The following is a 144,179-nucleotide window of genomic DNA, read 5'->3' on the forward strand; positions in this document are numbered from 1 at the left end:
GAGATTTTTCAGACTCTCTTATGAGATGAAATTTGTGAGAAAACTTAATGCAATAGTGTTTCCTTAGAGCACAGAGAGCGAGAATGACAGGGAACTCCAGATTAGATTTCCTTAGGAACTTAAGATCCAAAGCAATAACCTATTTCTTCTCCAAGCCATAAAGCTACTGTGACACACTGCCTTGATTTCTAGATAAAGCATGCCCTACTTTTTCCCAATAAAAACTGCTTGTGACAAGATATACAGGCAAGACACTGTAGTGGCATGGTTTGGATTTTTTTTAATGTACTAAAAGAGTTCTTCCACTGGCATTAGAGTTTATTTTTGTCATGCAAACATTTAACAGATGTCTAGCCAAAGAAAATATGCTTAGTTAGGTGCTAACTGGCTGGACTGACTAGACAAAAATTTCATATTATGAATTAAATTACATTTCCCTACTGTATCCTCAACACCATTTGGGGTATCAAGCAATTTTACCCTTTCAATTATCTTATGCAAAATAACACACCTCAACTTTTGCAACCATATGCTGCATATATAAAAGAATGTCTTACAACACCTTACTTTTGCTGTAGTTGACATAGCTCCTGCCATCTTCATCTGAGAGTTCATGACCTTTGTTTGAGTCGACATAGACGTGACTTTAGAGCTAACAGCATACGTTCGATTTTTCTGCTTCCGCAGCTGTACAAGCTGTTTTGCTAGCACTTTACAGGCTTCTTTGTTACCAGTCTTAGCCATTTTCTTTATTTCCAGTTCCTGTTAAAAAAGGTATAAGATTAATTCTACATAATTTTCATTCAAACAAAGACTATAATTAAGCCTCGACACTAGTAATTAAATTCCAAAAGTTAACTATCCTCTTGATTTTAAGACATTTAAAGTTATATAAATAGTCTTCCTTGCTCTTCTACCAAGGCTACTTAGTAGAATAAATGCAATGCTGTTATGATTTGACCAGAAGGAAAAACAACAACAAAACTGAATTATAGTATGGTAGCACACAGCTTCCCAAAAGGCTTCAAATTCTGCATAACATCACATTCACTTATATGGGCACATTCAATTCCATATCTGGATAAGGAGTAACACTAAAAAACAAAAACAAAAGACAACCCCAAAAAGTGAATAAATTATTATGGCCAGCCAACTATTAGTGTCATGACTCTAAGAATCTTTGATTTCTTGCATTCCTGGGCAATCAAGCCACATTGCCCGTGGAAGAAACAGGGAGTTCACAGGTTCTCTTTAACACTTATTCAGCCTCAAGAGAATCTCATAACCTTTCTGGGGAAGAAGTAGATAAAATTAGATGAGCAATAATTACAGGCTGTTTGCCCACATAATGTAGCTGGACTTAGCACATAATAAAAGTAGTATAATTTGTCTACAACAACATGTGCTTAAACCTTAAGAAAGACACTTCTAGCTTACAAAAAAAAGAACCACCAAATCCCAGTCTATCAATTCAAGGAGAAATAGCAAGCTATTTAGCCCAGAGGTACCAGGAAAAAGTTTGGCACAAATAATCTTGTCAGCTGGGATTTTTCAAAGTATGTCTTCTGATTTGTGACTTGGTAATGTAAACTTTTCAACTGATTTTTCCTTTTCAGCCTTTTTAAGGAGGGTATACCATAGTATCTTGTTCTTTGTATATGTCGAATTGTACATTTTGATTTTTACCATTAAGTAAAAGCAGCCTTTAAAGACCAGCTTTCTCCTATGATTCTTCAGGAGAATATACCTGCTACAGGAATACAGTTGCTTCACTTTATGTGCACTGGTAGTCCAGAAAACTGCACTTATAAGAAGATACGTTGCTCTGAGAAGGTAAATACTGGTCACCAGGCTATGCAAGCGAAACAGTCATGTTTAAAGGCAAGTCTAAACTGACCTACTGCGTTAGCTTTACTACCAGGAAAGATGATGGTTAAGTTTACTATAGAGGTGGCACTGGCACAAGATCTTCTCTGTAAATCCATAATTTCTGAAAAGTTGTGTCATACGTGCTATTTTTAATCCAAGAATGAACAGATCAGCAAATAAGCAGCATGAGACTGTTCAAACATTAGAGGCCAGAAATATATGTAAAGCTGTCCTCTTTGTAAGTAGCTCACAGAGACCACAAAAACAAATTTCTATAGTATGCCCAGAATACTATCTCCTTTTTTCATACCCCAAGTATTGTAAAGCATAGGAGGGACTAGTTTGCACCGTAGTCTTAACAGCAAACATTTGAAAATAGGGATTTTTTTCACTGAGATGAAATTCCTAAGTAGCATTTATAACCTGATTTTCAAAGCAAAATACAAACCTACACCAGCCATTGCTAAATCACTGCAGATAATCCAGCTGCAGAAATCAAACCCTATATATAGATGATTTTATTCTTAATTAAGAAGAATTTGGGTAAAGAGCTGCAATACATTATTTGCTTTTGAGAGGTCTGGGGCAAGCTTGTTAAAGTCAGTTATGTTCTGGAAAAAAATAATCAAAATTCATAGTCATATGAGGTTACTGAACTGAAACAGAACTGTCTACACACTTTAAGGTATTTTTACACATAGAATTAACATAACTAGGTTTTCTCAGAGTAGTACCTCATAGTTCAGGGGGGAAAAAAAAAAAAGTCTTTCTTCAGAAAGTACATAACAAAATGTTCTGAGATCGACGGACGAGCCCTTGATCCTTTTTCACCTGATCTGAAACTTAATATTTATTATCCATTGATTCTCTCATCCTAACAACAAATTTTACTTTTTCAAAGACATATTACACTTCTCCTTTCTTCCTCTCCTCAGAAATCAAACATTTCTGAAACAATTTACTGTAGTAAGTAACCAAAACTTCTACTTGAGTATTCATGAAAATTAAGGTTATTACCAGAGTCAGAATATTTCATACTGAAAAAAATGCCTTATCTATGAGCAGCCTATTATATGTAACACGTTGAAGGCTTCCAGAAACAATTTCTCTGACCTCTTTTAGTTTATTATTCCCAGGTCTTGGTATTCATGCAACCTGCTGCCATGAAACACCACCAGCTACCGAAACAGTGGCTGGATTTACATAGCTTTTCCCACAGTCTGAGCATGTCTTCATGCATCAAACCCCACCATCTGTCACATCCATTTATCCAATTATACTGCCACACAGGTGCAGCATCCATTCACTGAATACTTGATAGCTCACACACACCAAGTTTTAAACAGATCTTAATTTAGGCAGATAGTTTTACTATTATTAGCTAGCTGTAGGGAAGTTCTGTATGAATGAAAATAACAATCCTATGGGGTATTCATGATACCCTATGGTTTTTCAAGTACTCTCTCCCACTGGAGTGTCATGGTAACATATGGTAGCACTGACACTTTTAGTTTTTCCACCACCAGACCACTGATTTACAAGCCTGTTAGAAAAAACCTTCTGAAGGATAGAGAATGCTAAGGATGGAAGGGAAAAGTGAATGTGGCTATTTAATCTAGACACATTGTTTCAGGCTCTTCCTATGTTAAAGGCTGAGAATCACTTTTAGATAGTAAATTTCTTCTGACACAATAACTGAAAAGTCAAAAAGGGGAAGATAACTTTTTTAGTGTTCAGTTATTACACAGAGTTGTATCTTTAGCACTTCACAATTTTTCTGTTATATTGAGTGTGTGTTTGTTTTTAAAGAGTAAAATAAAGTTCCCTGCTCTACTTACCAGTTGTTTTTCCTGTTTTTCAAGTGCCGCTCTATCTCTGGTTATAGCCCTCTGTGTACCTCTTAACTCTCGATTTTGCTCCTTTATTATATCTGGAAAGAAAATATTTATAGCTGGGAAAAGTTTTCAATACTACATCAACATCTTATCTGCTAAATGCTCTGCAGACATGTAGACAGCCTCCCTTTGTTCAGATTGAACTGTCAGCTATCAAAGAATTGTCAGCATTTCAAATATATTAACTATTAGCAAAATACAATTTTATGTATACAACATGATTGTGTTTCAGCATCCTAGGCTATTTTACCTAGTATGTTTCTTTGCACCAGAACCACAGCAAGAGCCTTATTAACCACACAGTGAGAGTTAGGTACACACATTTTTCTGCAAGTTCAACTCAGCAATAACATGCCCACTGTAAGCCCACTGCTTTTCAACCAGTCAGGCCTAACTGTGACAGCTAGACCAGCTGAAGAAACCTTATATATGAGATCTCAGAGAAGTTAAGGTGTTCTCAAGTCCATTAGAACAGTAGAAGATACTCCCAGATGCGAGTCCTGGATCCTGCTCTTCTCTGTCCTATTCTGTCTGGTTCAGTGGAGATTTCTCTCTTCCACAAATGTACCACATCTGTGCAGCCCAACTTCAAGGCAGACTATAAAGCAATAGTGCTCAAACTTTTTCAATTAGCAGGTGGTTAAGAATATTAAGATATGAAAATGGAGGCCTTCATAGCAAATTTAAGTTTCCTGACAACTGACGTAGCCAGCAGAAGCTTAAACACTGTCTGTCAGCTGAAACATATCCTTCACAGGAGTTTTGTCCACTGTACTACTAAAAGATTATTCACTGGTAACATTCACTTATTAAAGCAAGTATTATTCACAATATAGGAATCAATCATCCTAGTTGCAATTAACTTTTGGTAGAATTTACAGCATGTGCTTAGGTGTGATTCACCTGGGCAAAGGTAGAGACGTCTGCATCTGACTCAGAATCCTCTGACCTTTATAGAGGAAAGAAGTTAGTACTTTTAGGCGGAGATTCATCTACTCCTAATGTATGTGTCTACATGACATTAGATAAACCTTGGGTGGGAGTTTAAAAGGAGCTGACTGTCACATAGACTCTGTTTAGAGCTTGCTCTTCTAATCCACAGAAGTAACACCATGGCAGGGCACTGCTCTTGTACTTACAAAGTTTGAAGCATGTGAAAATCAATACAAACACGCAGAGTTAATAACAGAAATAAAGGCATGAAGGATAAGTTCTAGAAACTGCAGCCACCCTTTTCATTTTAAGGCTTGTGATAATTTTTCTACAAACAGAAAGCAGCATTCGTGTTCTTCATTACCACAACCAGAAATACTGTAAAATATCCATTGCTGAAATTATTTCAGCATAATAGGTTTGAATCAGAAAAACCCCAAGCCTTCAGTGGCATTTTAAAGAGGGCATATACACTACCCCCTCCCACCAATTGTTTTTGGCCAAATAAATACATATCCCAAACAAACTGTGAAACACAGACCTGTTTTTACAGTGCTACTACTGCCCCGAGAACTACACAAAAAGCGTCTTCAGGAGATGTAGACTTTTCAGTGGACAACAATGAAGAGCTGAAAGATGACACGGAATATAACACTGCGTTCTTCACACTGTCAAAGCAGCAGTGAAAATTATTCTGAAAACAATGCTACAGGCAAGTAATTTTGAAATAAGACAAATGTATATTACTTGCACAGCTGCGCTTGCAAAAATGAAAGAAAAAGCTTAATAGCTACATACAAGACTGTCTTTTCTAACTACAGTAACTATTAAAAAAAAAAGCCTTAGCATAGAAAGCTTGAGAAGAAGGAACTTCAAGATGATAAAAAACAACTGCACTTCGGTCAGGAGACTATAAGGGTGAACATGATGCTCATTTCTGTTGTTTCTGATCTCACGTAGTGGCTCAAACCAAGGATAGCAATAAACCGAAAACAACAACTATCTGCAGTTACAGGCACTTTGATTTGTTTTTGCAAGTGAAGGCCAAGATGAGAACTTGGTTCTTGTTTCTCTGTGATAACTGACGCAAATTCCTAGCTTTACTCCAGCAGACAGAAGAAGATGGGGTATTCCTGAAACAGCATTTTGCCGATAGCCATTCCCGTGTGTCATGCCGCCGCCTCGCACACCAGGGTGAGGAGGAAGCACCTCCATTCCTTAAAACAGGTTGGACAAGAGACACCCAGCAGGGCTTTACCTGGCTCCTACAATCCGCCTTGGTCATGGAAGCTTAGTGCCATCTCCCCCTTCCTCCCCTCTCACGTGTTGCACCAAAAATGGGAAGAGACAAGTGGGAAACATACGTATTCTCCCTCGGTGACATACAATTGGTTGATGCACAGCGTCATTTTTGGTGTGCCGGTTTTGAACGGGGACCCACCTGATTTGACACAGGGCGCCCAACATGCCAGCCAGCCGGCTCTGGGGCTCGCCAACCCCCGGCAGCCTCGGCGCCACTGTCGCGCGTGGGGCACACCGATTTGGAGGGCTGACTGTCGCCCATAGGACTGCTGTCAGGTAAGCGATCTTTTTTGGCTTTACTTTGGAGAACGCTATTTCTGCGTTAAAAGAGTTTTGTCAGCTGACTGACGACAAAAACATCCAAGACCAACTTGGCTTAACACCTGCGTGCCAAGCCACAGGCGCGGCGGTGGCGGCTCGGCAGCTGCTCCAGCCGCTCCCAGCGCAGCCGGGCAGCGGCTCCCGCAGCCTGCGGCCGTGCTCGGCCGCCTTCTCCCCGCCGCAGAGGGCTGGCTCCCGCAGACCCGCACCGCTCGCGTCCCTGCTCGTTCTCGGCTCCAGCAACTCTTCGCGGGCCTGTTTTGTTCCCTCGCTGCCCACGAGAGACGTTGTTCCTCCTCCCTCACCCGCAGACCGGCGTCTCCAGGGGCCGGCTCCCACCACACCCGAGGCCCCGGGAACCCGCCGCCTCGCTGTCCCAGGGGGCCGGCCCGGCCCGGTGCCTCTCCCCGCCGCCCCGCCTGGCCCGAGCGCCGCCGGTGAGTCACCCCGCCCGGGCCGCGGCCTCCTCCTCTCCCTACGAGCTCCCGCTCCGCCGGGACACAAGGCCCGAGGCCGCCCCGCAGGCAGCCGCCACCACCCCCGGGCTCCCGCTCTCCCCCGGGCCCAGCTCCCCGCCTGGGACTGTACAAGAGCTGGGGGCAGCCGCCCCCGAGCTGCGAGAGGGGCGGCGGGGCCCCACCCCGGGCGGCGGCGACTGCGCGCCGCACTCACCGTCCACAGTCTTCTTCTTGAAGAGCGAGGCCATGGCGGCAGCCAGACCCGGAGCCGCCGGAGCCCCCCGCCGCCGCCTCAGCGGGCTCCTGCCTCCTCCTCAGGTGACCAGGAAGCGGCCGGGCCGCGCAGAACCGCCCGGCTCCGCCTCCCCGCCGGCGAGGGGCGGGGCGGGCCGGGCCGGGCCGCCGCGCTGCCCCCGCCTACCCTGCGGCGGCGGCCGGTGGCCGTGCGGGGCGGGGGCCGCGCTCCCCGCCGGGGCCCCGGGCGGGACGGCGGCAGCAGCACCTCCCTGCCGGGTGTCTCTCTGCCCGCGGGTCCGGTCACACCGAGCCGCGGGAGGGGCGCGCTGGGGACCGTCCCGGGCGCCGGTGCGGCGGGGGGGACGAGCCGGGAGCCGGCTGAGGGGAGCGTGGGGGAGCCCGTCCGGCGGCGGCGGCGGTGTGCGGCGGCGGCGGGCCGTGGTGGCTTCCCGCTCCGTGCGCCGCTAAGCGGTTTCGTTTTTCTTGGTGTCTATCTAACTATTAAAAATTCGTGACATTCAGCAATGTGGTGCTCGTCGGGCTCGGTGCCCGCGCCGCTCGGGCTCAGAGCGTAAAGCGAAACACGCGTGGGGCGGGCTTCTGCCTGCGCGGTAGGGAGCGCTGGGCTGCGGCCCGGGCGCGGGCTGCGTGGGCTGTGGGCTGCGGGCTGCGTGGGCTGCGGGCTGGGTACAGCCTCGGCGAGGCCCAGGTGGGGTTTTGGTAAGGAGCTTCCCGGCCTTGAACGCTCCTCCTTCGCCGCTGCCGTGCCTGGGGAAGCGGTCATGCCTTGATTTTCTAGGATAAGCCTTTGCCCGAGGATCACAGCTACCGTGGTGCACAAGATGTAAGAGTGTGGAAAAAGTAATAATAATTTTCTTGGGTTTCAGGGGCTAATTACAATCCTTAATTTTTAATAAGGCAGTTTATAACGTAGCTGTGGTTTCATCATTGGCAATTACCTACGTACATATCATGGCCTTAGAAAATGAAAAAGCAGCTATAGTAGAAAATACAGAGCTATTGGTTTGAATAGTAGCTAGATATACCTTCACTTACTTTGAAGTGTGTGGGGGGGTTATGTTAATTTGCAAAGAAAAAGAAGTGATTGTAATGTAGTAATACATTTCGATAGCTAGATATAAATTTAACCTGAGGAAGAATTGTAAGTTCATGGTGGCAGTACCCTAATAAACCACACTTTTATAACCTTGCATGGAAAAACAATCTATTAGAATATTATAATAGCAGTGTAAAGATATATGTGGATATAGGTAGGTACAAACTGTGTGTTTGGTGTCAGTATTTCTTAATTTTTTGAAAATACTAATTTTATTGCAAACAACAAGTTTTCATTGTTTTTCACATGGCCTTTTAGTTATTTTTCACCAATTGTGCTAGGCTGCAATCCAGATCATGTGTCATGCCATAGATACTATGGAAGTTTAGCAATTCACTATGAGATAGGTTTAATAAAATACACTTTGCAAGTTTATTCCTGTATGTCTGCACTGTCTGTCAGGTCAGAATGATCAGAGATGAGTTAGTAAGCAAAAACTAAAATCTTGGCTTTGAAAATGCAGATAAAGGAGAGGAGAGCACTTGAAATTTAGATTCAGTTCCCTGCTTTCCTTGAGAGAGAGGCCGGGCAGCTTAACTATGGGGTACTCTTAAATTGCACTAAGCAGCTATGAGACCAGAAAAACATTTTTCCACAATATTTCTTCATGAATGTTTACTTGTGATGAGGTAAACAAGGACGTCCATAATAGGCTTCATGATTGCAGTAAATAAAGTATGTCTGTGCTTGACAAGACTTACTTTTTTTTGTGCTGTAAGCCTGAATGCTCAGATGCTATCGTATACTCGATTTGAATTTTTTGGTGATAGTGATACGATAAGAGAAGCCCTTGAATTTATCTTTTAAAAGAATAATGCTTAAACTTCAGTGTTTCTTTTAGCTTCCCTATGGCTTGTTTCAAGATCTATTTGCAAATCAAAATATAAAAAGAATATCTTAGTCCTTTATGCTATAGACAAACTTTAAAAATCAACCAGATGGAATAAATAACCTTTCCTTAGTGACTGTATGCAAATAGCAGCAGCAAACAAAAGCAGGGACTGTGTATTTTCTGTTTGTTGGATACTGAGTAAAGTGGGACACAAAAACTGGTTCAGAAGGATGACACAATACCCTGTATTAATTTGAAATGGAGCACCTTCAAATCAAAGTATGAAAAATTAATTTGGATAAGAAAAACAGATTAATTGCAGGAAAGCTGGTCTGCCTTCCAGAGTTGCACTTAGAAAAAGTGGTGGTTGTTTTTAAATACATATATAAGCTACTCTAGCATTGGTCCATTGGTGTATTTAAGCATATTGTTAATTTAAACCAGGTGACTAGGTTCAGTCTGTTTAAAGCTAAACATGTGCAGGTGCTCAGATGAAATGGCTGCTATGAAGAGACCCTTGCAAATCAGCTCTTTCAGGTACTGCTCTGTAGAATAGTAGAGACAGTGGCTGATTTGCAAAAATACTTTTCTGATGCACTCGCAGGAGAAAAAGGAGAGGTGAGATTTCAGGCATATAAGTCTTGAAGAAACTCTCAAGGTTATGCTTAAATCTTTTCAAGCTTTTTGGCTGTATCAGCTGGTCTAATGAAAGTTATTAGTCTTCCTTATCTCCCTTTCTAGAGTGAGGGAAACATTGCAAGTGAACTTTAGCTGACAAGCTAAGGCAGACTGTCTTGGGATGCTTTATGGATAATGACCCAAATTCAGTACACTGTTTGATCTATTTTGAGCCTGTCTAATTTCTCATCTGCAGATATAAGGAAATTTAAATGAGGCCATGTGTAGTAAAGAATGAAGTGGGTAAGTTGAAAATTACAGGAGCCTGAAGGAGATAAATGATCAAAGACTGGTATAAATGTATTGTTATATGAAATACACAGCTCTTAACGTGTAAAATAAGGTTATGAGAAGAAGTGTCTTTGGGGCCTCAGCAAGTGGCCATCTTCCAAATCCTGCAAGGACTCACTAACACTTTATCCTGGAGGAGCTCCACTGAAGTCAAATGACATGGCACTTACACATGTAAGAGTCTGTGAGATCATGCTGTACAGGCTACGTGACGTTGTACCTTGTCATATGAAGGTAGGCTGAGCTAGGGGGAGACAGAAAGGAAAAGGCAGGGAGAGAGTCGCAGACCCTGTAGAAGCTCAGGCTGCAGTTCAGCTCGACATCTGAATTTCTTTCCTGAGTAAGAATCTGCTGCGGCACAGGCTGAATGCTATGGCTGTGTTTAAATGTATGGCTCCGCTGAAGCCTGCGTGTATGTCATGCTGTTCTCTGTAATTGCATTCATTAGTAATGGTAGTTGGAAATCAAGAGTGCGCTCTCCAGGGTGTAAGGGTGATGGCAATGCACTCCGTGGGCACAGAATATGAGATACTGGGGAGAAAGTGAAGTGGAAAGGGGCAGGGGATGATCAATGGTCATTACAAAAGGTGTGTGTGGAAATTTGTGAGGAAGAATAGAGTTAGGAACAATAGCAACAAATAAAGAAGGCCATAGAGGTGAGGATAAAGAGGATGGAGAAGAGTAGTGGAAATGGTGCACCTGTAAGATACTGCAGGTTCCCTCCAGTACCGTGGTTCTGAAATTCATTTTCTCTGCTTTGTTCAAAATCAAATCACTTATTTATATATACAAGTATAAAAAAGTGTTTTCTACAGCGCATCTCACCCTCACTTTGCAGATTACTGCACTTTCCAGCAACTTTTGTGGAAAGCTCACGAGAACTGAAAAATACCTCATTCACAGGAGGAAAGGGGGAGTCGCATCTAGCAAATACAGAGGTATGAAATAACCCTTGGAAACACTGAAAGTAAAATTATGAGACAGATTTCATAAGGGAAAACTATTTAACTGTCTACAAATAATGGCAGTAGTGAATTGCCATCAGGTAAGAATAATGCCAAAATAAATGAGGTTGCAATGGGAATCAAGTCAGTGAGCTACAGAACAATCAGTAGATTGTCTATTTGGAAATAGTTTATAATTCTAAACATTTTCATTTTCAAAAAAAAGGATATTTTTTATTAACTTAAGGAAATATCGAGGAATGTATTGAATCTGAAATATGAATGAATGTCTTGCTTCCTATCTGTTCACAATTTAAGTTGAATCGGGCATGTATGTGAAGCAGAGAGAGTGTATTGTTGGTCTTATAACTTAATTGTTCTTGCTTTCTCTGTCTAAAAAGGATCAATTGCTAATAGATGGCTACTCATCTATGCCTTACAGCACGCAAGGTGTACAGGATAGAAGGAAATACACATTTAGGCATGGAAGCATGGTTTGATTTTATGTGGTCTTGTGAGGACTGTGTGACATCTGTGGAGACTGAAATTGGCTTTTTATGTGGGAGGGGCTTTCTGATGTGCGTGTTTTGCCTGATAATCCACTGAATTCACTTGACAGACTTCTGAGTAAGTAAAATACAGCAAGAATGAGTTAAAGAAAAACTGTAGTATCTTAAATGTGAAATGTTACTGTACAGATTGCTGAAGAGCTTTTAGTGAACTGAAACGCTGAACACTTAAAGGATGTCTTAATCTTAATTTTTTATTCCTGGATGTATTTGTGAACGGTTCGGGGCAGGGGGGGACGGACGGACACCAAACAAAAACCAAAAACCCAAAACCCCAACCATCCTTAATATATGTGAGTAACTAGGCAAGTAAGGTTTTTTTCTGTTGCATGGAAACAGCATATCAAAGTAAGATACTTATGTATGCAAGATTACACCTTAGTTTCAGTCACTTTCAGCATCTTCTTAATGAAGTATAAGTACTTTGCACCATTTAGTATGTGCATGAAGTTCAGTACTTTGTGAAACCCCCTGAATGCTTAACCCCTCCTTACGGAAATCTGGTTTTAATTATTACCTTGATTGGTGATAATAAGATACTTTTGAGTTGCAGACTACATCTTTTATAACCTTCACATCTGATTGCAAGGTTCTTCCTTGGTGAAAGAGCGAACACTTCATTATAAAATAGTGCCATTACTTTGCACAAGCAGAGGTAGTTTTGCTTCAGTAATCAAGTACAGTAGGACATCATATTTCTGTAAGGCATTAACGAAATCAAAGTTTATACTTTTAAAAGCATTTGCTTGCAAAGATCGTATCTTTAAATGACTTTGCCCAAGGAGAAAAGGAAATCCAGGCCAGCAACAAAACAGGTAAATACTGTTAGCATTTTATCACAAGCTTCAAGAACTCCTCAAGGCATCAAGTTTAGAAAAAAGAGCGAGAGATTATGGGGAGGATATTTATTATTACAAACCGCAAAGTCAACAGGGACTGCTAAGTGTTCTTACAGTCATAATAGCCTATCTCATGTTAATTCTAGCCCGAAGCTCTGTGACTCTTTATGTGCAGAGATAATGGGGGACAAAACTGTATTTTTAGTTTAGCAGCAGATTCCTCCCAACCATGGAAAATAAATTAGAGAGCTTTGCAAACTAAAAATGATTTGGGCTTTGAAGGAATTCCCAGCATAATATACAAGACTTATTACCTTGGGTAGTTAGAGGGTCCCGTATGTTTATGGCTGATAGTAGTCATTTTGATTGAATATTGCCTCAGTAACTTGTTTTCAAATAATTTGCCTTTAACCCAAATCTGTTGGTTCTAAAGAGAAGACCATTTTGGTAATGTTCTTATTGTTTGTACTTCCCATGTGTATCTTAGATCAAATTTAGTGTATGTTGCCCAGGCAAAATGCTGCATTAATGGTAAGGTTGTTATATTTCATTTAGCTGGAATTCACTACACATTGAGATTTTAACATATTAAGGCCTGGGTTAAATAGGTTCAGATTTGAGAATATGTGTACATTTTTTTTTTTTTTTTCAAGTAAAACACGCTATAAGTAGTTGTTCTAAAATAATGCATTACAAACCTAGTAAATTCAGTTTAAGGTTATTATTGTTCAGTGTTTGTGTTACATTATTATCTAGGAACATGACTGCTGTGGGCTAGGAATGCTATAAATGTGAAACAAACCCATTCCATCTCCCAAAGAACATTATATTGTCCCAATATAATAAGAAATAATATGTGGATGTCAGACTGGACAGTGCAAAGAAACCAGAAGTTTCCTCACATACTGTCTGTGCATAGGTGTCAAGGTAAAAAGATGTTAAGCATTTGAAAAAAGACCTCTGTGTCAGTTTGTGAAGAAGTCCTTCCAACAGTGATGAGTAGGTAAGGAGAAGACAAAAGATGGTTGTGAGAAGCAAAGTTAATAATGAGCTGCTAAAAGCTAGCATTAATGAGAACTGAAGGAAGGAGTCAGTGTGGACTGTGAAGGGGAGGTGGTATGGAGATTGGGATAGGCTGGGGAAAGCCTTGAATAAGACGCATTTTTTGTGGTGAATAACTGAAGGAACCACTTGGAAGGAGGCAATGAAAATGGCAACATGATCGAAGTAATGAACTAAGAAGATGGCCTTTTGCAAAACATTTTGAAGGAGCCAGCTTGGATTCACCAGGGACGTGAAGAAAGATGAAAGGAGGTTGTAACAAGGTGGAGGTTGGTCTCTTTCTCCCTAGTAACAAGCAATGGGACGAGAGGAAACGGCCTCCAGCTGCGCCAAGGGAAGTTTAGGTTGGATATTAGGCAAAACTTCTTCACCGAAAGGTGAGTCAGGCACTGGAACAGGCTGCCCAGGGAAGTGGTTGAGTCTCCATCCCTGGAGGTATTTAAAAGATGGGTAGATGTGGTGCTTAGGGACATGGTTTAGTGGTGGACTTAGCAGTGATAGGTTAATGGTTGGACTTAATGATCTTAAGTGTCTCTTCCAACCTTAACGATTCTATGATTCTATGTTGCACTCATCTTGCACCACAGTAATGAGTAACCGGTCTAAAGCTTCAGCAGAGCTGCTGTGTAAGAGGGAGTGGTGAGACTTTTATACAACTAAAAGGATGAGCATCTGGAGATGATGCTCAGCTGACAACCCTCAATAATGGAGGTGAAGGTGGTGGTGATTGTATTGATGAAGAAAGGGAGAAGGCTGGAAGTAGTGGGTAGGTGAAAGATTGGAAACACTGCCCTATGTAGCTGAATATGCATAAACTGATGGTGGACAAAGAGACTGACATTTCAGTTCAAATAGAAAGAAGTCTCGAGTAGAGAAGCAGAGCTATAAGTTATCAGAATAAGTGGGATAGTGGAGGGAGGTTTTGTACTAATGAATGAGACCCTTGAGAAACAGAATAGAGAGAAAGGACAGGGCCTTATGAAAATGAAAGGGTACATCCTTAACATATGCAATTTTTTGAATTTGGTTTTTTTTTTAGCATTTTTGTAATTATATTTATGGAGGGGATATTTTTTAGAAGTTTGATAAATTGGAAATACTTTAATATTAATTCTAAATAAAGTGCATGATATTCTTCATCCCTTAAAAAGGCAAACATTTTTTTTACTTATGATTTTGCAATATTTTAAAACATTTATTATTCAGTCTTTTGATAGCTGTGAGAAGAAGCAAACGTTTATTTAGTGGAGTTGTGATGGTATTCTTGCATCCACAAAAAGACAAAGTAATTTTAATATCTTTAGAAAAGTTAATGTTTCTTTTAAGTAAAAAGGAATACAAAAATATCTCTTAACACTGGAATGTCAAATCAAGGATTTCTCATCTTGATCTTTTTTTAATGATTTATATTTTCACTGGGGTTCAGAAAGCTTGTCACTTACACTGTCCTTTGAGAATAGCTATAGCTACCTAATGGTCCAATCCAACAAAAAATATGATCAGTTCCTGTATCATGAAAGTGTATATAAAACTCAAAGTCACTAGAATCTGCTCCCAAAGCATATACTGCCAGAAAACCAGATATATTTTATATTGCATTGGGCCCTAAAGTGTTATAAAAAATGGCAGATCCCTTTTTTTTCCAGAGCTTTATGACCAGCAAGACAGCATCAAGCAGTTTATTGCAGACCCTGTTTATGCCTTGCAAGAGTGCAGCGTAGTAGACGCTTGTGCATGCGTTGTTTTCAGCATCAACTCTGGAAGCAATTTTGAATCTTATTTGATTTTAGTTGAATCTATGTTTTCTTTGTTGTCTATCTATGAATCACTATTGAAAAAATTAGACCAATGTTGTTTTCACTGTTTAAAAAGGCGTTTATTTTAGTTTAGTTCAAACTCTGTTTTTACATAATGCTTAACAATTTCTTTCTTAATCCTTTAATGCTATCGTCACTTTATACAGCTAGAGTAAAACAAGTGCCATTTCCAGGGACTGGGAGGGGAGCTCAGCCACATGTAAATGCGGATTCAATTCTACGAAGCCAGGACAGACGTTTGACCACATTAATTTCAGTGAGAATTCATATGGATAATCCCTTTATAAGTTAATTGGGATGTTTCATTGGTAAATGAGGTAGCCAGGATCCACGTGCAAGTGTCTGTAGCCTTCTGGGAGACTCCGCTGTCGCTGATGGAAGCGATGTTGAGCAGCCTCTCCTTTGCTCATACAACATCAAGTCTCCTGAGCTGAGCCTTTGGATCTAATTAGATCCCTGTTCAGGGGACTCGTCTGGCTTAACCTTTAAATTGTACCTGAAAAGATGTGTCCCTATGGTGGCTCTTTTTTTCTTAACTTGTATCACATTGTTGAAGTGACTAATGTAGGAACTGTTTCCTTGTAAAATAGTATCACTAAGTTAACTTACTCCTTGATTCTGATATGGCTATAATTGCCAAAAGTGTGTGTGTGACAATTATGGATCTCGGTCCAATGTTAAAAGAGGAGTGTGAACCACAGGTGGCTTTGATGTCCCAGTTCAGCAAAGTTCTTCTGAACCTGTATGCAAGTGCTTGATCCTTCTTTCAACCGAAAAGTCCTTTTAGCAGCACTTGCTCCAGTTTTGGAAATGAACCATGTTGTCATGGTTTAACCTCAGTCAGCAACTAAGTACCACAAAGCCATTTGCTCACCCTCCCGCCCTGTCCCTGGTGGGATGGGGGGGAGAGGCGGGGGGTGGGGGTAAAACCTGTGTGTTGAGATAGACAGTTTTATAAGAGACCAGATGAAGAGAAAATACTACTAATAATAATGATAAAAGAATATACAAAACAAGCGATGCACAATGCAATCGCTCACCGCCTACTGACCGATGCCCAGCCTGTACCTGAGCAGCAATCGCTGCCCCCCAACCAACTCTCCCAGTTTATATACTGGGCATGATGCCATAAGGTATGGAATAGCCCTGTGGCCAGTCTGGGTCAGCTGTCCTGGCTGTGCCCCCTCCCAGCTTCTTGTGCACCTGGCAGAGCAGGGGAACCTGAAAAGTCCTTGACTGGTGTAAGCACTGCTCAGCAACAACTAAATCATCAGTGTGTTATTGGCATTATTCTCCTAAATCCAAACACAGCACTATAGCAGCTACTAGGATGAAAATCAACTCTATCCCAGCTGAAACCGGGACATCTGCTGAGAAGGAAGACTTGGTGACTGCCTCTGGTTTTGTTGGTTTGTATAGCGCGCACCAAACTGTAGTCTGCCGAAGTCTTGCTCTGGAGCAGGAGGGAAAGAAACTCAACCACATTTTTCTCTCTGCTGCCCAGGAGAGCCAAGTCCTTCCAAGTAGGAGGGGATCCTGTGGTTGGGGGAAATACAGCTGGCCGGGAAGTCAGGGAAGAGCAGCTCTGTGTGATATGCCTTTTTTTGCAATAGCAGTTTCAGATTGTAACTGCTCCTGGGAATTAAAGATATTTTGGTTTTAGGAGTAGTACAACGGGTATTTTACATGATGGTGACAGAATTCTGAAATGGGCTGTTTTGTTCAGAGTTCTGCTGACTACACTACTTAACAAATGAGGTATTTTTTTATGAAGTGCCTGATCAGAACTACTGAAATTTGTAATGTTAGCCAAATCCACCAATTTGCAATTTAGCTCTCACTGCAGTATCGATTACAGCTGTTTCTTGTGTTCGTTGTTGCTATTCATGTTCACGGAATGCCTTAATAAAGGGAATAGAAAGAGGATTATCATGTGCTTGCCTCTTGTACAAAAATAGATGATACAAGCACACCAATTTTGTCTTACTTATAAATAGCTTCCGGAAATAGTGGTCTGTGAGGGAATAGGGCTGATTGACTCATTCGTTGTGAATAATTTAGCCTGAAAAATTAGCATTTTTGTACACGTATTATCCATGGAGAACTGAATTTACAGTCATCTATTTGTTATTCATAATCTACCATTTAATAGTTTATGAATTGCTGTCTGAATGTTTTTGAGATGGGCTTTATTCACTGCTTCGTTACATGTGATGTGTGATGGTCCTCTGAGTCATCTTGACAGTTCTTGTGTCCTTACTAGAGGACTGAAACTTTTAGTTAGAGAACAATTACAGCCATCCATGGTTCTTTGTGGTCACATGAGAAGATGGCTCTCCTCTATGAAGAGGACTTGTGCCAGCATTTTTTAGGAAATGGACGTGGTCAATGGGGCACCTGTTCAGACTTGCAGTGGTTGTGAAGTCTGTTTCAGTGTTTTTTTAATTCAAGTTTGTGCAAGGCCTTGTAATCTGGCTTGCTTATCAGAGCAAATTTCCCTTTCTTTTGTGAGAAGGCAGGGTAGCACAGAGTCAGTGTGGGACTGGGAAATGTGGTGTCCATTGTTACAGCTACCAAGCATGAAGCGATGTACGTGGAGGTGATGGAGAGCCGCTGAGCAAAGTAGCACAGGTGCCAGAAACAGACTGTGGTTATTAGCATGGTATTCTACCCATAAAAATATATATATCAGGCTTCTAGTTAAGGAATTTCTTGGATATCTCTACTGAGTTATGTTTTGTGCATGTATGTGTACTTACATGTATGTATGCCCATTGTATATATACACACATATGATGTATACATGCCTCAGTTTCACTCTTTTATTCTTTTCCACTCTGTGTGCGAGTGGCCTTGCACAGGTCTGTTTCTCATCAGCAAACAGGAATAGCAATCATTTCCCACTCCCTTCTCAGGACTGTTGTATTTTCTTAGTCTGTGTTTTTGAGGTGCTGTGAGCATGCTGACCATTTGTATGGAAAACCCAATAGTGCTGGATTGCCAGGGTGCGCTAATGAGTGCCAGGAGGAATTAATGATATAATCACACAAGCCAATGTACAAAATCACTGAATGTTAGTTTTATGCATGGTTACAATTGATGTCAAAACTATAGGATGTTGTATAATCAAATAATTTATTAGGCACAGCTGGTTAACTGCTTACAGCAAAACAACTTGTAGCTTAATTGCTCCTTCTACTGCATGGGTTTTATGCATGGTCTTTCTGGCCCCAATACCCAAAGCAGAAAACCCTGCCTTGGGCTTCTTGAGAGTTGTGCAAGAAACAGTGGTTCATAACTCATCCATGTCAAATTAATGTTGTTGTCATGGGACATCGATGGCATAATGAAGGGAGAATAAGGGCATTAAGGAGAGTTAGTCCTTCAATAGGACTTCCCTTCTGATTTCATTGATATGCTAAATGCAATCATATCTTCTTTTTTTTTTTTTTCCCTAAGAAATCATGATAATGTCTTTAAATAATTAACTATGGGGAACAAATATGAACCTTGTTGGTTTTAAGTATTAATAATTTTATTTGTTTGTTTCCATTCAAAATTGAATTGTTTTGTACATTTAGGAATACAATTAGGGAAGTTGCCACATGACATCAATCCTAAAATGTCTTTTCCTCTGAGGTAGTTTTTGACAGTTCAACTATTTTACTCGATAAAGTACAAAGTTAAATGTCTTGCTCTGACCCAGGTTCTAGAATGGCAGTTCACTATTTTAATTTTGTTTTCAGGATCTTTCTCTTATAGCCAGGTAGGTGAAGGGCACTGATTCTTAATTATTTGCATGCTTGGGGGTCAGCTTGAACAAAACCAAGATGGTTTCTGTGGGCCATTGATTGTAAATGAGAGAATTTGGGAAATAGAGCTTCATTTAAACATTGAAGCCCTTTATGTGAAGTGTTGGATTTTCAAAATAATCTCCTTGATTTAGGGGCATGAGTCTATTGGGACAGGTGATGTTCAGTCACACAAGACTTGTCTGTATTGAAGTTGTTCCTTTACTGTATTAACACAGATAGCTGTTCAGTCCTATGGTGTGATGGTAGATATTTGCTTATTCCTGATTTGAAGAGAAAATGGGAACTTTTTGCTGTTTTACTTATGTCCATGTTAGAAGGTTGTATCCATTTAACTGTAGCCTTCACTGTTAAATACTTCAGATTTTGTTAATAGTTCTGGTGCTAGATACTGTTGAAAATGTATTCATATGTCTTCATGCTTTCTGTCTTCATGTTTAGAAGCAGTGACTTCTTGCGTAAGTAAGTACATGGGCATAGAAATAAAACTTAACATTCAGTAGTGGCATGAGTTACTGTATCAGGTAAAACTCTCTACTTTTCCTCGCTGTTTTGCTTTTTATTTATGCAGTGCTCAGTCAAATGAATCCATACTAATTCAATGGGATTGCGAGGTCCTACTGCTTTACGAAAAAAGAAATACACAAATTGGCATGGGAATTTCTTCTGCTACTGAACATTGGGACTGGGCATGAGCATTTCTCCACCTTTCTTGCCTGTGCTGTACTCCCTAACCCTCCCTACGTGTCTTTTGTAGGCATCTTAACTATATGGAAGTTCACCCTCTGTGCAGACCATTTAGCACCTTCTTCTTGTGTGTCCTTCACCTAGCATGTGTGTCATGGCAGGTGCTCCAGTGTCATTTTTAAGTCACATCAGTTATCACTATTTGCTTTTCTCTGTAGATCTAGAGGTGAGAAGCCGTGAACTCTACTGTATCTCAGCACTTGTGCCAAAAAAAAGCCCCTAAAATTCTATTTCATACCTACTGCTCTGACAGAAGTGTCTACCTTGGCAGAACTGAGCTGTCTCCTTGAACATTTAGTGGGCTTCTGGTTTTCACATATGCATTTGAATGGAAGGAAAAATAAATTGAAGATTCAGTTTTTCACTTGTGTTTTTGGCCATCGGATGTTGTTTAAACTGTTGAATGCAGGTAATGTACTCTGTCATATATGTCCCTCTGCTAATTTCTTCCAAGATAAGTAGCTACCTTTGCTTCTTTTATTTCTGGCAGGTAAGTTGGTTTGTTTGTTTATTTTAATCAAGGGCAATGGGAAGCTGGAAGAAAAATCTCTCCATTCACCTGCATGGTGGGCTGTCACTGCAGTGATTTTGGAAGAAAAAACTAGATATTCTTAATTAACAGTTTCCAACTCATTCTACAGAGCCCTCAGCAAACCTAAGGCCTGTTTCTAACAGGGCTGTGAAAAGTCAGTCAGAAAAATAAGCTCTGCAGTGGGCTTAAATTGGTTTTGTAGGTATTCACACTTCTGTGGTAAAATTCTCACACTGGCTTCCAAACAAAAAACAGTTGCAAACCAGTGCTATAGGGCGGTGTTGCACACATGCACAGAAAAAGCTGTATGCATATTATTTATCTGTATATTTTATGCAGCTAACTGGATGGCAACATCAAACAGGAATAATTTTCCTTCATATCATTCTTCTTTAACCTTGAACCTTTCTCAGTTGGAGACTCAGTTTCCCAGTTTTTCTAAGTACTTTACCAAGTGTACAGATGTCAAGGAAATCGAGCCATAAATTTCTCAAAACACTTGGCCGTTATTCCTGTTCCCATTTTCTAAAAAGGTAGATTGTTTATGGAGAGCTAAGCTCAAGGTGCCACCAATGCAGCTAACAAAACCGCATTAAAAATCATGTGAAAAGGGAGTCCAGCCTATTCACTGTAGACACCAATACGCTATATGCTGGGAAGGAGAGACAACGCTAACAAATCCTATAACCAGTCCTGAACAATAATCTCTGTGCTTAGTGACATTTAAAACTAGATTAGAGAAAACAAGGGGAAGTAAACAAGAGCTAAAGGGAGCAATCTGCTGTGGGGGGAGGATGGGGCCACATGATTCTTCCCCTCCCTGGTATGAATGAGTGTAGAAACAGTGCCATATATTCAGTGCGCTAACATTTGCATTACAAATGCTTGTCCTGGGTTTAGAAAAGAGCTAACAGATTGTCATCGCCCAGAGCACTGGCATTACAATGATTGTTCCAATATAACATGGCTGTTAAACTTTTTCTTAACCCTTGCGTTACCTTCACCCAGCTTGAAAGAGAGTTATTTGCCTAGAGTTAGCCTTCTAGATAAATGCACATTGTAATGCTCACAGAGATCCAGACAAAACAGTTATCTGTTTTAATCACTAGCATCTGAGATATTGCAAGTTTCAAGATGTATGGATTTTCTAAAGTGCTGGAGTAATAGATGATGCACAGCTTGCTCCTCAGAGCACTGCCAAGATTACACCCTTGGCTGGTGGGAAGATGAAGGATTATTCAAGGCTTTTCATACGTTCTGTTTTTCTTGTATTGTCTACACTTTTCTGAAAGCTGTAGGCAATAAAATTAACACCCTTTTGTCATTTATGCCATTGTTACAATGCTGTCATTCAGTTTAATTTCAGTTGTCCTAATTTATATGTGTGGAAGTTGGAAGAGAATCTTGTCCTCTTGTTACTCGGTGAATCCTCTATAAATGAATATATCTGGAAAATTGTGAGGGTTTGTTTTGTGAGTATTTTATTTTTAAAAATTCTGTAAATTAAAAAACAAAAAAAACCCCAAAAAACCAAAAAACACCTAAATTTCATTTGTCTTGAAGTCCCATAGCTAATTGAAAAACAGTGAATCTCACAAATTTTTGAACTTGGCTTTTTGGATCAAGGTTTGCATATCAAAGTTATCAGTACCCTTAAAAGGGCATTGACATTGGGACAGGAATAATGGAAACTCTTGCAGGAAAAAAATGGAGGATTCTTGGCAGTCTTTTGCTAAATAGAGTCACAAAAATTATTTCTATGACATTTGAGTTTTATTGTGTTCTTGTCTGCTTATTCTTACTTGCTCACGGTCATCTATTTTTATCCAGTCAATGGTTCAAAGCTTTTTACTGAGTAATTCTTAGTGTTTTCCATCCCACTAAAGAAATGCAGACCTGTGTAGACATCTATAAGCCCCAAGTGTAGTTACAAAAGTTATTAACCATCTCAGCAAAGCATAGCAGACAAGTACTAAAACGTTCCTGTTCGTATCAGTGCAAAAAGTGTGTATCTGAAGGAATACTCTCACTAAAGTAAAATAAGACCAACCTGTACTCTGCTCTGTAGAAGTAAATTAAGGGTAAATCACCTTATGAGCTGGCAAAGGAATTTCTATTTAAGCGTTAGTGAATCCACCTCTGTCAGTAATAGAATTCATCTATGGGAAAAGGTAGTGATCTTAATTACAGCCTGCAAACCTAACAAAAGTATTGAAACTTTGTTGCTTAAGAACAGCTTCTCAGAGTCTCATACTGAAACAACCAACCAACTGGTATTAACACACTTGCATTCAAATTAAATTCCATTTTTTTGCCTTTTAACAAGGTCAATTCACATCTCTCTCTCAGGAAACATAGCCTGAACAATCTGGTCTGTGCCAGGACAATGTGCTAGCATTTTAAGTTTTAACAGAACTTCAATTTGCTTAAAATAAATAAAAATTGCTGATAAATAAATGTCTCTTGTGCTTTTAGAAACTCCATCTCATGGTTGTCTCTGAATTATTAGTTATATTGCAGAAATGTCCATGTTCAGATGAATATATATACTTCTGATCCAAGATCTGTTAGGCGGTGGAAGACCGTTTCTTTCAGTACTGCTTCCATTCAATTACCACTGTCATCTTTTCTTTTGCTCAGAGGTGTCATAGGATGGTTTTACTGGTGGCTGCAGCTTGAGGAGGGTCACAGCTCTTCAACTTTCTAGTTCCTTTGCTTTTGTCTTTTGGTCAGGAAGATGTAAGAACATCTTTAGAGTTTTAGCTCACCTGAGACATGAACTCATCTCCAGAAAAGTTTTAATACGATGAATTTAAACAAACAAACCCAAAAAACCAAACCCAATTCCTCTTTCGCTATATTAATTCAATAAAATAAAACAACCTTTTTGTATTTGAACAAATATTAGTCTTTAAACTTAAATAGTTCTAAATTTAACCACTTAGTCAGTGTTTTGTATTGTGATGTCATCTTCCATTTACAACTGATTATATTACCAAAAACCCCCTTCTCATTAGCATGGAAAATATCCTTGATGTTGATAGTAGTTGCATCAAGCAGTTGTTATATGACAGCTTGCAGCTCAACATAAATTTTCTTGAACAACAGTCCGAAAGAAGAGTATATCACTTTAGCATTTAGTGGACAACAAAAATGTGTACTTTGAAGTAGAGACATAAAAGTAGGTAATATTATCTGGAAAGTATTGCCCTTATATGAAGTATCTGTATGGCATTTGAAGAAAGAGAACTTCAGAAAATTCACAAAATAAAACTATTTCAATGCAGATATATGAATCTGAAACAAAGTTTCTCCTTGCCATAAAGAAAGGCACGAGGTCCCATTTTATGACTGGGTAACACATCCAAATTAGTTCATTTTTTTAAATTCAGATATCCTGTACAGAGTGTATTGTCACATTGAGGAAGCTGAATGTATAAAAAAAACCCCATAGGGTATTCTAAGCAATCTTTTTCAGGATAAAATTATCATCTCTGATAGGCTGGTGTCATTAACTTCTCTGAGAAGATAGTATTTTGTGGGGGCTCTTTTTGGCTCTTGGTGTTACAGTGTACCGTTATTAATTAATTTATGACTTGCAGTTAAAATCTTCCATAAATATCCTAGGTAGAGCACAAAAGTGTCTAACATACACGTGTTTCAAAACACTGCGCGAAAGAGGATATAATGGCATGGCCAAAAAAGTAGCATCATGAAGCTGCATTCCAGAATTTGGACAAATGTCCTAAGAAATAATAAATAGGATTTTGTGGTTGAGGGTTGTTCATTGTATTTTTTTTTTTCCATCCGTGAGAGAAACGAGCTGTTTCTGCAATTACCTTGACTATTTCATCAACCTAAACCAACCTGTCCTTCTGAATTTTAAGAATGGTTTTTGGCTGAAAGGGCAGATTTGCAATTATCTAAATTGTGAAGCGACATAATATTTTATTAGCAGTCTTGGCAGCAGTACTCATGTATGCATACTGTAGCACAGTCTATGGTATTTGTTACAGTAAAATCTAATTAAAATTTAAACTAAGCTGATGGCATTCAAACTGCCATTGGGGAGGGACGATCATATTTGATGGGTCTCTATATATGTGCGCATTTGCCATTTTGTTCATTTGTAGCCAAGCAGCTTCTGTCTGAGCTCAAAAACGTGCTAGTCTCAGTTGTTTTGTGTGCCATTGACAGAAAGCAAATACGTAGCCTGTTATTTGCCATAGTTTTGTGTGATCCTTGGTATGCCATAGTTTTGTGTGATCCTTGATAATTTCTTTGGCCAGGCATTTTCGACTCGCAAATAACTGGAGCCCTCTTTTGGTCTGCAATTTTACTCAGCACCATTGCAATGAAGATTTAGATATGCAAAATAGGTTTTATGTGAGTTTATTAGATAACGGTTAAGTCAAAATAGTTAACCACCCGCTGTCGCGATTGCTCTTCTAGTTCACTGAGGACAGCAGCAGTAAATATTGTGTTTCATTTTTTTTCTATGAAGAATGACGGCTCAGTGCAATGTTTTACTGTACAACATGTCAGTCTGGCATATAAATGCACTCCTCTTCTTGATGTGCGCCAAAGGCTTGAGACAGGATTACAGAAGCTGAATAAAGAGCAGTATGTGCCATGGGTTGCTTTTACTGATGAACGCGGCTTGGGCTAACTGTCAGTAGGGCTTAGAGAAAACTATCTTTTAAGTCGTGACTGTGCTACATACCTAGCAAGTCACTTGCTCTTCTGAAAGCAGTTATTCTATGCAAGTTTTTACATTGCCATTCTACTGGATTCAACTCCTATTGTTTGAGGTGGATGTGATCAGCAAATTATCCATTTCCTTCCCTGTTTTCAATACTATTTGTTTTGGAAAACATACCAGTAATGGTGGAAGGTCTGCTTCTTTGTGATGTTTATTCCTTCTCTTTGGTACTTAGCCAGAGAAGACTAATCCAAATATGTCAGCTGGTGAATTCCAAATGGTAAGTGAAGGCAAACTGTGTGACAAAAGCAGTGAATCATTGAAAGACTGATTGCTCAATCATTTTAGGTAGCTGCATAACAGACTTTTTTTTTTTTTTTTTTTAAATTCAAAATTTTTTGTGTGTGTGAAGTTTAAAACAACAACAAAAAAATGCCTCTTAAAATTTCCAGGATCTTTAGTCAATACAAAATACTGCAATAATATCTGTAACATCACTTGACTCTCATATCCCTGGTTCTAGTATATGCAGACATGCAAGAAAAGATAGTGTGTTTCTGTAGTTGGTAACAAAGTGTCCTGTAGAGACTGAAAAAGTGAATATTGAACAAAGATTTGAAACAGTCTTATACCACAGATCTTAGAGAAAATTTGTAAAGAAATAGTGAAATAATACAGGCATCTCTTTTACTACTGATTTTTTTGCCTGCTGTGATTGTTTGTCTCCACCTCAGGGAAGTTTTCACACTACAAAATTCTTAAAGTGCTTTCATTCAGAGGGGGTTTGTGTTTAATATTTTAATGTTTTCCTGTGTAATAGAAGAAAAAGGGTTTATTCTGTAATAATTAGCAGATACAGTAGAACGATTAGGAGCAGACATGGAGTCTAATGGTGTTTAATGAAATTATGGTGTAGCCTGAAATTTCCTACCAATGGAAACTGCTTATCAAATACAGTGAACTCTCTCCTGGTGTCCCTCAGGAGCATCTCCGTCTCTCTGGAAGTATATGAGATTTTTGCATCTATTAAGGTGATTGGCAGCATTTTCAATACAGTTTCCAATTATCTCTGCAAACACTTTGGAAAAGTCAATTGCCTAAAGCTTCTCCCCCCTCCCCAGTTATGCTATTCCTTATTTAAATAAGTTAAAAAAAAGAAAAAAAAATGTTTAGTAACAAAGCATGTCTTTGCTATGGCAAATGTAAAAGGTCAGATCTTTATTGAGAGCAAATGGAATTCGGTGAAACTATGCAAATACTTTTACAGCCATTTATGTCCTTTGACGATCTGACCAAAAGCTGTTCTGGAGTGTAACATGCTGCTGTACTCTCTTGCACTCTCTGGAATAAATACTTTGTCACAATAGAGTACATTGACAGTTTCATGTGCAAGAGATCATATGTATATGGAGTAAATAATCCTGAGACATGACAGTGTTTTTAATTCTCTACCCAAAATATATGCAGTGAAGAGAAAGTTTTACAGAGTGGTTTCCTCCCCATCTCTCCACAAGGACTTCTTTATCTATGGACAAACCTCCCAATAATCACTGAAACATTACTGTTCTTAAGCAGAAATCTGCTTTTTTGTTAGTGGACATGAAATTCATAATCTGTTAATGTCTGTGTCGTTCCCCCTACTACCCTCCCCACCTTGCTCAATGGCTTAGCTGCAAAAATTAGCTGTGAATGGAAAAAGAGAGCAGAGACCAAAGGTAAATCTAAATATGTAAATGTATTTCAAAAGTGATGTTCTTGACATTAAATCTTTGAAAGAACCTCACTCTGTCTTCATATCATGCTGTTGCCCAGCATCCTGTCTAAGCCTATTACTGCTCCTACTTGCTGCCAGCATATTCATTAGCTGTTTAATCTTTTAATTCCCATGTGAGGATTCATAGAGAAACTATGTTTGCCTGTAAGTGTATATGCGGGTTGTGTGCCCATACAAATCACGTTTTATTTCTGTTCTTCCTTGTGTTCTTGCTGTGCTTCTATTCCTGCATCTTTACAAATGGCACCATGGTGCCTACTACTCAGCCGCCTTCTGATGCTGTCTTGTCACTGGGCAAACAGACGTGCTGTCTGGAGAAAAGTTTCTTCCTTCTGAGGCTTTGGCAGCTATTCTGGGAAGGCCTTCCTCCCCAAGAAATGATTCTCTCCATCCCAGATGTCCTGTTGTCTGATGGACACTGACAGTCTGGAAGTCCTTGTCAAGAGACTACGATGTCCTCAGTTGGCAGGAAGCGGTGGGCTTGGGCAATGTACTCAGTTCTGGGGATGTGGGAAAAACAGCAGTGTGCGCAGAACTTTAAGGCAGAAGGGCACAGTCAATGCTGGGAGAAACTGCTCAGCAAAACTGTTCAAAGGAAAAGAAAACTTTATTTCCTGCAAGAGCCAACATGATTCATAACGTGTGTGGAAATGAACAGAGATGAGGCACAGGAGGTAATGGGATGTGTGGAGAGAGAGACAGGAAAATGGTGTGTGAAGCAAACAGCCAAAACACAAACATTTCCATACGTGCTACCATGGACCATCAGAGGCCACCTGTAATGACCTAGGCGCCATCTGACTTTTTACAGAGCATAAGAAGTACTTTGGGATGTCGTGTGGGTTCTCAGTAGTTTGAGAGCAGTCTGTTGTGTCATGTAAGCTGGGAACATGCTGGAGGACTTCATGGTTGTACGGGCTGCTCATTAGTTCAAACGTTTTTTGCCCCGTTAGCCACTGGAGCCTGCTATGTGTGCACCTGGAGCACATCGCCAACAGCGATCTAGTTCTTGTGCACCATTCAACCATCTGTGTGCGGTTAGTAGGGAAGATCAGAGGATTTGCTTCAAGTGCCCTTCTGTTCCACACTAAAACAATAATGAAGCCCCACTCTGAAAAACTGTCTTCCAGTATGTGCTATACACGGTGTATCAATCAAAAAAAATCCACTGTTGAAAGTCTCTTAAGGTCAACTGTGTGTGTTTGAGCAGAACTTCAATTCCCCAGCTCTGTGTTGGGGTGTTGTGGCCCCACTGTGCTCTGCACATGCTACTGTGAACTGACTACAGCGTGGTGCACTATTAAGACTATTCAGGTGGTTAATCTTGCTGCTGTTACATTAAGCATAAGAGATAATACTTTAGACCACAAACCTCCATTAAATGTTGTCCATTTTAAATTGACCAACAGATGGCACTATCAGTCTCCTTTTCTCTTGTGGCTTAGAAACAAATCTTAAGCAAACGGTTGTCCGGATCTCTCTGCTGCTAAATTCAGTAATTTCTTTCCAATTAATATTTCATTTAAATTCCTAATGTCTTATAATAGTGCTCAAAATCTGTGCATGCTTACATGTGCAATGAAACAAATTATAAGGATGCATATTCATAAATTTAACCTATAATGTTCCCGTTAGTTTATTAAATGACTCTTGATTTTTGAGTTTATAATTCAATCCTGAATTTGAATAATTTAAATAGAAAAGGCACCACATGTGATCCTCTCAGTTTAGCAGATGCTTATAATAATGGAGAGCTAAAAGGCAGTTTGAAAATGGATGGAACAAGCTAAATTGCATAAAAAGTATACTGCACTAGTTTCTGGAAACTCTACCTTTCTCTTTGTTATAGTAAGTTCTGGTTGTATTCTGTAACTTTAAGATGCATCTTCAGGATCCATAGAAAACACCATCAACTGATAAAAATGATGACTTATAGCAGCTATGTTCTCCTATATTATCTGAATTGCTAATGAAATGAGATTTTCAGAATGAGACATTACTGAGAAAATGTCAGGAATAAGACCTGCCTGAACACAGAGAAAAGAAAAATAAAGTCACAAGGCAAGAGAGAGCAGTGTAGAGTTTAAAGGAACCATTATATAGTTTTGAAGGGACAAATGCTGTGCAGTGTAGACATCTAGCTTTCATTAGCTACCGTGGAAGAGAGAGACTGCTGAGGCTACACTGTGTGTGCTACCACCCTTGCAATAAAGAAGGTATTTTTTCTTATGTTTAAATGGAATTTCCTGTATTTCAATTTGTGCCAGTTGTCCCTTGTCCTTTACCAGGCACCACTGAGAAGTGTCTGCTTCCATCATCTCAATCCCCTTCCCCCCTTCATTTATACATATTGATAAGATCCCCCTTGAGCCTTCTACAGGCTGAAGAGTCCCAGCTTTCTCAGCCTCTCCTCATGAGAGATGCTCCAGTCCCTTAGTCACCTTTGTGACCCTTTGCTGGACTTGCTCCAGTATGTGGGGAGGGCAGAGCTGGACACAGTGCTCCTGATGTGCTCTCACCAGGGCTGAGGGGAAGCATCACCTCCCTGGGGTCACAGAGAGCACACCGCTTTTCTTTCACAGTAGTCCCAGCCACCTTGACAAGGTGATGTCACTTTAGGAAGATATAAAGTTTGCTTTTGACTTGTAGTATTTATTATTTTATCCTGAAAGGTGTTAACTCCTCTTAGTATATAGCCTGTTTTCTGAAAGGCCAGCCGTGATGTAAAGATGTTTATCAGCCTGAATACTTTGGACAGCCCTAGGCCAGCTTCTCCACAGTTGTCCTCCCTGGATGGTCAGTATGTAACTTGTGCAAAGCATCTCTAAAATACTACTGCTCTGAATTGCTTGCTTTCACCAGCTGTTTACTGATTTTGCACAAATGTATGTGACTAAATAAAATGTGAGTAAGGTTTGGAACCAGGTTTTATTTTCTAATGAGAGAACAGCAGTATTATTCCAAATTCCTTATGGTGACTGAGTACAAATACAGGCTTAACTTGCAGAGCACCAAGACAAGCTCTGCTGTGAGGGTGCAAGGCGGCAGACGCAGGGTCTAGTAGCAAAGGTAAAGTGAGCTTCCTTTATAGTCAAGGCTTTTTTTTTTCCAGAGGTATTTTTATCACCACAGCTTTTTCAGTTATGTTTTAATTAAGCTGTATGATTACAGGTGCTTGTCAACAGAGGACATCTATCTGGGTAATTAGAGTGATAGTGTAAGGGATATAAATAGAATACAAAAAGCAGCTAAAAATGAGTCTGTTGCGGTGCAGTTAAATCCTGCACAGCCACTCTTCTTGCCTCGCCTCACTGGGGGTTTAAGTCGCTGGGTTGCTGTCTACTCACACTACATCACTTTAAACTAGATTAGGGAACTGTTTAATGTGAAAACTTAATAAGATGGAAATCAGTCAGGGATGTGAATGGAGGGAAAGCAACCAACACACATCCAAAGCCTCTCCTGTATCATAATACAGTGTGTTCCACGACAGACAGAAATCCTTCGTCAGCAGATGCTAAGTAAACGTATTGTTCCACAATAAATCCTGTTTAGACATCCTCAAGGCCCAGGTCAGCATGCTACTTAAGCACATGTTCAAATCCACTCAGATTTCATAAAGTACTTAAGCTCTAGTCAGGATGGGTTATGTACAAGGAAAGGTTGCAAAATCGGAACCTGTTAATAAATATCTGCTTTATTCAGTGAGGATTTGTTAGCCCTTTTCCATCAATGCTTTCCTTAGGTAGGGCTTAATTTATAAGTATAGATATTTTTTTCTCTTTGTGATTGGCTTTAAGCTGCTGGAAATCAGCAATAATATATAAACAAATTAGTCTTCATTTTAGGTCTGATTTCAAAGACACAACAGAAGTTAACGGAATTTTTCCTTAAAGTAAACAGGGAGCAGCATCAGGCCTTTGCATTCTTAAAAGTTTTCCAGAAAGCCTTAGATTTTCTTCAGCGCGTGCATCTTTATATTTTACAGTCCTGAGAACACTTACGAAGAAGTCCAAAAGGAGTGAATGTGAATCCAAATTTTTATGCAGAATTCTGAAATCCATCATTTCTTAATTACGCTATTTATGGAATAAAAACCTAAGGGTTAGAGTGAAAGCTTCAGGAAAGGAAACACCATTTCTAAATTCTAAAAAAAACCCCACCCTATGCAGCTTCCAGGGCAGTTTGTAGCTTTTTGAGGTATCCTTGCTTTTTATGCCATAGTTATTTTCTTTAACCTGACTTTTTGAAAAGGGAAGAAGCCAGCAGTTCTCTCATATACACTCCTTTATAATTTGAGAACACGGTAGGAGAAAAAAAAAGTGCGGCTGTTCCTTTTCCTCTAAATCTAAAGGAAAGTTTCTGAGTAAGGACTTGCTTTGTAACCTCAGGAAGGCAATGGTAGCTTTCTGTTTAGCTTTGCTGGGCCTTTCATGAGCTTCATCTTCTGTTGATTTATAGTGAGTAGGGTAATTCTATAAGATACAAAGCACTGTATCTTAATTTGTGTGCTGGAACCTCACTGTAAATTTGTTGTCCAAGATGTTTCCCTTTCATAATTAAATTGCAGTAGCTAGTTTTATTGCTGTTCCCAGGGATAAATCTTTGATCTGAGAGCTTTCGTGCTCTATATCTCTCTTGCTCACCTTTTTATTACAGGTAAGGGATTATTTTTTACTATCTTCCTGACGGTCTTGACAGAAACTTAACTTATATTGGTCTGTGCCTTCTAATTTATTCATTGACTGGAGAAACCTTGTATTAATAAGCCTTTTACATATTGCCCCATACTGTTATGTTCTCTTCAGCTTATGTGCAGATACCCTCCAATTTCCTATAGGATTTTTAACCTCATTGGTTTCTGTTCTTTAGGATATCTATCATGCTGTCCTCAGGCAGCACGCATAACCGCTAGTACTAGTAAAGGAATTTGTGTAACCTCTTATATAGTAACAAAACTAAAAATTCTGGAAAGTGGAAGATCAAGCTTGTGTTCTGTTATAGCAGCAAACCCAGAAACCTCCTTGTGGCATTACTGTCTAGTACATATGGGGTTTTTGTGGAAGACAGAGAGAACAACAATAAACTTATAATTGCTATTTGGTATAGGGTTTTCCTAGAGAAGAGCTTGAATGGCTGAAACATTTGTGAAAATACAACTAATAGCCTTGTCCGTAAAAATAAAATGAAGCTCCAGATATGAGAATTAGAACAAAAAGCTAAAGCAATACACAAGAACTATAAACAGTGTAAAATGTAATTGCAGCATTTAGCATTACGCTGTAATGTCATAAACATCAGCCAATAGTGCCTTCAGCGGAGATTAAACTGCCTCGCTTCACCAGCAGGATAGGCATGTGTAGTAATCATTCCAGTTCCTTCTTGCGCGCAGCTGTCCCAAAATCTCTCTTGGAAAAAGGATGCTCTTCACTACCTTTGCATGTCTCTTCTCCCCTTTTGGGATTTGTCAGAATTTTACCTAGGATTTATGTTAATAGGGGAGCCAAGATGTTGCCACAGCAATCTCTTGCTTACTTTATAGCTTTTTGATATATAGGCACCGTTCATTGTAGCGCTGCTTCTAAAAATTTTAAGAGGTGTGTTAGTAACAGATAAACACGTGATGCAAAGTGCTATCTTTCTGCTTTGACAGGAAAGAAAAAAGGCAATGAAATCTAATTTCCCCCACACACCTTAGATTATGTACACAAAGGTCAGAATGAAACCTGGACTGCACTTTGAACCCTGCAACAGTCTGCATTAAAATATGTTAACGTTCAAGTGCATTTCTCTTGGTCAGTCTTTGTTGGGTTGGACTCTATTTATGAAGCTGGAGAGGCTCCCTCTGGTGGCTAATTTGTCATTTAGCACCTTTTACGTTTTTAAAAGCTGGTCTCTCTGTAGTCTGGTGGATAAAATACTGGCAAGCACTAAGTGTTGGTTCAAGTGCTGTTGGAAATGTAGCAACATTTTTCAATTTACATTCAGCAAATTGTTAGTGGGTACTAACAGAAGTGATTTGTCGAGCATGCACAAACTTCATAATAAATTTACCTGCACTTCTCAAATGTGACCTGTGACCCTTGAAAAATTAGTTTGGCCATCTCTTGACAGACGTTGCTAACATTGCTGAAATTTAGGAAAGCTGTAGGATATGCTAAATTCAAAGGCCATCTTGCCCAGCCAAACTATTGCATATTTATATATGTTTTATTGTCTTTTGGCAAAAAGAAAGCACTATGTTTATGTTATGTTGTGAAAGAGAGGGAGAAGAGGCTGCATATCTTTTTAATTAGAATATCTTTTCTTGTCACATCTCGTGATGGTGAAAAAATACTGTTTCTAGAAGAAAAAAAAAACAAAACAAAACAAAAAACCACCTACATTTCAGCAATAAGGGCTCTTAACATTATCTCTGGATTAGAGAGCTTTGGAGCTGGGGTTCCCAGCCAGGCAAGCTGTTTTTACCAACTGGCTGCCTACAACAGTGACTGGGCATTTAGCAATTTATAGGGCTTGCAAGGAGATTTTTCAATCTTTTAAAATGCTAGTAGCGTTTTCCTTTCCCCATTCCAAACAGTTGGATTCAAGGTAATAAATGTACTAGCTTTATGAAGTATAACTTTAAAAAGAAAGTGTAACAGCTTAGAGAATTCATGTAGGAGGGATATTTTCAAGGATGTTCAAGTTACTTTGAAAGAAGCCTTAATTTCATATGCAAATGCAGGTGTTTTGGAAGCGGTTTCAAGGATCAATTTTCTCTAGTAAGTGATATAAACACAATATCCAATGCTGTCCAGCTTTTGGGATAGATAGCCTTTGCAATTAGTTCAGTCTCCCACTTGTGATTTGCTTGCGATGCTGTTAAAACTTCGATGGTGTTACCTTGTACTTGCTCTTTCTTTGTGGAAGCATTTATAAAACCAAGTGTTTAAAAAAAAAAAAACTATAAAGGTTCTTTTCAGTGTTGATGACAACTTGCATAAGTTTTGTGACTGGGATGTTTTCCCAAAAGGCTCAACTACTGGAATCAATAAATTGCACTGAGAATATTGGCTTTCATTAAAACTGAATACCATAAGAAAGTCTGCAGTCTGCCTTTGCAGAGAAATTCTTTAAATATTGAACTGATTGTAGGCTGTTGATTTAAAAGTGAAAAGCCAAAGCTAAATAATCACAAATTTCATTACATTGAAACTTGTCTAAGAGTTTTGGAAGCCAGGTTGCTGTTTTTCCTTGAATTTCAAAATAGTGAGACTTGGAACAACTAAACAACATCTGCTGAAAATAAAAATGTGTTATGATTATAGTGAGCAAGAAACGAACTGGTCCAAAAGTTGCTCCAGCTAGTTCAGAAACACTTGTTGACCAAAGAATTAATTTCTTTCCTGTTTTCTATGCAGTTCCATGCCTTTACTTTCAGTTTTAATGAATGTGTATTTTTCCTTTATCTGTCAAGCAGTTGATAGTGTTCCAAATTTAGGCTTTTCATGTGCTCAGTATTGCTAACTACAGCTGTTCAAAAATTATGTCCTGCTATAGGGCAGGACTCTTTCTTGAGGGAAATCGGTTGCTTGGTCATAGTATCATGATTTGAGAAACTAAAGAAATCTATTACTCTTTAAAAGATAGTTTATTTTCTTTGCATTTCTCAGTGATAGAAACTTCATTTTCAGGCAGCAAGAAACCCAAGGTTCTTATGCTGGCTTCTGATTCAAACAATTAAGTATTAAGAAGTAATTCCAATCTTGTTAGATTTATTTAAGAAGTCATGCCAGCTAGCAGTGACATGCAGTTTCAGTCTGTAGTCAGGCTTCCTCGTTGTCCTGGGACAGCAGAACAAACTTTTACATCTCTCTTGCACATAACGTTGTTAGCCTGATGCAACCTCTGCAATCCAAATGTTTATATGCACTGTCATCTCTGAGGCTTCCACATCATGTTTTCAGTCTATTGGCCAATGTTAACAAATTTTGACAAAAGGTCAGACGTTTCAAATATATTTACAGTTTCAAGCTTAGTTTAACCTCAAGAAAATGGTGGGCTGTCCCTGGAAAGAACAGCCCATGCATTGCTGCTTCGTCCTTTACATTGCTCTAGCAGTCCTGTGGCTGTGTGGTCACCAGAGCCACTTGCTGATCTGGGTCAAAATGAATCATTTCTAGGTCAGGCCAGCTCACAGGTGGATAAGCAAGCCAACCACACGGCCAGAAGGTTGCTGTCACTGGCCAAATGGAGATAGCAAGCAAGTAATAGCGGGTTGTTGGGAAGAATGGCAGGGAGCAGGACAGAGAGTTTGGGATTACCTAGTTCATTAGCAGCTGGTTGTTGAGCCACAAATCTTTAGAGTCAGGCATCTTTGGTTCTGATTTACAGACAGATCTACTTGTTTTTCAGAGCTTTATGCACTGTAGTAGGAGCAAAGATTAAGAGAAGGCTGGGGAAGCATCTCCAAGGGCAAACTTCCCCCTAGTGGTCTATAATGAGGAGATTCATTTTTATTGTTCTTTTTTTCTATTATCTTCACATTCTCACATGGGACCAGCTCAGTGAGGCTCCTGTAGCAAAAGAATAAATTGCTCTGACTTGGTGGCCTGTTGTGCTTCAAGAAGGAGGGACAGGATGGAGGAGGGATGAGGAGGGGAAAGCCATAAAGAAACTTATGCCTCTGCCTTGTCTGAAATTTCCTTTAAGCATGCTGTAGGCAGAATAGAAGAGAAACATTTCCCATTGCTCAGTATTTAACTACAGGCATGAAAGCAGCCCAGTTTAATGAAACAGGTTAACAAATTCATTCAGACTAATACTTGGTAATTTAAGCTTTTAGCTCACTTTTCCAGAAGACTCTCAGAGCACTTGTGGAAATGGAGCAGTCTCTGTAGTCTCACAGATTTTAGAGATACTTCAGGTTGAATTTTGTTTTAATAAATCTTTCAGCAAAACAATAGCAGTAGAGTAGCAGAAGGATAGTCTTACAAGATGCCTTTCGCTGATAACAAAGCATAAGTAATCCTGACTTGCCTTATATAGGGACTTTTTCAGTTATTTAAATTTCCTTGTCCTATAAAGAGTTCCAGATCTGCAGCCTACATAGGAATGGATGTGTACTTCCACTGACAGTACTCCTGTGAAGGGAGTCTTAAGGGGAAAAAAAGTTTCCTATTACACAACTGTTCCTTATGTTTAGGCACCCAGAATCCATCTCGGAGCATTACCAAATGCTTCTTGGGATAAAACGAAGTCCAAACTGATCCATTGTGGAAACTTCCAGCCTAGAAGAACATATCTCTTCAGGGGCAGGTTGGCTTTTTTATGTTTTATATTCCTTCAATTTTTTTTCTTTTAAAAAAGCAAAACAAAAAAGCCCCAATAATGGAAGTGTTAGCATTCATGTAGGTCACTGAAGGAATCCTGCCGAGTTATTGATATCTGTGGCATTTTGAACTTGATGGTTTTATACTTATTGTGGGAAATTTATATGTATTTTCATGAAGGTCCCCAAGGAAATATCTACTAGCCTTGCCCATGATACCTTTGTTGTTTTCGTTTTTTTAACTACACTTGAGACTGCTGAGAGCAGCTGCCTAAAGGTACAGGGCATCTCCTGCGAAGACCAGATTATTTCAATTCTATTGATTTGTTGTAGTCAAAGATGAGCTTGATTAAACTCAGCTTAGCAAGCAGACTTCTTTGCTTATGCACAGCTGATAACTATCCACACTAAACTGCTCCATTGAAGACAAATATTTCTATACATTTCGACATTGATTGCTGTTGACAAGTGCCACGTACAGCTCCTTCTGTTTCTTGTAACCTTGGTCAGAATCACCTGTACTCTCTTGTTCCCACAGTGCTTAACGCTGTATCAAAACTTTCCTAGGGAATTTATTGTGCTCATGGAAATTTGTGCATAATTTTTAAACCTATTTTTGGCTATGCGATGCTTTTAAAGTATTTGGAATTAATATCTGCTGTTTCTTAAATAGTGACTAACTCCACAAACATTTTTGCACATCTAAGTGTTGCATATGTCTGATTAGCAAAGCAAATGAGAAGAAGTTTACATGTGTTTTCTAAAAGACAAATAAAAAAATAGAATTTCAAACATTCTTTTCTACTACTGCAGATGAGTAACACATGTTCTGTGTTTCCAAATGCCAGCACTTCAGAAAAATAAGAGATCCCTGTCTTCTAAAAGTCACAGGCTTTGATTTAATAAATAAGCAGAATACACAGCACCAATCAGTGAAAACCCAAGTGTTGAGAGAACATGCAAGGAGGTAAAACAATGTCTGTATAAGACTTGGAAGTTTAACAACAATTAGATGCTGCATCAAGGAATTTACTGAGACTCTTCTTCCATACCAAATGTCTGAAAACAACAGACTGAATTGAGTCCTTGTGTAAAACATGGAAGTGTGCATGTGCAAGGTTAGAGAGCCTTTTTATTGGTTCTAGACATGCGCTTATGCATCTTACTGGATTTGGATTTTCGTTTGTGAAGGTTCAGAAGTAACTGATTTTGTCTTTAATAAGCTGTATGAGGAGACACAGAATGAAGTCTAAAAGAATAAGAACATGACAAATGTCTCAAAAAGTTAAATAATTGTTCTTAATAATTATGAATATGTGCCTAAACTGCTCTCCCACTGCTTCCAAGGCTTATCCATTACTATTGAAGAGACATTTTTAAAGGGCATTTGTTACAGTAAATGTTCTTCTCATTTGACTTTGAATAACCTTCTTGTCTGAAAGGACAGGCTATGCTTGGGTCCTGCTAGGGGGCAGGACTGGTTTGCCAAAGCTTAAGAAACTGGATTCTCTTGCCTTCTCAACTTTGAGTTGCTCTCAACAGGGACTAGAAAATGAAGACTGTCACCATCATGAACTTCTCTGTAACAAGGGCACAGAAAAAGCAGGGTGCTCTCTGGTAAAATGGGAGGTACCTGAAGGATGCCTGTAGGATATGCAGGCTCTGAATCACAAGTTGGTGTTATGATGGTCCACTGAAGGCTGTAAACTATGAACCCAATCAACTCAAAGGGAAGCAGATATGATAATGCAAGTAACTGGGTCACTTTCTTGATTTCAGCATCTGTCATTCAGAGGCTGATTTAAAAGCCTAATTCTTCCTCTAAAGCTGTTCATCCATGGTTGGACTTGATGATCTTAAAGGTCTTTTCCAACCTAAACGATTCTATGATTCTATGTTATGATCCAAAATTAGCATTAGAAATTGCCTTTTTTTTTATTAAATCAAAATTATATTTGGATTGTGTTTCATGGTCCTGTACTTTTTCCCAGTACAAAAGAGATGGAGCTACTGGAGAGCGTCTAGTAAAAGGCCACCAAAATGATTAAGGGACTGGAGCACCTCTCGTATGAGGAAAGGCTGAGAGAGCCTGGGCTGTTCAGCCTCGAGAAAAGAAGGCTTCGGGGGGATGTCATCCATGTTTTATACATTGATATTTATTATCTGAAGAGAGGGTGTGAAGAAGGTGGAGCCAAGCTTTTTCAGTGGTGCCTAGTGACAGGACAAGATGCAATAGGCACAAACTGAAACACAGGAGATTCGTTCTGGACATCAGGAGACATTTATTTACTGTGAGGGTGACTGAGCAGTGGCACAGGTTACCCAGAGAGGGTGTGGAGTCTCCATTCTTGGTGATAATCAAAAGCTGCCTGGACATGGTCCTGGGCAACTGGGTCTAGGTGGGCCCTGCTTGAGCAGAGGACTTTGACCAGATGACCTCCAGAAGTCCCTTCCAATCTTGACTATTCTTTACCTGTATTTTTATGCCCTAGTTATGCTTTGAATTAAAAGCTAATCCTGCACAAATTCACATTTAAGCAGTGCCAGTTATGCAATTCCCTTGACTTCCTGCACAGTGACAAGCACATTGATGGCAAAAACTTAATTGTCTTTGTGGCATCTCTTGGACATATGTGGCATACCCTCAAAGATACTAATAAGCTAGGTAATAACAGTTTTGGGGACAGACCTCTGAAACTTGATCACCTAGATTTAAGTATCTGATTGCAAACACAAGAAGTAATAGGACAGCTGATTATTCTAAATGGGGCCTCAAAGTCGTTGCTGAGCAGAGAAAAACTATGCCTGTAATTACTTGCATATGTAAAACTGTGTATCAGAAAAAAATCTATGCTGAAAGTCAGACCTTTTAAAAAATACTGTGAACTGGAAGACTTGGACTAGAAATGAGAGGTCCTTAATACAGAGTATTGTATGGGGAGAAGGAAGTATAACTCACTCCGTCAAGTATTCTAATTTGCAGGTTCCTCTTTTATTATAATTTAGGGATAGGAGTAATAAATGGAAAGATAGCATTCCATGAAGCAAATAAGATGGAAGAATGAATATATCACTTTTACTTCTTCTGTAACTTCTCCTTGATTTATTTCCATGTCATCTTTTTTGAGTGATCGTTAGTGTTGATCACCCCCTAGCCCAGAGCTGATAAAATAATAAAGATAATATTGTTCCCGTGGGTGCTATTACTATATATATTATGGATATATACTATACTATATATATATGATATATTATTATATCACAGACATCACTGAAGAATTCCACCTCTTTTTTTCATAAATCATGGTTAAGTCGCAGGGATTTTGGAGGGGAGGGAGAAAAGAGAGAGGGGAGGGGGAGGTTGGCCAATGACTTAAAAATTAGCCATTTAGTGTATCTGTAAAACACTTTCCTGTTTACAAGTTCTAGATGTAATTGAAGAAACTATTGGCACTTGCAAAGAATGTTAAATCCTGGCTTCAGTTTTGGGTTGAGGGTTCCTTTCCCAGTCACACTTATTTGCCCTTTTTCCGGAATGCTGTATTGAATGAAGGGGCACAAACTCTGTAATAAGATTTGCTGCATCTATTGAGAAGTATAAACAGTTTGTAAATCCTCCAAGTAACAAAGAGTAAAGAATATACTTTCTGCAAATGTTTTTATACTTGCACTTGTGCTATTTTGGCATTAGGTAGAAAGGAATATAGTCAGCCAAAACCGGTTTTGATTTAAAATAAGTGAGGATCCTCTGATCAGGTTTCATTGGCTTTTGGATCTTGGCAAACTGCATATGTGCAAATTCATAATACTTTTTTTTTTTTTACTTACGTAACCTGAAAACTGTAACGTAGTATGGTATTCCATTGCTTTATGTTTTATAGCCTCTTGGGAGTAAAATCTTACCTTAATTTTGTTTAGGCATTTTATACACATCCAGTTTGCTCAGGGATAATTGAGAGGAAAAGATGTGAGGGTATGATTGAGAGAGAAAAAATAGAGACAGATAAAATTTTTCAGATGGAGTGTGTGTGTTTATGAGTGAGAAGGCAGGGCAGGGATGATTTTAGAGTGTCTAAGATTTTTCATGAATGAAAACATTTGAGGCATTAAGGCTGATATTGAGTTACATAAACATGCTGGGTATACAAGGACTTCACTATATATTATGGAAACACTCTTGATAGAAATAAAAGGTGAAAAATTTTAGGATCCTTGTTTGTACTTAGTATCTTTTATCCAGTGACATCATTCACTAAGTCCAATCTAATGATTTTTTTGCTAACATCTTAACACACTGTAAATCATATCACTATTTCGAGTTTCCAGCTGTAGGTCTTATCATGATGACAGCTGTCTCAAACTATTCAGGTATTGCACATACTAAAACCAATGTGCTGTATTGGTAGTTATTCTCTCCCAGTGAACAGACAGCATAAATTGAAAGAATTATATTCAAAATGTGTTTCTTGCCCTCTGCTGCTGCCAAAACGTTTACCTTGTTACTTGGCATATCAAGCTGTCAACCATATGGATGCCATTCAGCCATTTTTGCTTCTCAGAATACCATTGAATGGGGCCCACACAACCAAATGTCCATACGTTCTACAATTCAGCGTGACTCAATAAGGATGAGAGAAAGACCACAATTTTCTCAAGTGGCATCAGGCATCTGTGTCTTTGCTTTAGTCATCTTCCCGTCAAAAAAACCAAACCACCTTTATGCACAACAATTTTAAGTTTTGCCTAGTGGGCTGCAAAGTTGCATAGCTATCTGCTTTACTGATGTTGTTTTGCAGCTGTAATGTGAGCAGTGTTAGATAAGATGGACTTTAAAAAAAAAAAAAAGTAAGAGAGTATAGCAGTTTCTGATAACTTTGGTCAGGTTGCAACAGAAAGAGGAAAAAAAGGCTGGCAGTCTTCATGTGAGAGTTCTTTACTAGCATGGAGATGTTGTTATTAAAATAGTAGTAGTATGGAAAAATCATGGCTCAGATGAGCAAACAAGAGATTTCCAAGCGGCCATAAAAACTTACACTTACATTACAATGTTAGTTTGCCGTTGCATTTCATAACAGTAATAGCTTCTAACCAGCAAAATTGTCCCAGGAGCATTTTCCCAAATGTATCATATCATTGGCTTAGTTATGTCGAAACGCCCAGGAAGCCAACAGGCTGCCAGTGATGGCTGCCTACTGCACTACGTTGAAAGAGGCGGCAAAGGGACTTGTACTGTGTCCCTTTTACTTTGATTTCATGGTCCTGGCTGCCTAGAGTTTTAGACCGTGGGGGATAAAGGGAAAGGAGTCATGTCTAAAAACTAAATATAATTTTGAATTTCCTCATTAGATTGAAATTTTCTGACCAAAAGGTCCAATGCAAGCAGAAATATCAACACCCGTTTGGTCTCTAATCCTGAATCACATAGTTGGTCTAAACCCTATTTGGCCATCAGCTGGCCTCTCAAATGACAATAAGAATATTTTAAACCATTCAAAATGATCACAGTTTTGCTTAGCTGCCTACGCTTTGCCATGGTTACGTGAAGAAGTAACTTCATGACACATGGTTGGCATTTCTTGCATTTGTTTTTTTGTTCAACCTCCAGGAGGGCTATCAGTGATATACATCTGAGAGAGGAGGTTTGAGTTTACATCCCGCTAGCCCCCAGACTGTTAATTTTAACAGTATGAGTAAACTTGTCAGAGTTTCCACATTCAGCCTGTTTGGGGCATGCCAGGGTGGAGGTGGTACAAGGTGGGGGGGGGGGGGGCTACAAAACAGCAGATGAAGGTGGTTTCATTGCCATGGGAACCAGACCTCCCATGAGGAAGGGAGTGGATCTGGTGAGCTGGGTAGGGGGCACAGAAGAGATGTGTTATTATGTAGCTGTATTTATTTTTAAAATTGTTTGTGGCATGGAAATGTCACTGATGAAGACTCTAACTTGGAGAGGACTAGCAGTGACCTTGGTTTAAAGTCTGCAGCTCTGCACCTGCTGGGATTATCCTCACAAAGTTCCTGACCAAAATGTTTTCCTCTGATACATCGGTATATTAAAATTGGTGACCTTGTGGATATACGTTCTTGTAACTGACAGCAGATTCATCCATTGGGCATTTCATTGTGTGGATCCTGTCTGAAAAAGCAAGCAAATGGTGTTGGTTCTCATGAAAATTAAGATCACATTAAAGGCTGAGCATCTTTGGCATCCCCAGAAATTGCTTGTGTAGCTCCAAGACCAAAATGCCCTTCTGTCTATCTTTCTTGTGACCCTTTCAGTTTCTCGAGCATTGAGATTTGGGATAGATAAGTTATATGACATCTTCACAGTGCAATATCTCAGTTGTGACTCAATCAACAACGCTTTCATTGCAATGAAACCTGCAAAGATTAAACTTAACTCAAGTGATTAAGTCAATATTATTTATGATTCTAATCAACAATCAGGAAGACTAAAATCAAATAATAGTTCTAAACTCACCTTGCATTTGCAATGATTTAGTCAGTTCTCTAAAGGGGAGTTGATTTCCAGTCTTTGGCAGCCATTAAAGATGACGATTGCAAGTGAGTACAAAGCTCATATTTCCTAATGGAAATATGCTATGGGAAATACTATGAACATTTATTTAAGAAATTATGTAACACATATGCATTTGGCCTTTTTTTTTTTTTTGCATTTTATTTTATTAGACAATGGTGAATCAAAGAATCACTGAAAAAAGCATTTGTCATTGAAAGAATATTAACTTTACTTAGTTTCCACCCGATTAGATCTTGATGCAAATTAAGATTCAATTACAATGTACAAAAACATTAAAAAAATAATATCAAGTCAATAAAACTTTAAAAAGTGTTCTTGAATTGCAACTTTTTTGCTATGCTTCTAAACCAAAGACAACATTACATATGATTAGTAAACATACATATTGTGGTTAACATATTTGTCTGTTTTTTGGAATGACAAGATCTTACTGCAGTTTTTAGAGTAAAAAAGAAAAGTAAGTTCTGCTGAACTAATTTACCAATTAGTTCATAACGTTGTATAAACTAGGTACTGAAATAATTTCATTGAATGAATATTCTTTACACCTGCAAGTGGAGCTACTGCTGCCAAAAACTGAAACACCACTTCAATAAATTTTCAGTTTACTTAATGACTTCTCCCATTGATCCTGTGGTTTGGCCTATTTTAAAACTTCAGCACAAACATGAACTGCTTAAGACATTAAATGTTAAAAGGCATTTTGAGAATTTTAATAAGTTGTAGTAAATTTAGAGCTTAACATACATTGTCTTGCTTGAAATTTAATTTTGAATAGGCTTGTTTTATGAGACTTATAAAAGAACATAGGGGTTTTTAAAATGAATTTATACAGCTTTTGGAATGTTGATTTATCTGTTTCTAAACTTCATTATGTCCACAGATTTCAAATAGCGCTGGACTGGGCCCTGTGTATTCTCTAAAACAGACTTTTCAGTGAATATTGTATTAATTATATCTATTTAAATACAAAGAGAGTCCTTGTTAATAGGAGGAAATTATTTTCAAGTTTTTAGTGGGGCTAATAAGACCACACTATTGCTTTCCAAGTTACATGGAAGAACTTTTCAGCCAAGGACACAACTCAAAGCTAAGGACCTATGACAAAATTATCTGATTTTACTTGGCATTTGTTTAACTGTTATGTATATTGCCGAAGGCCATTTACTCTGACAAGAAATGTAAAATAAACGAGTAATAAATCAAAACAGGAGATAGGATACAGTTCTCTTTCCTTTTTTGATATTTTGGCAAGGTAAGGAGTGGTTTGTAGACTACTGAAATTCAAAGGGCTGGCCACATATGGAAAAATACTTTTTCGTTAGGAAAATTCTGTAAATGTAAGTGTCTCAATGTCTTATGAAAGTTGTTCTTAATTACATATTTTTATGGTAACTAACTAGTAGTATGTGCAGTCTGTTGCGTCTATTCAGCATTAACCGTTTCTTTTCAAATGAACCTTTTTTCCCCCCTTCTCTGGTTCTATAATACAGTAAAACATTTGGCATGAAGATACATATGTCTGATGCATATGCGTTTTATAATACAGCCCACTTCCTTGCTATAGACAGACCTTAACAATTAAATACTGGTCAGTTAGTATACTTTCTTTTATAAACCCTGAAGCTTATTGGTAGCTGCACTGGATTATGATGACTTTAGATCAAGGAGAAGGAAATTTTTATTTACTAATTCGGATTTCTTTTAATTTACTGATTACCTCTCATTCACCTGCTTTTCTTTAGAAAAAAAATCTGTTTATTAAACAACTGGAATAATTATTTAGAAGTTGACTTTGTTTCAAAAGAGGTGGGCAGAGATGTGCCAATGTTGGATCACTCCTTCCAGCCCTCTTCTGAAATAACAAGGTTTTTGTTACCATTTGACCATTTGGTGACCACTTCATAGAAGACAAAACAGGAAAGTCCTCTCCTGCACTTGATTGCACTCCCAGTTTTAAACAGAATGTAGTCCACCAGTTAACAAAAAATTGGCAGGCTTTGACAATAGCAAATGGCTTTTGCTACAGCTGAATACATCTACAGAAGCTTTGGTGAAGCTTTCTCCTTTAGATCAGCAGAGAAGTTAGCCTATGATTTACAGAAATTCTAATTTTTAAAAGTGTCAGTAATTCCATTTATAAGTTTAATTGTAAAAATAATTTGGTAGACTGAAATAATGTGAAAACTATTTGTCACATGCTTTTTACCACCTCAGATTTTTATAAGTAACCCTCTTTACCAGGATGGCTGTGTGATTGAGTACAGGATAATTTATTGGTTTCACAGTATTTTTTTCAAAAAGAACAACTTCTATATCAGATTAGAAATTATGGAGGAAAATGTATGCCATAGTTTTCACAGCTGCTTAAAAATCATCAGAATTTTTAATCTGGTAATGAGATACTGAAATATTTAAAAACCACAGAAAGGATTAATACTGGTGGAATAGTTCGAACAGACGTAAGAAGTTTTGTAATGTGAAAAGTCATCCCAATCTCTAAGCAGAGCAAAAGAGCAACTTTATTTAAAATGCAAGACTAAAGAGAATTCTTTAAAATATATTGATGAAGTAAATCTCTATGGGAGCTTCGACTCATTTGTGTGTGCATTTTAATGGCGTTCGTTGTTCTTTTGTGCCAAAATAAAGACAAATGCACAGTAGTGTAATACGGTGTTTGAATGTTGGAAGAAATAGAAAAATGAAGTAGTATTTAGCTGAATATAGTATAATAGACTCTACCCATGTTAATTGACAACATCATGTCAATTTTTATATTGTGGCTTGTTCTTTTGACACGTCTTCACTATGTAAATCATACGTTTTTACCTCAACTATGTTATCTATTTTAATTTGCATTAATTAACGTAGTCATCTAAACAATTTTAAAATTAAATCATTTTGGTTTAAAATTGCTGGTAAATAGTGGGGAAAAAAAGCAGGAAAACATTTTATTTCTAAACAGCCAGTTCTGTTAATACTTTGTTTTCATCATATCTTTCCATTTGTTTTTAATTACTAAGTACATTTCCCTGAAAAATATGATCTTTTGTGGGTTAAGGGTTCCTCTGCTCCTGCTGCTTTTTTCTTTCAAGCAGACATACTTCACTGTTTCTGGCAACCAGATTATCTTTAAAGCAGCACATTGTAATGTTGCAAACAGTGAATACTGACTTCAAGTGAGAAACAAGTATGCTTTTAAGCAACACAAACCTGGATCAGATCTTGAGGGGGTGTAAACTGATATAGTTCTGACTTGAGCCAGACTTCCAGTTTTTCACTATCTGAGGATCTTATCTGTATATATATCCTCATGTAAATATCTTCAATACCCATCAAGAGAGCTGAAAACTGAAATTACATAGTGGCAGAACCTCTGTAAATAATAAAATTTCAAGCCTGCCATACAACATTCCTTTGGCTTTTGTGGTTGACTTTGTACATATAATATAAATATAATGAGTGTATGAGATGGGTTTCAATGAGAGCAATATCTGTACTGCATGAATTAGCAGTAGTTGTATCAGGGCTGGATGAAGTCTTGATCTAAATGGGAATGCTGCTCAGCTGCACAGTTGTGACCACATCATATGTGAGGGGAAAGTGCATTTTACTCAACGGTGCTAGTAAGGCTGGGAAGGGAGAGTTAAAGCACCTTCGTTCATCTATAAGTAATATTTTCCACGTAACTTTAGTCATAGCTTATCTTCTATTTCAGACTTTAAGATGGCAATGTTGTAGACCAAGCTTTCTTCCAAAACTGAAAAAAAAAAAAGCAGCAAAAGATATTCTCCCCCCAATCTTTCTTTTGAATATATTCCTTCCTTAGGAATTGCGCTAATTATGTGCTGATGTAGCCATAATTTTTCAGTACAAAATGTTAGGCGGCATTAGGCGATGTTAGGCAGCTGGCTTCCCCAGCTCGTTTCCACTGCTGTAGCACAGACCTCGTCCCTGTCTTCCAAGCTGTGCTGGCACAACTGTTTGTGGGACAATCCTGTGAACTAGATTGGGGCGCTGTCTGCATTAAAACAATGCAAAAGGTATGATTTGAAATTGTCACCTCACCACATACTACCAGGGCCGCAGACTGACCGTGCTTCAACAGATGTGGGAATCTTGCTTAGCAAAATAGTCCTACTAAGGACAATTCAGGTGAGACCAGCCACATCAAGCTGTTTTATTCTTTATTAGCGTCTAATTCATTTGTATTAAAAGCTGGCTAGATAGCTGGGAATGTTGGGAAGGCTGTATGCTAATTGCCTTTAAAAATAAATGCACCAGAGCCACTGGGGCATTTCTGTTGTGTTTCTAGATTATTCATATAAATTATAAGGTTATCAAATGCGAATGTGAAATTGTCAGGCATATGCTCAGATACCATCTTCCTAAGCTGTGCAATTACTCAGGATGTCATCTCAGTCTTCAAGCAACCAGAAACTTCTGTTTCTACATAAAACATCATCAAGGTATTAGAAAGCCTTTGGCAATAGAACACAATTAAAATACCTCAAGCAGTGAAATCCATTAATATAAAAGAGGCTAAGTTCAACAGAAATAGTTAGGGCATGACTGCTTGACGGTGACAGCAGCACAGAGCCCTTGCAGATGAAATCACCCTGCTGAGAAGCTGGGGTCTCTGCATGGTAATGGCTACAGTACAGTGCCTGAGCTGCTACGCTTAAAGCTAATTTGGACATCTCTGTGCTACACTTCAGTGGCTACAGGCAGCATTGGTCCTTCTTTTCTGAGTGCAAATCATCTCAAGGCAGGAATAGTACAAAACAATCTAGATGTTTATGTTACCAGCTTCAAACTCAACTGTATTAGATTGAGTGTCCTCTTCTACTACTGACTCCCTCTGGTACCATGGCTGAGTCCTTGCAGCACACCTGTATGGACACATACAGTTTGAGCAGCTTGGATGCAAGCTGCCTCTATTTGGGAAGTCAATGAAGCTGTGGTTATTATGGGGCCAAACCTGCTCTAATATGTTCTGCAGGACCAATAAAACCAAAGAAATATTCCCTCAACTCACAATTAACCATATCCTTTGAGATCAAGAATTCTCTGTCAACACACTGAGTTAATGAAAATGAATTATACAGGCTGCTTCTTAGCATTTATACATTACTTTTACAGTAAACCTATAAAGATAATGAAGTTTTCATCTTTTCAGCATGAAAAGGATGAGATACACTGCACTGTAGTGAAACAGCTTTACTTGTAGACACTTTGCTAAGCTATCTTCATAGATGATTTTTGAAAACAATAGTTAAATCTTCAGAATGTTATCCAGACACTTAGAATTCATATACAAAAATTATGTGCTGGAAACTTTCACTTCACTGTTACTGCATTTACACTACATAGAGTTTACATTATGCACATAGAGAAAACATCTGCATTTTCTAATTATAGAAGCTTTAATAAACACCAGCTTCGAACCATGACTTTCTCTATATCCATAGAAGCACAGAATACACAACTGGAAGACATTTCCACATGTTACCTTTCTGGTGCGTATGGGACCTGACCCCAAACAAGTATGTCTATGCAGATAAAGGTAGGGTCTGTATACACTTAATTCTTGAACTCTACTGAAATTGCCAGCTGTGAGGATTTCTGGAATGGCAACATCCCATCATTGGAAAGAGAACAATTTATTTCATGTAAACATGTAAAGAGCTTACAGATGAAAATTGCTCTCAGTCATTACTTGCATGGTCTGGCCTTGACAGGATCATCGATTTTCATATCTTTCTACATCAGAACTGAATTACTCATCTCTCCATGAATATACTGCGACCCTAAAAAAACGGTGGACTAGATCTTTCACTGTCATCCCACCTCATGAGGCTATGCTTTTCAAGAGGGCAACATCTCTTCCCATCACAACAGTTATGAAAGAGTAGAGCTATGAGCGGTGCTCTCCAGCTGTACATTTTACAGTTCTGTCCAGGCAAACTAGAGCTATATATCCCTGTCTAGTGAAACAGTATCTTTTAAGTTAGCATTTTGCCTTTCATTTTTCTGCCAGAGGGCCTGTCTGCTGTGGGCAATTGATTTATTGTTGAAAATTATCAATCCAGCAATAATACTTGTACCCATAAAGCTTCCCCATGTTAGCTTTTGTCATTAACTGAAAAATATGTTTTTATGTATAAAAGGTTTGAATCTCTGTACCAGGTACTTTAATGAAATCTACATATACTATCTGCTATAATTCCATTTCAGAAGTTTTTATGATTTGATCAAGTACCCAGTCAGAGTATCTGGCATGATTTATTAGCTGGTTAATATTCATAACTATGGTTTCCTTTAAGTACTTACAGACTTTCTCATTAATACCTGTACAACTATCACAATAGATATTACACACCAGATGACACTTGCCAAAATCATCTTGCCCCCTGTAATGTAGCCTGGCATCCCGCAGGTCTCCACGCTCTCATGGAGCTCTGAGAGCTGCCTCTTCCACCACGATTCCTTGTGCCCCCGACTGAGCGCTCATATCACCAGTCATACTCTGCAAACTGCTTTTTAGTGGTCATTATACAGGTTCTGGCCCTCTTAAATTTGTCACGTAATTCCTACTCATCCATTTTCATTTGAGCTAAATAGAAACTTTTTATTTGCAAAAGATGAAGACCAACTCGCTAAATAAGCAGTATTATAAATGAATGCTTGAAATAATGTGACCAACAATTATTTGAATGGCTCAAAACTTCTTTCATGATTTGTATGTAATCTATGTGTGAAATGGCACCTTTAGCTTCAGTGAAGAAGATTTCTGTTTGCTCAGAAGCTCTCACTGTCCTAAAATAAAAAACTCAGCTTCCAGCATGTTTCTAGAAATCTGTATTTGTTATGCCGCTGCATCTTCTTTATCCTGTACCACTTCTTTACAGAGCCCTTTTCTTGCAGGTTTTCCGTTGAAATCTGGAGACCAGACTACCTGTAGCAATGGGATTCCCCGCTTCCCAACCTGAGCAGGGGCAGGGGTAAGGAGGAAGAAAAAAAATCCTGCCAGGTAATCTCTGTGAATTATAACCTCATTAGTAAACATTCTGTCTTTGGATTGACTGAAATCTGTTGCTTGGGTTGGAATTTGTTTTAATTGTATAAATGACGATTATTACAATTCTTAGATTTGTGAAACTGCTACACATGGTTTAAAGTGTGTCATCTTAATTTTATGCTTGGATGGTTTCAATTTGGTAATAAGACTGAAGCTTAGCAAGTACAGCAGAGAGCAGAGGATAGCGGACAGAGCGTGAATGTTTTGTTGTTACATCCCGGAATCTATAGGGAGGGTGAGTGCAAGCCCTGAATTGCGGTTAGCTGGACAGTAACTGGAAAAGTGCTGATGGCCAAACAGCTAACGCATGGCAGGGCAGCATTAAATGTGCTATCACCAGAGAGCATTAAACACACAAGTATATACAGGACTTCTGCTCTAGGAGGCCTCAGGCTGGAGGAATGTTTGGTGAAAGTAGCCCTTTCCCAGCTTCTTCTCAGGTGCCCTTCATGCAGGCAGGGAGCAAGCGGGCATCAGAACTGCTGTGCATATGAAGCAAATCATTGCTTCAGTCATAAGCCAGGCATATTCCAGTAGACCCATAGAGGTATTACATGCACTGAGTATATCCACAGTAAATCAGGATTTGCTATGTCTGCATGGTAGGTGCGGACATAATTCATGAAAGAAGCCACTTAAGGCCCTAAGTGGCCCTGCAAAAGCCAGTCCATAGAGGACTGTATGTGAGAGGTATTGGTTACTTTATACTCCTTCCCATATAAAAAGGCAGCTGTGTTGTTGTGTTCCCAAAGGACGGCTGAGTTCTTATGGATTGGAAAAATCAGCTGTGAAATGTCTAAGAAAAATTTAGTTAAATTTCCTAAATCCAAAAATAGAAACATGCTTATATAGTAAAGATAGATCGAATCCAGCACTTGTTTCTGCTATAGGTAACTAGCAGCAGAGTTGCATTTTGATGAGGAATTCTGTTGTCTACCTTCAATGTCCCTTTGTGGGGGACACTTCATTTCTTTAAAGGAATGTTTTCTTATGATTAGGTTGTCATTGATTAGGTTATGATTAGCTGTATCAAAATACAGCTTGCTATATGGCACAAGGTAGACTCTTGCACTCTTCCTCACAAACAGGCAACCCATGCCACTGTCATCAGGTAAATAAGGTGCACGCACACCACAGTGAGGCAAGATTCCTGAGTTAATCTTGAATTTGCAATTGATGTTCTGGTTGACTTTTTCAGAAGCTTCTTCCCATTTCTTGGATTCTGTAAAACTGAGAGTCAAAAGTGAGGGTCATAACATGTGATAGACTTTGATCTTGAGGTTTTAAATGCTATTTGTTCCCCCAAATCCTTTCATACCTTCTTTGTTTTCATGTAGTAAATGTATTAGCTAATTTCTTTAAAACCACAGTCAGTTGACTGGTTATATTCCTGTCAGTGTTTGTCATTTGCCTGACTTTTAACATGACTTATTACTCTTATAACTGACCTCCTATTATGTGCCACTTTGCCTGAATTCCTTTTCTGAAATTGCCATTAGTGCTTAGGTAATAAAAGCACAGCAGCCTGTACATACTTCACATCACCCAAGAATCTCGCTGTCAGGGTTGTTATTCTTCTTAGTAGCTTTTCTACATGTAAAGCCAGCAACATCTTAGAGGCTTTTATCAATGATCAGCCTATTGTAGAATGTATTTCATATACCGAGAAATGTGCTGTATACCATTTGGGAATGGTATTGTGGTTTCGTAACATCCTATCAGCATGTAGATACTGCAGTAAGAAGCACCTGATTCTGACTTTGTTCTGACTTTGTGCTGGCATAACTCCATTGCTTCAAATGGACAGAAGTGAAATTGGAGTCAGGTCCAGTGGAGTTGCACAGACAAGCTGGTGGGCTAAGCAGAAACTTTTGGACTTTATTGGAAGCTATAAACATTCTTAATTCTGCAGGTAAATTTTAATTCATCTTCCTGGGCTAGTCCATAAATGTATTGCAGTTTTGGTGCTTGTAGGCCCCAAGTCTTTTGTCTGGCAGTTTTATTTGGTTCCAAGTGTCCTCTTACCCAGCACCAGGAGAGTAATGACTAGAGCAGTACTAAGCATCACTCATAGTGAGACTCTGCTGCTTTCATGATGTTACTGCTGCTCAAGTAGTTTTTCCCAAATTAGCTTTAAACTAGCTGCTTGGGTCCCTCTAAGAAAACAGCTGTAACTGCACAGAATATAGTGCAGCTGCCAGAGAGGTTTGGCACCTATCCAACCCATCAGTCTATGCTGAGATCCATGTTGCTGTAGCTACACAACTGTTGGCACCTGACCTATTTAAATTAAAGTCGGTTTGAGCAGAGTTACTCAAGCTGCAGTCAACCCTTTTTGTTCAGGGTAGATGAAGTCTCAGGTCCAAGTGTCTATCATTACTGTGCAAAGCATTATCCATATGCTCATACATTTCTATGCAATTATTTGCATCATTTCCTGTCTGTATTACCACTAGTGTAAGTCTTAGTTAATGAGATGATTATACGTTGGCAGCTGTTCACAGATACTAATTTTTTAGAAATATAAAAGTTCGTTTCCCTCAACAAAGTTTTTTATTGTGTAAAGATTAGCAAAGTCTGATGTAATAAGTTTTTATATACTGTTCCTCCTTTGTGGTGGCTAAGACTGCTTGTATTATCCAATATGGGTGCCCATTTTATGCTTTGTGGAGTCTTATAGACAACCAAAATTACAATATACAGATCATTCGTAGCAAGTTAAAGTCAAACAGATGGATCTGAAAGTATTTCCACAGAACTACTCTGCACACTCAGCTTTAGATTTTTTTCCTTTTTCTACAGTCACAGATCTTTGCCGGCCCATGTCATGGAACTGTGGTACTTTATTTGTGCTCTGCTGTATTTCAACTGCTATTTCTGCAGTGGATGTCCTGATAATGACTTCCATGATTATCCTTAATTGGAAGCACTGCCAGTTTAATGAGTTTCCTGCTGGCTATGTTGGCCTACCAATCTACTCTTCTCCTTGCAGCTCCAGTGCTCATGGCCCTGTCCTCGACGGAATGAACAAATGATGCAGCCGTAAGGGTTTTCAAGTGTTGGGGAAGCTTGCCTCTCCTCTGCCGTTATGAGCAGTAACAGACCCTTGACTGAACCAGCACAGCAGTACCCACAGCATAGTGCGTGGGGCTGAGATTGCTTGCTTGCTTCCAAGTTCATCTCTTTGATCATGTTCACCTTACTCAGCGTTCAAGGCATACTAGAGAAAGCAGTAATAGGTTAGGTAGCCAGGTCCCCTTCTTATAATTGTTGTGGTGATAAGAATTCAAGAAATTGCCTGCTGGTTCAGACTAGCCACACATTATGCCTGTGGCTGGGGCAATCAGAGTGGCTGTTTTGGGGAGAACACGAGCCTGTCCACATCCTGCTGTTCATTCCCTTCCTGCTGCCCCAGAGTAAAAATTTTTGCATTAGGGATATCAAGGGAACAATCCTGTCTGTTCCTCTTAGTATCTATTTATGGACCTGTTGTCCACCAATGTGTGCAGTTGCTTTTTGAAGCTTTTGGTACTCTCTGCTTCCACAAACTCCCATGCCAAGTCTGGAAGGGAAAAAATCAGCTTAAAATACCATGGTTACACAAAAATAAGCAAGCTTTTCCAGTGTTTTATGAAATGTAATTTCTACCATAAATATTGTCTGTCAATACTTTGACTTTTTACTGTAGCAGATAGCTGCACAAGCCATGGAATCAGCAAAGCAGAGTGATACCTTTATCTACGTATAAGAGACTGAAACATAAGAAAGGCAGTGGTGGGTCAGATAAAGGTATGGCCAGTTATGGGTTTCAACCAGTCTCCTTTTTCCGACACTGGCCTTCATGCTTAAGGTAGATCATAAGCAGAGGGAATACGTATAATATTACCTTCCCAGCAGTTTTCCCAAGCTTCCAGTGATTTGCAAGTCAAAGACATCCTGATCCAAAAGTGGTGGTATTTGGGTTTAATAGCAGCTTGCTGGATTTTTCTTTCACAAAACTATTTAGTTGCTTTTTGAATCCCTACAGTCTGGGCGTCCAAAACACTGTGACAGCCTGTTCGCTCCATAGGAATTCTGAAGCTCTAGTATTTGCATTGAGTTTTTGTGAGCACCTTATGTGCGTGGGGGAAATTGTATAGATAAACCCGTGATTATTTTGAATAACAAATTGAAAGCATGTTTACGAGCTGAACAGAAGGAGGGAATAATTTTATTTGATTTATTCATTTGAATTTTTTAGTAAGGCTATTGACATGACATGCATGGACCTACTGCCTGATTCCTGACTCTAATAATAATGAAACACAAACAGAAGAAAGTATCGTGCATGATTCCAAGCATATATACAAGTTATATCAGTTATACAGCTATAGGAATACATAGCTTTGCATATGTGTGGATTCACAGGTCCTTTTTATAGGCATAAAGGCTTGTTTGGGTGGATCCAAAGGTAGAGTAGTGGATTACACTTCTGAAAACAACAGTCCTGATTCTGCCAGACCCTTGAGAATATGTTTTAGATGAGGGTTCCTTCTTGCTGCAGGCCATGTTAGTGCTTATCCAAGAAAGCCAGGCTTGAGCCTTCAGCCCCAGTGCCGAACTGGTGCCCATCGACAAAGCTGGGATGGTGGAGGAGTGTGGGGAAGGTTTGTAAACAGCTGAAGTGGAGCCTTCTGGGTTTAATGTGTTCCATAACCAGTTCAAACAGGGCAGCGACTGAAAACCCCAGATGTCAGAGTTATACAACAGCTCCTTCATAAAAGCAGCTTTAAGTTTTCAGTGGCCTTTATAATAAAGAGCATGCATGAAATGTTCACCCACAGATAGTGAAGTGTTTGCTTTGCTAGCAGTACTCACCCACCATCAGCTCTCAGCTCATCCTTTCATAGGGGGAGAGATGGATCTAATATTCTTCTTCATCCCTAATGCATGTTTTAACATTATCCTTATGTTATTGTGTGTGGGTTGTGTATCGCAGACTTAATGCAGCAATTTGTAGACCTGCATCAATTTAGTTCCTTTTTTTGTTCTTAGAGAAATGCTATATTGAGTGCAAAGTTTGAGGCTTTTTTCCACCTGAGCTAAGGTTGAGGACTTTGAATGAAAGGAGGGTTTATTTTGAGACTAACAGAAGTTTGGTATTTTCTATTCATTCCTGTAGTTTCGTATCCAAGCAGTGTTCAGTTGTATCTGATCTATTTCAGCCACCTACCATGGGATGTGGTAAGCTGCATCCTATACGCACCTGCTTCTCCCCTCCTCTGAAGGGACTCAAGACTGTGAGCTCAACATCAACTCTTGTACTGAAGCTGTTTAGAGAATCTCACCAGGTAACCCAGTTTTACGTTTTCAACATTTCTAAAGTTTTTTTTTTTCCCTCCCCCTCTTTGACTCTTTCTGTCATTTATCATCAGTATGCTGATCTGCACCCATGTGTGCTAATGACTTTACCCCAGTGTTTTCATGTGACTATAGTAAAAGACAAAAGTTAGTCAGGGTGTCACATCTCTCCTTCTCACACCTCAGTATTTTCCTTACCTTACCACTGCCTCACTAAAATAAATACTAATGCCAACCTCTAAAAAACTTATCCACCAGTAAAAAACTTCTGCTGAGAACTGTCTGTGATTGCTGACTGGTCTCCACTGGAGCACTATAAGAGGATTTTAATAGGCTTTATTTCCTATCAAGGCTTGGTCAGTAAGGCTTGACACAATATTTTTATTAATGAGGTGTCTGATTGTTCCATGGACTGTTTGTTTTTCATATTGTACTCAATGAACAGCGTAATATTCTAAAAAATGAGACGACACATCGGATGCTAATTTGAATTGATTATAAATCAGCAATCAGTAGTCATATCGTCTTACCTCATTTTGCCAGAGAATGTGAAAAACACAACAGGAATACAAGTTCTCTTTCCGCAAGTCTGAGGAAACACTTCATTAAATGACGATTTCCTAGATTACTTTTTCACCTCCCGTATTTGATCAGCTGTACAACACACTGCTTTCTCTTAAATGCCCTGGACTTAGGTAAGTAAGAGCAGGAGAATCAAACAGCTGTCCCTAGCTAGCAACAAACCTTGATGTGACAGAACATGAGAAAAACAACTAGCTGGGGCCTGTTTCTGCAGTGTTTAAGTGGGTAAGGTGCTTGCAGTAAAAGTGGGTAAGGTGCTTGCAGTAATTCCTTCAGAAGCTTTCTGCACGCAGGGTCCTGAACCACTTTGTTAGTGTGTGTTGGTGTGAGGCTATTGTATGTGATTCTTCAGGGATTACTGGGTCCTACTCCATGCCCATGCATCAGAAGAAGCAACATACCAGGGTGAAACCTGCCCTGCAGACTTCATGGCACAAAGTCAGCATGAGCCCCTGTAGCCCATTACAGCTTCACATTTTTAATATGTGGAAGGGCTTCCATGTATTATGGGGTCAAAATCTTCTACTGCATCATCAACACAGTCCTACCAATTGAATGAATATGTCACTCATTTGGGGACTGAATTTGGGCTTGAATTGAATCTGTCCGTCACCTGGGGATGATGCAGAGGTTGGGAACAGTTAGTTGCAGGGCATGTGATGCACTTCTACATGTCTATTGTCTCAGTATGTTGTGTGCTTAGAAGAAAATCAACACTTTGTACTAGCAGAGATGAGAAGATATTAATAAGTATTTAGCACAACCCAAAATTTGAGCCTGGGTGAGGGGTACCTAAGCTATCTTGGCTACTACTAGGCAAACCAAAAACTCTTTATCTATTTTCAACAAACTTAGTTATTCCATTGTCTCTGTTTCCTACTTCAAATATACTATAGGTACTAATTTAAAAGCACTCTCATTTTTCTTCATAATAACACCAATCTTTTTTCTGTATAGAGTTCTCTTCAGTGTCCTTGATGCAGGAGTGTGAAATGTTTTTTTTTTTAACAGATGGGTTTAGCTCAGCACTGTAGTATACTGACGGCTGCTGCTTTAGCCAGGTGGCCAGGACCCTCTTGTCTGGAGGGGACTTATGGCACCAGATGATGCTGGTGAAAGCCTAAAAGGATTGAGAAACACGATGAATTGCCCATTCTGCTCCATCCCATATTATGCCTTTTTCCCTGGACTCTTTTGATGGGGGAAAGGCTGTACTGTAGGAAGGAATAGGCTAATTTATCACATTTTTTTTCAACAGCCTCTGTTGGCAAGGTCCAAAGGGTCCCTACGTGAAAACTAAGAAGATATTCTTGCTCTAACTGAACTGGCAGAATTTCTTTGCTTGAGTAGAGATGCTTGTAGGGTCTAATTCACTTTTCTTTTTGGACAGTGAGTGCCTCTTCATCCTGGGGCAACGTGAATGTTCCCGCCTATTTTGAGCACATAGTCCTTATACTGAGTGTATCCCCTTCCATCTCCCTTTCAAATGGGAGGACCCTACACTAGGGCAGATAAACTGAGTTTGTTGCTATTACTTAGCTTTCTAGTGGCTACATGATTTATCATGCCCTTTCTCTCATAGTTTTTCTCTTATGGAGAGAGCAGCTTAATATAACTGCAGGAATGATTAGATTGTGGTAAGGAGCACGTAGAGCTTGCACCGAAGGGTATTTTGAAAGTGTGGACTTTTCTAAGAGCTCCCAAAGGTAGCGAGGGCTTACTTGAAGATTTAAAAAGTAGGCTGGGAGTCTGGTCTAAGCTATCACAGAAATTGGTCCTTGCATACATCTGCCTTGTCTCTAGCTGACAAAGTTGTCTTCAGCCTTACCTGAACATACAGCTTAAAACCTGCTGGTAGGGTGACAGCACAGAACTCAGCATGGTCTACTGTCTGAATATTTACACTGGGTGAAGGTGTTGGGAGAGAAATGGGGACAGAAAAGCAAGTTTTGCAACTCCCAGTGAACATCATCTTATTGCAGTGACGCTGCTGGTGGTGCCCAGTAACTCATACAAAAAACAACTTGATATGTTCACACAAGCTGTCACTAACACCTTTGGATTCCAGTTGCATATCTTAAGTGTGGTAGCTAGTGTGTTTTGCTTGATTGTTTTCAGACTTGGAAACTTCATAAGACGATGTCACATATACCAGCAACAGTTTTATTTCAGTGTCTGGGCTCATCCCCTGGGCAGATTCAAGCTGACACTCCAACGGGAAGAAAGCGCTATAAGCTGTGGCTCTTTTTCCAAAGCCGCTGATGATCCAAGAGAAAATGAAATATTATTACCACTAACTATCCCTCCAATCTGGGGTTTATTCAGTGCTCTTTGAATTCAAAGTATAGTCTCCTTTTGACTCCAAATAATGTAACTCTTGTCTTTTGTAATAATTTCCTAATAAGCTACAGTGTCATTCAGTTAGCATGGTAAGGACTCCTATTTTGTGAACTGTGTTTTGTTTTGAAGGTTCAACTTTCATCTAAATTATGAGGAATACATGAAAATAGCATCCTCTACTTATCAGCATGTAGATTTTTTTCCCGTAATTCGTGTGAAATAAAAATAGAAGTTAGGTAAAAGATGTGACAATTAATGTAGTACATAACTCTGGAGGCATCGCTATCTGGTGAAACAAATCCTAATGAAATCATCATTCAAAGGAAACCTTGCTTCAAGTTACAGAATGAATATTAAAATGATAGATTAATATGCTTAAAAGAAAAGCAGATCCGTATTATAGATGTCTAGCAGAGACTTGGTATTTTCCCCTGGCATCAGTAAGTCATCACTGTGGATTTCTCTGCTGTACCCCTGATTGATATCCTATCACTGACTATCCTGTGGCAACTACTCCCCAGCAATTTGGCACATCCATATTACTCACTTTTAATCAGATAAGATATTTTCTTCAGCACCTGCTCTCATCCTCCGTAGGCTTTCTTTAAACTTACATGAATGTTACTAAGAACTGATTTAAGCCCAGTGTGGTAATAAAGGTATCCCCATTAAAAAAAAAAAAAAAAAAAAAAAAAAAAAGTCATTTTCTTGCAATGTAGAATAAAACTTACTCTCAGTTTTGATACTTTAAGGTACTGTTTTATGATCACATTTGATGGGTTTTATCAGGAAGTTAAACCTATTTCACTTGAAATGGCTTTACCTACCTACGTCCAAGAAGGCACAGCCTCATTCTTGAAGTCTGGCTCCTACTGCAATTCAGGCTGTCCCATCAAGACGGAAATCAGAAAATTTTCAGGTGTTTCCTGTAGTTGTTCAGAGAGGGATACTTTACTAGCTTCCCTCTCTGTGATGCTTGTAGTTCCTCTGCTCCCAGAAAAATGCAGGTTTGACTAGGAGACTGCTGGTGTGGTGCCTGAGCAGTTGGTATCGATTACTCCACAGCTCTACTGAACTCCATGGGTTAGGGTCACCATCTGAATCTCTTCTCCCATGATGAGCAACTTCCTCTCCCCAAGCACGGAAAGGCATCATTCAGTATGACTCTGGACTACAGTCAGGAGTAGTATTTTTATTTCCCTTGAGGAACAGTGGTCATATTACCCAGTTAAAATAGTCCAGGTTTTGATTTTTCATTTGAGAAACAAAATTATTCATGGCTAGCCTGAGTTATGAAAGATTTACTTTGCGGAACAATACAAAACTGATGATGCAATCAAAATGAAAATATTATTCAGAGGTAAGGCTATAGGAAGAATAAGGATATATAAAAGCAATTTAATTTCACGGGTTTTGGAAGCATTGCCCTTCATCTATTTAAGATCTATTTTTATTAAAATTTTGCAGCCTGGAGGTTAATTCATTTTTTAATGTATGTTTGTCTTTTAGAAGCTTATTGATCTAAGCACCTGTTTGTATGGCAGTGGTCTAGAAATATAATTTACATGCACTATATCTATATTTCCTCTGCAAGCTACACAAATGGCTTTTTATCAAAGCTTCTTTCACTTGGTCGCTTTTTTGGAAAACTATGCTGAATGCAGATTAGCCCACTAATGAATTGTTCCATGACCCTTAGGATAATGAAGTCTGTTTATACAGGTCTGTGCCCTATGTCTTTTACCTTTCCCACTAGGATCTTTCCTGTTCCCTCCCATGCAACACCCTCAGCTCGCTCGCTCCGCTGTGTTCTTACTTCCCTCTCTCGTCCCTTAGAACCAACAGGTCTCACTGCGGGCCTTGCCTTCCTTCTCTGGCTTGTGGGCTGAACCAGAGGCAGAAATACCCGCAGGCTGACCGGCTGGCTGCCACCAGACTGCCTTGCTAGAAACAATAACTTCTCAAGTAAGTAGTGCTCTGTAGTCTTAATTAACAGGGTATTCATCTAATTCATACCCAGTGGCAGCTCATACTGCAAGCCAAATCTTTGATTGACAGAATCTTGTGTACTCTGGCTAAACCAAGGACTTTGTTGATTTAAACCAGAACCTAATCCTTAAAGTGGAAGTAGTAGTCATGTAACAAACTGCTGGGTGATCTCATAAACTGAATTTATCAGGTCTCTGATCCTGCAGTTGTCTACAGTTTACTATACTAATTCATTCTTACTTCGAGCCTGCCCTGCATTTCCATGCTGCTGTTGCAAAATGTCTCTTTCAGAGGTTCACTATGTTCCCGGATTTCGTGGAGAAATCCATTGATGAGTTTAGTTCTGTTTTTGAAGCCAGGCAGCATTCAGATCCAGAAGCTAAGCTTATTTTGCAGGTTATTCAAAAGGGGCTTTTATAGATCAAGTCTTAGTTTAAAAATATGTATGGTTTCAAGCAGAGCCATGTGTTTACATGTGTTTACCAAAGTGCCTGAATGTATAATGCCAAACATGAGCCTAAAACAGTAAGAAAAGGAAATTTGTTTCTTCCAGTTTTGCCAAAACTTGTTATTCTTGTTGCAAACCACACAATATTTGCTGGGTTTACGTATCTATTCTTTGAGTCACATGGTTATTATTTTTTACATTCCTTACCTTTCATTTAAAAAGCAAAACAAACTTTGTTCTTACAATTACTGAGAAAACATCACAGAGGTGTTTTCCAAACAATCCAAACCAAATAAAACCCAAGGCAGGGTAAAACCAGAATGAACCCAAAAGCTCAGAAGCGGAAAGTCTAACAAGAAATCCAGATGGCTTCATTCTTAAAGTCAATTTTTTTAAAGTTGATTTTAAATTATGGTTTTAGGGGCACACCAACTCGTGAGTTTTGATTGTAATAGACCAAAAATAGCACCTTATTATAATCGGGTTATTAAAAAGGAGAAAATAACCAAGAGTTCTTACCTCGTGAGCAACCTTCCAGAAACAGTCACAGTCAATGCTTGTGCTTGCTAAGGCAATGGCAATGTGGGAATGGACATATCAGATCATCAGTGGAGATGATTACATTCAGCTATCGCTACTCAAGTCTCTGTTAAGTGTTAAACAGAAAAGAAAGCGCCCGGTATGCAGTTGTTCAATTGAGTCCCGGAGCCCGGCTCAGACCCAAACCTTTCAACTTCTTGAAAATGACGTCCATCTAGTGGACACAACTCGATATTACAGCAGCAAAAACCAACGGCTTAAAAGGTACGTTAGCATTGTCTATATGTATAAACGCGATTTTTTTTTTTTTTAAGGAGATAGGTTCATTTGCAAATTCTTGAAGCCTGCGAGAGAGTTTCTCTGATTGACTGCTTTCCTCAGTAAGCCCATTGTTCTTGATGGAGATATGTTCTCGCTTTTTTTTCAGAGTCTTACCTACATCCTGATGAGGCTGCTGGTGTTTTCTTCAAGTTCAAAATCTGGACTTTGGCTGGTTCCCTGCTGATAAATTTACCACCAGAGAACAAGTGAAAATTTTGGAGAAGAACGATTGGTACTCTCTGAGAGATCTAAACCATATAAACGAATTAAAGGTGCAGTTCTGCAATCCCTCTCAGTTTGCCTCAGGAGACATTACACCAGGAAGACTCCTGAGAGACTTAAATGAATCCTCTTGCTTGTGTGTACTAGATCTTGCTGCCTAGGAGATGTACAACTGGCATATGTAATAGCACAGAGTACCTGAACTGTGTTTAAAAATAAGAACCCTGTGAAACAGAAAGGTAAAATCTTGAATCAGCGTGATTAACAAACAGGTTTTCATATCAGTTTTATTTAGGAAGAATAATTGAGAGTATCCCAAGTCCCTCGTCATCTTGACTACTGTAACCCATGGAAGTAATCATAGGTCAGAGAAAAAGAAACAAATCACAAAATCCTTTTGAAAATGTCATGTGATTTTGGGACCATCTAATCAAAATTATCCAAAAGTAAAGTCTTTTGCAGCACCAAACCAAAGTGTTGGAGTGCCAGAAATGGGAATCCTGCTGCATTTTGCATCCTCATGTCACCATGGAAGGGTAGCACTGTTGCTGCCCGTATGCTGCAGTTGTCTGCTCTCCCTGGAGCCTCTCTTTACCCATGCTGCCTGAGTGAAGCGAGTAATTGATAGATTCATGTCTCTGAATCCCAGCCAACACAGTGATCATCTACTTCAGTTGTTTAACAGAAGGGACATGCAACTGGAAAGTGGTTGCAAGTCTTGCTTTGATGGCCTCTGAGCACTGAATGTCCTGCTGTGCATGCTCTTTTTCTCCTTCAAGTACCTGTATCAGGCTAATTAATTACCCAGTGAGCTGTGTTGCCCCTAATGCTTTGCAGAATGAGTAAGGCAGCAATTCCAACCATTAACTTATCTTAAAAATTGATGTTTGCAATTTGACAAGACATTTTCTTCTTGTGATGTGTTCTGTACACTTGATACAGCAAAGAAGTTCTGCTCAAATGGAATACCTCTAGCAAGAAACTTCAGGGTTACCAACTCAGCAATTCTGTATGAAAAACACTTGCACGTTCTCAACAAGTTTTAATTCTACCAGCTTTTTAAGTATGCTCTAAACAGAGAAAGTCAATGAAACCCTACTCAAGCTGTCATTTGAACAATTCAAAAGCATAATAAATAGCGACACAATTGATAAGTGACGTGTTGGTGTGTGTTGGTGCTTATCTGTATGCAATGGCTTAACTTTCTGATTTGACTAACTTAAAATTCACTATGTGCACTCACTCGGCTTTCTTTTTTTGAGAGGGAAAGCCATGAATGAATGTATCAACTTTATTTTCTTTTGCACATCAAAAATGTTAGTTATTGCTGTTAATACTAGTATTCATAGAACACCAATTCTATTCCTTGCATATAGCAACAGAAAAAACTACTATAATATCGGAGCACCTTCCAACTGTGCATGCTAATGTTTACATTCTCTTCAGAGAGGTGTAAGTGTGAAGGGAAAGAGTTGGTTCAATTATTACAATAGCTATAGATGTCACTGTGTATGTTTTCGAGAAAGCAATTCCTTATATCTGATGGAAGCAATACTGACATTTTCAAGAACTCCAGGGGAGGCTGTTCCCTTTTTATCTGCAGAAAGTTCTGTCTTCTGTAGAGATCTGTGTCACCTTTGCTTTAGAGCTCTGGGAGCTCTACCTTCACTCCGGAGAGGCAGAAACCCCATGCCAAACAGGCTTTGTTTCCAACTAGTTTTCAGCATGGAGCATTAGGCAGTCTTTCCAATGTCCTGGAGTGATCTCCAGGCACTGACCATGACAGCAAGTGAAACATAGATCAGAACTACTCCTGGCCCTTAAGACCTATTTTGATATTGTTTTGCTATATAAATGCTATTCAGGACAAGGGGAATATCTCTGCCAAGGTTAAATATTCTGAGAAAAGAGCAATTACCTTTATAAATATTGCAATATGCCTAAGGGACATTTTTTTCTTACACAGCATTAATTTTAAAACTAATCAAATCTCCCAGGAGTGCAATGTCACATGAAGTGATTTAAAGTGTCAGAAGACAAACAGAAAGGTTAACACTACCATTTCATCTTTACCCTTTTTCTCTGTTATGCCCAATCTTTACAAAAGGCAATAATGCATGTAAGAGATCTGATAGTCTGATGTCTGTCCATCCTGAGGCACAATGGAGGGAATCAAGAATAGAGCAGCTGCCTAATTTCTGTTATAGGCTCTTACATAAGCCTTTTTTCTGCTGAATCTATATTTACCAAGTCAAGGGTCTATCTCATTGTTCCATTAGTGCACTACCTGAATTCACAGCAAACCAATGAAATATGGCAATAAATCTTATTAGATGTTATACATGGAACATAGCTCAGTCCCAAACGCTCTCTTGAGAGAGCCCCATCCCTCTCAAGCAGATATCAATGTGGGCAAGAATATATGCAGCAAAAGAGAACAACACTTTCAAAATGGTGATATATAAATTGCATGGTGCAAATGCCACTCTTTGGGAAAGAGCTACATATAAAACCACGGATGGAATGTGGAAGTAGAATGGACAAAGTGCTCCCACCCTCATCCCTGTCTCTCCCATCCTTGTTCCTAGCAGGACTCTTAAGTAGGGCAAGGCTACAGGGGCTGCCTCCCTGCTTTCAGACGCCACAGCTGATGAGTTTCAAACATTAGTCTGATCTCAGTCCAACTCTTTTAAAGAATTTATTTACACACTTTTGTTGGAAGGGAGAAGATGCAGGGTCTTAAAAAGCATGTTTCTTGCCTTGCTACAGGTCAGGTACCTGGCTCATTTGTCCTTCATAATTTGCAGCCCTGAGTGTTTCTGAGAGCATTAGGACTGCCTCTCTGCCGTATTGCTTCCTGTCATGTAACTGTGACATGTCTTTGAGCAGGCCTGTTTGCTTGCCACATTATAATTTATAATCAGGCTGACTTTATTTATAACCCATTCAAGAGATACAGGTAGGCTTTCAGATGCTTCTGTCCACCAGAGAAATGTTCATCGCAGCTGAAACCTCTCAGGTTTCTCCTGGCTCTCAACTGGCTCAGCACAGGGCTGACACGAGCCTCCTCAGCACTGTCAGGAATGAAGTGTTTCTTGGCACGTGCAGAAGCTGAATGCTAGGCACCTGGAGAACTTTAAAATTGAAATAGGTACCTACTTTGGTTTAAGAGCCTTCAGAGTTGGGCAGCAGCTGAGCAGAGGTTTTTAGCATCACTGTTTGTAATTGCAGCTAAATTCTGCCTAGCTGCCTGCTTAGATACCTAAATACCTCTTTGGAACCTGGCCCTAAGGATTTTTTTAACTTTCTTATGCATTAAATAATAAAGAGCAGGCAATTAAGAAGTCTTACTTTACTGGGTTAGCCTCTTGAAGAGAGCTACAAATCAGCCTCATTTCCTCCTCCTGAGAATCATTAGATCATTTGTTACAAGGGCAAAGGGAGCCTCTGCAGTATTTCATGGTAGAAGCGTGTAGGGTTGTTCTATGGAGTGCTCTGTTCAGTTGTTTACAAACCACGTGCACTAGATTGAGCATCCCAGTTGGATGTTTAGTTTGAAAAGCGATATGTCAGTTGCCATTTAATTAGGACTCTGCAGCCCACCTTTCTCAGATGCTGCTGCTTATTAAAGTGTTCCCTGATTGGGAATATGCAGATGCTGTTGGTGGAAGAAATAGTTGCCTTTAGTCAGAGTGAAAGGACTTCGCCACCTCTCACTTGGAGTTATGGCAGGAGACTTGGACCCCAGGGGTTAGGTGTAAGGACAGAGGAGACAAACAGGCTTCTATTCTCCTTCCAAGGAAAATGCTATCAGCGAGGGGTGTTGCTGTGCTCCCTGGCCCAGGAGAGGAAATGTTTCTCCATCGCTGCCTGTGTATCCTGCTCACGTTGCTTCTTGGGGTTTCTCTGCAAGAATTTCAAGAACAGGTGAGCAACTTCTCTTTGCTCCTTGCTTGTTTGGGCTGGGATGTGAGGACAATAGCAACCAAAAATGTTAGCGTTTAACACCTCTGAGAGAGGCCTGCAAAGAATAAGCTGTTTACAGTAAAAGCGCGGCTCATTCTGCAGTGGTACAGCCTTCTCTTATTTGGAAGGAAATTAGTACTTCTTCACAAAACTAAAGTCTTCAAGGCTGCGTTTCTCCAAAGAGACTCTCCAGTATGCTCTACTGAAATTGTAAAGGTACCTCCGAAATAAACCGTAGTGTGCCGTTCAACTGCCCTGGCTTAGTATTAGTGTTGTTAACTACTTCCTGTCTCTCTAATTTATTGCTGCAAGCTTGGGAAAAAAAAACAAACCCTGAAACCCGCACCAAAATGGATGGTGCTCGTGGGAACTGTGGTACTGATACACTTGGAGAATTGTTTATTCATGCTGAGCTATAGTAGCTATACCAGTGCTCTTAGCCCATCTGTTTTTTTGCCTCAAATGTACCTTGCCGAGGTGACAATTCTCTCTCTCACTTTGACATATGAAAGGTGAGTTTAGAAGAAAGCATTTAATTTGTTTTTTGTTTGGTTGTTTTTTTTTTGTTTTGTTTTGTTTAGAAAAGCTAACATTAATGAAACAAAACACCAAGTACTGTTGTGTTGGACCCACCTCCTCCCAAAACCTGAAATGCATTATAAGTTATATGTACTTTTAAGACAGAAGCACAAATGTTTCTTCAAAGATTAATGCATGTGTGTGTATAGGGGTAAGGACTGTTTAACAGGTGAGAAAATTCCATTATGGGGTAAAGAAATGGAGCTTAATTTTCAGTTCTCTTATTCCTGACTTTGGGAATATTGTCTCTATTCAGTAGTTTGCTTTACCTCTGGTGCAAGCAAAAGCCATTCTACTGTATTTCCCCCATCCTCTGGCTTTCTGGGAAGTGAAGACTCGTCACTGTGAGCAATATACTTCCTTTTTAAGTTGCTTTTTCCAGACGCTTTCAGGATGCTGGTTTTGCTCACTTAAAGACCTCCTTTTTCATTAAGGTAATCATGTCCTGCAGCATGGAGTAGGGAATAATCACATCAATGAATCTTGCTCCCTACAAGAGACTAAACAAGATGCATGACTTAAGCCCGTGCCTGAATGACAGAACTTCTGGCCGTGATCTTGAGCTGATTAAGCCCGCAGCCTCTATATCTCCAACTCTAAAAGAAATAGTGGTGATAGCTCACGTAGTCATTGTGGAAATTAGTGCATTTACATGTAAATAATTTACACTTTTTACTATACAACATATTAATTCACTAAGAATTTACTACTTGCTTTCCCACTCGTACAGAGTATTCTGGTTTTGTGATGGGAAAGGAATGATGCCATAGACAAATGAGAAGAGCTGGTTAAGTGTTATTGATAGCTGCTTTTTTTTTTTTTTTTTTTTACCAAGAGACTGGTAATACTCAAGGTATTTTTCTAGCCATTTCCTTCACCATATGCACATGTTCTTTTGATGAGCAAAGAAAAGCTAATGAAAAGCCTATGATAATGAGATCACAAGAGCAATATGAAAAGAAACTGGGAAATGCTGACAGTCCTGATTATTATAATAATCTAGTATAGGAGCAAATTACATTATTACTCTAATCAACACTCTTGGCAAAAGGAGTAAAAAAAACCCCAAGCAATTGTTAAATTGTTAAAGGCATTTATGAAACTGTGTCTTGCAGGAGCAAAACAACTTTTCACTTGCATTTAGCATACCTTTAAAGTTGGGAAATGATGTGTGGTATTAAAAACATAGCAGTGTTTCTTCTGGTAAATACTTTCTGTCATTTAAGCCAAAGAAAGGATTTGCGTTGCCCCATTTCTGCAAACAAGAGTGTTCATCAAATGCTCCTACAGTCACTAATCATACCCAGTAAACCATACGGAGTGTTACTAGCTGAATTATTATAGAAACCACTTATTTCAAGCAGAGGGAAAGAAGGAGGAAGTAAAATGAGTGCAGCTCAACTGGATGCAGTACTGCAATTACTTTGTTTCATGAGGAGTTATCAGAAGTAGCCTACCTGGGAAAGATGGGTTTGTTATGTCTGGTGACAAAACTGTACGATTGCAATAGAGGTCTGAGGGTGGAGCAGGAGTGTAAAATCATTCCTGTTCTCCTGCAGATTGCAATATCTGAATGCAAGACTGGGGGGAGGGGGGAGAAGAATGTTAGCTATGACAGCGGGCATGGCTGTAGAAAATCTAGGCATCATTTGGGTGTGGAGAAGTCAGATTGTAAAATTGTTTTTTTCAAACTAAGAGTTAATCCAAGATAAAACTGATCATTATTTTACTGAGTTAGTCCTAGCTTGGACTGGTGTCTCTGTCCTATTAACCTTATAGACACACATGTCTGCACTGACATAAGGGGAAGCAAAGGTAAGCAAGGAGATGGGATTAATTGGTTTTTATAGCAATTATGGCTTAAGTGTCATCAAAAGCCTTAGCCCTACCTTAGGGCTTGTTGGACTAGATCAAAACCTTTTCAGTTAGCTGATGCAAACATGCTCTGCTACAGACTCACGTTCCTGGTTCAGATTTGTTCTAAATGTGCTGCTGGGGTAATGTTTTGCTATGGGCTTCATGCCAGACCAGCCATTGTCAGCTTGCCCCCAGCTGCATAAAACTGGCACACAGTGTATATCGTATTCTGGCTAATTCATCAAAAAAAGTGTTCGTATGCATGCCATTCAGCAGTTACAGGTGGTGTATCAAAGACTGGAGGACCACTGTAATATTCTGTGAGTGGCCATGCTGATGACAACAGGACTAATTTCACAGCAAAGTGTCAGTCAGTGTTCATGAACTGGTCGCTGGTCCCCAGTCTGCAGAACAATAAAACCGTATTCTCCCAGGCTTTTCAGTTCCCAGGAGCTGCTGGGCTTCATCCTCAATCACTCCCTATGCACCACTTTTGCTGCAGCCCCAGAGTTTGGCAGGGGGAGCAGTCTACGCTCAGTCTGCGGCCAGTTAGGGACAAAAGCAACCTTCAGGATAACTGGGGACAGTGTTGAAGCTACCTTGTGTTGGGCCAGCTACTGTACCAGCTGCAAGTTTGAAGGAGCACCCCAATGTGCTTTTTCTTCCTACGAGGAGGAGGATGGAAGTGAAAGGCATCATCCAGCATCTGAAGGTTTTGATCAGTTTTCTGCTTCTCCTTTACAGTTACTCCCCAGCTGCTTTGCACTTCCCTCACAGATGCAACAGGGCCCCAAAATTCAACTGCTGAGATGGAAACATGTTTAATAATATATTATGGAAAAGACATGGTGAAAAATTCCAATATAGATAGAGGATTTTAGTGCCAGATTGTGCCCTGGGATTCCAATGCATATCTTCCATTAAAGCCATTAAAAACGTTTGTGTTTCGAGGAAGAATTTGGACTTTTGACACAATTCCCTCTTTTTCTTTGGAAGCCAAACATTTTCTGTGGTAACAGAAAATATTGTAACAAGAATAAATACAATGCATTTAGGCATTAAAATGAATAACAGTCCTTGATCTATTTGCTGAAGATTACAGGCATGAGATGTGAAAGCTGTTAGTGGCTTAAAGAAAAATATTTACTGTAATAGGCACTGCAACTTTGCTTATATTACAAAATATGAAGATGATGACTAGAGAGGTGTCCAGATCCTCACACCATATGGAAAGGCTGCTATACATCTCATGATCGTAACTTTGGCCAGTGGTTTGCTGTATTTCATTGTCATTTGAATCAAGCGATCCTAAAAATCTCAGGGTAACATACTTGCCACACATGAGCTGCTGCCTCCCATTCCAGAGGGGTCAAAACCTTGGTGGTGAGTGTGTAATTGCCATATTTATAAGCGAAATATTAAACCTGTTTCCTGCACTCCCAAGGTGCTGTATGAATGAAAATGGCATTGAATGAATGGAGCACTTCTTTTTTCCCCAAACACCCAACCGTTCAATTTCCGTATTGTTTCAAATCGGAGCAATATAAGTATGTATAGAGAGAAACTTTGTCCTCAGGAAAGGAAATAACACTCATCCTTCTCTCCCTCCCCAAATGTTTGGGGCAGTCTGAGTATGTTTCCATTCCTTTTCTTTGGGAATGAAAGGGAGTGCCTGCCTGCCTCCCTCCATCTTGTGCATCTTCCCTGGGGAATGGGGAGAGCCTGAGCTCAACCCAGCAGTTTTGGAGCTCTCCGTTGCCTCCTGTGTTTCTGGGACTTGCACTGTATCAGCTCAAGTATAGATCACGGTGGTGATGGCACTGCAGCTTTACAGGAACGTTCCTAGCAGCCCTTGAGTCCCTAGGTCAAGGTAAACTCCCTGGTTGGGCTACCCAGCATCATATAAGTGGGTGTGAAACCTTTAGAAATCTGTGTGGCAAATTCCACCGGAAACCTAACTTGCTTTAGAAGGGTGTTTGTCAACACTGAGTCGTCTCCACAAAAATGCTGTTTCATCCAAATTGACTTTTTTTTTTGTCCACCTCATCAGAGAATTCCCAGTCAGTTGCAAACGTTATTTTTACCCTTCCTATTCCTTTGTACATAGGGCATAGATAACACCTGGTGTTTATTTCCTTGGGACGCAGTGCATATTTTCAGATTTGGTCTCCTCTTTTAGGAAAAACTAACGTTACATTTTTGGCTGTGGAGTGGACCGTAACAGCAAAGCCAAGGGGCTTTGCCTGTAAATACTAGCCACAGCTAGCTAGGGTGTGGTTTCCAATGATTTAAATACTTATAGAATGCCAGCAGAGGGTGAAACAAGGAGGGGGGGGGAATAAAGGAGAGGACTTGCTTGTTTTAATCTCTGTGGAACTGCTAACTCTACAGAGTTGTCTCCTCAAAGAAATATTTGGAAACAATTGCATAGCGGTGGGAAGAGTAGGGGAGGACCCTTACTTCTTGTTGTTTGTTGTTCAAAAGGGTTGAAAGGCTTGCAACTGCTTTCCAGCATTTATTCAGACCTCTAAATAAATTTTTCGATCTGTGGAAGTGCCAACAACCCCCAACTCCAAAGAGAAAAGCTCATCTCAAAACAGACAAACAAGAGAGTTCCTGAAGAGCCTGTGCAGAGACCGCTTCCACCAAGCTGTTACGCTCTTTCTCTCTTCTCCAGAACTACAGCGTACCAGACGAGTCACGTTCCCTTGATGTTACAACCCATATAGCTGCTGTACCGAGTTGCATTTGGCTGTGTACTTACCTAGTGCTCCCTGAGGATTTTCTGGTCTTTATGTCCGTGGTTGCCCTTATCCTCGCTGAAGTTCAGCTAGTCCAAGAATCAGTGTAGCCTGATGGATTTGAGAAGCTACAATACACAGCAAAGATGAATGAACTTTACTTAAAATACAGCCAGTCAATTCTTTTCCTCGTTAAAGAAACGGACTGTGGCAGAAAGCTGGGGTGTTTCTTTTCTGTGAAGATCTCGCACCAGTCGTACCTTAGCTTGTTCCCCTCCTCTCCTTTTGTCAGCGTGATGCATCTGCATTAGCAAGCTGTGCTTTTCATTTTGGAGTGATGAAAGGAGACAACAATAAATTACAGCGCCTTTTAAGAAATCTCCAAATCTTATCAGATCTCACATTGCATCCTGGCTGCTCTTTCATGCCATTCTTTTACTATTACTCTCATTGCTACTGAAAATTTACTGCTTGCCGCTGTTCTTGGGCACCTGGCACTTGAAGCTACTGTTGTGAAACAGTATGGAGGCAGAAAGCGGAGATCCTCTCTCTTCCTTTTTTGTAAATTCCTATTCCTTGTGAAATCCCCAAATTCACGACTTCCCATGCTTCTGAGAAGAGTGACCCTCTCTGTACTCCGAGGTGTTGTTATGCTGCTAAACATGGAAATTTGATGCTGCTTCTTGTGGGGTGGAGGGGAAAGAGTTGAGAAAGGCAGCAGTTTTACCCCAACTGTCTCACGGTGCTTGAATGCTGGGAGTAGAAAGCGATATAACAAATATCTGAAAATGCAGCCACTTACCACTCTTTTATATAAAATTCCAGATTATGGGCCAAACTCACTGTTGACATAAGCAGATGCAAATCTAATGAAGTCACTGCAGTTACTTCTACTTATGCCAGAGGTGAATTTGTCCCTATTTTTGGAACATGCTAGTTTTGTGCTACAGCATTGGCACACTGTATCATGTCAAAATCCTTTTCAGCAATGGCTGCGTGCCACTGGCTGCCTGACACGATGCATCATGTCAAACATCTGCCTGATAATGGTCCCGTTCTGCTTTTTGACATAATGTGTCATGCCACTGTATTGTGCCTGAAGGCATTCGATAGGAATTGTGGCAGGATCTGGTAGTAAGGAATGTGAGCGAATTGAATATCGGAGCATTTTGGCATCCTGTGTTAAACAGCGATATCTAAGTTAGCGCATCTATAAATCTCTTGCAAGTGCCTCGTGTACTTGGGTGTAAAATGATCGCTAATGCACTCCCACCTCCGTGTATTGCATTAGCATAGCAGATGATAAATCATTTTCTGTTTTGGTCTGGTTCTGCTTTAAGAACCAATAGTGGATTTTCTCCTAAAAATGATCAATTGGTATTGAAAGAACTTGTTTCTGTTCGTGATTTTACAGACGTGTTTTGTTACTGTTTATTAAGCGTAGGAGGGTGTTGTTTTGGAATTTTTTTGGTAAACTAGCATCAGGCCTTACTGCCATTGCATCTGAAAGCATTTTACCTCAGTCAGAATGGTGCTAAACAACATTTTCCCTAAAACAGGAAACATGTTTCACAATCCTCTGCGGCAAGCAGCACAGCTTCCCTGAGAGGATCTGCGAGGGTGGATAGCAGCCAGTCGTCCAAATGTGAGGAGGCCGGGTGCCAGGAGATCAGGAGACGGAGCGGCCGGAGGAATGCCTGAAGGCAGCCCGGCCGTATGCTCGTGGTAAAAACCTCCAGGTCAGGATCAGACATGTGTCCAAGAGCAGCAAACTTCAGAAGGTGGTACTTGTTATTGCCCATTGATTGCCTCCGGCTCCTGCAAACTTTGCTGTCAGGATAACGCTCTGCCTTAGGCTTGTTGTTGCAGTAGGAAGTGAGTGGAAGGAGATTTCTGAAATTAATAGGGCCCAGATCGACCAGAGATTTGTAGATAGCAATCAGCACTTGGATTTTTTGTTTCCCTGAAGAAACCGTTCAGAATCCCATATATTTGGTATAGCAAAGTGTGTGCTGTACGTGTATTGTACCCCTGTAGAAACTTCAGAGTGGGTCTAAAGGTTAACACTTAAGATTGAATCCATTTAGGTAGATACACAAAATGCAACAGGAACAAATTACCAGAGTGCTATTAAAAAAGTATATAGCTACCTTAAAATCTGTATGCCCAAAACTCACTCTCTCTCTTTCTCTCAAAAAAAAAAAAAAAAAAAAAATTAAATGTGCCTGCAGGAAATTGGATTGTTTTTTCAAAGTGTTGCAGTTGAATGTTTCAGAGCAATGCTTTCTATAAACAGGGAATCCTACTGGGGTCAGACAGAGCTATTTTAACCTTGTGTATTCATTTAACTGTTCTGGCCAAGGAGATGTGTGTGTATACGTATACAGAGAGAAGAGAGAGTATAAATTTAGAATTTTTGATTGAAGCCTTCAATTTTTGGCCACTATTAAATGTAGGTAAACTTCAAAACAATTTTTTTTTTTTTTAAAGAAACTTGAAATAATTCATCTTAGGCCAAATGAGAAAAAAAACAAGACCAAACAAGTGCAGTCATTCCCAGACTCATAAGCTGGGATAATGCTAACAAGCCACATGTGTAGTCTTTTTCCATGTGAGGAATGGTATCAAAAGCCTTCAAGTGTGGGACTGCAGTAGGGTAGCTCGCAGGCAGAAACGTGTGTACAGAGGTAGGCCGTGGGTATGTTTGAGTAGGACTGGAGCCATTGTGACCAGATACCGTTTTTCTCCATATTTTTCAAGTAGAGCAGTGCACTTAATTGATTTTTTTTTTTTTTTTTTAAACTTTGTGGACCAAATGTGGGAAGGGAAGAGTGACTTCCCAGGCTAGTTGAAAATGCATCCAACCTGCCACTTCCTAGGGGACAAGTGGGTTCTTCCTTCCTCCCAGGTGAAGTGCCAGGATGAATCCTTAGAGAGGTGAAGCATGGCTGATGCAGGTGATACTACGGCGAGTCCATGCTGCTTTTAAGCTTGGCCGAGCTTCTCGTGGACCGAAACCCGGCACCGAGGCGCATCCCTCTCCCAGCCAGAAGCGACGGGGGACTCGCCCCGAGAGCGAATAACCGAATACCAACGGGGGCCAAACCGGCCTCAAAGCGCCCGGCAGCCGGGACGGGACGGGGGCAGGTGCTGCGCGCCCGCGGAGCCGCTGCGAGGGGGGCGGGCGGGGCGCGGTCTCCGCCCCCGCGGCCCCGCCGCTGCCGCCGCTGCTGCCGCCGCCGCCGCCGGGGCGCCCCGCGCTGCCGCCGCCGCGCTATAAGTGCGGGCGCGGGGCGCGGCGGCCGCCGAAGATGCGCTGGCAGCCGGGGCTGCGCGGCGCCCCGCCGCGGCCGCCCTGCGCGGAGGAGAAGAAGAAGAAGGAGGAGGAGGAAGACGAAGAAGAAGGGGGAGGCGGCGGCGGTGGTGGTGGTGGTGGAGCGGGGCGGCCGCGGCGATGAGCCGCTCGGACGTGGCGATGCAGCAGCCCGCCCCGGCGGCTTGCGGGGCACCCCGCTATCTGGCCGCGCCCGCGGCGGGCTGCCCGCAGGTGAGCCGCGGGGAGGGAAGGGTTAGGCGGGTTAGAGCGCAAGTCGTGGCGGTGGGGCAGGCTGGAGGGGGCTTTTTGGGGAGGCCCCCCCCGTCCTTAGCGGGTTGCATAGCGCATCGCTGGCTGGCCGGGGCGGAGACCTCCGCCCCGGCCAGCCAGCGATGCGCTATGCAGCCAGCGATGCGCTATGCAGCCCCCGGCCTGATTTGGAGATGCGGGGAGCTGGTGAGGGTGCCCCAGAGCAGCGGAGCCGGGTAAGACCTTTTATTAAAAGAAAAATGATATTTTTTTTTTCCCCCCGAAATTCTTGTATTTGGGGAGTGGGTGTTGGCTTGCTCGGCTGGAGCGGGGAAGGGGGAGAAAGTTATTTCTTGCCTTCTTTCCCCCCCCGCCCCTCCTCTCCGCCGTCGCTCCTTACTTGACGAGCCTCCCCGTTCGCCCGCTTTGCCGGCGCAGAGCTGCGCCTTTGCCGTCCGCTGGTGCGGTGCGGTCCGCGGGCGCGCACAGCGGCGGAACCTCCGCCGGCGCGAGGGGACCCGCGCTGCTCCCCGCGGACAGGGCGCGCCGCGCCGCTCACCCCGGCTTTCCTGGAAGATCGGCGCCGGCAAGTTTCCAGCTGAATTTGTTGATCAGATGTATTTTTTTTTTTTTTTTTTTTTTTATAAAATGAATCAGGAAATTCTTATCAGGCTGACAGCATTTTTAGACTATGCAGTGCGTGGGTGAAGTGGGACTAATATTGACTTGGCCCTAATGTAGTCATCTGAGAATACATTTTTTGGTTGTTGCTGCATTCCATAAGGTTTTATCATTATTATCCATGAAGATTGTTTTCTCCGTACATGGGAAGTGACCCCTAATATCAGCTTGCCTGGGAGACATGAATATGGGCTAAAACATTAAAATTCCTATCGCGTGTTAGTGTTTTTTTTCTTTATCGTTGGGAGAGCGAGCGCATTTGCAGAAATGATACCCCAGCAAACTTTTTCAGGTTGCTCATGCTGTTCACTGTAAATGCGGGCACTGGAAAACTTGTGAGTTTTGTCTCTTGCAGCGTGCCTTCATTATTATTTCTTCTCTAATCTAGGTCACAGCTTGCAGAACCTTCCATCTATACAGTAATTTTCCTTATGAACTTTGGATTTGAATATCTGGAGCTCCAGTTGTTAGCCTGCACGATTTGGAGGGAAAATAAATAAATAATCTCGAATAACTTGAGTCTGACTAAGAGACCTAGAAGTAGAAAACTGCAATTGAAACTTTGGTGAACTTTTTGGCATTTAACACTGTAGGTGATTGGCTGTATTTCTCTTCCAGGTCTGGAGTGTAGAACACGTAGTTAGTGAAAATCTCTTAAACGATTATTAGCAGCTGTGTCATGCTCAAGTGCAATTGCTTTTTATTTTTAAACAGAATCATTAAGTTTCTCCATCAGCTGAAAGCAGCACCATGTATGAAATGTCCCAGAGGCGCCCTAATGAACGCCCAAGTTTCTTGAAATTTCATTTTAAACGAACTGAGTTCTTGTGGCTTATGCTATTTAAGAAAAGTGGCGGTAGACATGCAAGGCAAGAAACATAGATAGCTCTGTTGAGCCAGTACAGCTCATGAGTCGCAGCCAGCACAATATATCCCAGTACCACCAAAAAACATTCTAAACCTTGCTATCCTACATGTTATTGACCATTTGTTTTAGTTAATCCTGCTTGCGCCTATTTTACTGAAATATTTGGAGCTGGAGGGTCTTCACAAACTGGTCAGATGTCAGACTGGAATACTGAGCTGTGGTTGCTGAACTAAGAATGTCGCACCCTCTAATTCTAGCAGCTGCGAACTTCAGAGCAGTTTACGTATTTTCTCTGAATCTAATGCTTTTTAAATTAAAAAAAAAAAAAAAGTAAGTAAACATAGAATGAACTCCTCATACATCTGTAGTTGTAGTGGAAAGATTTATTGTTTGGGTAACGAATGACATTTTGCAAGTCTCTCTTTCTTCAGAATTGTCCTGTCAGGGACATATAATCAACTGGTAAAGAGCATAAGAAAGAAGGATGAAGAATCTGTTGCCAGGTTTTTGTTTCTTCTTACACATGTGTTCAACATGTAAAACACTCCTGCGCTCTTCGTGAGGAGGATGACCATTTTAAAGAATGTTCTTTGCTGGAATTAAAACTCTGGTTTAAAAATAACAGAGAGGAAAGATAAATTAGTGGAATATCTTAAAAATAAAGCTCCTCATTGGAGCTGACAAAGTGGAGCTCACCCTTAAAATATCCAAGGACTCCATTGAAGCATTTTTCAGTGCTGTTGTACTACTCTGATGTCTTTCAGTACCCGGTAAAATGTTTTTTCTGAGAGAGAAAGCTCCTCTGTGCTGTGCTCCTGTTGGCTTTCCTTTTCTTCTCAGTGCAAGGAGGTGTAGGTGTGTTATTCTAACTAAAGCTTGTGCGTCTTCATAGGTATTTGTAATAAATCTGTCACAAACATGTAATTGGTTATGCCAGCTTTTGGTATCAGTTTTATGTTCTTTAAAGAGTAAAGCAAGCTCCCTAGCTGTGGGGCTGCCGTTGCAGATGTAGGGGCTCAAGTTCTGGGCCACGGCGTCTCTCTGGAGAGGTAACCTCATTGTGTTTCTATAGGTTGTGTGCTGCATACGTGGGTCAGGAGAAGTGTCTCCAGCAAGCTGCTAGCATTGTGTCACGGCTCTGCAGTGGAAGGGGTTTGAATGTTTTTGTTTTTTTAAATAAAAGATCTTGGATTGTTTTTAAATGATGGACTAGCATGCACTCGGGTTGTGCAGAAGTGACATCTTTTTTTAGGGGATGGTCCATCATGCCTTTTTAAAGTTCCCCCACTCTAAAGTTATTCCCAGATTTCTGTATCTGTAGTTTTCACTCCCTTAAAATCAGCGCAGAACAGATTTTTGCCTTGCACAGAAATACAGAATTTCTGGAAGCTTAGCTTTCACCAATCCGTAGCCAAGAAAGGACTTGCTGGCAAATTAATTTAGACGGGATTTTTTTTAAAAGCGCTTAATGGACTGAAGCCTGAATTCCTATTGAATGTTAATGGCAGTGGAGGCTTAACACCTTAGATCTTTGAGATTACTGAAGTCCAGGGTGTTTGCTGGAGGGAAGTAAGTGGAGCGTGGATATATACATGCTCGCGCTGTGCCAGAAGAACTGATGAAAATGGGGTGTGGCCCTAATTCTACAGATAAATCGGGGTTTCCGTATTCCTTTGCCAAAAGACAGAGTGAGTGTGTGCCGGTGTTGCAATAAGAACGCGTTCCTGTGCGTGGTAAGGAGCCGTGCCTGCGCGAGTGTAAAGCCCTGCAGAATGGCGAAATTAAAATGCTCTTCATCGTATGCTTTCCTGAGGGGCTGTGCAGCTGTAGTCGTAAGTTTTGGCATTCCTATGGGTTGGGTGAGGAATGGGTGTAACAGAGCTGCTCGTTAGAAGAGACTCTGGAAACACATAATCAGTGAAGAATCCCATTGTATTCTTGGCGCACGAGAAACACTGTGACGGCTTGCTGTGCCCTGTCAGTCACGGTATAGCAAGCTGCATTGCTGAGGCGAAGGTAGGATTCACCTTGGCTCACTAACAGCTGAGCTTAAGACCTTTGAAATGGGAAGTTACAGTAAATGGTAGTGTTGGAATTTCTCCATGGTATGTAGATGTAAAGAGCTAAGCCAACACCATCCTTGCTAAATCAAGTCTTGCATAAAGAGTTGTGATATGTTCAAGTCAGACTTTCTGCTGGCAGTGCTGTAGACAGACTTTTTCCAGATAAGGGCTTGTCTCCATTAGCAAATTAGGTCACTAACTCAACTCTTCTTTCCAAACTAACAACATTGCAGACAAGGACAAGTCGCGTTTAACGTTGTGTCAGCTGGCTGTAGCTAAACTCTAATTCATGTACTGTAACTTAGTTTTTCAGTAAAGTTCTTTGTATCACATGCTCACAACTTTGAGGACAGATTTATTATAGTGCTTATACTGTGTGGCAGTCCGCAGTATTTAACACAGCAGGTAACAGCAGAAGATAGCTTCACATTTAGTTTTTGTAGTTCAGATGCTTTCTCAAGGCTTGTTCTGAAGCCTGGTGGTTGCCCTACTACTGAGTTCACTGGAAACTGAATCAGACATATATAATTCACCTTTCAGAATTGCAGGATGTAAAACCTAGATTAAGTATTGCCCTGTGTGGGGGCTTTTGTTGTTTTGTTTTGTTTAATCCCATGAGACACTACTGATTTAAAAAATTTGGCTTGCTTTACTTTGTTGTTCTGATTTGGGACCAAATTCTGTTTGATCTTCCTCTATCTACATAAAAATAGAGCTTTAGACTTTAATGGTACACCTCTGTTTAGATGTACAGCAAATGATGTATAAATTCATTCTTTTTCTGCTGCTTCCCCCATCAGCAGAGCACAGCGGGAGCTCCAGGCTCTACTGCTGCAAATCCAGCAGCTCACCTGAAAGCAAGCATGTGGCTTTGCTCTCGGCTTGCTCGTTTGCAAGGGTAGAAGTTAGCATTTCATGTTTTCAGGGCATGCCGTAAATACCGCTTTCAGGCCCAGCATTCCATGCTCTGATTGCTTGAAATTGTCTTCTTCCTTGAATACTTTCTGTGTTATCAGTAGGAGCCTGCTTAGCAGACAGCTCCACAAATGGAGAACTGTCCGTGATTTGCCTGGAGATGGTTGCTGAAATTCCTTCTCAGAAGCTTATGTCAAATGACAGCCTTTTTCTCAGGATAGGGTCATATAGTGTTTCCTCACTGTAGTTATTCTTTATTTTTGGTTCCTGTTCTTTCTCCCGTAATGGAAAATCTGTAACAGGTGGCCACAGACACACCAGACTTTCATGCTTGGGAACATAAAGGACCATATGCTGTATGATGGCATGTATGGAGATAATAAGTTGTAGGAATAGGCAACCAGCTTATACGTAAAATAAGAGCTGGCCTGAATTTTCAATTCAAATTTGGCTAAACTAAAACTTTCTCCATTCTCAACCGTGCTCGACTGTTTTTCTGTTTTGCTGCCTACTAGCTGGTTTCAGCTGGAAGTGAATTTTTTTCAATTTGCGAAGAGGAATGTTCTGACATTCTTACCAGACACCCTGGGTGAGATCCTGGACCCTTGAAGTCAGTTGGACTTTTGCCATTGGCTTTAATGTGGCCAGAATTTCACTGCATGAGAGCCGCTTTGCTTGGTTCTGGATAGGGCATGGCAGAAAATAACAGGCATCTTCAAGACGGGGGTTTTTGTGAGATTTTGGACACACTTATTTAGCATAAACCTTCTCTGTAGTATTGCCATATTAGTGGTGGTTTGCTATTGACCTTTAGTTTCCTTTTGTTAGACAGCTTGCAGTAAGAGTTCAAATTCTATTTGGAAGAGCCTGTTTGGGAATATATGAAATAACAATGTTGGTTTAAGCTGAATTCAGCCCATGCTGTACAGCATTATTTACACAGAGGTTGTACCATTCATTCTTTGGCCACGAACTTGGGTCTGTTATCTAAGCTGGCATCGCGTGCTATAGACATTGGATTTCCCTATTTCCCAGTACACTAAGCTGACTTTTAATTTTATATTCTGCGTTTTGGCCAAGATGAGATTTTGTGTGTTTTTTGTTTTGTTTTTCAGAGGCTGCTTAATCTCAGTCTTTAGTTTTTGAGGGAGAGAAATGTGAAATTCATGAATATATGAAAGTATTGAAGATCTGAACATAGGAAAGAAATAACATTGTGTTTAGTCAGAAAATACTCTTTGTAAAGTTCTTACGGATACTGTTGGCTGCTTAAATGTATGCCAGAACTGTTCACATGAAAAAAGTACAAGTGAAACCGGGCTAGCCCAGATTAGTTATCAGACATCTAACCTGTTTTGTTTGTTAGTTTTGTTTTATTCCCCCCCACCCCATGATGCTGGGACAAATTAATTTAGCAGTTGATGATCTTGCATACTTTGCCACTCACACAAGTGCAGTCAGAAATGCTTTGAGAAGATTACTGTTAAGGTCAGAACGAGTAAGATAGAATCTGTGTGCAGGCAGGGTATTTTAAGGGAGCTAGGGGGAGAAAAAACATTATTAAAGGATGTATACAATGGAAAGGATGTATCTATGTTGCATACAAGGAAAACTTCTTGAGTCACTTTATCTCTACTGTAGTCTCTTACTTAGAGTCCTGTAATTACAGGCTGACAATTTCTTCCTGAAATACAAATTAAGTAGATCTGTATCAGATCACAGGCTTGATGCAGTTTTGAAAAGTCTTTTAATTTGGAACTCTCATCCTTTGCAAAAAAACTCACCACGAAACACAACTTTTCACTGTAAATAATTTCGGTCCATTTAACAAGGCCTTGTACTTGTCCATCAGTACTACTTTCTTTTTTCTTTTACGTAAAAAAAAAAAAAGTCAGATTTGGTGTTTTCAAAACCAACAAGTGCTCAGAATATCTTGTAATGACTGCCCATGGACTGGAGGGGAGGGAAGAGAGTTGAAATGGAAAACGAATTAGATTCTTAGGCTGTGGAAGAGGGAACATTCCTGCACAGAGAAGCGACTCTGGAGATAAATTTTAATTTCCTGAGCTCCAGTCTCTATATAGGAACATTGAAAGACTTCCTTCCTGATAACCAAGTCAAGCCAGGGGCTATATTAAATGATGTGTTTCTGTATATAATTGCGTGCTTGTATATGTATTTGCATACTCACAGTATAAATACAAATAGTGTACCTACAATGATAGAAGTCAACTTTTAAATGTGTTGCATGTATTCAAGGTCTGGCATATACACTGCACCTGAGATGTCGTAATATATCAATATCTATTTAGACTTCTATAAAGGATCTCTTTCATACTTTGCCTCTACATAAAAACCAAAACCCAACCAAAAAACAAAAATGAAAAAAGCACACTCCCCAACCACTTGTCTTGCATTTTTAAGAGGATCTGAGTTATGGCGCACCTTTAGGAATGATCAGGTCCCTGAGGTAGATGTGTTACAGATTTCTTACGCATATATCTCTTGTATATGCAATATTGTTATAACCATTTCTGTCTTACTAAGGTCTCATCGTTCCATGATTACTTAGGCAAAACTGTGAAGCTCACTATGAGTAATATCTTAGGAAGCATTTCAGGAACAAACATTAGGAGAATTTTTCTTTCTTTACAGAAGGCACAAAGTATAGGTCACCCCCAATTTTGCATTTGCAAAAATTAGTTTCAGAGCCTCAGGATACGCTTCTTTTTAGCAATTAGTTTCTAGCAAAATTTTTTTAATTTGGTGTTTCCATCTTTGATTCTTTCTTTTTTTAAAGTGAATCTCACAGTTTTTCTTTATATATTATAGGATTTGGGGATAAACCCGTATGTCTAAATAAGTAATATTGTGCTAAGCAGAGCCACGGTATAACTTGCTTTGTGAAGCACAGATCTACTTGAATTCCAGACCATTGTTTAGATATCCCAAACTGAAAAATAAAATTACTTACATCCCTCATTGCAGTTTGTGTAACAGCATCAGAATTAAAGGTATTACTGAGCTGTTCTACTGTAATGTCAGATACATTGCTTAATTTCTATGAGCTTTTAGTATTACAGGTTTTAGTTCCACTTGTCAATAGCTCTTTCTTACAATTAATTTTTCATAACCTTTCATAATTAAAAATTAGCCCCTGAGTATCTATATTGTATCATAATGAGAGAATTTGTATTGGCTTATGTGATTTTAGAAAGCACTGAATGTAAATATATTGATGGTATACAAGATCGGAAAATGACCTTCAATTATTTCTAAATCGGACAACTCCATTTATTGTATAAATGGAACTTTATAGACTGTGTAGCTGTTTAACTTGTTCTTTAGAACGACTTTGGAAAAAGCGAAAAAAGCCATAAGCTTAAAGAGATTCTGATGGCGCTAAAGTGTTGCCAAGCAAACCATAAAAGATAAGTCAAACTGTAATTCTATAGAAAAAGCTATGAAATACTTCTGCATATGTGCTGTAGTTGTTTTGGGGTTCCTGAAGCTGCTTGTGTGTAAAGTCAGCTGTGGAAATGGCTAGCTAGCTAAAAGCTATGATTCCTGCAGCTTGACTCTTGTGGGGAGATTTTTTTTTTTTTCTGTGAAAACAGTTGTAAAGTGGAACATCTGAAAAATATGTTCCATGCAAAATGGATCTTCACACACATTTATTTTGACATTTAGGTTTGATTTGAGAGAGAGGGGAGATTCTGAAATAGCCATTCACAGATGGCTTGTGCATTTTTTTTTTTTTTAATATGCTTCTCTGTGTTTTTGGTTTGGGGTGGATTTTTTTTGCATGTGTTTGCAGACTTGTCAATCCCCCTCTTCCCCCAGATCACATGTTTAATTTTTTATGACTTGAATTTTTGTCCTTTTTTCCAGAAGCTGATGTTTAAAAAAATAAAAAGAAAAAAGGGGCAAAAAAAATCCCACCCTAACCCCCCAAAAAACAACAAAAAACCACCCCAAACCAACCAAACAAAAAAAACCCTCTCAACCCCCATCCCCCAAACCCTACTCACAACCCTAAGGTATACCTTCCTATGATAAAAATTTTCTTGGCAGTGAGTGAGAATTAATGTATTTTGTGGACTTTGATAATACAGTGGAAAATTTTTCAGGAAGCACCAAATTCTCCCATCTTTACGCCTTCTGCAACGAGTAGATGTGGGGAGTCTAGAGGGCCATGGGCTTTCGACTGAAGGAGCACGGCCGGCAAAACCTGGTGCGTGTTCAGCTAGACAGGTGAAATGCAGACATTGTATGTATCTGGCCACCCTTCTGCAGGGCTGGACTTGAGCTCTGTAGCCTTTACTGATGGGAATATCCTCACTGGGTGGGAGTCAGGAGTGAATTGTTAGAGCCTGAGTGTTTTCTTTTGAAGGTATTGAGTGAAAGCCATTGTCGTTAAATTGTGGTTGTGAAATGTGCCTGAGAAGCAGGTCCATCTGTGTGTGAGGAGTAAAAACTCTGAGTGGCGCTGGTAATCTCTTCTTTGTGAAATGTTAGTGCAAAATATCCCTGTATTCCAACTGTAATTATGAAATGAATATTCAATGTATTCAGTTATTTTTCTTTAAGGAAACCAGATTTTGAGCTTGCACTGAATGCCATCAGTGATACATCTCTTGTTTGTTTTGTGTTTAATCCCAGAAGAAGTTAGCTGTATACAACAAGATGCAGGAATCTCTGGAAGTGACCCTTCCCAGCAAGCAAGAGGAGGATGAGAAAGACCAGCCTGCCGAGATGGAGTACCTTAACTCTCGCTGCGTCCTTTTCACTTACTTCCAGGGAGACATTGGTTCAGTAGTGGATGAACACTTCTCAAGAGCTTTGAGCCAAGCCAGTAGCTTCAATCCAGAAACTGCCCTTACCAAGAGCAAGGCAGGTCTAAGTCCTCTGTGGAGAGGTAAGAGGAGAAGTAACTTGCTCTCTGTGGTGTGGCTTTCTCGGTTTGTGTCGTGGTAATGCATATTGCATTGCAGCTGAAATTTTGCTCCTCTGGGGAGGTGGAAAAATCCCCCTCAAATTTGAAAGAACTGAGTTGCTTCTTGTGGTTGAGTGATTTAAAGTATTAAAAGGGGAAAGAGGTGCCGAAAGCATGGAAGAAGCAGGCATCTCCCCCTCTTGCCATAGCCCGCAGCTCTGCTGAGGACTGGAAAGAACAGGGCAGAGCTCATATGGCTTCACAAATGTCTGCTGCAAGGTTGGAGCTTACTTTTAAGCTCCAATTATGAAACTTGGCATGTGAGGCAAGAGCAAAGCTGTTTGGGATGTTGGCCTTGGACGTGAGGAGACTCATGCAGCCTTCTCGGGTGACTTTGCCAGGCGATTAAGATTCATCAACGGCTGCTTTCCAGGTAGGGAGGAGCCAGCACATGCTGGAACGGGCTTGGGTGCAAGCCCTGGCCCACGTGGCTGCAGCCATGTGGTTTGGTGCATTGCAGCCTGCTCATGGGGGAGATACATCCATCGCTACTGGCTTCCTGTGTGTAAAATGGGGACGGTGTACTCTGCTTCCCAGCAGGGAGTAGACACATGATAGATACTGTGAGGCATTTGCATACTGATATATCACTTATGTTTTGTAATGCATATAAGTGTGATCAACGTAACAAAGAGCAGATCTTGCCAGATAAACTAGGTAGACCTTATGGATAAGATTTCAGAATTGGTGGCTGGAGAAAACGTACCAGTAAGACGCCATTTCCCTTTTGTTGAATGTGGCAGTCTGGGTAGTTTTTCAGAACCACAGCTGTGTTATTTCTGATCATGTCCTTATGTGGACTGGCAAAGGGCCGCGAACTAAGTGTTGTGAGCAGTGGCCTTGCATTGGGTTGACTGAGAGAGATACTGTGAGGATCTTTGTAGGGGGGGTGGTGTTCATAATCAGCGATGTTTAGGTGAGAGTGTATTGATGAAAGTCACAGATAATAAAGAGAGACAGGATTTTTGGAAACCGCTGTGAAGAGAAAAATAGCACAGAAGGGCTTGCTTTCCAGAAGGATGATGACAAATCCAAGGAAGTTTAAGCAAAGGTCAGCACAAGCGGCTAGGGAGCTAGAGGAATTTATGGCTTGAGCCGGGACCATTAATGTTAATGGGAAATTTTCCATCGACGCGACTGAGAGCAGGATTGAACCTATGCTTACTAAAAAGAAGACTTGAGCATTTATAAATGGCCCAGACAGGCTATAAATGTTTTAGAGATGGGATCAAAGCAGTCCCCAGAGACCCCATGCCTACAGCAAGCCCTCTTCACTGAGCGTCGAGACATACCATGGGTGGGGTTGTGTGTCTTCTCTTTGGCCTCAGACATACCTTGCTGTTTTTCCCTGGCTCCCCCTGTGGTTGCACAGCCCTCCCCAGAGGGCTCTGCAGGGGACGCAGTGGCCTGGCATAAGGGTTCTTCAGCCATGCTTCCTCCTGACCCAGTGTGCCCCTTGCCATCGGCGAGGAATGGAGGTCTGCATGTCCTAAAAGTCTTCTGGGAATAAAGTAAGGGGATATGCCCTCTGCTGTCACTGCACCTGCTGAAGTGGTATGAAAATCCCCAGGGAGGCTGCAGGGCAGGGCAGTTTGGTTCTGTATTGTGGATGCTGAGAAAGCTGAGGGTATTTGCTTCTCCAGAGCAGAGAAGCTGACAAGAATTTATCAGGCCCAAATGAGTTTCTGAAACATGCCTGCCTGAAAAAAGTGGGGAAGGAGCGATGCTAACACCTTAGTCTTCTGGTTCATGTACAGTTGTCAAAGATGCTCAGTTACAGCAGATGGATGTGAATTTTTATCCCATTACCTAAAGAAGTTAAAATATCATTAGCTTGAAGATCTTATTTATAAATAACTTTCATGGGTAGTCAGAATTTTTGTCAATAAATTACTCAAAGATTAAAAAAAAAAAAAAAAAGCTTTTGCATTTGCAATAGCTATTTTGGAAGGTACGGATTTAAAGGGAAAGTGTGTGGGCATGAACTGGCTACTCAGCGCACTGCGTTATTTCTCCTCTACCTGAAAGGAGGGATTAGTAATGCTTTCTGCTTTTTTATTCATCTTTTTGTGGGGCTTTTTAGTGTTCTGATGGCAGACCAAACTGTAATTTCATCATTAAGGTGATATTGTCAGGGTTTTTTTTTTTTTTGTTTCTAGAAGGGATTTTGCTTATGTATAGGAAATGGAACCTGTTGTCCTGAAAAGATCAAGTTTTTGTCTTTTATATGTTCAAAATACTGATCAGTTTAGGCTAAAATTAACTTCAAAACTGACTTTTTATAAAATATATTTCCCTACAACAGGCTCTGGTAATATGGACTTTGAATATTCAATTGTAGGTGTAGCTACCTGAAATCTTTTGCAGGAGCTAATGAAACTAATGGTACCTTGAAACTAGTGTTACCTTAATGGTATTTTTATCAACATGTTCTTCCTAGCTGAAAGGGTTGGTTTTTTTTCTTTCTTGGGTTTTATTTTTTGTTGTTGTGTTTTTTTTTTTTTATTTTCCCTCCTGCCTTAACTGAGAAGTAATGTTGTACTACAGAAAATTCCATACATTGTCTTCTTTACAACATGTGTGCTTTGGCATATTTTCAGTGCATGTTGGCCAGCCACCATGAACATTTGCATTAGTCACCACTTCGTGGTATCCGAGATGTTGCCATCTCCCTGCCTCCCTGTACTTAGAATAGGAAATTGTGGTAACTGTAGTATCTTTCCTAGCAGACAATTTTTGTTAAATGCCTCTTTCCCTACTCCTGAAAACCTGTGGAAGCTACTCAGATTATTTTTATTTCTTTCTCAAGGACAGTGCTGAAATGACTGTTTCTCCATTGCCATGTCCCATAAAGGCCAGGTATCTGACATGATGGTATCTGTAAAGATAATTGGTTGTCCTCACTGTTTTAAAGGTGGGAAGGAAAGGAGATACTTCAAACACCGTGGAAATGTGTGGTGGTTGGGGGTTGTGGTTCAACACAGATGGTTCTTGTTGATGGGGTTTCTGCACACTTAATATTTAGTAACATCCTCTGTGAGCACTCAAGGTGGATGAATTTTTCTTACATGTTCATATAACCTGAATGGACGCTGTATCTCCAGTGACATGACTTGACCTTGACCAGTGAGGTTGGTCTCTGCAGTTACACTCAGTGGTCTCTCGGCGGGGGCTGATCCATGACAGTTTCTGACAGTGGTAATGGCTTTGTGAAATGTGCGCAGGTTTGAAAAATGGAGATGACCAGACATGTTTTCTGTGGCCTAAGCCTTCTGCATGATTGGTAAAGTCAAGCTGGTATGCAATCTGGGGTGAATTTGTACTGGCAAATCCAGTGGTTTCAAGTGCTCTCTCCTGGTATTAAAGTTGTCCTGCAGATACTTTGTGGTTTTCTGTGCTTTTTTGAAGTGAGATGGTTTGGATTTAGGGCTTTTCCATACAGATAACAGCCAGATAGTTTCCAAAAACTCTCGATTACAGAGATTAATTTTCCAGAATACTGGCAATGCCTTCTCAAGCTGTGCTCCTCTATTAAGCAGTGAAGAAAACAACAGACTGCACATGAAGAAGCTTGTTTTTGTTTTTTTTTTTTTTTGTCAGCCCTGCTGCCAGCACTGTAAGCCATGTGCACTCTCCATCTCAGCCTAATCCCTTGTAACAAGGAACAATTTACAAACAAGGAACAATACCAATTTCAGAGGGGTGCTGAGACTTCTGTTATATGCTTGAAGCTCTCTCCAGTCTTCCAGCATGAATTACAATAGAAATACATTGCTAAAAAAAGCAGCAACCTTTGAAGAAAGCCATGTTGGAGTACAGTCTGCTAGATAAGCTTGCAGCCTCTGAAGCGGTTTAGCACAGAGAAGTTCTCTGTGTTTATCCATAGTACATTTGCAAAGTTTATTTCCAATATCGGAAGTTAATCAGGCTCAATAAACTGCTAAATCAAAGCCAACTGATGTGTGGAAAAAGTTTCTATGATTTTAATGGATTTTAAAACAGATACATAAGTGTCCTAGTGATGCAGTCAGAAAACACTTTTACGGTTTTTGTTTCCAAAATATTTTTGCATAAGCAAAGTTCAGAGGGAGGAGTGTTTGAAGAATCTGTTCATTCTCAATGGTGTCTTCACCCAAGTCTCATTCCAGTTGCTTGTTAAACAAAGCAAAACAAAAGGTCATTTAAAAAAAAGAATATAAATATTTTTGTAAATGTTATATGAGGAACAGAGGATTCCTCGCCTCATCAAATATTAAACTTCCCTGGCTTTATTTCTCCGTAGGCTATTTTTATGACTGCTCTTTCATCAGAGGTAAAGTCCTGAATTTTTATGCTTCCATCTTTGACCAAAAAAACCCCTATTTGAGCTGAGACATATTGCATGAAGCAGTACTTTCAAACATGACCTGGCAAGAGGATTGTGAGAATGGAGATGCCAAATCTTTCCTATACATCAAAAACACTAACCGTTTCTTCAAAAGAAGAATTTTTAGAATGTGATTTCATAATGTAGAGGTATTGGAATCCATTTAAATATAAGTTGAGCCCTAGCTGTAAGAAGCACCGAGTTTTTTATTTCTGACAAAAACTTCTTTCAGTTACATAGATGATTCTGCTTGTCAGATCCTATTGGGTACAAGGCAACATGATATATTCGATGAGGGACTAACATAAGATGCATTAGATATGATCTTTATCCCATCAAAGCATGCAATTAGTTTGAGAAGATCTGGTATTCTTCCTTTAGCCAAATGTCTCATACTCTGCAGTGTGACCTGGTTCTCTGTCCTCAGAAGCATTTACAGCCAAAACAGCTGTCTTTCTAAATGATGTGTTCTGGTCCAGTCAGGAGTTACCCTCTCCTCATAATTCCTGTACCAAGATCCTGAGAGAGCTGTGACTCTTCAGCCTGGAGAAGAGAATTCTTCTCGGGGGGATCTTACCAATATGTGCAAGTACCTGGTGGGAGGGAATGAAGATGATGGAGCCAGGCTCTCCTCAGCGATGCTTGCTTACAGGATGAGAGGCAACAGGCATGAATTAGAAATCTGAACACAAGAAAACAGTTGGGGTTTTGTTTGTTTGTTTGTTTTTCTTTTTTTTTTTTTTTTTTTTTAATTGTTGAGGATGGCGAAACATTGGAACAGGTTGCCCAGAGAGGTTGTGGAGTTTGGATCTCAGTCAAAATCTGACTGGACACGGTCCTGCACAGCCTGCTCCAGGTGACCCTGCTTGAGCAGGAGGGTTGGACTAGGTGATCTCAAGAGGGTCCCCTCCTACCTCAACTGTCCTGTGATTCTGTAATTGCTGGGGAAGCTTGAGTTCGGTGTTAGGAATTTGAAAGAGTAGAAAATCATTGTGCATTTTTTGTCATTAAATTTGTTGTTCAGCTTCAGTCATACTTCATTTCTCTCCTCTCTACCAGAAACCTCAACAATTTCAAGCCAAAGGAGCAGTTTCCCAACTTCATTTTGGACCAGCTCTTATCAGCCTCCCCCTCCACCATGCTTAAGTGGAGTGCACCCTGATTTCCCTGTTACTGCACCAGGCACCTTCCCAACACCAGATCCCAGCAACTGGCCAGGACACGGCCTTCATCAGACTGCCCCACCTCCTCCCCCTGCTGCATCTGAATCCTGGCATTATCCTTTAGCATCTCAGGTGAGCCCTTCGTATGCACACATGCATGACGTGTACATGCATCGCCATCACCCTCATCCACACATGCACCATCATCATCCCAGCTCTCACCGCGACCCCCGGTACGGGTCCCTGCTGATGCCTTCAGTCCGCGCAGCCAGGATTCCCGCTCCCCAGTGTGACGTGACAAAGACAGATCCTGCTGCTGTCACCAGCGCTACCTCAGCATGGGCTGGAGCCTTTCATGGAACGGTGGATATTGTGCCAAGTTTTGGGTTTGACACAGGTAAGATGGTTCAATTGTGTCTGTGACTTGTTTTAGCAGGAAGAATTTGAGGAAAGAAGTGGAATCCCTGCAGCTGAAGCAGGGCTTGTTCTCAGTCTTCTTCAAATATATATCCAGGTGTGAATCCCTCCTGAAATTGCTGCCAGGGCAGACGAGCTGTGAAACATCCAGCTCTTGCTGCCTTTTGCTGAGAGACCTTTGTCTGCCTTGGTCCCATTCAAGCCAAATGAGTTGTGACATGATATGTGTTTTTTGGTTTAAATCTTGTGGGAAATGGTCAATTAGACTTCCATGTAGAAGCTTCCAGCTTCTTCACCTAGTTCACATGTGCATTCATCAAAATACAGCTCCAATGAGGACTGAACTAATAACTTGTCAGTACGTAAGGATTGCATCTTACTCATCTAAATTGGAACAGATCAGCATTTCCTTCCTGTGTAGTATCCAGGTGTCACACAGAAAGTAGAGATGCTGGCTGAGCTGTGCTCAGCATCAAACTAAACTTGTTCTGTAGGGTCTAGGCTGAGGTCTGTGAATTAGATTCATTTTACTGCAGGGTCTGTAGCCATAGGACAGCCCTCATAAACTATGTCTGCATCTGCGAGCTTTGAGTAGTAGCTCTCATCGCAGTCTCAGGAGCAGTCTAGCAGCCCTCACTGTTCATAGTTGCTTGCGATCAGGTTATGGGTGACTAACAGTTTCCAGCGGATCCATCCTGAAGCTCATATGCACTACTGAGGTCTCCTTTTTCTGCTTAGTATTTATCTGAACAGCAGCAATCCTTGTAGATTAGCACTTCTTAAACACGTTATGTTATTTATTAAGGAAATACTAGGTTTGCATCTCTCTTCCTTTTTCCTTAAGGTATCCGTTTGTCTGTCTTCTTGATAGCTCTAGCTAACTGATTCAATGTGTGAGAAGCACTTCCTTGCTTTGATCAAGTGTGCGGGGGAACACAGAATTGGTGGAGAAAAAAATGCTGTTTCTTACATATGAAATAATATGAACCTGATTATGACTGAGCTAACCTAACACAAATCTCTCTCTCTTCCCTTAATAGCAACTGGGAACCAATAATCTCTTCTAAATACCATGCCACTTGCTGCTTCAAGAAATTAAGAAAAAGCATAATAGGATTCTTAACACTGGACAATTTTATACCTGTTAATAATATTTCCAGCCATGCCAATGATACAAGATGAATTACATTTTATGCTTTTGGGTATAAAATGATAATCTGACAAGACTGGCATCTCAAGTTTTGCCTTTGACAAATTCCATAATGGGAGTGAGCTGCCTTCTCTAAAGCATGAGCAAATTGTCACTGCCACTGGCAGAGGGGCCGAGCCCCCTGGTCTGACAGTAGCCCCAGCAGTCCAGCTCCAGAGCTCTGGTATTTGACTTACCTTTTGGGGGTGGAGCCGAGAACTGCATAAAGGATTGTTAGTCAGGAGAAACTACTACCTCGCTTAGGTATGAGTCCAGCCAAGGCTGTGAGTTGTTTCAGTGCTGAGCAAGTCGGTTTGCTTATGGCTACTTTGTTGGTAGTAGTATGTGTAATAAACCAGGTGCTTTTTTTCTTCTCTGTAGGAGCACAGTACCTCAAAAAGGACTGTGGGTCCTAGCACTGCCTTACAGGACTAACATAGCCTTTGCCTGGTGCTGCCTGCTTCTTGTGAAGATCCCTGTGGAGGGGTACAGTTGGATGCTAATTTTATCAGGAACCTGATTTGGCAGTGCTTAACAGTGGCTTGCATGTCTTGTAGTTGTCTACTCAGTGTGGGAGGCAGCGGAGAAGGCCTGAACTGTTAATTTCTGGCCCATGCCTGATGTGTGGGTTTTAGTCCATGAGTTCCTGTAGGGGAAAAGAAAGAAGGGAAATGTGTGACTAGTTTGCAGGAACAGAGGATTTCAGCAGAGCAATGTCTCACTTGTTTGTGACTATTCAAAATAGCCATTCACTGAAACACAACAGCAAAACCTTATCAGGCAGCCCCAGTTTGGCATGTAAGGCTTTGGAAACAAGGGAGTAAGCAACAAAACACAGCAGGTAGTGGTAGCCTGTGACTTTACATTTATTTGCTTTCTTACCCTGCAGACTCATCTCTCCTGTGCTCTCCAAGCAGAGGCTTGCTGGGAAGGGCAGGAAGGCTCTGAGCTCCCTTTTCAGCCTTGCCGGCAGCTTGTAGATTTGAGACAAATGCTTTGGTGACAGGCATTCGAGGCTGATCATGGTGAAAAGAGGGAGCTTAATGGCCCCAGTGTTTTGCATGCATCTCAAATGGTGTCATCCCAGGGAAGGTGTGTTGTGCTGCAGGGGAGAGGAGGGGGCTGCTGAAGCACCACACTGAAGCATCCAGCACTCACCAGCACAGTCGAAGCTTTTCTTGCTCCATGTCCACTACAGGGGAGGATTGCACTGGATAAGTCTCCACATCACACAGAATTTCATTACATTTAACTCTAATGGGAGACAGCAATCTCAACAGAGAGGCTAAAAACTGAAACGCCTGGAAGAATGTACTGGCTTTCTGCAGCGTAGAAATGGTTTCTTCAGAGTAGGGTAAGGCCATAGTGGCAAGGCAACTTCAGTTCTGGAAATCTTTGCTCATATATTCCTGGTGAATAAAAGACAACCTGTGGAGCTGTCAATATATCAGATTCCATGAGCTTCAGATGATTTATATTAAAAAAGCTCATTTGATATATATCTAGACATTGTTTTTCAGAGCTCTTCAGATATGAAAATGACACACCCCCCCTTACTGTGGGTCACATTTCTTGTGCTACTGTCACATGCGATTATAGAAACATTTGCAAAATTCCTCACGCTGAATTATATGGAATGATAGTGTTGGGATCAGGGCAGGGTGGCTGTAATCTTACCCTCTTCCAGCTACATTGTTGCATCTCTGCCATACTAAGCCAAATATTCGATCTCATGAATGGATGGTGCTGAATCACTTCAAAGGTTAAGAGGGGGTTCCCCTTGCATGCATGGTATAGTTTGGGAATTTATGTTTCAGAACAGATTGTGTGGGACATCAGCGTATCGCCAGTCATAGAGCTAACAAAGTATTGATCTGTCTTGCACATCTGTTTGAACTTACATGGTCCTATTTTAGAGGATGAAGGTTTAGCTACCTGATTCCCATTACATGTGGCTTAATCCTCACATTGCATGCTGCAAATTAACTCTTTTGGGAGCTTCTCTATTGATACAAGTGGGATTAAAGAAAATGCTAGTGTACATCAAAAATCTCTTAAAACCCGTTATGGTTGTGGCTGCTAGTGTGCAGTGCCTTTCTGAAGCTGAAGTGCCCAAGCTATAATGCTCAATATAAAAGTATGTTTTATATCAAGCATTGATATAAACACATTGCTATAAGCACAACATGTTTGTGCTTTAGACCACAATTCCCTGCCCTGCTGATGTCAAGCAAAGCAAGGTCATCCTCTAACAGCATTGACTGCAGTTCATGGCATGCGTACAGAGAGCATTGCTACAGCCATAATCCCACAGTGTCGGGGCTAAATCCTCGTGTTTATGTTAAGAGTGTGCAAGCCGAGTTCAGCACTGAAGACCAGGGAGGCAGGGAGGGGAGCTGCTGTCTTGCAGTGGAGCTGATGGTTATGGCCATCAGTGTTTTCCTCAAGAGCAGGGCAGGAGGCTGCCCTGCACACCGGGCACTTCAGGTGGTCAGTCGTATATGGCTGAGCTGGCAGCTGCCAGGTCTGCGGGGAGCCCTGTGGGGAGGAAAGCAGAGCAACTTGCCGTGCTACTGCAGAGCCTCGGAGGATATCCTGTCCTGCTGTTGGACAGATGTGCTGGGGGAGGTTTCCTGTAGCCCCAGCGCACTAAAAGCAGAGCAGGATTTTGGCATATCTGAGGGCTTTAGGTCTATCTTAAAACTGAGGTGCACATCCTTTCTCATGCAAAATTATGTACATTGAGGTGCATAACTTTAAATTTAGGTGAATTCATCAACATCCTCTAGTCCTGGCTAACTATGGAAAGTCAACTTTTGGAAATGCCCATACGTCAGTGCGTCGCGTTGAATATGGAATTTGAACGGTCAGTCTACTGCCTTCTGTAAAGTTGTCTCTGTTCACACACACCCCACAAGTTTGTCACAACTCATTAAGTTTGTTTAGATGTTCCCACAGAACCTGCATTCTGCTTGTGTGGCAGTTAGCTATAACATTGGTATCCCAGAGACGGGGGGTTGTGCTGTGTGGCAATACTGACTCATGTGACGCAAGTGGGGATTTCTTTGCTAAGAGGAAAATGTTCTTGCAGCAGGCTGCAAGTGAAAGCTTTTGATTAGCAGCAGTGTTGCGCTTGGATGACATATTAAGGCTGCAGATAGCCTTGCCATGAAGGAGATGGGAATATAATGAGGAAAAGGCATGGAAAGTGTTCCATATTCAGTTCTGTAACTAAGGCAACTTTGGTTTTTTGGATTGTTTTCCGTGGCTGTTTAGACTTAATAGCTATACCTTAAACCTTCTTCTTACAGTTATTTCTGTTTGGTGCAAAGACACCTAGACACAAAGGAAGGTGTCTGTTCAGCTGGTTATTCCCCTTCTACCAGTTGCTACCATCAGGTGGACACCCTCTTAAACAGGTGTGCGTGTCTTTTTTTTTTTTTTTTTTTTTTTTTTTCCTAAGCTGCTGGGAGCCATATAACCTGTTCCTCTTCTCATCAGCTTCCATTGCCTCTGGTGGCCTTCAGTGCTCCACTGGTGAACTTAAATGACCTCCTTACACTCTGAAAGATTTCTGCTGTCTGACTCCCTCTTTTTTGTTATTGTTGTTGTCTTTGTTTAAAAAAATTGTAAACAGCAGGGGAAAAATAACACAAAACTGTCATCGCTAACTTTGAGGGAGCTTTGAAGGAAACTAACAGCAGTTTATGATGACTTTGCCTGTGAATGATGCTGCCAGGAAAACAAGTAACTCGTAAGCAATAAGGAGACATCCTCATTGAGTAAAGAGCCTCTAAACATGTTTTTGTAGGCATGCTTTAGTTGAGGGATATCTCAGTTTTTCCAATCTAAAGGAACAGGTGCAAGTGCTTATGAAATGGAGCAGAAAGCCACTGAACAGGGTTTGGCATGTTATACCTGTGTGCTCTGCTTTCCTTATCTGTTCACTGCTGGACACAAGTGTTTGGACACTGCTTGGGAATCCTCACGTGGATAGAGCCATATGCTGTCATCTTTTATGTGACTGTTAATTGCTTTGTAGCTCAACCCTGAAATGATGTTGATCATCATTAAAGATTTAACTCTTCGTACTCCTAAAACAAGGAGGTGGTGGTCAGATCTGAACCTATCATGCCTATTAGGCTTTCTGAAAACATGCAGGTCTTCCTTTGTGTTTCACTATGTGTTCAGATATGGAAGTGAGAGATCCATGCTTAGCACATGGATCTGTCAATTTTCACAGGTTAACGATCAAATGAACATGGAGCTTCAGCGGTTGCAACATCATTGAGTTCTGGAGTTGCACCTACTTAAAATAGTAGTGAAATTGGCCCTAAATTCTTAGTGGATCAGGTAGTTGATGCATTGGTCTTGGTGCACTATGTAGCAGGGCAATATATAGTATGACAGAGAGTGGAGCATTGCTGTCTATATAGCAACGATGATTTACAGTGGGAAGTGCACCTTCATTTCACAAAATGTGATTTGTTTGGCTCAAAACGTCAAGGGGCAGGTTTTAAATCAGCAAGTCCTAAGTGCCTTACTACCTCTTAAAATATGTGCTTGCACCTCTCTCCTTTCTACTTTCCCTATAAATGAGCAAGAATGTATCTTCTTTGGGAAGTTTCATCCTCACCTCCCTCTCTATTGTCTGGATTTTAGGTACACGCCCTGTTGGGTGTAAATCTAGTGAAGATTGAATCCCTCTGGAGCAGAGAAATCCCAGATTATAACACAGGTTCCAAGTCTATAATGCTAAAGCCACAACATAGCACCACATTTATTAGATAGTCCTCACTTTTTATAAAGGAAAATGTTAGAGGAACTCATAACAAATGCAAGCTGAAAATCATTAATTTTTCCCATGTGGAAGCACTAGCCGTTCTTGGCTAAAAATCTGACGCTCTGTAGGTGAAATGATTTGGGTTTTTTTACTTGCTGCAGGAACATTTTCCCTCTCTCCTCTGTAAGGTGAAATTCTGCAGAAACTGTGAGATCCTGAAGTGTCACAGGCCTTTTCTAAAAGAGGTAGGGTCTGTGGCTGGCCCCTAACAGGAAAAATTATTCTGTTACATACTGGATTGTCTGTGTGGACCTTGCTGGAGGATTTTATCATGCCATGCCATGCTCCAAACGAGGCAAAACCAAGGAAGCACACAGAGGATTTTATCAGCATTCCTGAACTGCTTGAGCCAGGCTAAAACTTAAGTGTGGTTTAAGCTTATCCCACATAAACTATAAAACTGGGAGCAATAGCAATGTTACTAACAAGTCCACTAGGTAAGTTGTGGGATTTTTTTTCTTTTTTTTTTTTTTTTTTAAACGAAAAATGTTTATCCTTATTTCAGTTGCTTGGGGAGGGGGAGGAAAAAGCTCTATCAAATTTTAATTTTTTTTTTTCTCTTCTGAAATGTAGGTCTACAGCATCAGGACAAGAGCAAGGAAACTTCTTGGTTCTGAAATCCGGCTAAATTAAGACCAGCTAGAGCTGGAGCAAGCGTAGCTGAGCGGGCGATATAACAACTGTTGACTCCTTCTGCATGGGGCAAAGGACACACATGAATATGAAGAGCCAACCATTCTGGTTTTGCTATTGAGCCTTATGTTTGTAAGGCCGTTTATGGGTCCCACAGTGTTGGAAAAAAAACAAAAACCTAACTTTTCTTTCTTTCCTCATCTGAGCCTGCTGCAGCTGGGCAACCTAACTCCTTTCTGCTCCTTTAACAGTGTTTTGTTTTGTTCAGCTTGATATTTTTATGAACAGTCTCAATTGTCAGGAAAAAGACTCTCCCTTGACACAGTGCGCCTCCTTTCAGGAATACAGTATTTTGTAGCTATTTGTGCATCTATTTTTGTAGAAATACAGAAAGTTTGGGTAAGGATTGATGGGCTATTTTAGGATGACATATTTTTTTAAAAAAAATTGTAAAATTGTTAAGTTCTGTTTAAAGAACTTGCTCTCAGAGAAGCACTGGCAAAAAAATGTATAAAATGCTATTTTTAGATGTCTGTGATGTGTTTGTGCATTTTGGTTTTTTTGTTTTGTTACCTCAAATGTCTATCTTTCCTTTCTTTTTAAAGAGCTAAACCTTCCTTGTTTCAACATTACTAGATTTTGATGTTTTTGTCCTTTTGTTCTAGCTTAAGCAAGTATAATTCACACCTAAAGTTTCAGCCAAATATTTTTCCTGCTGGTGTTAGGTTATAGTAGGGGTGTTTTTATTTTCTTGCTTCTAACTGTGCTGATTGTCAAAAACTTGCAAACACCTTTAGCATGTACGTTACAGGAACTGCATTTCCAACCCATCCATTCTTTCAAAATGGACCAAATACTCTTATGGATTAAAATCAGACATGAGTTTGGGCCTCATCCATGATCCATTGAAGCTGTCGAACACTGTCCCCTATGGGTTATGTTTCAGGCCCTCATAGTGCTCATAAATATCAGTATACCCTTATTTTAACTCATGAGGCAGAACTTTCAGCTAAGCCATTTCAAAGGTGGTAACTTATAACATCAATATTCAGGAAACAAATGTCATCTTTATAAAAATGTGTGACTTGTGGAAACAAAATGTTTTCAACTAGCCTGATCTGTCTGCTGAGCACCTCAAGGAAAGTGCTGAAATTTTCAATTCCTGTTGACTTCAAAATCTGTTTGTCTAACCTAAGATTTGCTGTGGGCCTTATAAGACCCCAGCTGCAGCTCTTGAATTTCTTAAGAAGTTGCACGTGCTCAGCGTGCACAAATTCAGGCTTGGCTGCTGTCTGGGTAAGAATCTGAACTTGGAAACTACGTGTCCATCTCTAGCCACAGTGCTCTGCAAGGTGTTTGGGAAACCCCGTTTCTGGCCTGGCCCTTGGGTCTGGCTTGCATAATAAGGACTTCAGTTGAAGCCAAGGTGAGCACGATGCAATCCTGCATTAAGGCTGCAAGATTACCCTTGACGGCCCCAGTCCTGCAATGGGCTGGAGCTGGGTCAGCCCCCATGCCCAACCCTAGTGACTCCAGTGTGTGTCAGCATGTGCTTAGCTGGGGCTGAGCACAGGACTGGGCCATGGGTTGCCAGATCCTAGCTGTTGCTTGGAGATGTTGCCTTTCTGCTCTGTGCACCCAGGGTCCCTCTGTAATATTTCCCAAGGCTCTTATAACCTATTATATTTCTGTTACCACTGTTTTCAGACATCCCTGTCTGAAAGACAAACCAGCTAAATGGAAACCAAGACATAAACACATGGCTGAGATAAGAAACAGTTTAATTTTAAGGCAAGGAGCGTTGTAAATGTAGGTTTGTCAGGTGGAGACCACATGGATCTGCGTGTGAAAGGGGAGGGGGAGTGTGGGGATGTGCATGCCACTCGGAGGTTCAGGCCTCCCTCCCTGCGCTGCTGCTTCTCTCCAGGCTTTTTGAACTTGCTCCTATGAGGTGTTGAGTGTTCTCCCTTGCCACGTGAGAGGGCTTGACATGCTGGCACTGGAGGCATTAGGACTATGTCACAATTTGGCAAGACCCTTAAGTGTGTACCTTGCTGATTTGAAGTTTGAGACAGTGTAAAAGTGCTGAATGGACTGTGCTTAAATATTACTTTAAAACAGTAGGGTTGTAGTTTCGGTGTTGGGATGCTGAATTAAATGTGCTGGGTTTTTTTTTCCTCATCTTTATAGTCCATCGGCATTTCTTTCTCTTAATAAATTTCATTCTCATGACAGTTCTATATATTATTGCTGCTCTAGTGGAGCTAGCTCCTCAATTTGTCAATGAATTCGTAATGCAATGGGAAAACTGTATGGGAGGGAACATAGTAATAGCTGCCACGGTTCACTTTCTTATCAGGACAGTGTAGTTCAGGAAATATCTCAAGAACAAGAGTTCTGACTTGGGAATTCTGACAGTATTAGAAATATTGGGAGGAAAAAAAATCCAAGCTTTTTTTTTTTTATTTTCTGCTTTTAAATTTTTTTTTCTGGACTTGACAAAGCTGGAAGGCAAAGAGGCAATGTATCCTCTTTGAACTTCAGGGCTGGAGAGTTTGGGTGGTGATGGGGAGCAAAAGAAAAGGCAACGTTTCTTTTTGAGGTGTAGTATTTGACTTCCTGAAATAGTTTAAAGTCTAGCGAAACCAGTCGGTTCATTGCCTTCCTCTTTTCAAGTTCAGGTGATGAGGGACCTCCTCCTGTTCCCTGTATACATCAAAGCAGAACGGGACAGGAAAAAACAGGTCCACAGTTTGCACTGGAATCCCTTTCTGGATTGTTTTATTGAGTTGATGGGCAGTGGGGATGAATATGTGGTGAAGCTATTGCCTCTTCCGCATCAAGGACTACTGTTATGTGCCCAGTTTCCACTGCTGAACCTGTGAGTGTGCTGAAGGAACTTCTGTTGCTCTGCAGGCTCTGGGAGACAAGTGCCAATAAAACCCTGCTATCATCTGTAGCCATTCATGCACCAGTCAATGAGCTTTGGAAGTCAAATCAATTCTTTTTTTTTTTTTCCTCAGTCACTAACCATACCCTGTACTAACAAGTGAGTTGAAAGTAAAAGCATAAGTGCATAGCAGTAGCCCTACTTCTATGTTCTACAATTTGAAGGATGGGAAAGAAAAAATCCTTCCTTGCAACAAACTTTTAAGTTAAATTCAGCAGATTTCCTTCTCTCTCTTTTTCTCTCTCTCATACACGCACACTTATAGACACGCACATATGTGCTTATGAGAAGCAGATGCTGTGATGGTTTTGTTCTTGAAAGAGGAGGGGAATGCTTGCTCGCAATGTTGCAGTTACGGAGAACTGATGGCAGTGAGAAAGAAACAGAAATGTTGAGACTGCTCATGTTTCCACAGATAGGAAAAAAGGCCCTTAAAATCAGGTCACAGACAAGTTATGTGTCTTAACGCATTACTAAAGGAGTTGTTTCATCTTTTTTGTGTGTGGTGAGTTCTGATGCTGTCCCAAGAAAGTAGATGATTCATTTTGCGAGGACTTATAAAACATGATGTACTCTGTCATTATTTCTGGGAGAACGTAGGGAAATTACTGTTTTATTTCAAGAAAATCTACATACTAAACTCCTTAAAGTCATTCAGGATTTGATTTTATTCCTATTCATGTTGAGAATTCTGTCAATTTTTGTGTCTGCATTTGAAGACTGGGAGGGTTCAAGCTGTCCACCAGTTTTTGAAAAGCAGATACCAATTTGTTTCAACTGGGCATTTCCATCCCCACAAGATGATGGAATAGTGCAGCTACTGACCACCCGGCAGATTTGATTTCTAGAGAGCCGAATACGCTACACTTGGCAATAGGAGAATTTCTTCTGATTCCTCTCCTCTCCAGACACACAAATTCAGTTATCAGTTTATTTGATACCTCTTTTATAGCGTGAAGATCTTCAGTGAATTTTCTAGTCTACTTCTGCCTCAAAACATGCTTTTGAGGATGAATCTCTCATCATAGCTTTCAGAGAGAGCAGAGGTTGTGGGAGGGGAGTGTTGCGTTTCCCCCCAGCTGCACTTAGGATCAACTTGCCTGTACCCAGCTTTTCTGCTTCCAGGCTATTGTGTATGTCTTGCTGTCCTCCCACAATTCTTTATGTGTATGTATATATTTATATACATATATACATACACATGTGTAGCTATACCTGGGTCCCTCCATTCCACCCTCATGCTTCAAATGCACGTCCTTTGGAAATGATGTGAATGACATCACTACATCTCATTTGAGACTGAGAAAATGTAGGCATTTTATCGCATTCTCTGTAACCTCAGGAGTGAATGGAATTTTTCCATACTTGTAAAAAAACAAAGAACAAAAACCCAACCAAAAAAAACCCCTTTCAAAACCCCTGATTTGTTGTATCTGTAAAGATGACCATGGAGTCAGCAGAGGTATGTAGAGAGGTGCAATATATTGCCTTTCAGCAGACAAGCATATCTTTTTGAATATGATTCTTTAATTTCAGGTACAAGCTTTTTCTCTATATCAATGGACCAGCAACATATATTTCTTATAAATGATTTAGAAATATATATGTATTTAAAATTGACTTCTTGGCTTTAATATGTCAGCCTTTGAGCTTTTAAAGGGTATTTGGATGATAAATATTGTTTGTGTGTGGATTTTTTAAAAAAAGTTGATGCATGTTGTTTGGAACTGAAATCTCACGTAAAGCAGGAAAGTATTTAAAAATAAATACTGCTTTTACATGTTAGCCCTATGGGCACAATCTGACAGTTGTGATGCAGGAAGATGTCCATTTAAAGACTAAGGGACTCTTGCCTGAGCAAGGTCAAAATCCAGTCCCTGTGACAGGAGAGGCAGGAGCAATCTTCTTGCAAAGGTTGAGCTGGTAGAGCTGTGAGAAGAGATGATCGTCTCCAGCATTGTATATAGATGGTTGGGCAGCCCCTGCTCGACATATTGAAATTAGGCTGTGTTGGCAGGTTTATACTTGCCCCATCTTATGGGGTGAACTGGTTGCCAAGGGGAATTAGAGATGTCCCTGGAAACCTGTGTTTTAGCTGCCCTTGGTCTGTACAGTGCCCGTGACCCTCTCCCTGTTCTTGCTCTGTGGTCTCCATGACACCACGGTGGGACCTGGTGAAAGCTGGGCTGGAGTTCCCTGTGAAATGCAGGATGTTTTTAGCTCTCAATAAAGATAGTTTAGGGATAGGGCTAATTAAAACATCACAGTTATCTCACACACCTGCTCAAAGGCTCAAGCCTTCAAGATGGGGCAGCTCTGCATCATTGATGATGGCCGTTTGTCTACAGGAGCCCAAATACTGCTTCCTTCCCTTGGTGTCTTTGGAAATATTCAATGGCATTGAGATCATTGGGACCAGCCTTGAATGCCTAAATTGCAGTCCAGTGTTGGCTGGCACAGTGTGGTGGCCTGGGGTCTGGTCCAACATTGGTGGACAACGATTGGAATCAGCATTGATTCCGGTGAGCTTGGGCTCAGCTAACTAGTACCTATAGACAACTGATATTTATAGCAGTTGAGGTTTACAGTAATCTACTAAAGTATCTGCAGAACTATGCTGCACTTTCCCTGCTAGCTGTTTGTAGCTGTTGTTGAAAACCATCAGTCAAATCAGGGCCCCTCTCCTCCCCCCACCCGCTTTCCAACCCTGCTTCCCTCAAAACTCCATTGAACTTTTTTGCTCCTCTCATCCAAACTGATGGAGGGCTTTGTATAAAGAAAAGTATCACTGTTTTAATTACTGAATAAATAATTTAATGTGAATTTTATTGTTATTTTTTATTTAGTATTTTCGGTTTGGTCTGTATTTCTCAACAATTAGCTAATGCTTTCTTTTTATTCTTATGCAACTGAAGAACTCATAAATCTCTTTGTAAATTACAGCATCCTGAGTTTCTATTTTTTTTCATGAGATTAATTTTTAGAGCCAAGGGTTTGTCTTCTGTTGACAAGGTTGTAAAACAAGAGTACTAAACTGGTTCTCTACTAAAATTGGATGGAGTGAAAGCCTAGCATCAAAGGGATTTCAAACAGGGCTCTCATGAAGGCACTAGCTTTCCATTTCAGATACTGTCAATTGCTTCTGCTACAATGTCTTCCCTTTTTTTTTTTTTTAATATCTTTTTAAGTTGTGTTAATGCTAGAATGACTACCTGACACTTCTTAGTGTAAGACCCTTTTTAATTTTATCATTTTCTGGCAGTTTTGACAGTCATCAAGTAGAGACTTTCCATGCAAATTATTTATCTTAAATTGACTTTTTTGGCAAAGTTCAGAGATTCCAACTAAGGAGGTAACGTTGCCCTTGCTAAAATTATTTTACAACTGTTTAATGAAGAAATGTTTGCATGTCTATGTTCTGGCTCGAGAGCTGAAGGTTTGGTGTTTTGGTCACAGATACATCATTTACTGTTCCAGCGGGGGGGGGGGGGGGAACCTCCAAACTTTGGCCAAGCACTGAGCTTTTGAAAAATTGCCACTTGCACGCAATCAGCAGGGAGCTGTTAAGAGTTTAGTTGCAAAATCCTGTGAAGATCCTGACCATATGGGATGTACTCTGTTTCAGAGCATCAGGAGATGAGCAGGATTTTTCCCATACGTCCTGCTCCAAGCCCTGTTTCCAGGACCAGACAGCAAGCAGCGCGCTTTTTCTGTGTGCAAAATACCATGTTCTTCTTTCTCAGGCCGTGAGGAAGAGACGGAGAGAGCTGCCAGCCAGAAACTCAGGGAGAAGAAGGGTAGGAAAGGAGACTGGGTTCAAAAGCAAAGTAGGAGTGAATGGGGTTGGGAGCTACCGGGAGAGAAGCAGTCTCCATGGTCAGTGGGGATGAAGATAGGATGTGGACCACTGAAAAATAAACAAATAATGCCTAACAATCACTTGGCTAATACATGAAAGACATAGAGGGAGATGTGACAGCCATCAAAAAAATACCAGAATAATGTGAGGACTTAGAAATCTGGTAAAAACTAAGCGTCAAGGAAAACTTAGGATAAACATTGCAGGAAATTTCTTTCTTTGAAGTGAACTGTGTACACTGTGGTTTAGTCTGTGAGAAAAGACATGGGAGTCCTGTTGCTTTAAGACAATCACAATTACCCTTAGCAAAGCAATTGTATTTTAGGAGCAAGAGTCCATTAAGCTAGGGAATGAGCTAGCTGAAGTGCTTTTTCTTCTCCCTGTAACTTCTACTGCTCTCACCAGAGTAGGGCTCCAGCTGCTTTGCCTCACACCTGGGTTTCCAGGTGCTCATGGGGGTTATTTCTGCATCCTCTCATTGCATCAAGAAATGAGAGCAGGGAAAGCGATGCTCAAGAGCAAGCATTATTTTGTGACTGATTTTATTTGTGATGATCTATGTCCTCTGTTAATGTAAATCAGTGTCACTCAGTTCGCTTTAGTAACCTTATTGCCCATCGAGAATCTCATTGGTTACATCCACATAAATCTTGTTTTGGGTGTTATCAGCCAGAAACTGGGTCCCAGCCTCGTGCCTGGGGGCGGTGCTTCCCTCAGAGCCAGGATCCAGCTGGGTGACCTCAGCGGTGCTCAGCCCACCTGGTGCAGGGGAAATGCCACGGAAAATGTGAGGAGCAGGGCTGACATCCTCTGTGCTGGTGATGGAGGCAAGCATGGCTGTGGTCCAGCTGCTGAGGCTGCGGCTTGCTGGCCCCAGTGGGACAGGGATGCCATCAGCCTTTCATGGAGACCCCGGGTGCAGTGGGGCCGGTCGTCCCGGCAGGACCTCGGACACCGAGGGGTTATGCTGCCTGCATGACGTGGGAGGCCGGGTGGGGACCAAGACATCTGGTGAGAATTCCTCACGGCTGAGCTGTGCGTTGGGCTGGGATGCCGATTAATTTAGCTGATTTCTTTTTTGGGGTTGTTGGGAGGAGGGGGGGGGGCTGGATGCCACAGCCTTCCAGTAATTGTGTCTCCTTCAGAATATCACTTTTGCTTTCTTTGAAGACAAGTGAGAAATGATATTTAAAAAAAACAAAACAACAAACCACCAACACCAGGAACTACACAAATGTCTTTGCCTTGACAATAAACGTACATCTGCAATGGTTTATCACTATGGGAAAATGAGGGGGTAATAAAGTTTTGATGTTGGCCATTGCATGTACAGAGCTATCACAGGCTTTGAAAATGATTTGTTATGTGAATGCCCATAGTAGCACCAAGGTTCAAAGGGAGGTGGTTTGTTTTTCATGCCCATTTAGTTATGAATAACACCAGCTCTAATTTCCTCCTCCCACCAGCAAGCAGAGAGTCCTACATTGGAAGCCAAATATAGCAACAAAGATTTCTATATCTGGCCAAACCCAAAAAATCTGTTCCCTTTTAAGAATAACACTCTATCCTTTTCTGATAGAGATGGATAAAGAGAAAATTCAACTTTAAGGAAGCCAGTTTCTCAGTGGGAAACTCCCTAGTCTCTCTCAAATGCCCAGTCTAAAAGGTATGAACTTATTTTTTGGCGTCTGTATAGAAGCCAATGGGGAGACTTCTGCAGAGCCCCATCAGTAAAGCACTTTTGGGGTGGCAGTCTGGATAAATCTTCTGCACTCGCTGGTGTGCTTTTTCTGCCCTGCTTTGTCTGTCTTCTGAGCAACAGAACCAATGCTGAACGGGAACTCCATGAGTTACACAACTACCCCTGCTTTTTCTTCACCCTTTTCTTTCTGGTTTGCTTTTGTCAAGAAGTTAATTTCTTGGCTCTGATGGACAGACCCCTTTCTCCACCCGGCAAGTAAGCTTGATGACGCAGTGTGGAGCAGCAGCATCACCCCATGCTCCCTTCTTCCTTGGCTTTCTCATCAGGAGAATATGCGGGAAGCCAGCCCTATGCTCTTTCCCATGGCCGCTTTCAAGTGGTGCGGTGCCCACAGAGGGTGACCAGGGACAGTGAGGCTGCCCAGTTCCCTGCCTGGCTGGTTGGGCTGGAAGAGAAGGGATGTCTTACAAATAAAAACCAGAAATGTTCATGACCAAATACTTCCTCAGGTAATTATTTGTCCTTTTCTGAATTGGAGCTAATGCCACTTGAGCATGTACATGGGTGTCACTCTACCTGTTTTTAAGCTGGCATATGCTTTTAGGAAGAGGCAAAACCCCCGCTCCTCCACTTCTTTCTGATCCTGAGCAGTTTCTTTGACTTCTCTACGCCATCTGAGGAAAGCTATTCAGCCTTTCCTTCGAAGGATTTATTCCCATTCCAGCCCACCCCCACCACCCACCCTTAAGCAACTGGTATCTGTGACGTGAGCAAAGAAATCCCTTTCTCTAATGTACCGGCTGTCCTTGTTTCGGAAGCGTTGCCTCATTCATTTTCAGATTGTTTGACTGAAAGCCTTTTCTGTAAGGTTAATATTGCAGGATTATAGAGTTAGCTGTTCCTCCTTTGGAAACCTGGGATATTTCTTTGTTGACTTCAGTAGAAGCAGCCTTGGACCCTGATGCATTTTAAAACCAGTGCAGGGAAGTGTCATCCAGTGAATATATTTGCACTGGATCAGTTCTGCCAGACATGGTACTGATGGAGTTTCAGATAAACACAGGGATGTTTGGAAATATTTTGTGTATGTAAATATGTAAAATATGCAAAACAAAGCTAACAGCTGTGGGGTGTACTCATTGATCAGTGAGGAGGCTTTGTGTAATGTTTTTTTTCCACCATCCCCTCTTTTTTTAAGCATCTGTGTCTGTTCCAAGATAATCACTTCTCTGTGATTCCCACTGGGCAAAGAGGGAGGAGGCTGGATTCCCTAAAGTCTGCCTGAACTTCTGTGAAGAACCTCCTACTGTGTGGTGAAACCTGCTTTCCACAGAGCACAGGAACACATGCCCTGAGGGCAGCACACAGCAATCGCTTTTCATTAGAGGTGGGATGGTGCCTGGGTCCAATTGAACTTGGCCTTTCAAGAACGGTAATGCAAGACACAACATGTAGCACACAGCGTTTGTTCACGGCTGTCCTTGGGTGCTTCATAACTAGCCTGACAAAAGCATTAGTCACTGGTGTATGAGTCTTAATTTCCTGAATTGAATCTGTTGCTTAGGAAAGGACGACAGTTTTGCAGTCTCAAGTCCTTTATTTAGCTAGGGAGGGCCGAAGCCTATGGATGCGTGTGATCCTACTGAAGATTTTGGGAGAACTCCAGTAAGAAAAAAAGAAAATCACCCAGAACGAGCTCAGTCCATAGCACTACTAGGCTCTTCACATTATTTCTTTTTTAATTAAACAGTGTGCTGCTTTTTAGACATCCTTTCAGAGAGGGTAATTCATCCTCCATGCACAATAAGTCTGCATTGCTTCTGAATTCTACAGGATATTTTGTGTGACTTGGCCACCTGTTGTTTTTAATGTTTTTTTCCACCCTTATCCTTGCTCTTGCTTTCCAGTGCCACTGCTTTAAGGGCAGTCTTCCAAACTCCCGGCTGTCTGGCAATGCAGAAGTCCAGGGACATGGCACAGTGACTCTGTGTCACACAGTTAGCACCTGTGTGCATGGCAAGTTTGACCTGTCCATAAGCCGTGACGCTTGGACTCATGGATGTCAGAAGGTGCAATACAAATACAAGCTCCATTTGTTTGGTGGTTTCAGTCACAGCAAATGGAAGTGCTTGGCAGGAAAAACAGCCCTGGGTAAAGGGCAAAGGGGAAGTGGAGCACCGTTCAGCAGGATCCCAGGAGACATTCTGGCTCCCTGAGAAAAAGCCACATTTACTCTGGCAAGGGAAATAGCTTTAGTGCATCCTACAGAGACCTCCTGCTGCTTATTCTCCTTCCTCCCAGTTAGCCTAGCTGGCCTTTTTCCTGTGCTGTCAATGACATTTCTGTGTGAATAGGCTTGAGGGGATCTTTATAAGATCCAGTACTGTTAGGAACCTCATCCCCACCTTACCTGTGACCTAATGCAAAAGACACTCTGGCAATCTGTAGCATTTTACAGTGCCTTAGTGCTATATTCTCCTAGTTTAAAAAGCGACAGGTTCCTTGACTCTTGTTTCCTCAGCTCTTGTTTCCTCAGCTCTTGTCCCACATGATATCTTCCAGTGATGGTGTATATTCTACCACTAGTTTCCCCTTGCAGAGTCTGGAAATTGCTACCAGCCTGGATTATGCAGTAAAGTTTTTGAGGCCACTGTTAAAGCTCATGACTTGAAAAAAAAATTACTGTTTTGTGGCTCATATGTGGCTTGGTTAGTTTTCTGTTGTTTTCTGTGATGAAGAAATAGTTGCTTTTTGTATGAAAGTAGATACCAAAAGACCAGAACACCCTACTTGTGCAGAGAGCCCCAGACATGGGTGAGCCAAGCAGTGACTCAGAGGCAGAAGCAACTCAAGAACAGGGCACTGAACTTCTCACTTTCCCCCTCACTGCAATGTCTGCGTGTTGTCCTGAAGAGACTAGCACAACAAGAGATGTCATTTCTTTCTTCGCTCCCATATCCCTAGGCAGAAAGTAATTTATTTTTGTTGCTTTGTATTTATGATACTTTGCAGCGTGTGCTGGTCTCATGAAACGTGGACAGCAAGCACTGAAAACAGCTGGCTAGTGATTTACCTGCAATAGCTGATGCTCTCCATGAACAAACTCATCATTCACAATGAGCACTAGCAAAGCACCATTTGCAACACAGGCGGTTGGTAACCAATAGGGAATGATATATTTTTTTTTATATTTGGATTTGAAACATAGAGAAGCTTAGAGGAACACTGAAACTAAGTAGGATCCTCAAGCTTCAAATCTGCCCCTCCAGAAATTATTCCCTTCTAATATTTTGGACTGTATTTCAGTGATTCTTAACAAAGGTTCTCCTTAGTAAAGGAGAAAAAGTAGCTGTCATCCATGACAGACATTGCTGATTATTTTTCATATGGCTGTTTGCTGATTTGAAGAGGCATTAAAGGAATTATAGAGAACCCAGATCAACTGCTAAAATCTTCAGTTCTCCCATGCACAGTTTAATTCATCATTGCAAGGACTCCTCTGCAAATCTCAAACCTGTTATTTTCTTTATATGAAATCAGCAATCATTATAATTTCATCTCAGCTGGAATATTATTTTTCCCTTTTTTTTTCTTCTCCTTTTGATGGGTCAGATTTAAACCATCTGTAGGCAGATGGAAAGGAAAAGTGGAATTATTGTTTTCACCAAAAAATTTTGCAGCTGTCAGGGTGTGTTTGACACAAGCCTGATGGCTGAAAACAAAGACAGGACACATTGTCCCAGCGGGATATCAGAGAGCGTAAGAACTCCTCATGGCCAGCTCTTACTTGGAGAACTTGGGGCTAAATGAGGTAAACAAGATCATTACTTAGCCATACTCAAGGGCTTTTCAGAGAGAATTCTTCACTGAATTATGTAGTCCTTTTCCTGGGCCTCAGTGAGACCCTGTTGGTTTCGGCATGAGAGGGGGTGACTCTCTAAGTGACATTCACAATATATCATATAGACCACCACTTTGTGACTGACCTACCACATGGCAGAGGCTGCAGCCATCGCTTCCAGTACCTGTCATGACGTATTGCTTTTATAATTCAGTTTAATTTATGGCCCCATCATTAACAACTGCAGCCAATGAAAAAGGGCTTAAAGTAGAGCTTTCGAGGAGAGACATCAGGAGCTATGACTCAAACCCTCCCAGTGTGGACTAGAAGATTACTTCACTGCTTCGTGTCCGAACACTAGTGGCTCCTTGGTGATACCAACAATACTTCTTTTCAAAGCAGGCCTTTCCGCAGGAGCTTAGTCTGTCTGAAAGCCAGATCCGCCATGGGGAGCTCATGCATCTTGCTGCTGGTGTTCTTGTTGTTAGGGTTTCTAAGAGTAACTGTTCCTTCTGCTTGCACCAAGCTAAGCGTCTTCAAGAAACATAAATGAGTTTCCAAAATGGACTAAAACTGAAATCTTCTTACGCACTTGTAGGTGGCTTTGCCTGTAGAAGTGTGATTTTTCATTGGCAATATGAAGTTCGTAACTGCAAGACCTTCCTGATATATTTTTTTTTGATTTAAGGGTAGACTTTTGCTGTGGTTGTATGTCTTTTGTTTTGTTGTGTTTTGTTTTGTTTTGTTTTGTTTTGTTTTGTTTTTACCTACTTCAGTATTAACATCAGCAATGTGGGCTGAGACAGTTAACAATAAAATTTTTGTCCTTTTCATCATGAGTTTTGAGAGTGATAATCCTATGAAGTCATTGGGAGGTGTATTTTTCTGCTCTGAAGTGACAACCATGTATCATTTCCATCTCCCAGGGCTGACACTGTCGTGTTGGTATTTATTCATGTTGTGGTTTTTCCCCCAAATAATTTGTCTGTATACATCTGTAGACAGAATGTGCTTGAGTTAAGCTAAAACTAAGAGAATAAGACATTTGTGAACTGTGAGCTATTATCTATCATTAAGTCATCGAACCCTTGCAGTGCACTAGTTTTGAGTTGCACTTTTGTTATTCTGTGGTTACTGAATGTGTTGTACAACTGCTCAAACTGAAAGCAATTTTGGAAATAGTTCATCAAATAGCTCATCTTCTGAAATAGCTCAGAAGACCCAGCTTCACACAGATCTTGGATCAAGGTAAGATGGGACCATGCTGCTGCTGCTGTTATAATTTGGCTAGTCTGGGAGGAAGGGAAAGCCCTGAAGATATTTCAGTTCTTTTATTTCACCTGTTCAGGGAGCCAGAATCCTAACTTCAACAAGAAAACCAAGAAATCAGAGATCTATTGGCAATATCATCACAAGGAGCCCAGAAAAGGTGGATCACATAGACTAGAGGCCAAATCCTATTTATGTCGCTCTCATTAATCCAGCAAGTATAAACATGTTGTAAAGAGTAACGAGATTTAGCATTAAGTGCATTAAAACTGACTTTCACAAAGGGAATATTTTCTCCTACCTCTGTGCTTGATATATAGTGCTTGGACATGTACTATTTATAGCCTTAGCAGGAGAATGTAAGGGGCCATGTTCTGACTATGTACTTTGCATAGTTATTTACACCTGCACAAAGCGGGTGTGAAATGTTCCTCTTCAGCACTGGTTATGCTTATTCACACCCACTTAACACTGATGTCAAGAAGCACAGTGGACGAAGAGCAGAAAACCATCCCCAGCATTCTGCTGTCCCTGGCTCATCCAGACTTCTCAGGACAAGCCATGCCATTGCTGCGGGTGGGATCTCCACCACCTCCCACAGCGAGCAGTGTGAGAGCGAGACGAAGGAGCTGTGTCCAGCCAACACACCTCGGCTCCCCTGGCAGCCATGCTGCCACAGGAGATCTGGTTTCTACACAGTTTTCTTTGAAGGTCTAGAAAAAGAAGCCATTATTCACTTGTACGTTTATTCCTTCGCTGCTTATTGCTATCTTTGTAAATAGAAAAAGAGAGAGGATACAAAATGCTCTTAAGGAGCTGAGGCTGTCCTGGTCTCTCAAAGCCATTCATTTTCATGTGGTTTTCTGCTGTCTGTAGGTTTAAGAGATTAATTCCCATATGGCAGATCCAGTTGCAAGTGCCTCACTGTGATCTCTGAGCAGGTGCATCTGTAGCAATGCCTGTCCCTCCTTGAGAGCAGAAGGATAACAGGCTCAAATAACAAGAGAACCTGAAATAAACTAAGAACGTAAGTGGCATAAGAGATGCTAACTTACTGAGCTCTGAACTGATCTGTGAGATGTTTTAAGGAGAGAAAAACCTGAGGCCTTCCAAAAGCAGTTAGTAGAGAAAGCCTTGTGGGATACAAATGCCACTTGTAGGTGCTACAAACAGTGCTCAGCCTCTGCCTCTCAGGAAAAAGACGCAGATTTACACAACCCCTGCAAACAGCCAGGTGTGCAGTCCTGCCAGTGGTGCAGCTCTGCTCCTAGCGATATATGTTTACCTCCATACTGTTACCCTAGCCATGGTCTCTGAAAGTTCAAATGGGAACAAGAAAACAGTTTTCAGATTATGTTTTTCCCCCTCTGCCTACAAACTGACTTACTAGGGAGAAGCAGACTATGACAATTTCCCAAAAGTTTATAAAAAAAATTCCTCCACTTTGTTCTTTCTGTCCTGTTATGGAAGTGTTTTAATACCAAGACATTACCCAAAGGCAGTACCACCATTGATTCTGCCTGTTTTGTGCACATCAGAGTCCTGTAACAGGTGTTGCCTTTCTCAGTACACAGCTGAATATGGTCTGGCTTCTTAGCAGCAGTGATATAAAATTTGGAGGGGGGAAACACTGATTAGAAAACATAGTCTGATGGATGCTGCTCTGTTTTTACAGGTGTTGGTTCACTGAATGGGCACCATTAAAGGAGACTTCACTTCCAGGATGGTGAAGAACATTATACTTTGTGATCAATATAAAGCAAAGTAGCTTGATTAACTAATTAAAGGTCAGGGTAACAGCATAGAAATTCACAGCTGAGCTGAGCACACTGCTGACCAAGCTGAAGGAAGAGATAAGAGGTTTTGTTGTATTTCATCAGACCATTGCTGACAAAGATGAAAACTCAGGTAGGCTCTCGTCTATTTTTCACCAGTAAAATTGCCTTCTCTGTGTTTTGTAAAGACTTGATCAGGAGCACTGAAATCAGCTAAGCAAATTATACTGATCTGAGTGGATCTTATATTTTCTGTAATTCTGTTCCTGAAGTCAAGGAAGTTACTTGGTTTCTCAATAACTATCCTAGAACTGTTCACTTAGTAAAACTTACACAAGCTGGTTGAGATTCTTAAGTAGGAGGAACCTTAGAGGCATTGCATGATACTACTGTCAGTGTGTTTCCTGAGTTTTGAGGTATGGTTATTACTTATGTAGTTAGTTTCTTTACTGAGGGAATCATGCAGTCTTCTAGACTTGAGGTTCTCTTCCCACCCCCCGCCCTCTTTGGGTTTGTGGTTTTTTGTTTTTGTTTTTCTCTGGGGAATTTTAGAGACGCTTGCGTTTGAACTCTTTAAGGGGTGCAGTTCTTTATTGTGCTGGATGCACAATAATAGGTGTGCTTCTGGGAATGCGTGTGACAACACAAAATCTCCTGCTGTCAGAGTCCTTGAGTAAAATTGTAGCCCAGCTGAAGGTAGATGGTGTTTTGATATTGACTTTGGTAAGATCTTTTTTTTTTTTTCTTTTTTCTTTATCTGCTTTCCCAAACTGCTTATATCTAATTGTGAGAAGCATGGGCATTCTGTCCACCCCTTCAGAAAAAAAACCAGACATAACTTAAGACTTTAAGCTTGTTATGAGGATAAATATCTATTTTCTGAGGACAGCATGTATCAGTTGCATGGTTGTGTGTTTACACTATTAATATAGAGATTGTGCAGGCAAAAGGAGGTTTAAACATGTCAGTGGACAATGTTATTAATATTGGTTCTCGCATTGTAATTTTACATTAAGGGCTCTAGTATGACCAGAGGTTCATTCTGTGTTAAGTACTGCATGTAAATACAGTTTTTTATGTTGGAAGAATTGCCTTCTACCTGTAAGTGTAGCAGAGAGGAGCTTGGAGAACAGGGAGGTCCCCCTGCTGTCAGGAGGCAGGTGAATGCAGACAGGGACGGTATTGTGGAATAGCACATTATAGTACCCTATGAAACAAATGTCTTGCTGACAGACAACGACAGGTAACATTAATTATGAAGGCAGGAGACTTAAATACAACAAGCAGATTAAAATCTGAGAAAGGATTATTCAGAATTTACCTCTGTCAATTTTTGTCTGAATCACTAGGCATGGCCTGTGCAACAGCTTGGCTGTTACCATTTATAAGCAATTATTAATAACACTGTTTAATTGCAAGCTAATTTCCTCTAAGGCGGCTTATGCTTGAAGCTTCTGTGATTTAAATGTGAAATGACCCCATTATTCCTTTATTTAATTGATATTAACTGAAACTAATTAACATACAAAAGTTAAAACAGTTTTAATTAGAAAACCATTACTGGCACCTCTCTAATTAGTATTGGAAGCAGTAGCATTTTGAGTGGCACTGAACTGTTAACGTGAAAAGTAGCTGTATGAACTACATTGAAAGCAAATGGCTTTGGACCAAACATACCTATAGAGGTTTTGTCGTCTCTTTTTTTTGAGATATTGACTTAAACTGTAAATTTACCTTTAAAGACTATGTACAGGCTCTCATATTTATAAACTACTTTGAAGATACCTGTATATGTATTTAGCTTTCATGGTGCACTAGTACAGCAGGCTGCTTTCCTGTCCTTAACAGAGAAGTTAAGATTGAGCTAATTTTTCCCAGTTATACAAATGAAGTCTCATTCACAGCAGGGTAAATTTCTCCAGCTGTTTATGGACTGGATATGAACAGCTGATCTTGTCTAAAGAAGTCAAGCTGGGAGACAAGGAGGGAAAAAAGCTGTTGAGCAGGTGAAACGGGTAATGATGTAACTTACTATGAAATTGGTCATTCAAGAAAGCTGTGCGCTTTATCTGTACCTGCATTTACAGTACTGTATGGTTTGCTTTTCTTTTTTATTTTTTTAACATGATCATTTTACCACTATAGAATAAATCTGTGCTAGTATAACCACCTTGATATGCCAATAGAGGCACACAGTGTGGTCTCAGATGTGGCCTTAAAAAGGAAAGTTTTTACATTGGGTAAAATGAGTGCATGTGCAGGAAGGGGAATGCAACAGGAGAAAGAATGGAAGTCGTATAGCTTTTGAAGCAAAAAAAGAGCTTACTATATGGGAGAGCTTCTCTAAGCTAGACCCATAGCATCAGGAAGGGCTATGTCTGCAAGCAGCCTGTCCACAGCTGTCCACCGAAAACCCCCTAGCTCTGCTGTTGGGGGAAGGCTCCCAGCAGAGGCAGGGCTGAGGAGGAAGGCACAGCCTGATGCTGCCATTGGTACCATCATTTTGGGGCTGTGGATCACAGATGCCATCTCCTCCTGCTAGCATTCACCAAGATGTCAACCTTTTCTGGTGGTGGTTTCACTGAATGCATTCAAACCCTCCCTAAACTGTCATTTCTGCAAGCAACATTGTTTATCACTGTTGGGTTTTTCTGTATAAAAACTTTTTTGGGGCTGGAAAGATCCTATTTGAACCTCTTTTGAATGGCTGCAGCACTATCAGAGAAAGCCCGAAGACCAGATTTGCTCTCTGACACTACTGAGTGTTTTTTTTTTTTTTTTTTGTGTGTAGCTCCATGTGTATGAAACAGAAAACATGATTTAAGTAGTTGCATGGAAATCTCTAATGCATCAGTCCATCTCCAGGAGGTGTAGTGGAAAGATACAGTCCTACATATGTGTATGAAAAGAGGAAAAAGTACCTTTTGCATATTAGTTTGGTTTTGACCCTTGTATTTTGCTCATGTTAGAGAGTAACCTCCAACACAGGGGCTGGATCTGAAGCTGAGAAAAGGTTGTCTGCCATTAGAAAGGTGTATTGCTCTAGATTAATATGTGTTAGTAAATAAGCACAGTTAAACTGACGTGCATGGCTTGGTGGGTATGCCAGGCTGAGGTACACAGCACACCTCTGGTGACAGCCAGGCAGGCAGTGGGAAGCGGCAACTTGTTAAGCTGCAGGATCTGGGTGGTCATGGGGCTCCACCCTGGGGCTCCCAGTGGCTTTATATAAGTTTGTCTGGTAGCTGTTGTGGGTTTACCTTTTTCTGTTTACACTCTGTCACTTTTAAATTGAAATGATATGTATTGTGAATACCAACTTCAGAAGCCAGCCCAGAGCAGCTTCCTTTGCAATCAAGGCCTTAATAAAACCAAGATATCTTTTGGTAATGAAAAGGGATTTGTGCTTGTGCCCTGCAAACCATATCATGTGAATCACTGTTGCACTGCTACATGAGAGCAGAAAAGAAGCTGAAGACTATGGAAGAATACAATGTTAATTTCTGAGAGCAATTTCAGCCTGTTCCAGTGAAATCATTAATGGAAAAACAATAACTAATTAACTACATTCACAAACAGGCTTGCAAAACAAGATAGACTTAGGCTTCACATCAGAAACTGGAAAGAATGTTATAGTATAAGAAGGCATCTTGATAAGCTTTAAGATTTTTGAAAAGACTTCTGAATTCCTGTTACAAAATTGGAACTAATAGGAAATACCTATTAGAGTGATTTCAAGGATGCATCCTCCAAATGCCTATTACTAGGGTGTTAAGAAAATATTTGAATCATTAAAAATGAGTATCGTATACCTGTTTTAAACTTCTGTGAATCCTCTCAGCAAATGTCTTCCATCACTATAGTTGCAGGAATAAATACAAGAATTTTGGTGACCAAATGAATGCCACGAAGAGCAATGGAGCAACTGAACACCTGTTTCATGCTAATAACTGGTGGGCCAATGGGACAATCTAACTGATAATACAACTGATGTAACTTTTACAGCATATTATAAACTGTAGCAGGTATTTAAGATGACATTCTCATCTCTTGTATACATTCTCTTTCTTAATACATGTATTGAAAGTACTGACGACAACTTTGTATACCTTTTAAAAGGACATTACTTTCAATTTTCATTACAAGGCATTCAAAGATGTGTGCTTGTTATCGTATCTAGACAAGATGGAGAAGGAAATTCCATGGAAAGTGAGAGTACCAAAGAATCAGTGGGCAGAAAACATTAATTGAAAACTCTTATTGAAAGATCAGTTCAGTTACTCCTATGAGCTGTATTTTTCAAAAAGTATTTGAGTGTAAACTATAAGTGTATTCTTATTTTTCAAGTTCACATCTTTTCAGCCTATCATCTCAACTTGGGAGAAGTGTAAAGCTAACATAAGTGGTTGTATTTAGGCACAAGTCTTTGGCTGAATCGGGACCTTTGCTCTTGACAAAGGTAGGGTTAAGCTACTGAACAACCACCCACCCAACCAAAAAAAAGGAACTTCCCCTATCAACACCCATGTTTGTAAATGCTAAATTAAAAGGAGTCCTTTGGATACAGAGCCAAAATGACTTGTATGCCATGTGTGAACATGATAAATGGTTCTTGCTTGAACCATCTCACTTTGAAATGACAGACTTGTAATACCAGGCACAACCCTTCCTCCAGCTGAGGCTCTGATTGCACAGCTGTCATTGAGCAGCACTTCTGGGTACAAATAACCTCAATGAAGGGATTTAAAAATAAAAAAAAAAAAAACAAAACTGTGCACACTTGGCTTTTTTTGACTTTGAACTGAACTACCTAGGCAAGTCTTGTCTGTGGAAAAACTGCAATTTCAAACCAGAAAATTGAATTGCCAAGTATTGTGGAATGGACTCGGACAAGCACCAAAACTGAGATCTGAAAATGTTTGAAAAGCTTTATTTACCCTCACCTAAATGACATTTGAATTCACATACTATTATGCTTATACAGTGGAAATGTAGCTCTCTTTTGAAATGTGAACAAGAGAGTGGTGGAAAAGACAAGATATGGATGCTACAGTGCCGTGGTAAAAGAAATGTAACAGAAGCAAAAAGCTGATTTCTTTTCATTACAGAGAAAATAGTTTAGGCCAAATCCAATTGCACTGGAGTGAGGGAGAAGATCTCCATTAACGTCTGTGCAGCTGGAGTAAGTCTTCAACTGGTATAACTGACTTCCTTAGTGGATCATATTCTACATCGTATGTTGTTAAGCTTATTCAGTTGCATGCTGCTTTAAATAACATCGGTAGTGCTCAGCATTTTGTCTTTTTTTTTTTTTTTTTTTTTCTTAAGCATGGGAGATGTCACTGAGTCTGAGAAAGAAGAAATCCATCACCAGTGGATAGAGCTTGGATCAGTGCATTCAAAACCTGTTCTCTGAATGCTGTGGGAATTAGATCCTTTTGTGCAAATGTACACAGAGCCACTGACTTAAACCCTTCAGGTTGATCATGAACTTCTGGAAATCAGAATATCTTCATTCATCCTCAGGAATACATGTTAAGATTCATGACAGGTTTTGCATGTTTATAGAAACCAAGGGATATAATTGAAAAAACAGAAAAGAAGTGCTGACTGACAAAAAGATGTTTAATTTTGTTTATATATCATGAATGTGACCTAAAGAAAGTTGCTTTAGCTAAAGGAGGCTAGATTTCTTGTAGAAAAAAGTACTTTTATGACAAAAATAGGTCTATATCCCATTGCTGAGCAGTCATTAGTTTTTTACAAGTTCCTTCCTTTTTCCAGGTTCTAATTGGTGGCCTGTTGGGAGCCCTGAATGCAGAGCTGTCAAAGCAACCCCCTTTTTTACTGTTTTTTCACATTCCAATGTAATTAGACAGATGATTATAGTAACAAACACAGTACCAGCTGTTTGAAGCTTAATACTATTTAAGTATTACCATACCTTTAGTTTAAAGGTACCAAAACATATGGGAATCATAAGCCATTTCTCTCTCTCCTTTCTCTACGAAGCTAGGCTTTTGTATTCAAACGCTAAGCCTGTGTTTGAAGAAAGGGGGAAAAGAAATAGTATTTCTGAAATACCCTGTAATAACTCCAATTCATCTGTTTCATTCATGCAACTCCAATTCCCCTTTCTATTACATCTCTTTACTGACAATATTTCTGTGGGCACAGAAGAGTGACAATAATACAGAAACAGGTTGGTGCAGCTTTAGTAGCCTAAGACTCAATTAATGGCAATAAAAAGAGAAATAACAGTAATAAAGATTTTTGAATGCTCTTTTCCTTGAAAAAACTCCTTGAGGCAGCAGATGTATCCCTTCTAGATAGGGCTACATCACTGCTTGGGCGGCTACTGGAACTAATTTCTCTCCCAGGATTCAAATTTTCTACAGTGGAAGTTGCTGTCTGTTTTCAGATACTTATTTTTCTCACTTCTTCTGTATGTTTTAAAAGGAAAGCTTACATAAAAGACCAAAAAGACAAGAAAGGAAAATACAGCAGTAAGTAATTTAAAGATATGAAAAAATTACAGCCAAACTCACCCTGTGCAATATTACTCAAAAATCTGCAGAGCTATTCCAGGGATTAAACTAACCACAGAGCTTGCATTCTTGGTTATACAGAGCTAGCTTTCTGCCAAAGTACTTTAAGACTTTGGCATCTTTTGCTTTCATGTAACCGGGAATCAGGTCCTATAGCTTTATCCCCTCCACTCAGAGCTCTGTTCAGTGAAATCCCTGAGCTTTGCTTTCCGTGTTTATGATGGGTGGGAGGAATGTGCAGCAGGAGGCTTGAAGGAAGAGTGAAGCCAAGGGTAATAGCAGACTTGGTATTGCAGTATATAATCAGGTTCCTATGCTGTGCCTGTCACTGGGGCATCTCGGTGTCTCATGGTGATATAACAAAGGAGTGTACTTAGTGCCTGTCGGGTATGAGTCCTACTATTCCCATCGTTCATAGCAATACGTTTTCTGCTGCATAAGATTGTGGGTCTTGGTGATTTATTCTCTTTAAATGCTGTGTGTGTTCACATACGTGCATTCACAAGCCAGCAAAATGTCTCTGCACTTGGAATCAAATGTCCAGGGTTGTCAGCAGAGGTTTTGTGGTGCAGGTCTGGCTGGGCCCCCTCCCCGGCTTGGGCAGCAGTGCGGGGCTGCCCGTGCTGAGAATGCGCAGCAGGTGCAGTCGCTCCATGTCAGCTGGGCGTCCTGCAGGGTCTCCGAAACAGTTTATGGTTTTTCTTGAACTGGAGATTAGAATCCCGTTGAATGAGCTCTGTGTTTTGGTTTCTTTTAAAGGATTGTGAGGCTATGGCCAGTCTCCTTTTAAATATGGAATGAAAATAAGCATAAAAACTTCTGTTACCCTAGCCAATCACAGAAAGTAGTGCCTGCTTGTTCTCAGAGGTACCTGAATTCAGATAGTATGATGGGGATTACTTCCTGTAAATTCTAATTAAGGATGATTGTATCAATAAATGCTTTATAAATATTAGTAACAAGGCTGAAAGGAAAGAGAAATTTAAGATAGCAGAAAAATATTCTGGTTAATTTGGGGGGAATAAAAAGTTTATCACGTGAGTCAATGTTTTCAACAGAGCATTATGAATGGATACTTGGCTGCATAAAAGATGAAGTGCTTTTTTCTTTTCTTTTTTTTTTTCCTTCCTTGTTTCCCCTCTCTTCAAATCCTTACTACTTTAAGTTTTGAAAATGAATCCTTTCCAACAGGCTGATCTTTTTTTGATGTTGAGTCGGTGGACAACTGTGCTATTTCACACTTGGGGAGCCAAATTTTGTCTCCTATTGCACATGTTCAAGCCCAAATTTGGGCCTCAGATGTTCCAACAGAGACAAGATTACTGCAGGCACAGGGTGTAGAAATTTACACTGAAGCTCGCATAGGTATGCTAGGGAGATAATACTTTCCAGGACGGGAAATCATTTCACCTTCAATGAACAGTGTTGGAGAAAATAAAAAAGCTGCTTAAAAAACCCAACAGAACTAGAGAACAGAAGATGTGGTTTAATTGCTGAAGGGAACTTTAAAGTCATCCTCTTCCTTTTGCAAGGCTGACCAAGCTGCTGGCATAAATCAGAGGAGCTTAAAGAGTGCTTGAGTTAGTGTTGCTGGTCACCGCTGTCCCGATAGCACTCCTTTGCTCTGGCCTGACCTTCCCTCGCCCCCAGAAGAGGGTGACACAGTGATCTTAGTATCATTTCAGGATGAAAAGTCCGACTCTTGCTCCACTGAGACAGAAGTGAGGGAAGAGGAGGGGTTGACTGTGGCCAGAGCCAGGGCAGCACAGACTCTCCCAATACACTGGACACATGATCCCTGTGAGATTAACATAACTCTCTGAATATATATATTCATTTTATGTATATGTGTATATATATATGTGCTATTGGATTTTAGCTGTGAACTGGATTTTAACCTTTAACCTGTAGTTTGGCCCAAAGCAGTCTCTTTAATGGTGGTACTGCAGTGAGACCATATAGACAAACACAGCTGTCACTTTATGCTTAGCAGTTGCTCATGAACAGCCCTGAGCAAGCAAAAACATTCTCCCAAGATGCTGGGAAGGATGCTGAAGTGACCCTTGTTCTCTCTCTGCATAAACTCTAACTCCCACAAGACAGTGTTCAGCAATGGATGAATAGATGGACCTCAGTGTAAAACTTTATCTGAATAATGGTGCCTTTGCCAGCTCAGTGTTTCTTCTTTTCTTTCTTTTTTTTTTTTTTTTTTCTTTTTTTTCTGAAGCTTCCCTGCTAGGAATAAAATGGTCTCCTACTGGGATGATTAAAACCAGTTGTCTGACTCTGAAGTGAACACACTATATAGTATAGCACAAGAAGACATGAGATGCTCTGAGAAAGCCTTTTCTCATCTATCTGCTCTACTATTGCACCAATTAAAAAGCAAGCAAACAAAAAATGAAATGTAGCTCCCCTTCCCCAACTGCATTTATCTTGAGAAAGCCATATTGAATATTGAAGTGCTTGAATTGTTTTGACATCAATCTTAAAGATGAGCTGTGATCATTTTGGTTTGGCTTCTTTTAATTGCACTAAAAGGTACACTGTGCGTGGAGTTTTGTTATTAAGGACTAAAAATCTAAAGCAAAACATGGAGATTGCTGAGAGAGGATGAGTTTTGCTCCAAGTGGACTAGAAGGATGACGGTACCAGAGAAGTACAAGATTTGATATTCAAGACTTTTTCTTCTTTAAGCAAGTAAATAAAAATCCCTGTTCTGAGGATATGCAAATACAGTACCACACAAGTCCATGAAGGACAGTACTTGGAGTGTGTAATATCTGCCTATTAAAAATAAGCAGACTGTGTGTTCTCCATAGTGCTTCCTTCTAGACTTGTATTTTGGCACCTTTCAGTGTGAAGTGGAGTGAAAATCATAACCAGCTATTCAACACTATGAATGCAAGAAGGTGAGATGCCAAGACAGAAGCATAAGTCCATATAATTTGTGCAACTACTTTAATTAAGCTGCCCAATGACTCCTTGTGAGGAAGCTTACAAAATAGGACCTGTATGTACGAGAGTGATAAAGCAAGCGGCTCGTGGCATACCTGAACTTCAGGGGAAACAAATTGTTTCCAGCTTGGTGCACGATACAGAAGTTATTCATACCGGCTGAGCACTTAGATGCATTTAGATGGCACAGATTATTTTACGGAAGATACCTGGAAACTTAATAGTATCCAGGCCATTTTCATAACAGAAGTTGTTATTTACCAATGGAAATTGCTTAGCATTTCTCTTGCTGGAAGATATGTCTGGATGATAAACCAGGCAGATTTAGATCACAAAGATGCACCTAAGGTGTTAAAATGTCCCTGTCTGGAAGCTGATCACAATGTAGCCAGGGCACTAGAGGACCCAACACACAAGCTAGTATTACTGGGGCCAGGTGGAAAATACAAGTGGGTTTTGGCCTGTGATGAGTTCTGTGCTGTTTAAATATTTGTACCTGAAATAATCTGGTTAGGTTCAGTGCCAATGCAACCTGCAGCTGCACCTGTTCGTTGGTGGGTAACAGTTGGTTTGAGAGTAAAACTTGTACTTTTAATTTTGCTTGGAATGTGCTCCATTCAGAATTCAGAGATGTTGTTTTCTCATCTCCCTGTCTCTGAATGTGGTCGAAATGCTGTTATGATCTTGATGATGAAATCTAGCATGAGGCCATTGTCGGACTTCTGAAGAGAGGTAGCAACATAACTCTTCTGTTTCAAAGGTATTTGGAATTTTCTGTGGATTAGCTTTGGTCCCACAACTGTCTATTTAAAAGACCAATATGGTTTCTTCTCTGTGCTTCTTAGCATGAGACTGGCTTATAACACAATATATTTTAACCATGAGAGGAAAGAAAAAGACCACTTCTGCTAAGCCACAAGCATTTTGTACAGAGATATGTTTTGATTCAGCTTCCTGCATCCACCCCAAACGCTAATTTGCTTTGCTGCAAGCTCTATAGGACTATGCACAACATGTGTATATTTTTGGCTAGTTATTTCAAAACAATCTTTAAAGCTTACAGAAGGCAACTTTGAATTTTAGTGGGGGAGAGAGAAGGAGACAATGACTTTACTTGGAAATAATCACTGGGCACATGCTCAGTTAACGTTTCCGTTCAAAATATTAGGGATGGCAAAGTTCAGCTCTAAAGACCCATATAGACTTGGGGGGTGTGGGTGTGTGGAGCATTGCTACTTCACTTTTTCACAGAATGGTTCAGGTTGGAAGGGACGTCTGGAGGTCATCTGGTCCAACCCTCCTGCTCAAACAACATCACCTAGTCCTGGGCAACCAGGACTATGTCCAGATGGCTTTTAAAACCTCCAAGGGTAGAGACTCCACAACATCTCTGGGCAACCTGTGCCAGTGTTCAGCCACCCTCGCAGTAAAAAACTGTTTCCTGATTCACATCCTTTTTGGCTTGTAATTATTCCATGAGGCATCAGTAAAAATTTTGATTGACTTTAGTAGCATCTATTGGGTGGACAGTAGGAGGGAGGCCCTCAAACCCTTGTAGCCCAAGGCTGCTGAGGGTGAGTGCTCAACACCTTGAATTGCTCACCCTTTTCCTTAGGCTGCTGCATGAACTGAGAGACAGCAGTGAGCTCCTTGATGAGCAAGGCTGTCTTGGCAGTCTTGGCTCCCTGCTCTTTCCCCACTGTCTTCCTCTCCTGTTACCAAGAAACAATGCTGACACTTCTGTACATAGAATCGTTAAGGTTGGAAAAGACCCTTAAGATCATTGAGTCCTACCGTTAACCTATCACTGCCAAGTCCAACACTAAACCATGTCCTCAAGCACTGCATCTACCCCTCTTTTAAATACCTCCAGGGATGGAGACTCAACCACTTCCCTGGGCAGCCTGTTCCAGTGCCTGACTGCCCTTTTGGTGAAGAAGTTTTTCCTAATATCCAACCTAAACTTCCCCTGGTGCAGCTTGAGGTCATTTCCTCTCGTCTTATTGCTTGTTACTAGGGAGAAGAGACCAACCCCCACCTCGCTACAACCTCCTTTCAGGTAGTTGTAAAGAGCAAAAAGGTCTCCCCTCAGCCTCCTCTTCTCCAGGCTAAACAACCCCAGTTCTCTCAGCTGCTCCTCGTAAGACTTGTTGTCTAGACCCTTCACCAACTTTATTGCCCTCCTCTGGACACGCTCCAGCACCTCGATGTCCATCTTGTAGTGAGGGGCCTAAAACTGAACACAGTACTCGAGGTGCAGCCTCACTAGTGCTGAGTAGAGGGGCGCTATCATCTCCCTGGTCCTGCTGGCCACACTATTCTTGATACAAGCCAGGATGCCATTTGCTGCCTTGGTCACCTGAGCACACTGCTGGCTCATGTTCAGGCGGCTGTCGACCAACACCCCCAGGTCCTTTTCTGCCAGACAGCTCTCCAGCCACTCCTCCCCCAGCCTGTAGTGTTGCATGGGGTTGTTGTGATGGAAGTGCAGGACCTGGCACTTAGCCTTTTTGAATCTCATACAGTTGGCCCCAGCCCAATGGTCCAACCTGTCCAGGTCCCTCTGTAGGGCTTTCCTATCCTCCAGCAGATTGACACTTCCACCCAACTTGGTGTCATCTGCAAACTTACTGAGCGTGCACTCAATCCCCTCATCCAGATCATCAATGAAGATGTTGAACAGGACCGGCCCCAACACTGAGCCCTGGGAAACATCACTCATGACCGGCCGCCAACTGGATTTGACTCCATTCACCACCACTCTCTGGGCTCGGCCGTCCAGCCAGTTTTTAACCTGGTGCAGAGTGCACTTATCCAAGCCGTGAGCAGCCAGCTTCTCCAGGAGAATGCTGTGGGAGACAGTGTCAAAGGCCTTACTAAAGTCCAAGTAGACAACATTCACAGCCTTCCCCTCATCCACTACGTGGGTCACCTTGTCACAGAAGGAGACCAGGTTAGTGAAGCAGGACCTCCCTTTCCTAAACCCATGCTGGCTGAGCCTGATCCCCCAGTTCTCCTGCACATGCCGCATAATGGCACTCAAGATGATCTGTTCCATACATGGATATGATTATCCACCTTGCCTAATCATCATGTATATCCAGTGGTTATTTCCCATTTCCAAAAATTCCCTTAGTTTGAAAACAAATTTGACGTAAATCATGTGATGTGAGAGGAATGGTGTGTGTGTTTGACTGCCTTGGTAGGTAGAGAGCAGAGGTAATTAATAAGTTTCTCTCCTCCTGGTAATCAGTGCATTCACTTCTCTCTTTGCAGAAGGGGGGAAAAAGCAATTTATACTCTAGTTTCACAGGCATAAGTAGTTAGATGGAGGGCTTAAACCTTATTAAAATATGTCCGCTGTTGCAAAGAAAGGGGAACAGCTGTAAGAGTGGGTAACTTTACATCTCTACCTGCTTTAAGTCTCTGTGCAACTAAAAAGAGTGAAATGCTTTGTGTCAGAATTGGGCTGGAGGTGGCAAGCAGCTGGGAATCAAGCTTTGATCAGAAGTCAGCTGGCCAAGGTTGTTTTCATTGGTTGTTTTTGGTTTTTAAAATGCGGCCACTGTTATGCACTTAAACACTTCCTTACTTCTAGGGAATCTGTCTGAGATGCCCATTACAAAGCATGCAGTGCATATCCAAAGAAGCAGCACCAGCAGTTCAAGTCCATGCAAAATATTTTGGCTACTTGCCATTTTTTTGCTCATGTATTTAATAGCTTTCTTAATGTCCTGGCTTTCTGGATTAGCAGAGAGACCTAGCAAGTGGAAGCCAAAGAGCTCTGTGTGCATGCTCACGGGTGATAGGCACAAATTAGAAGGGCTGTGGGAAAGAAGCCCCCTGACGAACAGCTGCTCTGCCATGTGTATGACTGTTGGGGAGGGGGAAGGCAGGTGGTTTTCTGATCAATAATGTTATACTGGTCAGAGCCATCTTGTGGATGCAGTTATGGATTATGTCCCTTTCACATAATATGAATTTATGCCTCTGTCCCCATAGGAGGATTGGACTGCAGTGAATTATACTTGCATAGCTACAGTATGGTTCAAATTATGCGAGTAGACAAGACTTATTTCCAGTTTTTAATGAAACAATAGGGACAGATCCAAAGACTGTCAAAATTAACGGCAGGATTCCTGTGGGCTGCTTTCCATTTATTCAAGAGCTGCCTAAAAGGCCACTTTACCCTCTATAAAGAATTTTAAATGTAATTTTCTATGACTTGTGGGCTTATTTTCCCTCCCAGGCTAGTGGAGAGGACCCCTATTATTGCTTTTGGGAGGTGGCTCAGACTCTGGTATTGGATGTGAATTCTTTGAGAATGTAATTAGGAAATACATCACTTCAGCATTTTTTATTGTAAACATACATCACTGTAATACAGCATTGTTATGAAATAAATATCTGATATTCTGGAAATATGGAACAATCCCATTTGTTTTAAGAACAGAAGGAAGGCAACTTTTCTTCACGATCACAAAAATATGCCTCTTGCTGCTGAAAGCATGCTTTGCATTAAATTCTAGAGTCAGTGGGTCTAGGCCCACGTATGTGTTGGCAAGAGTGTGCCTGACTGTTGGATGTACAGTGTATGGAGATGGTAGCAATTCTGTGAGACTGATTAACAAAGATGGGCACGACTTCTGGCTCTCCTTGAGAAGTAAAACCATCCTTTTCCTTGCCAGTCTTGTAGATTTTTTTGAAAGGCAACTGTGGAGCTTGCCTATATGCAGTGTTTTGTGTTGCTTGTGTGCGCCTTTAGAAATATCCTTCCTTGTTGTGTCCCAGTGGAAACAAATATCTGATACTGTGGCTGGTGCACTGCTTTCCTTCAGTAATCTGTTTTCCTGTTTCAAACCCTTCCGGTGCAAAAAAAATCATGGCCTCAGTCAGAAATTAATGGCACTTTGCAAAGGCATAAAGGCTTATGTAAATCTCTTTGTACTTTCCTGAGTTAGAAGTTTAAACTACTATTTGCCTGATCCAAGACACAGACTACTTGAACCTGTGTGTTTGTAGGAGTTTCACTTGACCTAGTGTTTCCTCTTTAGTTATTTGCCACCTTTGATTTCCTGCCTTTTGCTCGTTTCAGTGCTAGCTACTGATGTAGCTATTATTTTTGAGTAGTGGGTCCCATGGACAAGGTTCTGCCTTATGCCGGCACAGCTGGTGGAAGACCTTCCCCTAGAAAACGGTAATTTGTCAAAATAAAGGCATTTAGCGGAGATGAGTTTAAGGCATTGTTGTTTTTTATAGCATTTGCTAACTAAAGCACTCTATTTGTTTGCTGAAAATACATTTTCATGGTTTCTTCTTTCTTTCTACCTCTTATAAATCTGTCTCTACTTGAAAAAATAGTCACAACTCAGGCAAAAGTGGACTTTTATTTTGTCCAACCATATATCTGAGGCCAGAGGAATTATTTTCAAAATTTCCTTTTGTGAGAAATCAGATTTCTTTCAGTCCAAATCCATGCAAATGGCCAATGTCAAAACGGTTGAACTGACCCACATGCCAACTTCTAGACGCTTTTCTCTGAAAGTCATTTGTCTGGTGCCATGGTGATCTAACTTTAACTGAGGCAACAGTCTAGCTGAGGTTATGCAGAGCCCAACGTTTGAGACAAATGGTACCCTCCACATGCAGGTGTTGCCATGACAATAGTCGGTTCCCACAGCTTAGACGAGAAGCACTCAAAAGATGCACCCCTGTCCAGCCTGGAGCACAGGTGAACCTAAGGATGGCCATGGTCCTGGAAAGGTGATGTTTCAGGCCATCCTACAACAACTGCTATACTGCTTTCTGGTATCCTACATCTTGCTTCTTGGGAAGGCTGTGCTGCAAAACTACATTGTCAATGGAGTGCAAGACCCAGTTACAAAAACCATGTGGTGTCCTGTGGTAACACTACCACCAGGACACAGTGTTCTGCTGAGCAATAGCAGATCACAGCAAAAAAGGAGCTGTCCTATCCTGGGATGTTCCCCACTGACTGTGGCCCTGACTCCTGTGTGATGTCTGAGTACCAGCATGTTTGGTTTGCCCTTGGGTCTGCCTCCCTTACTCCCTCGGTGTTTTACCTTGCACAGCTCTATTTGAGGAGTAGGATGAAGCTCAAAAATGAGGAAGGAAGGCAAATTTATTCCTGCTTTAAACTGACTCCAGACATAGCCCCCTGGGGAAGGGCATACAAGGTGGCAGTAGCCTTTGACCAAGAAAAGGGTTTAAATGTAACCACAGCCTTTCCCATGCACTTTAAAATCACATTTGAAGTGAGGGTTATCACTAACAGCGTGAATAACTCACAGGTCCCCATGCTGCCCATCTCCTCCTCCTGTCCTCCTTGCCATGCAACACGGGAGGATCACAGGGAACAGAAGCAAGAACTAAATGTTGAAAATGCTTCTTCCTCTGGGGGGTCACGTATTGAGGAAAGGTACCACACTGAGATTTTTTTGAAGCTGGAGGAGTTCGTCTGCACCCTACCAGGAAGCCACTGTACTACGTGCTCTGTGGCAGATTCCACGTTTGCCCAAAAACCTCAAAAACAGAAAGGCCCTTCTGCTGTCCCACTGCTTCCAGAGAGCAATATGAAAAAAACACATAAGAAAATGCCCGTCTGAAGTGAGAGCTTAGAAATGAGTTGTGCTGTAATACAACTACACAGGCACCTCAAAATGGTATTTAGTTATAGCAGGAGTGGCTTATTTTTAGATCAGTCAGTCCCTCACTTGGTCTATCTATATGCCTTCTCATTAGCTCAGCTTTTACAGGAAAAAAGTAATGCATAATTCATCATTTCCAATTAATTATAGATATAACTTTCATACTGAATTTACCAGTTCACAGTTAAGTTTCCTGAAGTGTAGACTTGGAGCTCATTGCTTTTTGTTGTTGTTTCCTTAGCAATCATATTTATTAAAGCAGTCCATTGGGAATGGGATATTCATCTTTCAAATTTACAAACAGAAACTCTTGGGATCTCAAGGAAACTCTTTCCTGGAAGCATTCAGAGTATGTGGTTAACATGTATTCTTACCTTCCTGAGGCCGGTGCTTTAGGGTGGGAGAAAAATGTGTGTTAAGACTATGTATTACTTTATTATTTCAGACACATTATAAAAGTATACATGCACCTTTACTGCATACAACATTCATCGCTTTTTCTGGCAAGTCTGGCTTTCCTTAGCGCTTCCTTTGTGCTCTTAAATCTCAGAAAGTGAGTATGCATCAAGTTAAGTATGGGAGTCCTACGTTCCTTCCTCCACTTGTTATGGGCTTTAACTTCCTCAGAACAACTACTTGGTGTTTAACAAAAAACGCCATTCAACCTGACAGCCAAGCACCTGAAGTTGTTAAAAATCCTGTTCTGTGCAGTGTCTTGTCTTTATTGTGGTAGCATCTGAGTGCCCTCCACAGCTAGAAATGAATTGGAAGACTTCTGTTAGTCAATATAAAGTCAATATAGTCAATGAAGTTTTGTTACCATCTCTTTCCAAAGAAAAGTTTCTGAGATAGTTATTTACCTGATTGCTTCTTTTTTACGATCTGAGTGCGTGTCTGTACAGAACACGGAAAGTTTCAGTGCCTTAGGGTTGTTGTCAATCTGAGTTCAGCTGATACTGAATTGCATGGGTTTTGGCCTGAACCTTAGAAAGATGAAGCATCTATATTCAAGAGGTATCAGTGCCGAATAGAGCTAATGATAGCAAATGAGAACACGTTACAAGACTTAAATGCATAGGTAAACCCAAGCCTAACCTTGAAGGCTGTTACGGAGGGGCAGACTTAAGCCTCAGGATTCCTGGAGGAGCAACTTGCGAGAATCTCAAGTTTTGCATTTTTTGTTGAGATTGCTTATTTCTAATTCCGATTAATTCCAGATCTGTAATCTTGTATGGAAAGGACAAGAACTGGTGTAATTGGAATCAGATCATCAGCAGTGAGGAGCTGATGGAATCTCCAACCTGCCATGGTCTATTACAGGCAGTGCTGCCTGCAAGTCAGTGAGGAATGCATGTCTCGAACTTGTGGTCTCTCCTTGAGGATCTCTCGGTGCACGCCCTTAACCATTGGAGACAGCTCCGCGGCAACTGCCTCCCAGAAATGATATTTTCTTTTGCTTGCAAACGTAACTCTTCTTGCGTGGGTTTAATTCTGGCCAACAGTTTCTGTGCCATGTGATGAGCTCAACTTGGCACCCATGGGTAATGGTGATTAAACTCTGACCCAAGTTACCGAAGAATTCCAGTAATGTCCTTGAATCACCATTCAACCTCTTCTCCCGTTTCCCCTGAGAGAGCAGTAAAGTAGTTGAGGAAACCAAGAACAGCTTGAGGTTTCATTCCATTGCTCTTCTGTGAAGCTGAACCAGAGTAAGGTGGGCATACAACTATCTCCTCCTCCTGCTGAGGGAGCAACATTGTCTATGCAATACTCGGCCATCCTCAGTGGTGCAGGTGTGGTGTAGTGTAGGGACACCAGAGTAGCCCAAAAGTGCCACTTGGTTTAGACGTTTTGGTGGCAGTGACTATCATCGCCCTTGGCAGTTTGTTCCAGTGACTAATTACTCTTTTGACTGCCCAAATTCTAGTCTAAATTTGGATGGCAATCCTCCTGCTACAGAGATTAAGCCAGCCCTAGGAGACAGTCTCTGCTACCTTCACTCATGTTGACTCATACTTTGTAATACATAGGAACTACTCAGGATGAGGAAATTCCTCAAAAACAGACCTGGGTGGATATTCACAGTAATCTGTGTAAGAGGTTTGGCTTCTGGTGTTCTCTGTATCCCAGAAAAGTGAATAAAATACTTGCTTTCTTTAAAATAAAAAGCATGTTTATCAATTACTGCAATTTAAAGTGAGTCATTAACTTTCCCTGGGATCACAGAGGACTAGCAGCTTTCCCTGGACTGGTTTGATGGCAATTATGAAAATCATATCCACAGGGCAGGAAGCAGAAGGCAGGAAGTGGTTCTGCCTTTACTGGGTTAGCTCCTGGGTGCTGATTTTATACTGATATTCTTAGATGACATTGCTTCTTATTCAGGGATGTGTAAAATATTCATAAAATGCAGTAAAATATTCGTATTTCAATGATAATGAATCCCCTGTAAATGTTGAGATTTCTAGGCTGAAGCACCTGGTACAACTCACAAATCCTGCTTAATAGAAACAACTTGCTTTACTAGCAGTCAGTCCTTGGTAGAGTCATCAAAGAATAACTTCTTTTTTCTTCTCTGATTCACTCTAACCACACAGGTAGAAAGATGGTTCAAGGTTCTGTTAGTGCCATCTTGAACAAATTACCGATCTTTCCCTACTCCATAAGAAAAGACCACAGTGGTATTAGTGACACACCACATGGACCAAAACCTGCTTTGACTAGATCTGAAGTTTGATATGTTTTGGCAAACAAGACACCTGTCTGAATGAACTGCAGAATTTATCTGTGTATAAACTCTACTGGATAAGTGAAAAAGACTTTTGCAATGACTTTTCCTTTTTTGAGTGATTTAAGACAACTAAGATAAATACTCTCCGGGGAATATTTATTAATATTGGAAAGAGTGTCTGAAAGTCTTCAGGATATAGTATACACCTGCGCTTTGATGACAGGCTCTTCCTCATTTGCATAGAAGTAGTACTGACTAAAAAAGAGTGATTCTGGGTTTTGAGGCTAGTAAAGGTCATTACACCAGTTCAACGAAACAAAGGGTTTACCTGGAAACCATTCATATTATTCCAGACCACAAATCTACCAAATTAATACAGGATTTATAAGATCATGTGAAATGTTGGGTTTTTTTCTGAAAAAAAGCTTACTTTATGGAATTATAAAGTAAGGAGTTTACTATCATTTTAATATTCTGTGAAAGTAACATCAAGATTTACAGCAGACTAAAAGTTAAATACTACTTTTGTTTATAAAATTCCTGCATATATATATAAAGAAAATGGACAAATCGACGTTTGGAGTTTTTTAGTTAATGAATGCATGTTTAGGATTAATGTGGGATGGGTACATATGTGTGTATATATATTAAAAAGTTATTATCCTGAAAGATATTTTTGAATCCCATTGATATATTAACAACTGATTTTGCAACTTCAGGATTAGTTTTGATTACATCATTGCCAAGAGTTACAGAAGCCAGAAGTAATGTCACCAAATTACATATACAAGAAGCGTAGAGTTAGTAAATAGTAAAATATATAGTATTACTGTATACGAGGACCTTCTTACAATAATCTAATTGACCATAATTTGATATATTGTTTCTTGACAAATGGGAACTCTGTAGTTTTTATTCACCCAAACGTTATACACACTCTTCTTTAATTATCTTGCTTTCAACAAATTTAACCTTTAGAATGTTTTAAGATAAACTTAAACATTCATGTATCTAAGTTACTCTCAGATCAGAATAACTATTAAAATACCATATATATATATATGCAGTAAATTGAAGCATTTTAAGAAATTTGTATTAAGTACCCTCACAGTGTTCAAGAGGTTTTTTTCTATTTTCTTCAACAAGTAGGCTCACATCATGCAGTGATGTTGCTCTTGGACAACTTCTTCAGTACTTGCAAGAGTTTTCCTGAGTACAAGAGTTCCTTCATAACAGCTCTTACCTACTTGCCAGACCTGGACACCAGTAGTGAAACTCCCTAGTAGTCCAGTGCAGCAAATGGGTGCTGTGGATTGGAATGGCTCTCAGAATAAAAATAATTGATTTCTTGTCAGTTTTGCCCATACAATGGAAGTATCTTGCAGACTCCAGCAACTATTCTCTCATTCATAATCTACAGGGTTTTATTTTTCATTTCTCCTTTATACTTACCACTTCTTTGATCACCTACTTAAAAAGTACGGTAGGTTCAGTGACACTTTTAGTTAAAATGATTCAAATTGGAAGAAAAATAAGAAAATAAAAATTTGGAGTGGCTTCTTTTGTGCTTATGAGGATTTGGAACTCGTATCCACGGAGGCTTGCACGACTCAGAGTAGGTCATTTCGTGTTACCAGATGTGTTAAAATAACGATCTCAAAGATGTTTGTTTAAGAATCAAAGTTAGTTCATTATTTTGAGTTTACTTTAGTAAGTAAGTAGGGCTTTAAGCAAGCCAGTCTGCTTATTTTGACTGAAGTATCCAACTTTCCCCTCTCCTTGTGAGAGAGCGGAGGGTAATCATGCTGCAGCAATGCCAACCAAGGTCACCAATATGCTTTCAGAAGACTTTGCTATTTAGAATATTTTGGAGTACGGATTGAGCCAATGTTTACTTTCTACTTTAAAAGTGCCTGTCCTCAAACACAAGATACTTACACAGATGATTATAAATACAGGAAAAATACAAATAGTGACAAAACCTTTCAGATTAAGCCAGATTCCAAAACAAAAGTAACCAGCAAGAAGACAAATGTCTTCCAGCAGTTGTATGATTTGCCTTGTTTCCATACAGTTTTCTTTTCACTGACAATTTCAGCAGCTAAAGTTGTTTTACAGGGTTCCATGAAAGTTAACAGATTTTGGTGTGGACCTGAGGTGGCTGAGGAGGGGATGAGTAGTGGGTGACCCTGAATGGAAACATCACCCCCACCAGTCCCCCATCTGCAACTGTGAACGTGATAGCATTAGTAGTGTTGCCGATTTGAACTGTAGCAGTAACTCAAAGATAATTTCACAGGCCTACTAAGTTTCAGACCACACAGGTCATGAAAAGCAGAACTTGCAAATCGCATGTTTGGAGTATGCTTTTGTCCCCTAGAATTTCTGCCTGTGTCAACCCTGCCTCCCTGTGTGTTTAGGAGAGAAGAGAGTCTTCCAGATGTGATGTGAGGCATCTATACTGGGAGGTTACCTCTTGCTATTGTCATAGGAGAGAGCCAATGCTCAGGTAACAAAGTTAGAAGGTGCAACATCAGCCTTCAGTATGAAGCACCAACTCCAGTGTGAGCTACTTCATGCAAGCCATATGAAATATATCCTTCAGCACTGACTTTTTCTCCCAGTTTCTATGGAGATGGATGATCTGGCTTCTCATTTTTTAACTACAACTCTTCTGGAGAGGGAGGAACAGAAATGAAAATGCACAATAACTTTGATCAATATATTTTTTACTTAATAAAAAAGATATGCCCTGTTCTTGAGACAAAGTCAAGAGATCACATTGATGATAAGCCAATTCTGGCAATGTTTGTTTTCCATAATTCTGAAGTTGCAGCAAAGAACTAACTTTGTGTGTCCTTCTTTTTATGAAATAAAGTCACAAAATACATTTGGCTCCGCTGAAGTCAATGGCATTGCCCACAACAGAGTGGGCAAACTCCACTGGGATCAGAGCAGCCAGGTTTTGCCCAAACTATGACTGAGGAGATTTCTTACAATGAACCAGAGGATGAAAATAAACATTGCTCTAGTGCATCTTATACCTCAAGCAAACAATAATAAAACCTATTTGAGTTATGTTGAATAAGCTGTGACTGGACTGTGAAAGCCCTCCCAGTTGTAGAAGCACTGAAACCATAGAAAGTCTCTCACTCACTGGCTCAGCAGTTGACTTACTACGTATTACTGCACATATTCTTGCTATGCAGTAATAATGCATAGCAAAAATATCCTTTATGATTGTCAGCTGAATGAAAGGAAGTTGTGCATTACAGTTAGTCTTTTAATTCTGGGTTTCTTGTTCCTTCTTAGTTAGTGTCCTCTACTTTTCTGAACCAGATAAGTAATGAAGAGTTTTTATCACTGCATTTGGAGTGGGCATCATTTTAGACAGTGATGAGTGCATAATATAAGTCATCTCATACCATTGCCAGTAAGACAGCCTCAGTCTTTTGTGTCACTTGTGGCAATCAAAATGGGTTTGTTAGGATCAGAATCTTAGGACATAATTTTTTTTGGATTGTGTTTCTTTTTCTCTAAAATCTGGTACTCGGTTACCACAAGTCTACTGGAGTCTGCGGAAGTGGAAGCGTACGTGCTCCTGGCTTTTCTCAGTACCCTGACAAAGTCCAGAAGCTTTGTTAAAAATGGTGGTTTTCTGATGCATGTTTCTGGTCTTGGAATATAAGAATTAGACATGCAGAAAATGGATTAACAGGCTGAATTCAGGTAAAAAGCTAACACAAAATGGAATTTCCTTTTTTATAACCTAAGTACAACTAATGCAAACTTGGGACAAAATGTGCACTTAGTTTTTGCCAAAATTTTCTCCAAATGACAAACAAGCCAGTTTGACTTGTGAAGTCTGGAGGAAAGCCAAGGCTCTGCAACCTTATTACATACTAGTACAACTTTTTCACCCTACCATCACCTGTAGCAATGTGGCATGTTCATGCCCGCAAAGCTGATGAGGGAGGTTGTCTATTTTTATAGTTATGTAATATTAACCTAGACATAAGAATCTTCACCTAACTTTTTTTTTTCTTGGTGCATTCTGTGCATGAATGTGGGACTGTTTCTTGAGGTGGAGGAAGGAGAACAAAACAGGGGAAAGGCGAGGGTGTTTTTAACTGCATCAGGAAGATGACTTGGAGGAGGGGGAAAAACCTCACTCTCCTGGGACAGGGATAGAAAGATTTTCTTTGCCAGCCAGTGAGATCATCTGTCTATTGTGAGCCTATATCTGCTTGGAGACATGCACCTTGCTCTGTTTCCATAAGGTCCAGGAAAAAAGAAAAACTAATTGCGTACTTAATTTTCAGTGTTCCTTACACACTATTCCTGCGTTCTGTGAATCAAAATTTTTCAACTGGAGCAAGGCATGAGTTCAGCATTCAGGAGTAGGTACCTGCCAAATCTGAAGCCTTAAAAAAGAGAGAGAGGAGGGGAGAAGGGGAACTGATTTATTTCAGTTCAATAAAGAATTTGACCGTATGTAACAGCTGGACAACCTATTATATTTTACACGTGGACAGCCTCAGAAGTGTCCAGAAATAATAATGCAGCTTGGGCATTCAATGAGTACGAGAAATTTTTACCCAAAACAGTAAAGAGGGAGGGGAATTTACGAGTCTTTTAAAATTAGGTTTTGCATGAAAACACTGTCACAAATAGCTACTGCATGGCAGCAGTGATAAACTAATGCTAGGGGACAGCAATTATGAACATCACGGTAACCTCTGGCAGGTGCCAAATGAAATCTCTAAATCAACATCTGCCTTTAGATGGCTGCATATTCCCAAAAGGAATATTCCCTCTTCTGCTCTTATCTCCTGCTCCGTCTTCTTCTACCTGCCAACAGCTGTGAAGGCTGGCGAGCTGCCTAGAAGGCTCTGCACAGTCTAAATTAAAGAGGCATGTTAATTTGGGAAGACTTCTTCAAACCTCTAGTAGGTAGTGGATATACCATAGTTCTGCCTCATTCATGCTCTTCTTGTGAAGAGATCCTCTTTCAAAACATACACATATTGAGACACATCTGATGCGCCAAGGCTGATTTTCTGTTCCCCACGTTAACTCTCCATTCTCTGATCAGATGCTGGCAATATGGCACCCAGGATTGTACTGATTGCACTGATTTTATTTTATTTATTTTTCTGGTACGTGATTCTATTGACAGTATTGATATGAAGTAGTTTTACAAAGGCAGGGATAGGTGCTCTCCTTTTGGAGAATATGTCTGGAGCCAGAGAAGGTGCAGCCAGGATGGGAATGACAGTCCTCAGTGAGCAAGAAGTTCTCTGGGCACAATTTAGAGCAGCCTTGACACTCTTCTAACCTGTAGTATGGGAAGGTAAAATGTCTTCCAGCTGCCTGCTGGATCTGGAGACAAGAAACATCAGCAGCCTTCCCCCGTGAGGCCCTGCAGAAACTATGTGCAGTAGCAGAGAGAGCTGCTTAATTTTAAAGGAACAAAATCTGGGAATTTTTAGAAAAGTTTCAGAAATGAACTGCTTTGGCTTTTGAGGTTCAGAAGAAAGCAAGAGATGGAAACTCTTTGAAAAAAAAGGAAAAGGGAACGTGCAAGCCTCAGTTTACCTTTCCAAAATTTCAGAGTCTGTCAGGGAGGTCTATGCAGGATTGCAGACCCAAGGGAACAACAAATCCAGCTGGCTTAAACTGGCTTTCCTGCCAGCTCACTAAGACAAGTGGGAAGTCCGAGGTTTGTAATCTCCTTTTAAGTTTTCTCTGGACTTAAGTTGCTTAGAGTTTGTTTGCTTGTTCCCTTCCCCCTACCTCCCTACCATTTAATAGGAAAACCAAGGATAAAATGTGAAGTCTCTCCTCTCTTATTAAAATACCCCAAAACAAGTACAGAACAGAGCGGAGAGAAATAACCCCAGTGACCACTAGCCAAAACTCACAAGTAGTATGTGCATATCTGAAATAGTTGGTGCACTCGAATAGGAAATCGCTGGATATTTTACACCTCTTGCAGTGGTTTAGTAACTGGCTGTGGAAGCTCATTCCCCACTTGAGAAAGTCATGAATTATACAGTTTTTACATCTGTTGAGCATGTTGTGCTTCTCAATCATCCAACTATACTGAGCCCTAAGTTTTCAGCCTTCACAATGAGATCACTGTTTTCAAGCACGTTCTAGTGGCATTTTGTCAAGCCATGTGTGTTTTCAGGATGGGGGCAGGGAGGGAGGAACAAAAGTATGCTGCCGTTTCACAGGATTACAATCTACTTTTCAGCCTACATAAAACTGCAACTGACCCATCAACAAGAAGTATTCTTTGTTTACTACTTCTTCTCCCCTTTTTAATGGTCTGACTGTTGTTAGGAAGAAGAGTGTAAAAGGGAGGAATATATGTTTTTCACTTTGGATTTCAATACCTGATAATCGGGGGGGGAAAAAAAAATCACCCAGCCAAAAACCCCTGAAAACAACAAAACAAAGCCACAAAACTTCAGTCATCCTTAATCCTCCTCTTAATGTATTTATTTCACTGTGCAAAGACTCATTTTTGCTTCAGCTGCATGGTGTTTTGGGTGAAACTCTGCTATTAAACAAGGGCTGACCTTGTGAACCCTATCAGAGAGATTAAGGGAGATATAGTATTTTAATTTTGCTTAAGCATGGGCATAAGGAAATTGCATACACTAATTAGCAGATTTTAAATCAAAGTACTCCAGGTTCCTAATTGCACGAGGTAGATTCCATAGAACTAAGAACAAACAACTTGGGAAGGGGCAAAGACAGAAAACCTTTGTAGAAATTATCCATGGATAATCTATTGCAGTGGAGACAAACAGAGAAATTAATACGTTTATCTTGAGTCACCCAGGACTCATTGAGATCCCTGCAGGCTGAACAATTCACAGGCAGACAATAATTCCTTGCACTGAATGGGTTTGATCATTGCCATATAAAGATTTCTTTTTTTTTTCCTGGAGATGGTCACTCATCACTTAAACAATGGTCAGCCATGGTAACACTTCCACTGAACAAAATTCAGATGCAGAGAACACAAAAGCAATGTATGTGATGAATGTTGACTACTCGATGCATAGGGGCAGCTTAAGGTTTGATGCATCTTTTGTACTAGCTTTTTGGTTTTGGACTAAAATCCAATTGCTTGTATAGTTTACATTGTTTGAAAAAGAGGAATGGGCATTCCCATCTAAATAGATAACAAGTATGGCACTGATGGAAAGGCACTGAAAATTATAGCTTCGTGTAGAATAAGCTGGACTAGCAGTTGGATCAAAAAAGTTTCTGTATTCCTGCTGAGAAATAAAGCATGCAGAGAAAACCCCTCTAAAGGCAAACTCTTCTAAAGCACTTAGACTCTCAGTGCTTAATTCAGGTAGTCTAAGTGATTGTAATTCATATCTTTTCCCAGTCCAGTGAGTGTGTAGGGCCAGCTGGGCCCAGCTGGGCTGTGGGTGTGCGAGGAGGGAAAAGCTACACCGCTCCCTCCTGTGTCCTGGGCCAGATGTCAGACCTGGCTGTGGCATACACTTCCCCCACTGCCCAGGGATGTGCAGAGGAATGGGCAGGGAAGAAAGCAGGTCAAGCAGGAGCCAAGGACACTGCTACGCAGCCCCTACTTACCCACTGAGCTGCAGTGCCCACTGCTTCTCGCTGGCCCCTGAGCATGCCCTAAACCCCGTCCTGAAGTGCCCAGATCAGCTGCGGCTGCCACTTTGTGGCTGTGTTGACATGCTCAGAGAAGTGTCTCGGCTCGAGGATTAATCTTGACAGGGACATCTAGCTTAAGTTAGGCTGAGCAGAGTTCACACCTGCTAGCTAAACTTGACCAGTTTCAGCAGTTTTCTCCATTAACCATGCTATGTGTGGACTGGAGAAACTGAACTGCCATCTCTGAGCCCGTGTCTGTAATATGCCTTTTTTCCTCTTCTCTTCCTCTTCTCTTTTTCTTCTTTTTCCCCTTTCCCCCCCTTCTTCCTTTCCCACTTTCGCCTCTTTGTCCCCCTTTTCCCCCTCTTTTTTTCCCCCTTTCTTTTTCCCTCTTCTTTTTTCCCTCCTCTTTTTCTCTCTCTCTCTTTTTTTTTTTTTTTTTTTTTTTTTTTTGTCTCTCTTGCATTTTTTAGCTAAGGTCAGCAACATCTCAGTGAATTTTTAAGAGGATCAAAGACAAGTTGTCTTTACCCTGCTCTGGGATGTGATTATAGCACTTCTGGTGGTAATCAACACTGTACAGCTGACAACACCCTTCAGCAGGTTGGGCACCAGGTTTTGTCACTGCGACTGCCAGCCCCTAGTAGGGGCTCTGGGCTGCGTGACTCCGACATGGCCCTCGCATCGGGTTGGCTTTAACAGCAGGGCACCCCGATACACATGGGGTGCTAGTAACCATGTTGTTGATCCATGGCTAACTAAGACTATCTCTGCCTACAGAGCGAGAGAGCCCACACCAGCTGTTTCCAGAGATGCGCTGGAGAGTGGTGACTTGTTACCACCCAATAATCATAGAATCAGAATCGTTTAGTTTCAAAAAGACCTTTAAGATCATCAAGTCCATGTGACGTGACAATGTGACTGTGGAAGCAAGAGCTAGGCCAAGGTGTAGGAAAAATCTCTCTTTGGGCACAATATTATTGTGGTTAAAGTTCATAAACATGCTTGCCTACCTGCAGCTAAACACAAGCTTTATGTTGTTTATATTTTAATTAAATAAGCAAATCGCTTTCCATATAGAACAAGACAAGGCTGAGGTCTCTGCTGGTTCCAATTGCTACAGCTAAGTGTCCTCACACTGTATTTAAGTTTTGGTTACATAAGTTCACTATGGGATTCTGATTAAGCTTTAACATCTGTGGTGCTTCTGCCTTTTCTGTTTAGATCATAACATCCAGTGTTTCCACTATACATACGGACAATACCCTGATCCTGGTATGATTTCTTTATCCTATCGCAAAACATCCTATGTACCCAGTTTTGCCAGGATGCAGAAATACTATTAAAAACAGGGAAAAAATAGTCTGTGACTGGTATTCTAGTTGGTACGTAACAACTGAATGTAAATCGATGTATAAAAATCAAAGCTGGCTGGAAAAAATATCTGAAAGAAGATGAAGCTTATCAAAGAAATTGTTCACCGTAAATAACTACATTTTGATTTTATGGTATTTATGCTGAGCTCAGTCACAACAGGAGTTAAGAAAAGGGATGAAGACTTGAGGTGGGGGGGAGCCTGTGGGCTAATATTAGCTGCACTGTTTTGTTTCAGGACACTGTCACAAAGTGGATGAGAAGCTAAAGCATCTTTGGTATTACCACTTGCATGTTAAATGGGATTCCCTCCTTGAAGATATTTTTTGCATTGTCAGAGGAAGGAAACGGCAGCTGCGAAGTTGGGCTCCTCTTATGCCGACCGCAGAGCCCACCCCACCCCCCTGGAAATCTATGCCAGATGCAGGAAAGAATGAGCAAGGTTTTCAAAGTGGACACTCAGCATATGGGAGGGAATATTTTAGCAACTAGAAAGCCTTGGATAATTTCAACAACTCTCAGTACTTGAAGTGGTTATTTAAGAAAATCTGCTCTGAGGCTCTCAATGGTGTAAAATAAAGAGCTATATGTCTTCTTCCCATCTACGTGGAAACTGAGTTTAAAACCAGCCTGCTGAAAGTCTTTTTTTATTTGTTGTCTGCATGCCTGCTGTGAAGCAGAAGCAGTAAACACTGGGTTTGGAGGAAGAGTAAGCTGAGGTGATGAGGTATCTATGAAAAAGCAAAGGTCTTTGACCAGCCTCTGAGACAAGTAGGCCTTTTCTAGCTCTCTGCCTCCAGAATGTACCTCGAGTCCTCAGCCCAAAGCTATAGCTATTATAACTGGGGTTGAATAGAAAATGGTGGTTTCCATGTAACAGAAAAACTCAAGAAATATTTTGTTTAAAGATATTAACAGAAAGGTTCAACTGAAACAGCTGAGCATGCAGAAGTCCAGCTTTATTTTCCAATTTTTTGAAATGTTTTGATAAAATCTTGGCTTTTAGAAACACAGATGAAATATTTTGGGCTCACTTAGCTATAGACAAAAAAGAAAAACCTGAACAAAACACAATGTCTCCAAAAGTATCCATTTCAGGAGAGGCCTTTTCCTTCTTTTGGTGAAAAATGTTTTGATTGAAAAAATGTGACCATCTACATTTATTGTGCTAAGTATAGAAAGTTAATACGGGACATCTCGGCTCTGCCATGAGCACTCCTAGTGAATGGGCTCACTCTGTCCCTCATTTGAGCACAAAACTACCAAGTAAACATAGCTTTTGGTGTGCTGCACAGCCAGAAGTAGATACAAGCTGAAGAGAAAGAAATGAAACAGGCATATAAGGAGCAGAAGAAAGATGAGGGCAGGCACTGGGACAAGGTTAGATCTGCTGAGAAAGAAGATTATTCTTCATCTAGGAAGCAAATTACAGATAGAAAGGAGAGACAGAAAACAAGGTCACATGCTTAAAGGAAAACATGTGCTTGCTGGTTCCTGAGCTTCAGTAATAGACTTGTGTTCTCTGGTCCTTCACCACAGCCGTCTTTTTAGTGCCCTAATTTCTTGACTCACTAACTGATAAACAATTTTAATGACATGATACTAGGGATGTTTTCTGAAGAGCTTTTCATATTTTCTGTCTTCCAGTGTTGTAACAAATTGCAGTTATTTAGGCACAGCTGCTGCCTGCTCCAAGCATGCTTATAGTGTCAAGGTAGGCTGTACATTCAAATCTGAAGGTCGGGTCACAGAGCTCCTGCCATCAGTAATACACTTGTTTTTCTCTTGTACAGTGTGCACCTTATTCTTCTTCATGAACAATGGATTGAAGCTATACCCTTATTTCAATTTACGTCAGCATTACATGTAAGTGGAAATATTATATCTCATTGTAAGTGGGGACACTTATTCTTATATTGGTGTTTGTCTATCATGGATATACTTAATACCTGAGCTGCACACAATATAGAAGATTATATTAGGAACAACTCCTTTCTTGTGTTTCCCAGCTGCAAGCAATAAATCTTTTTCTATAAGCCATACCCAGGTGTTCCTGGGCACTCAGAATCAGGAGGGTGCTGCAGCTCTCTGGTAGCAGAATGGGTCTTGGTAAAAAAGTTCTGCTTTGCCTTTCATATTCAGCAAGGACAAGGACTGCATTTTTGAAAACTACCCAAGCTAAACTGTGTGTTAGAAACTCTTGCTCAAACAGTTCATAGCAGAGTTCAAATACAGTGCTCAGCAAACATTAGCTTTGGTGCTGTAGCCTGCCGACTGAGAATTACACTTCCAACAGTCATTTAAACACAAGCTTAAATAGATATATTCTTTTAGTCCAATACAAAGATACTCAGACCATTATCATAATGATAGAAAATGATGTGCAGTCTGGGAAAAATCATTATGATCATCCTTAATTAGAATACATATTTAAATACATTAATGAGCATCAAGCATTCAAACTTGTCTGCTAAATCATATCCTTTTCTCTGTTGCCATAGGTCATCTCTAATTTGAGTTGTATTCAGTATAAAACTTTTCAGCACCTTCTGGGAGGTGGGTCATTCCTCGTCTTCATTTGGAAAGGCTTAATTCTATGATGTCAGTACAATAGTACTGGTAACTAATCTGTAAATAGGACGTTTCTTAAAGGCTGAACTTTAAGGACATCACATGCAGGATTCTGCTTTTAGCAATGTCTGCTTTGAGTTGATCCTGTTCTTTTTGAGTTTCTTTCTTTGTTTCTTCCATATCTTTTGAAATCCCCACTTTGTTGCCATAGAGTCATAGCTGTGGTTGAATACTGAATTAAAAGATACAAAGAAACTTTTTTTTCTGAAGGATTTTCAGCCTGCAAGGTCTGGACACTGGAAGTAGACCTAGCAAATCTCTCCTAGATAGTGGAAACAGTGCAGTACCATAACAGTACAATTGATCATGCCTTAACACTATATTTCACTAGGTCTTGCTGACTTGACCCTCAGATTTGGAGGACAAGGCACTTAATGGCATGAAAATTTAAACTAGGCGAGGTCTAGAAATAAAGAGTATATTTTGACCAATGGCATCTAAATATAAGATGATTCCATTAAAAAACAAACCCAGAGAAAAGAGCTGTTTCTCTTTATTTTTAGTTCTTTGAATTTTCTCTTTTTTCCCCTTAGTAGTTTTAAGTTCAAAAACTTAATACATTTTGCAGAAAAAAAACACAGTATTACAATAGCAAAAACACCATGTCCTTTATAATGGAACACCTATTCAGGATATCAGTGGGTTAGATGAGCCTTTCATAAAAGCATAACAAAAAAAAGGAGAACTGTGCTTATCATTTATAGGAACACCTCCTAGATAAATTACCAATAAGGGCAGCTCTGATACTGCATTCCATTTCGGTCACTTCTACCAAATATATAGGAAAGGATGTTGAGCATGCTCATGATCTGGATTAAATCAGGAAGGTCATCTAAAGACAGATTTAGATCTAAGGAGAACTAGGACTTAGTAAATTCACTTTAATCTGGCCTGTGATACAGTAACAGCTTTATAAAGAATGTCATTTGAGAGACTTCTGAATGCTGTTGCTCAGAAAAAAAAGTTCTTGGGGGTTTCTTTTCCTGCTGAGAGGAGTGCCCCCCCTTCCTTTTATCATATAGTTTAAAAGAAAAATTGTGTTGCAAACCAAAGTATGTAGGAGTAGGTTATTTCCATTAAAACTATTCATAGAAAGACTACCATTTCCATAGTCGTCTTCCATTCTCTTCTGCTCTCAAAACAAAAAGAAAATCCCACTAACACAACATGACTAAAGCAATTCTCCAGGAAGAAAAAAAGATACTGTATGAAATGTGGCCTTGCATTGCTGTTAATATGAAATTGCATGGAGTCATGGCAGGGATGGAGGAGAGACAGTGAATTCAGCAGATTTTACCCTTGCAGTGGCCTGTAGTGACATTTGCCGTAAAGTGAAAGGACTGAAAGTTCTTGTGTGGGGTACTACAAAACCAAGAACAACATATTCAAGTAAGAACAAATTAGAATCAAAACCCAAACCCCAGAACAAGCCAAAAGGGTTCTTTTAGTCATTGATGGGAAGAAAGCTGAGCACCATAATCTGGAGATTTTACCCAATTTATGTGTAATTTCTCCCTTCCGCGCCTCCCCTCAAGTCTCTCTTCCCAGGATACTTCAAGAACATGAAGAATCAGACCAGCTAGAAGGTAGACCACTTCTTCACACTCTGCATACAGAGTTACTCCTTTGTGTAACTCCTTTGTGTGTTATGAAATTAATCTTCAAGTGGTGAGCTGAGCTACCTCTATAAGCCCTTCATGGCACTGGAATTGTCCCCATGGAGCTGTGTAGGGGCCAAGATCTTGGTATCAACTGGTTCCTCTTACTTCAAAATACTTCCAGCGTTCCCTTTTCTACACCTGTATTAATTCCCCAGGTCTAATTTCTGGGTGAAGTCTAGTGCTCAAGTCTCTTGTACTATGAGAACTGCTCTTCAGTGCTTTAGCTTCAGTGTGACATAAGCATGAACTAAAGAGCTGCGATGAATAGGACC

The 144,179-nt window shown here is 40.6% G+C and overlaps 2 protein-coding genes and 1 long non-coding RNA gene across 6 annotated transcripts in view; 2 read left to right on the plus strand and 1 right to left on the minus strand.

Moving 5' to 3' along the window:
• CHMP2B (charged multivesicular body protein 2B) overlaps window positions 1-7,132 on the minus strand; it is an 11,742-nt gene extending 4,610 nt beyond the window's left edge. Inside the window, exons 1-3 of the mRNA XM_087757497.1 lie at window positions 6,993-7,132; window positions 3,708-3,799; window positions 568-762 (exon numbers count right to left, since the gene is read on the minus strand). Of these exons, the coding sequence (XP_087613623.1) occupies window positions 568-762; window positions 3,708-3,799; window positions 6,993-7,026 (321 nt within the window). The 5' untranslated portion in view covers window positions 7,027-7,132. The remainder of the gene's footprint in view (window positions 1-567; window positions 763-3,707; window positions 3,800-6,992) is intronic.
• Window positions 7,133-10,775: 3,643 nt separating this feature from the next.
• LOC148055676 (uncharacterized) lies at window positions 10,776-62,566 on the plus strand. The gene is made up of 5 exons (XR_015704716.1): window positions 10,776-10,871; window positions 49,513-49,618; window positions 54,871-54,996; window positions 59,765-59,893; window positions 61,333-62,566. It is a non-coding gene; the product is annotated as an uncharacterized LOC148055676 (long non-coding RNA).
• A 2,366-nt stretch (window positions 62,567-64,932) lies between these two features.
• On the plus strand, window positions 64,933-96,922 carry VGLL3 (vestigial like family member 3). Of its 4 annotated transcripts, none has more exons than XM_087757493.1 (4): window positions 64,933-65,375; window positions 83,346-83,601; window positions 89,105-89,605; window positions 96,231-96,922. In XM_087757493.1, exons 1-4 carry the CDS (start codon window positions 65,253-65,255, stop codon window positions 96,272-96,274), a joined length of 924 nt encoding a protein of 307 aa, XP_087613619.1. In that variant the 5' UTR covers window positions 64,933-65,252; the 3' UTR covers window positions 96,275-96,922. The 4 variants fall into 4 exon arrangements, with proteins under 4 accessions (XP_087613619.1, XP_087613620.1, XP_087613621.1 ...); XM_087757494.1 differs by lacking the exon at window positions 64,933-65,375 and adding an exon at window positions 74,009-74,138; XM_087757495.1 differs by lacking the exon at window positions 64,933-65,375 and adding an exon at window positions 74,030-74,138 and having other exon boundaries at window positions 83,349-83,601.
• Window positions 96,923-144,179: the final 47,257 nt, after the last annotated feature.

Source organism: Nipponia nippon, unplaced genomic scaffold (genome assembly GCF_047370975.1).
Source record: "Nipponia nippon isolate SJK-2023a ecotype South Korea unplaced genomic scaffold, ASM4737097v1 scaffold_2, whole genome shotgun sequence".
Lineage (NCBI taxonomy): Eukaryota > Metazoa > Chordata > Aves > Pelecaniformes > Threskiornithidae > Nipponia > Nipponia nippon.

Excerpts from the sequence above, each read along its gene's own strand:
- VGLL3 (XM_087757493.1), top strand. The coding sequence starts at position 65,253 with ATGCTATCAGCGAGGGGTGTTGCTGTGCTCCCTGGCCCAGGAGAGGAA. Across the intron at positions 65,376-83,345 it reads TGCAAGAATTTCAAGAACAG|AAGAAGTTAGCTGTATACAA; the intron begins GTGAGCAACTTC and ends GTTTAATCCCAG. Across the intron at positions 83,602-89,104 it reads TCTAAGTCCTCTGTGGAGAG|AAACCTCAACAATTTCAAGC; the intron begins GTAAGAGGAGAA and ends CCTCTCTACCAG.